At 40.1% G+C, this 144,179-nt stretch overlaps 1 protein-coding gene and 1 pseudogene across 1 annotated transcript; both read right to left on the bottom strand.

Annotated features, from left to right (window-relative positions):
* Positions 1 to 53,292: 53,292 nt before the first annotated feature.
* On the bottom strand, positions 53,293 to 118,678 carry EDNRA (endothelin receptor type A). Its single transcript, XM_002815195.5, has 8 exons — positions 118,267 to 118,678; positions 113,140 to 113,630; positions 78,217 to 78,344; positions 65,569 to 65,767; positions 62,219 to 62,371; positions 58,299 to 58,432; positions 57,764 to 57,872; positions 53,293 to 55,772 (listed from the first exon to the last, which is right to left on the bottom strand). Exons 2-8 carry the CDS (start codon positions 113,557 to 113,559, stop codon positions 55,632 to 55,634), a joined length of 1,284 nt encoding a protein of 427 aa, XP_002815241.3. The 5' UTR covers positions 113,560 to 113,630; positions 118,267 to 118,678; the 3' UTR covers positions 53,293 to 55,631.
* Positions 92,297 to 93,225, bottom strand: LOC103890517 (general transcription factor IIF subunit 2-like; annotated as a pseudogene).
* Positions 118,679 to 144,179: the final 25,501 nt, after the last annotated feature.

Genomic DNA, 144,179 nt, shown 5'->3' with positions numbered 1-144,179 from the left:
ATAATCTTATGTTTATAACAGAATAACTGAAACTGAGTAATTTATAAGGAAAAAGAATTTATTTCTTACAGTTATAGAAGCTCAGAAGTTCAGGGTCAAGGGACTGCATATGGTGAGGGCCTTCTTGCTGATGAAGACTCTGCAGAGTCTCAAGGTGGTGCAGGGCATCACTTGGCAAGGGGCTGAATGTGCTAGCTCAGGTCTTTCTCTTCTTATAAAGTCAGGAGTTCACTCCCGTGATAACCCATTAATCCATTCACCCCTTAATCCATGAATAGGTTAATTCCTTGATAAGGATGGAGCCCTCATGATCTAATCACCTCCCCAAGGCCCCACCTCTCAATCCTGCCACATTGGATTAAATTTCAATATGAGTTTTGGAGGGGACACATATTCAAACCATAGCTCTTGGCATCCCCAGGCCTCTATAATATGGCCTGGTTCCTGCTATCCTGTCCTCAGGTCATCTTTCTGTTTACATTCACAGTAAACATGCCCAGTGCTGCTTCTGCACGGTGCCTATTCATTCTTCTCACTCACAACTCTCTCCTTTCCCTGAGTCTCCCATTTGAATCTAACTCATTCACTGTGGTTCAGCCTAAGTCCAGCCACCCATGAGAAGATTTCCCTAATATTCCCAGTTGACCCTTATCTCTCTGAACTCCATAGGAGTTCTTTGAGCTGCCTGTCACACATTTCCCTTACTCTCTTGCGTCATGAGTTATTTTTTCATGTATAAATGTTGTGTATTCTCAACTCACTTTTAAGTACTTCAAGAGAGTCATGTCCTAAAGCCTGTTGTATTATTGTCTGTGGGTCACAGGGAGGTGGTGTGTTGCAGGAGGATGGCACTCCTTTTTTTTTTTTTTTTTGAGACGGAGTCTCACTCTGTCGCCCAGGCTGGAGTGCAGTGGTGCAATCTCGGCTCACTGCAAGCTCAGCCTCCCGGGTTCACGCCATTCTCCTGCCTCAGCCTCCCAAATAGCTGGGACTACAGGCGCTTGCCACCACGGCCGGCTAATTTTTTGTATTTTTAGTAGAGACAGGGTTTCACCGTGTTAGCCAGGATGGTCTTGATCTCCTGACCTCGTGATCCACCCGCCTCGGCCTCCCAAAGTGCTGGGATTACAGGCGTGAGCCACCGCGCCTGGCCCTTCTTCTTTCTTTTCTTTTTTTTTTTTTTTTTTTTTGAGACAGAGACTCACTCTGTCACCCAGGCTGGAGTTCAGTGGTGTGATCACAGCTCACTGAAGCCTTGAACTCCTGGACTCAAGCAATCCTGCCTCCTGAATAGCTGGGACTATAGGCATGTCACCACACCCAGCTAATTTTTGTATTTTTTGTGCGGATGGGATTTTGCCATGTTGCCTAGGCTGGTCTCAAACTCCTGAGCTCAAGCGATCTGCCAGCTTTGGCCTCCCAAAGTGCTGAAACTTCAGGTGTGAGGCACTGCTCCCCATCCAAAGATGGCATTTCTATGACTGTGTGACTTTGGAAAACCCTCTGAGCATCAATTTCCCCATTTGCAATTTGAGCATAATGATAGCTACCGGGCAGGATGGTGGAAAGGGTTAGCCAAGATGCATGTAAACGGAGAGTCCCAGGGGCTGGTACATGATAGGAGCACAGTGCTTGGTAGCCAGAGGCAGTGCTGAGTAAGGGCTGAATGAGAAGGCTCATCACTATCCATCTTGGTGCCTTCAGCATCTGGCATGCTCCCTGAACCTCTCATCTGCAACTGAGGATTTAATTCAATAAGCATTTTGTTTTAGTTTGAGTTCCCTCAGAAGCAGACCATGAGACAACAATGTAAATGTGAAGGTTTATTTGGGAGGTGACTCTAGGAATCATAGAAAGGGGAGTGGGGAGGTGAGGTAGGGAAGGAAAGGAAACCAACACAGGATACATTAATGGGCAGGTTACCACTGAGGGCAGCTGGGCTCCAACCTACTGGGACCATCTGAAAGACTTTGTAGAACATGCTCAAAATCATCACCAGAGAGACAGGAAGTGAGTGCCTTTACCACCAAACTCCATCCGCTGTGGATCATTGGCTGCTCACAGGGGTGCTGACAGCCCTACTCTTCTGGACTCTTCCTCCCTATCGTTGAGTTCCTGCAGCAGAGGGAGCTCCTGGGCAGAGAAATTCAGGAAAGAGTTGCCAAATTTAGCCAGCAAAAACACAGAACGCCCAGTTAAATTTGAAATCTAGGTTAACAACAAATACTTAAAAAAATGTGTGTGTGTCCCATATTATAGATATTTAAAAATCATTTTCATGGGATATACTTAGAGTAAAAAATTGTTTATCTGAAATTTAAATTTAACTGAACATTCTGTATCCTACCTGGCAGCCCTAATTCAGGGGCTTGCATGGGGGATAAAGGTGGAGTAAACTGTCTCCTTTTATTGAGTACTTACTATGGGTCCAGAGTGAGATTTATCGTGGGAATGCAGAATTAATGAATAAGTCTCCAGACCCTGCCTTGCCCCTTGAATTTGTAATTAGATTTGAAAGAAAGATGTGTGTAGAACTGCTTTGAAAATGACAAATGCTGCACAAATGACACAGAATCATTCACTTTTAAAACCTATTTTTAAAAATACTAATAGTGTGTCTAGCATAGTAGCTGCTCAATTAATATCTGTCATGTCAAACTGAATTATTTTTTTTATTCTTTTATTTCTATTATATTTCAATAGTTTTGGGGGAACAGGTAGTGTTTGGTTGCATGGAAAAGTTCTTAAGTGGTGATTTCTGAGATTTTGGTGCCTCTGTCACCTGAGCAATGTACACTGTACCCAATGTGTACTCTTTTATCCATCCGCCCTCTCCCAACCTTCCCCCTGAGTCTCCAAAGTCCATTATATCATTCTCATGCCTTTGCGTCCTCATAGCTTAGTTTTCCATTCCTGTTTGGTTTTCCATTCCTGAGTTACTTCATTTAGAATAATGGTCTCCAACTCCATCCAGGTTGCTGCGAAAGCCATTATTTTTTTCCTTTTTGAGGCTGAGTAGTTATATATCCCACATTTTCCTTATCCACTTGTTGGTTGATGGACATTTAGGCTGGTTTCATATTTTTGCAATTGCGAACTGTGCTGCTAGCGACATGCGTGTGCAAGTGTCTTTTTCTTATATTGACTTCTTTTCCTCTGGGTAGATACCCAATAGTGGGATTGCTGGAGCAACTGGTAGTTCTACTTTTAGTTCTTTAAGGAATCTCCATACTGTTTTCCATAGTGGTTGTACTAGTTTACATTCCCACCACTAGTGTAAAAGTGCACTCTTTTCACCACATCCACACCAACATCTGTTATTTTTTGATTTTTTAATTATGGCCATTCTTTCAGGAGTAAGGTGGTATTTCATTGTTGTTTTGATTTGCATTTCCCTGATAATTAGTGATATTGAACTTTTTTTTCATATGTTTTTTGGCCATTTGTATATCTTCTTTTGAGAATTGTCTATTCATGTCCTTAGCCCACTTTTTGATGGGATTATTTGTTTGTTTGTTTGTTTTCCTCACTGATTTGTTTGAGTTCCTTGTAGATTCTGGATATTAGTCCTTTGTCAGATGCATACAAACTTAATTATTATTATGGGCAAATAATACTATTATTTGTTGATTACTGTCATGAGACTCAGGCAAGGTTGTTTTAACATCTCCCTAGGTCCTAGATCCATGCTTATTTTTGGAGTCTTGCTTCATATTATTCATATTAAAGTGAATATTCATATTATTCATAATATTCATATTAAAGTGAATATCTCACACTAATCAAGGAAAACATATATATATTGCTCAAGCATTTTTTGGCAGAATTTAAGAATTTTAAAATCGTTTAGTTTTTGAAAAGATTTAGCTGTGACTCATTTAAGATTAGCTTTGATTTCTTAATTCAGGAGGGTAAGAAGGTCCATGAACTTGGATGAAAAATAATCTGTTTTAATTAACTTCAAACTGAAATTTGTAATTTTATTTATTTAAGAATATAGGCCATACATCACATTAATATTAACAATATCTCTCTCACCAATAGAAACAATAGATATATTCATGTCACATTACAGGGATTACGGATATCCCAAAACATAATTTATACTCATTGCTACTTTGAATATATAGTTGTGACGACGTTATTAAATCTTGTTATTAAATGCATTAATAAATAAGCACATGTTAACAAATTAGTATTTTAAAGTTTGTTTGGTTTTTTTTTTTTTGAGATGACTCTTGCTCTGTTACCCAGGCTGGAATGCGGTGGTGCAATCTCAGCTCACCACAACGTCCGCCTCCTGGGCTCAAGAGATTCTCCTGCCTCAGCCTCCCAAGTAGCTGGGATCACAGGTATGTGCCACCACACCCAGCTAATTTTGTGTGTGTGTGTGTGTTTAGTAGAGATGAGGTTTCACCATGTTGGCCAGGCTGGTCTCGAATTCCTGACCTCAGTGATCCACCCACCTCGGCCTTCCAGAGTGATGGGATTACAGGCGTGAGCCACTGCACCCCAGCCCAGCCGAGTTTTAAAAGTTTTTTTAAAATTTTATTTTAAAATAGTTGGCTTTCTTTGTGGGCATTTTAAAAGATTATTTTTAAAAAAAGTCCCAGGAGCTTCACTTAGGCTTCCAAAGGGATCTATGGCACAAAAGTAGAAAAGATCCCCTGCTAGTGCCTCGTGGATAAAACAGCCTGGGGCTCAGGCTGTGGGTGACTCTCACCTGTATTTTTTCTTTGTTCTTTTTTAGAAAATAGTGGGGACTTAGCATGCCCAGGAGAGTGCAATTGCAGGCAGAAACCAGAGAAAGTTCAAAATATATCTAAACTTTACTGGAAGATTTACTGGTTATCAAGTCAGAAGACTTTGGATCTAGTCCAGGCTTACCTTTAATATTCTCACAGTAGATGCATTTGCTCATTGAATCAGCAAACCTTTACAAAGGGCCTATCACCAGCCTGACCCTATGCCTGGGCGTTGGAGCAGGCAGGCCCAGGGTTCAGTCCATTCCGTCACTCACCAGAGGAGTGACCTTGAACAAGTTATTTCATATCCTGAAGCCTCAGTTTTCTAATCTGTAGAATGGAGATACTGATTCTGAATTTAATAGGGTGGTTGAGAGGATTAGATAAGATGGGTATAAAGTACAATAAACACACAGAAGATTACAATTACTATGAATCACCATTTTGTCTATAAACTCTTGCATCAATGTGCTGCTAGTTGTGAAAGAAAAGCATATAAAACAGTCTTCTCTTATATCACTGATTAAATATTTTTTTCTGTTAAATGTTTTTGAAACATTGTTTAGAGAACTGTAAAAGTAATTAAAAAGAGGAAATATGAGTGAAAATTCATATTCCTGCAAATACATGAATGTTAAAAATTGTATCAGGTGATATAATGACTCATCAATAACCTTACTAGATTATTTATTCTTAAAAGGTATATTTGGCCAGGCGCAGGGGCTCACGCCTGTAATCCTAGCTCTTTGGGAGGCCGAGGTGGGCAGATCGCTTTGAGTTCAGAAGTTGGAGACCAGCCTGGGCAACATGGTGAAACCCCATCTCTACAAAAAAATACAAAAGAAAAAAATAAAAAAGAAGTGGGTGTGGGACCTGTGGTCCCAGCTACTCGGGAACTGAGGCTGGAGGATGGCTTGAGCCAGAAAGCAGAGGTTGTGGTGTGAGCTGATATCACGCCACTGCACTCCAGCCTGGGCAACAGAGCGAGACCCTAAGGAAAAAAAAAGTATATTTAAAAAACTTAGATAAAGTTCTCTCTGTAATTATGATTCTAAGAGAGCCATCCCACTGTTTTCTTTCCTGATACTATATTTTCTAAAAGTCTAAACACAAGGCTTTCCTTTATTTTGGTTTTGAAACTTTGACCATTTGTTCATAAACCATGCTAAAAACAGCAACTACCACCAGGTCGCGCTGTAGTTCCACAATGAAAACAGGCTGGGGTCTAAGGAATTCTCGAAGGTCTTAGTTGTCACATCATTTCTGTTTTTTGAAGCAAAGAGGGGTGGAGACAAATATTTAAAAGGAAAAAGAAAAGCTTTTGCTGAAAATAAATAATTTCAAATTCACTATAATTTAAACGTTGATATTCAGCAAAAAAGATTTTATCTGAGAATGTTGCTGTTGCTACTTTTAGAAAAAATTGCTTTCAACTCAGTCCTGTTATTTTCCAGATGGAAAAATATAAAATAAATAAATAAAAACCGTGCTGAAAGTTTTCTTTCCTATATTCTCTAGTGGTTGATGGATAATACTATTTTTTTAAAATCCCAAGATGAGGTATATTTTATTTAAAAATTATAGTGATAGCTTAGATATAAACCAGGCTTTAGAAAATATATAAACACTTCAACTTAAAAACAGTTTTTTTTTTTTGTTTTGAAAAAGCCCTTTTTTCTTTTTTGGTCTTATTTTTCCCAAATGTCAATATTTATGAGTCAGGGGTTGTGGGAAATGTTACCTAGAGCTACAAGGGCTGGAGATTGCCCTCTTGTATCCCTGGGGAGTTGAGCATGAGTGCCAGAGGGCAATGTTTGGCTGGAAGGACCCAAGCCTTTCTTTCTTTGCACCCCACAGTATGCCCTTTGAAGTGAAAGACATTTCTGTACTCAGCTCTACTTCATAGGAATTCAACTCAGGATGAGCAATGCACACAAATTTCTGTATACCCTTTCAGTATAAAAACAGAGGCAGACTAACAGAAAACCAAAAAAGCCAGAATTAATGCAGGCCGTTAGGAGTTTTTGAAACTCTTCTGATAACTTAAGTCACAAACCTAAATTTCTGGATGAGACTATTTTTTGATCATGTCACTTTCAGAACATCAGTCACTTGAAGTTTAACCCCTTTTAGGATTTGGGCGGTATTATTAGGAGTTTTGTCAATGACAAAGACAGAAGTCCATGAGAATGAAATCCTCACAGAAATAAGGTAGAAATTGCTAAATATCAGTAAATTATGAAGCTTACATTTGTTTTGAAAATGAACCCATCAGCATAATGAAAAAAAAAAGCGTTATTTAATCCAAGTGCTTTAGTTTGCTTCCTTACAAATTGTCTGTTATTAGGGACTGAACAAGAAAATAAAAGCTGAAAATGAACAAGATCTACTGAGTGGAATACAGGGGAACTGGGAAATATGCTGGCAATTGGAGCCACTAACAAGTTAAAAAAATCAGAAACAGTTTTGAAAACCAGAAAGTCACCAGTAAAATATATCTCTAAGGTCAGATGAGCTGTCCTGATGTTGATTCTCAATTTCCTCCTGCATTTATTTGAAGGAACTTCTCTTTATTATTATTATTTTTAAATTTAAATCTTTAACCCCCATAGATGGCTATGTCTCCTAGTATCTTTCAGCTGAGGATTATAACTTTTTCTTTGCTCTATGAACTTTAACAGTTCTTTATTTAGCAGGATTTATTTTTAAATGTCCCATCCAAATACTTAACTGGTTCAAGCACTTAACTGGTTTCCAAAGGCTTGTTGTATAAATAACAAGATAAAAATTCATAAAACATTTTATTTTCCCACATTGGGAGGTAATAGTCCTGTTTCATTTTTGGAAAAATATGGCAAAGAATTATTGAAGTTAATGAAAAATTAAGGGAAATGATAGCATCAGGTTTTTTGGGGAAAAAAAGATTCTCTCTGGGAACAGACTTGCATTTCATTTTCTAAACACATGGGTGTGGCCTTTGGCTTTTTTCTCCACCCATTGATCAGCTAATTCTAAATGCATTTTCTCCACTTGCCAATGGTATGTCAGCATTCTGCTGTTTACATTCTCTAGCCTTGTTTTTTTTTTTTTTTTTTTTTTTTTCCTGTAAATGGGGATTAAAATATTTAGCTCGGAGATATTGAGAGCATTAAAATAGTAACACGTTCAGCCCTTGGCATACAATAGGTATCCAATGTGTGATAATTTCCTTCCTCGTTTCTTCATTAACAGGAACACACACACACACAAAACACAAGTTTACCTATATTAAATACCTCTATGAGAATGTAACGCAAAACTTGTTTAAGTTAATTTGTACAGCATTTACTGTTCAGCATATACCATTCTTGCAACCCAGTTATAGACATGCTTAATGAAATTAGCATTGGAATCAAGACTCTGAAATTGAAAGTAAAATTCAGGTGGGTAGAGTTAGCATTTAAATATTTTGTATATTTAATTAATATCCATAAGTATATTTGTTTATCACTACATTTATGTTTAATTTATTATTTATGTATAGCATATATTCATATGTATATTTATGTTTATCAGTTGTGCATAGAATATACATTGATTTCCAGATTGTATACCCCTGTGAATGTTTTAAGTCTGTTTTGGAATAGGTCACTAAGGCATAATTCTATGAAGGTATTTCAGGTTTTGCGCTTCTATTCACTCCAAAAATGAATTGTTAAATAAAATTTGATACTGTAGGAAGCTGAAAATAGTCAACTTCCCTTAGCTAGCCACCAATAACATAGAGTTTTTGAGAAAATCAAGCAAGGTGAGGATGGCCTATTTTTTCTAAGAAATACATCCGTATGTTCAAATGAATGTCATCCTTTTCAGAGAAGTTGCTTTGGGAGTCTAGACACTTTTTTCAACTGTACTGCTATTGCACTAAACGTTTTAGGAATTGTTTTGGAATTACCTTTAGGGCTAATTAAGGAATCAAAGTAAAAGCTAGTCTCATTATATTGTAGGCTACAGCACTTCTATCCAGTCAGTTACCGTCTGCCTTATTAAATGGCTTGGTTGTTTCCAAAAATGAAACTTACCCTGATGAAAAAAATTTTTTTTTAAAAAACTACCGAGACATTCAAAGCAATTCCCTTAGTGTGTGAAAGAAGGAAGTTCCTAACTGGAGTTCCAAAACTGTTTTGAAAATCGCTGGAATGTTGCTGCCTACTTTGATGGGGACATCATTCATTTGTATGGATAAATTCAAGTATATTTGTTCAAACCCAGTGTCATTGTCTTATAGTCATGTCTTTTGACGGTAACTATTTATAATGTGAAATAGGGATCCTTTTGAGCTGAGAGACCTCATCAAAAGACAAATGCTATTATTTAAAAAGGAATCTTGGTGAATTTTTAACTAGAGTCTGCTGCATTCAGTTACAGGCTCCAGAAACTTCTGAAAACAAAAGGAGAAAAATACAAAGGCCTTTGTGCCCAGATCAGGCCTGTGATGTTCCTTTTATCCTCACATGGATTTGTTTAGCGAGTTACTGCAGTGCTTGTGTATGTGATTAAATTTAAGCCAGTCATCATGGAATACAATTATAAAGGCTGCGGGGTCCATATTTTGAAACAGAAGCAGGAAAACAACATGAACTTGTTAGAGGATGAATCCAGACTTTGATCTTAGCAAATACATAAACAGTAACAAGATAGAAATAAAAGGTAAAAATATTTGTAATATATTTATGTTTGGTTATTAATAAAAAGGGAAATTGGTGAAAAAGGCAGAGCCAAAAATTAAAAAAAAAAAAGCCTCTGGTTAGGTACTTCGTTAAACCACATAAAAACTGTGAGAGTACTGAGCAAATGAAATCTGTGACACAGACTGAAACCCTTGAGCTGGGCCTCCAAGGGCTTCATGGTTTTAAAGAGGCTGTTACAGACCTGGAGCTTTTCTGGCATGCCAGTCTCAGACCCTCCAGACTCGGGGGCTGCCAAACTGCTCATTTCCCACAAAACTTCAGCAGACTTGTAGTCTCTGACCATCCATCCATGTGCTACATTCCCAATAAAGCTATGCATCCTTTCAGATTACCCATATTGTGGAAACCAGTATCTGAACAAATCTGGGACCCTTTTAAAAAACTTAGTAGCTGTGCTGTGCAAACCACGAATGCACTATTTCCCATTTGATTAGACATTTTCTTCTGGAAATGATTTCTGGAATTGATGTGGTGTCTATTTTTTTTTTCAACAAAGCTGGCTCTCTTTTAAAATAAATCCCATGAATAATTTACTCTGCTGCCAGAGATGTGCTTGCTTTTATTTTTATTAAGGCCTGAAGTGTCTGGGATCAGCATCCTTGTGCCCCTCAGGGCTGTATGACCTTATGACCTGCATGGTCCTGCCAGGTCGCTTTCAGGGAAGGAAGGCCTCCTGATGGTGTGGAATGAGCCTCCTGAAGTGTCCACACATTCTCCATCCTGGCCCAGTGCCAGCCTGTGTTCAGGCTGCCTCAGACCTCCACAGAAAGAGTTAATAACACACAGCAGAATGTCCGGGCAGATGAATAACAGATGAGGTTCCCAAATCTTGGTAAAACAGTGATGTAGAAAGTTGGTGAGGTTTTAGAGATAACTCCCAAATGTTTATATCATAAAATATATTCTCCTTTCCATTTTTCACCTTCCCTAGCTAAGGAGGCTAAAATTCTTTACTAAGTGAAGGAAGTCAGATACAAAAGGTCACATATTTATATGAACTCTCCAAAACAGGCAAATCTATAGATACAAAAAGCAGATTCATGGTTGCCAGGGGCTGAGGGGAGGGAAAAGGGAGAGTGACTGCTTACAGGGTTTCCTTTGGGGTGGTAAAAATTGTTCTGTAACTAGATAGTGGTAATGTTTGTAGGACATTGTGAAGGTAATTAACAGTTATTAAAATGGTAAGTTTATGTTATATGTATTTTACCACAATAATTTTTTTTCTTCCTTAGGTAAAGTATAGGTGAAATGCAAATAGGAAAAGTAATTGTTAAGTCATTTGCACTCATCAATATCTTAGTAGTAATTTTTAGGGCAATTAAGGGGTCTCCTAGTAAGTCCCTGATTATTGGGTAAAACAAAAAAATTGGTTATTGGTGAAAATGGATGAAAGGGCAAAGCTGGTGTAGCACATGTGAGGAAAGGACAAGAAGGTAGGTTGGGATAAGACTGACATAGCGTAATGGTGAATTTTATGTGTTAACTTGACTGGGCCATGGGGTGCCCAGTGCCTAGATATTTGGTTAAACATTACTTCTGAATGTGTCTATGAGGATGTTTCTGGATCAAATTAACACTTGAGTCAGTAGACAAAACAGATTCCTTCCCCAGTGTGGGTGGGCCTCACTCAGTCCATTGAAGGCATGAAAAGAACAAAAGACTGAATCAGAAAATTTTTTTCTCCCTGCTTGTCTTTGAACTGGGACATTGGTCTTCTGCTGTTCATCTTTGACTCAGACTGGAACTTACACTATTGTCTCTCCTGGTTCTCAGGCATTTGAACTTGGACTGGAACTATACCATTGGTTCTCCTGGGTCTCCAGCTTGCTGACTGTAGATCTTGGGACTTCTTAGCCTTCATAACTTCATCAGCCAGTTCCTTATAATAAATATCTTTATATTTTTATCTGTATCTGTGCATGCATTTCTAGCTATGGATATATACATTTCTATCTCCTATTGGTTTTGTTTCTCTGGAGAACCCAGACTAACACAGGTTTTTGGTACCAAGAAGTGAAGTGCGGCAATAAAAGATATCTAAACATGTGGAAATGGCTTTGGAGCTGAGTAATGGGTAGAGGCTGAAAGAGTTTTCAGGTGCATGCTAGAAATATGGATATAAAAAGAGATTTTGATGAGGTCTCAGATGGAAATTAGGAACATGTTATTGGAAACTGGAAGGAAGGAAATTCTTCTTATAAAGTGGCAGATAACTTGGCTGATTCTCTTTGGTCCCATGCTCTGCCTTCTGTGCCCAGTACGGTAGCACTGCCACCTTCAGGACCCACTGAAAAAGTAATGCACCCAAGGCCAGGCACAGTGCATCTACAAGCACTCAGGAGGAGCATCTTCGCTCCTCCTGAGTGCTTATAGAAAAATGTGTGGGCTGGGCACAGTGGCTCACACATGTAATCCCAGCACTTTGGGAGGCAGAGGCAGGTAGGTCACTTGAGGCCAAGAGTTCAAGACCAGTCTGGCCAATATGGCAAAATCCTGTCTCTACTGAAAATACAAAAATTAGCCAGGTGTGGTGGTGCATGCTTGTAATCCCAGCTACTTGGGAAGCTGAGGCAGGAGAATCACTTGAACCCAGGAGGTGGAGGTTACAGTGAGCTGAGATCATGCCACTGCACTCCAGCCTGGGCTACAGAGCAAGACTCTGTCAAATGTGAGAGAAGAGAGATGAATGAAGAAGAAATTGTTAAGCAAAAATGAACCAGAGCTTTAAGGTTTGGAGAACAATCAGCCTATTCATATTGCAAGAAACCGAGAAAGCATGTTCCAAAGAGTATGCCAAGGGTATGGCTGGATTATGGTTTGAGAAAGAGTTTATGGGATGATATGAGCAGAAACACTACCAGTTTGAACTGAAGGGGATGGAGATGTAACAAAATGAAGGAAGGCTGTTGGAATTCTTGGATTCTGTGAAACAGGACTGTAGAGCTATTTGGCTGTGAACGCATGCTATTCTTCAAGGAAAAGGAAGAATGACTTCAAATGTGACTCAGAGATCATCAGGGCTGTCACTCCTACCACAGACCTAGGGGATAAGGCTATCTCCTCTTTGGTTTCAAAGAGTGTGACCACCCCTCTTGTTTTAGAAGGTGAGAAAAGCCCTACTCAGTGCCTTAGGAGTGAGCCCACAAAGTGTAACCTTGGGAGCAGGGCGACTCAGAGTCTCAGGTGCATTACTTCTTCTTCTTCTTCTTTTTTTTTTTTTTTTTGTGAGACAGGGTTTGGTTCTGTCACCTAGGCTGGTGTGCAGGGGTGCAATCTTGGCTCACTGCACCTCTGTCTCCTGGGCTTAAGCCATCCTCCCGTCTCAGCCTCCAGGGTAGCTGGGACTGCAGGTGTGCACCACCACGCCTGCCTAATTTTTGTACTTTTTGGTTTTATTTTGTTTTGTTCTTTGTAGAGATGGGGTTTCACCATGTTGCCTAGATTGGTCTTGAACTCCTGGGCTCAAATGATCTGCCTGCCTCAGCCTCCCAAAGTGCTAGGATTACAGACTTGAGTCACTGTGCCTGGCCTTGGGTGCATTACTTTTTCAGTGGGTCCTGAATGTGGCAGTGCTACCCTACTGGGCACAGAAGGCAGAGCATGGGACCAAAGAGAATTATTCTTGAGCCTTAAAATCTGATGGAATTCACCTTGCTAGGTTTTAGCTTTTCTTGGGACTTGTCTTCCACCTTCTGGCTTCTCCCTTTTGGAAGAAAAATATCTATCCTATGCCTGTCCCACCATTGTATTTAGGAACAAAATAGCTTGTGTGGTGAAACTAAATACCATTTAAGTCAGATATGTCAGATGTGGGTGAGACCTTATCTTTGGACTTTAGAATTGATGCTGGAATGAGTTAAGGCTTTTGGGGCTATTAGGATAGAATGAATGTATTTTGCACACTAGAAGGATATAAATTTTTGTAGTCTGGGGCAGAATGTTACGAACTGAATGTTTATGTCCCCTCAGAATCCATATGTTGAAGCCTTACCTGCCAATGTGATAGTATTTGAAGATAGGGACCTTGGGAGGCAATTAGGGTTAGAGTAGCTCATGAAGGTGGGGCCCTATTAAGAAGAAGACTTTTTTTTTTTTCTTATTCCACTTGAGCACAAAGGAAAGGCCATATAAGGGCACAGAGAGAAGGTGGCCATCTGCAACCCAAGGTCAGAGACCCCTCACCAGACACCAACTTTGCTTGTACCTCAATCTTGGACTTTCCAGCCTCCAGAACTGTGAGAAATAAATTCCTATTGTTTAAGCTGCCCAATATATGATGTTTTATTATGGCAGCCTGAGCTGACTAAGACACCTGGTGCATCTCGTGGGGAAGGACAGAACAAAATGAAAGTGTGTATGAGCTGGGAGAGGGCCAAAAGCAAACCTGCTGCCTTGTGTTTGTTCAGGGCTTGTCCTGCTTTGGAGCAAGAAATCTCAGATTTGGGCAAACATGTGGGTTTATCAGAATGGCAATCCCTCCTGTAAGGCTCCACTCATCAGAAGTTCACCAGGCATGGGGAGGCATGCCCTACAGAGAGCCCAATAATAGCCATTTACCAAGGTGACTAAGGCATCACCTGTCCATAAGTACCACAAGAGGCCAAAACTGATCACAGTAAATACAAATTTGAAATTATTTGATAGGGAATGATCATGTTCTAAAACCCAAATTCTTGAGTTATTAATACACCATAAAGTATTTAAAGGTTATTGCAATTATGTATGTTTATTTCTGATGATGATTGCTCAATGACTTCTAAATGCTGGGAGGAAGTGGAATATGGAGAAGAAAAGATTCTCACTCCCACATATTTTCATGGGGAAAGACAAAAGGTCCCAACCACACATCCATTTTCTATAATTGTAGTTTTCAGCAATTAGGGTCAAATGACTTCTTAGTATTTGTCTGCTATTAGTTTAAATGGGTAGCTCCAAGGAGAAATAGTCACATCTCAATGTTTCGTTAAATTATGAAGCAGCAGATTGGACAGAAGCCTCCTTTTGTGAGCTCCCTGACAGTGCAGGGGTAGATTGGCCCCTGCAGTCTAGCTTTCTCTTATCTTTAAAGACTTGTCCCCTCCTAAGCGTTTATCTTCCTCCTGTCCCCCATCCTACACAGTCCCGTTGCTGCTGCCACATTGAACTACTTAATCCCCATTCCCAGAACTCTGGGGCCGTTTGAAGAGTCCATGCTTTGCACATGCATTTCTTTGGCCTGGAAGTTTCTCTTGCCTTCTTTGTTTGACACAATTCCTACAACCTCCTAACACCCCAAGACATTTTATGAGCTGTAAGAAACCTTAGAAATCACATCACACTGACCAACAATGTGGGTAACAATTCTTGGGAGAATCTAATTTGGCTTTCTTACTGAGTCATTACTTTGGGTAGACAAGTTATCATCTGAACTCTTCACTAAACTGAGTAAAAAAGTATACATAAAAGCATTTTGTAACAGCAGATTCTCTAAGGGAGGCTGACTTTGCAGATGCTTGCTCTGTTGTGGGAAGCAAAAGGAAATAATAAAACACCCTGAGTCTTACCACGCAGGCCTGAGTGGTCCTCTGTAGCCATTTGTGCTGCTGTAACAAAATGCCACAGACTGGGTAACTCATGAACAATTGAGAATTATTTCTCATAGTTCTGGAGCTTGGGAAGTCAAGAACAAGGTGCTGGCATCTGGTGTCTGGTGAGGGCCTTCTTGTTATGTCCTCACATGGCAGAAGGTGGAAGGCAAAATGGGGCCTTTAGCCATATTATAAGGCATTAGTCCATTTACAGGGATGGAACTCTCATGATTTAATCACCTCCCCAAAAACCCCACCTCTCAATACTACCATGATGGGGGTTAAGTTTCAACATAAATTTTGAAGGAGGAACATTCAAACCATAGCATCCATGGAAAACAAAAAGTAAGCACGGATGTGCCCCTCTGGGGAAGGCTGAGGGTCTGAATGTGCTTCTGGCAAGAGAAATCATGGAAGAATAAAAAGAAAGCACATTACTTGTGTTATTATCTACCTCTGGGTTAAACTGAACAGTGAGATCAAAGTGGTTTGTTTGTTCTACTAGTTTGTTTTTTAGTAAAGCACTTGTTTATTTTGTTTTGAGGTAGTTTCTCTGGAGGGATTGAGGGCAAATCTGAGTGGAAATTACTTGTTTTTTCCATGTAATCCTATAATAAGTACAAGTTTTTTTTATAGTCGTTTGATTCCCACAAAGGTCTGTATTCGTGTGTGTGTGTGTGTATGTGTATGTGTGTGTGTTGTGTGTGTGTGTTTTGGGAGGTGGAGAGACAGGAAGCTGAATACAGAGGAGCTAAACATTGAGAAAGTAAGAGTAGGAAAATAGGACTTGGTGATAGGAAGGTGAAATAAAGAGAAGTAAACACAGGAGTATCAGGAAAAAGGAAAGAGAAGCCCACAAGGGATAGTGTGGGGAAAGGACATAGGGTAGGTAACACAGTAAATCAGAAGGAAGCAGAGCTGAGTTGAATAGTGATGTGGTTTGAATCTATGTCCCCATTCAAATCTCTTGTTGGATTGTAATCCCCAGTGTTGGAGGTGGGGCCTGGTGGGAGGTGATTGGATGATGGGGGCAAATTTCCCCTTTGGTGCTGCTCTTGTGGTGGTGAGTAAGTGCTCTTAGGAGCTGGTTGTTTTACAGAATGTGTCACCTCCCCTGCCTTCCTCCTGTTCTGGCTGTGTAAGACATTGGCTGCTTCCCCTTTGCCTTCCACCATGATTGCAAGTTTCCTGAGGCCTCCCCAGAACCTGTACAGCCTGCAGAACTGTGAGCCAATTAAACCTCTTTTTTTTTTTTTTTTTTTAATAAATTACCCAGTTTCAGGTGTTTCTTTTTCTTTGCTTTTTCTTTTTCTTTCTTTTTTTTTTTTCTGAGACAGAGTTTCACTCATGTTGCCCAGGCTGGAGTGCAATGGCATGATCTCGGCTCACTGCAACCTCTGCCTCCCAGGTTCAAGCGATTCTCCTGCCTCAGCCTCTTGAGTAGCTGGGATTACAGGCACATGCCACCGTGTCTGGTTAATTTTTGTATTCTTAGTAGAGATGAGGTTTCACCATGCTGGCCAGGCTGGTCTCGAACTCCTGACCTCAGGTGATCCACCTGCCTTGGCCTCCCAAAGTGCTGGGATTACAGGCATGAGCCACCGCGCCCAGCCTCAGGTGTTTCTTTGTAGCAGTGTGAGAATGGACTAACACAAATAGTAAAGAGTATTGAAGCCATCCTCTTCATTTTGAAGATGAGCGAACTGAAGCCCATGGAGGCTATGTGAATTAGCAAATTGGTAAGGCCAGAACTAAGGTGAGCCCTTGTCTCCTGTTCCATGAAGTACATGGCTGTGTGTGGTGGGTGGAGATGAGAGGGAAGACCTCTGAGCTAAAGACAGAAACATGATGTGATGTGATTTTTTTCCCTGTTCATTATTGTTAAAGGCTAACTTTTAAAAATTTATTTTTACATTATTATTATTATTTTAAGATTCAGGAGGTGCATGTGCAGGTTTGTTACATGGATACATTGTGTAATGGTGAGGTTTAGGCTTCTAGGGTACCCATCACCTAAATAGTGAACATTGTACTCAATAGGTTATAATTTTTTTTTTTTGACATTTATCCTTCTCCCCTTCTCCCCATCTCTGGAGTCCCCAGTGTCTATTATTTCCATCTTTATGGCCATGTGTACCTGTTGTTTAGTTCCCACTTATAAATGAGAACATGTGGTATTTGATTTCTGTTTCTGAGTTATTTCACTTAGGATAATGACCTCCAGCTCCATTCAGGTTGCTGCAAAGAACATGACTTCATTCTTTTTTATGACTGCATAATATTCCATGATGTATATATACCACATTTCCTTTATCCAGTCTTCCATTGATGGGCACTTAAGTTGATTCCATGACTTTGCTATTGAGACCAGTGCTGAAATAAACATGCGAGTGCAGGCATCTTCTTTATATAATGATTTAAAAGGCTAATATTTTTAAAAGGTGAATGTTTATATCATGCATCTGATGTAAATATAAAATGAATACATGTAACAAATTTTAGTTAACTCACTAATTGTTGAGGGAACCCATAAAATGTTGCTGGTTGAAAGAATTCAAAGTACTGCATACATACATATAAGCAGATAAAGAATGCTTAAATGAATAAGTAAATGTGACTTGGCATAGATTTTATTTAAATCATTAACTATTGAGAGAACCAGTAAAAACTTGCAACAGGTTGAAAGGAGAATTTAAAGTACCATACACATACGTAAGAAGATAAAAAATACTAAAATGTGCTGGGTGCAGTGGCTTGTAATCCCAGCACTTTGGGAGGCAGAGGTGGGAGGATTGCTTGAGCCAGCTTAGGCAACATAGTAACACTCTGTGTCTACAGAAAATAGAAAAAATTACCTGGGCACGGTGGTGCATGCCTGTAGGGTGAGGAGGGAGGATCACTTGAGCCAGGGAAGTTGAAGCTGCAGTGAGCTGTGACCAGGCCACTGCACTCCAGCCTGGGTGACAGAGCCAGATGGTGTCTCAAAAAAAAAAAAAAAAAGCTTAAATGAATTAAAAGGCATATGTAACATTGATCTATCCACAGGTGATAATCAATTGCATTCCAAAACAACTAATTTGCATTTGTATGGACAAGAAACATTTGTATTATTTTTGGCTTTCTACAAATTATAGAGTTGTAAAATAGTTGAAATACAATGAAAGGTAGCAATATCATGGGAAGAGTATGCTGTATAGAACATTCTAGAAAAGAAAAGAAATCTTCAGAGAAAAAAGTAATCTTTTTTATTCTGCATTCCGAAGTCTTACACAATTTTTCTCAGCAAGAATACATAATTGGAGCTGAAGGTGCTCCCTCAACTTTTTTGGGTCACAGAATAGTTGGCAATGATGGAAACCAGGCCAAGAAAAGCAGAGGATTCCAGGAATACATCCAAGGTCATACTGCGGGCACTTCCGGTCAGGGTGCCACTGCTGCCATTGCCCTGCTAGATGCTCTCCACCAGCATTGCCAGATGACTCATGTGGCCACCTGACCCTGCATCTTTGCACTACATTCTCAAGTTTCAAAGTCTAGGAAAGGGGCATCGAGTTGACTCAGATCCCATGCCCTCACCCTAGCTGCCTAGACTGGGAAGAAGGAATATGAAACCACATGATTTCACTATGACAAACCAAGACCGACACAATGGGGATTTCTCGCCACAAAGGAAGGATATGTGATGTTGGCTAGTAAAAAAGAAAAGGCAAATATTTACTGTAAGCACTATACTAGGGATATACAAAACCATCAGAGAGGATTTAAGCTTTTTCTGGAGAAAGATAACATAATGAAGTGGGAAGATTAAGAGCTCATCTCTACTAAAAATACAAAAATTAGCCAGGCGTGGTGGCGGGTGCCTGTAGTCCCAGCTACTCGGGAGACTGAGGCGGGAGAATTGCTTGAATCTGGGAGGCGGAGGTTGCAGTGAGCCGAGATCGCGCCTCTGTACTCCAGCCGGGCAACAGAGTGAGACACCGTGTAAAAAAAAGAAAGAAAAGAAAAAAAGAGCTCTAGACTCATATACCTAGGTCTAAGCCAGGTTCCAACAGGCTGAGTTGTGATGGGAAAATTGCAAACCTCTCTGAATCCTAGTTATCTCATTTATGTTAACATTACTATCTGTGTCAAAGATGCTTACGACTGCATTATCTAGCCCGTTGCTATTTCTATGACCCATCTTCTTCTATGACTTGTCTCCTTGCTGAACTCTGCTCCAGCCCTCCTAGCTGCCTTGCTGTTCTTTGAGCACACAAACATCCATCTGCTGTAGGCCCCTTGTACTTGCTTGCTCCCATGTCTGAAAAATGTTCCCCTATATGAAATTTGTTTTCTCACCTCCTTCATTCAGCTCTCTTCTCTCTCTCTCTCTCTTTTGAGACAGGGTCTCACTCTTGCCCAGGCTAGAGTGTATTGGCACAATTCAGTTCACTGCAGCCTTGACCTCCCGAGCTCAGGTGATCCTCCCACCTCAGCCTCCTGAGTAGCTGGGACTACAGGTGCACACCACCATGCCCAGCTAATTTTTGTATTTTTTGTAGAGATAGAGTCTCACTATGTTACCCAGGCTGATCTCAAACTCCTGCGCTCAAGCAATCTTCCCGCCTCGGCCTCCCAAAATGGTGGGATTACTGGCATGAGCCACCACATCTGGCTAGCTCTACTCTCAAATGTCACCTTGGCTTTGGTAATACCTTCCCTGACAACTCTGACGAAAATTAGAACTTATTTTACCTGGCACTACCTTACTTAATTTTTCTCTATAACATTTGTTACTTGTCTCTCTCCCTTCTCTAAACTGTAAGTTCCATGAGAACAGGAAGTCAAATCTGTTTTTACACGGCTGTATCTCCAGAGCCTTGAACAATGTCAGGAACATAAAAAGTGCTCAATAATATCTGTTGGATGAATGAATAATTGCAAAGTGCCTGGCGTACAGTAGACACCAAACAAATGCTGATTATTGCTATTTTTATCAGACTCTGATTTCTCTTCCCATACCCTGGCCAGCCACCCCTAAGCTGACCTGCTTTCCCAGAGGACTTATGATCTAGTAATAAAATTTACCAGTGCAGGAACTCAATCTCCTAATTCAACAGAAAACAACTAGAATATTGTAGTGTTCATTTTGGTGATCACTTTTGGGATTTCACACTTATTCTTTGTTTTTTAATGTGCATGATCTATGGCGGTGCTACCAAATGATTTGTATTAGCAGCTGGAAAAATCTAATAAAATTACTTTGAAAGTGCCTTTTGGGCCAGGCGCAGTGGCTCATGCCTGTCATCCCAGCACCTTTATAGGCTGAGGCAGGAGGATTGTTTGAGTCCAGGAGTTCAAGACCAGCCTGGGTGACATAGGGAGACTCTATTTCTACAAAAAATAAATAAACTAGCTGAGCATGGTGGTGCCTTCCTGTGGTCCCACTTCTCGGGAGGCTGAGGTTGGAGGATTGTTTGAGCCTTGGAGGCCGGGGCTGCGGTGAGCTGTGAGTGTGCTACTGCACTCCAATCTGGGTGACAGAGTGAGACTCTATCTTAAAAAAAAAAAAAAAGAAAGAAAGAAAACGAAAAATCAAGGTGCATTTCGAAGCACAGGAGAGTCAGATTTTATTTTTTTTTAAATTTTATCTCTAATAGGAAGACTATATTAAAACATAAGACTGCACATGACTGTGTCACTGTTTCAGTCAGCATTCTTTAGAGAAACATTAGTTATAAGAAGTTGGCCTATGCAATTATGGAGGCTGGCAAATCCCAAGATCTGAGGGCGGGTGGGGGGGTCAGTCAGCCAAGGTGATATCTGAGAGTAGAGGTGAATGAAGAAGGTGAGGGAGAAAGTCATATGGGAGGACATTTTTCAGACACTAAGGAGAGCCAATGCTGTAGTTTCAGCCCAAACCTAAAGTCCTGAGAACCAGGAGAGCTGATGGTGTAATTCTGGTCTAAAGGTCAGCAAGCTCAACATCCAGGAGTTTGAGTTTGAGTCTTAAGGCAGGAGAAAAGCCAGTGTCGGCCAGGCATGGTGGCTCATGCCTATAATCCCAGCACTTTGGGAGGCCAAGGCAGGCGGATCACCTGAGGTCAGGAGTTCAAGACCATCCTGGCCAGCATGGTGAAACTCCATCTCTACTAAAAATACAAAAATTAGCTGGGCGTGGTGGTGTGCACCTGTAATCCCAGCTACTCAGGACGCTGAGGTAGGAGAATTACTTGAAACCCTTGGAGGCGGAGGTTGCAGTGAGTGGAGATCATGCCATTGCACTCCAGCCTAGGCGACAAGAGGGAAACTCCATCTAAAAAAAACAAAACAAAACAGAACCAAAGCCAGTGTCCCATGTTGAAGATTGCCAGGCAGAAAGAACTATTTTACTTGGGGGAGGGTCAGCCTTCTTATTCTGATCAGGCCCTTTAACTGATTAGGTGAGGCTCACTCACATTAGGGAGGGTAATTTTTCCTTAGCCTATCAATATAAATGTTAATCTCACCAAAAAACACTCTCACATAAACACCCAGAATAATGTTTGACCAAATATCTGGACAGCCTATGACCCAGTAAAGTTGATACATAAAATTAACCATCACATTTAGGCTGGGCGCAGTGGCTCATGCCTGTAATCCTAGTACCTTGGGAGGCCGAGGCAGGAGGATCATATGAGGCCAGGAGTCCAAGACCAGCCTGGCTTACGTGGTGAAACCCCGTTTCTACTAAAAATAAAAAAAAATTAACCTGGCGTGTTGGTGCACGCCTGTGGTCCCAGCTTCTTGGGAGGCTGAGGCAGGAGAATTGCTTGAACCCGGGGAGTGGAGGTTGCAGTGAGCTGAGATCATGCTCCTACACTTCAGCTTGGGTGACAAAGTAAGACTCTGTCTCGGAAAAAAAAAAATTAACCATCACATTCACTCTATCTTGTATATCTATCATCAATTCTTTAGTTGTCATGGAATAGTTGTTATAAAGGATAGTGGGAAACAACAATCTCTTGAGTAAAAACATGCGTAAGTCAGTTCCCATATGTAGATGGACCCATTCAGTGCATGTGTGGAGGCTTTTAATGCTTAAATTAGCATAGCGATCCCATTGACTATATAACATCAGGACTACAACAAGGTCTGGGCACTTGCATTCTAGTTCCTAGCTAGAGATTCAAATCTTAGCAATTCATTTAACCTTTTTGGATTTGGTTTTCTCTTCTGAAAGTTAGGGGGTAGGACTAGATGATTTCTTTTTCTTTTTTTTTTGAGACGGAGTTTTGCTCTTGTTGTCCAGGCTGGAGTGCAGTGGTGTGATTTCGGCTCACTGCAACCTCCGCCTCCTGGGTTCAACCAATTCTCCTGCCTCAGCCTCCCAAGTAGCTGGGATTACAGGCACCTGCCATCACGACCGGCTAATTTTTTTGTATTTTTAGTAGAGATGGGATTTCGCCATGTTGGGCAGGCTGGTCTTGAACTCCTGACCTCGGGTGATCGGCCCGCCTCAGCCTCCCAAAGTGCTGGGATTACAGGCGTGAGCCACCGAGCCCAGCCAACTAGATGATTTTTTAAAGATCACTTGTAGCCCTGGAATCTTTGGTTCTAGATAACAGAATAAGCTGTGAGGGAAGCCCTCTCTGCTGCTAGTAGTGTGACACACAGGGACGAATACAACACATTTTTGGAGTTATGTATGGCAGTGCTGTCTGTCTTGGCAGCTAAATGACAAAAATAATTTAGCCTGGATTTTATTTGTTCCCAGTTGGCTGAAAGTAAACAGAAGTTATTCTAGGAACAACTGTGCCGTCTTTATTCTCTATTTTTTTCTTTTTCTTTTGTTTTTTGTTTTTTGTTTTGAAATGGAGTCTTGCTCTGTTGCCCAGGCTGGAGTGCAGTGGCACGATCTCGGCTCACTGCAACTTCCACCTCCCAGGTTCAAGCGATTCTCCTGCCTCACTCTCCCGAGCAGCTGGGACTACAGGCATGCACCACTACACCCAGCTAATTTTTGTATTTTTAGTAGAGACGGGGTTTCACCATGTTGGCCAGGCTGGTCTCAAACTCCTGACCTCAAGTGATCTGCCCACCTCAGTCTCCGAAAGTGCTAGGATTACAGGCTTCAGTCACCGCACCCTGCCGCAGACTGTCTGGCTTCTCTATTCTTTTTTTAATTTATCAGACAGAGGGACTCTGGGCATTTCATAAGTTACCAGACGGCAGTGAAGGTGCCAGGCTCCCGATCCATGAAAGCCAAGGTGTCTACTCTCAGCATCTTGCACAGTGCCTAGCACAAAGTGGCCCCCCATAAGTGAGACATTGAACAAATGTACATGTCTGGCCCCTCGACACAGCACATGAAACACCCTGGGGTACCTGACTTAGTTCTTTCGTGCTGCTATAACAAACTATAGTAGACTGCATGGCTTATAAACAACAGAAACTTATTTCTCACCGTTCCAGAGGCTGGAAGTCTGAGGTCTGGGTGCCAGCATGGTAGGTTCTGGTGAGGGCCCTCTTCCGGGTTGCGGGCTGCTATCTTCTTCTTGTATCCTCATATGGAGGAAAGAGAGCAAGAAAGATCTCTGGGGTCCCTTTAATAGGGGCACTAATCCCATTCATGAAGACTTCACACTCATGACCTCATCTCTTCTAAAGGTCCCACCTCCTAACACCATCACAGTAGGGATAAAGCTTCAACATAGGCATTTTGTGGGGACACAAACATTTGGGACACAAACATTCAGGCCACTGCAGTGCTTGCCCCACTTGGGAGACTGCAGTGGTTTGGTCAGTTGCAGCGCCTATGAAGCCCCTCTCTTCACTACTGCCCTGCGCTGTGCTTTTCTAACAGACACCAGATACGTTCTACCCTCCCTTCCATCTCTGTTACTTTGAATCTCTGATATTGGTGTCAACAGCCCCCTTCCCCAGGTCCCAGGCAGGATAGCCCAGACATTCAGTCTTCTGCTATACCTTGACTTCCCAGCCAAGATGGTGGAGGTAGGTATGAATAACTCTTATTAGTGGAGTCTTCAGCAGGAACCAGAAGAGTGGGAGTTTCTGAGGGTATTTCTTCACCCAGGCCTCTTGCCCCTTGTGGCAAGAGAGCCTCATGGAGGGAGTGAGAAACTGGGGGTCTAAGTATGTGAATGGAAAAAAATTGCATTTTTATTTTCATTCATTTCCAACTTAAAATTAACATTTGCTTCAGTTATGAATATAAAAAACACATCACAGTGGTACTAGCAGTACCTATGACTTTGTCACCAATAGAAATCAGATATATTCAAATCGTATTAGTTACTGACAAATCTCACAAAATACTACCTATGCTCAGGCCGGGCGCAGTGGCTTACGCCTGGAAACCCAGCACTTTGGGAGGCCGAGGCGGGTGGATAACTTGAGGTCAGAAGTTGGAGCTCAGACTGGCCAACATGGTGAAACCCCGTCTCTACTAAAAACACAAAAATTAGTCCGGTGTGGTGGTGCACGCCCGTAATCCCACCTACTCGGGAGGCTGAGGCGGGAGAATCACTTGAACCCGGGAGGCAGAGGTTGCAGTGAGCTGAGATCCTGCCACTGCACTCCAGCCTGGGCGACAGAGTGAGACTTGGTCTCAAAAAAAAAAAACCAAAAAGCAAAACCCTAAAAACCAAAACCAGCTATGCCCATCACTATGTGAAGTTATGATACTTAGATAATCTGCCCCTAGATTTTATTATCTAATGTGTCAATAAAGAAGACATATATTGTCTCATCACAAATTTGTTTTTTAAAAATTATTTTAATAACTATGTTTTAATATAATTGGTGTTCATATAATTCTATGCATTAAAAAATGCATTGAAGAGATTTCTTCACTAAACTTCCAAGGGATCCATGATCCAAAAAAGATTAAGAGTCGCCTGTACAAGGAGAACCTTGCACTGAAAGAAATTAGTCATTGAGGTGGTGTTGGTGGCATAGCATTTGCTGAACAAAATATCTTATTCAGGCATTTCATGAAATTGTGGTAATACTATTTAGCAGTATTTTGATAGCGGAATGGTTTCCAACTTATACTTAGTTCCTTATTAGGCTCAGCTAGTTTCAACACGTGAGAATCAATAAGTTCGACTATAAAACTATTTCCGACAACAAATTAAAATGTTTTCTTAGAAAAGTTTAACTAATCCCTTGGCATCTTGACAGATACTTTCCCTCTTTGGTAAAGACGCTAAAGACTCATTGAATGGCTTAGTATCTCACTTTGCCCTGTGTGTTGTGGGGTAGAATCTTTTATTCCTTTAAATGTCATGTTATTTATTTATTTTCTCCACATATAAACATTTCTCTTTGGAGAGCTCAGAAGATATAAATTATTATCGGTTTATTTAGATAGAATGCTTTTATTTGGCTTTGTATACAAGCTAAGTGCTCACAAAAGGTATTAGATTAATGAGGCTGGAGACTAAAGTCTTCTGTTTATCTACTTATTTGGGAAGATCTCTAAGTCATTCAGCATAAACATGCTTGCCCTATGTAGCTAATTGACTCAAAGTTGACTCAGGAAACTTTAGAGCTTCATCCAAGAAGCCATAAAACACCAGCTACCACTTTAAATCACTGTATAAGTAGCTTATTCCTTCCCTTTCCTCTTCATCCTTTTGCCTTTTCTTCTGGGATCACCAGGAAGCCACAGATTGGTATTCTCAGACTTTTCCTCTCTTTTTGGATCCAAGTACTTAAAGTGCCCACAACAATCTCCTTTCTGGTTTTTCCTAAATTCATTTTGTTCTTCTCTCTACCTCTTCTCTTAGCCCTGTGTACCTACTTTGCTCTGTTAGTTGTGTTTAGCAACTGCTTCCTGAATTTAACAGAAAAGTGGGTATGTGTATTTCCAGTCATATTCTGTGAAGCTCCTTACTGCATAATCTGACCCAGGAGGGGGAGCCTCTGGTCCTGCCGGCCCTGTTTCCGCAAGAACAGCTTTTATCCATTATGTTTGCCTGAACACCCCTAATAAAATGTCATTTGAACAAAGGATTCTGTGGGTAAAGGGTTTGGAAATCACTGAACTAAAGAATGCTCTTGGCCTGGTTTACCGTTATACTTTGGCTCTGGCACATGTTAGGAGAACACTCTGACTGTTCAGTTATCCAGTGATGTAAATCATGATAAATGTGTATAATAACAGTTATTATAACAAGATAATATGTGTAATAACAGTTACTCTGTTGGTCCCTGAAGCCACATTTCCATGTGGTCAAAAGGGCAGAACTATGTGATTAGTTATTTGTCTTTGGAGCCTGTACTGGGTTGAATAGTGTTTCCCCAAATCCATGTCTACCAGGAACCTCAGAATGTAACTTTATTTGGAAATAGAGTCTTTGCAGATGTAATCAAGTTAAGATAAGGCCATACTGAATTAGGATGGTCCCTAATCCAATAACTGGTGCCTTAAAGGAAGATGGAAACTTGGACAAAAAGACACAAACATACAGAGGGAAGAAGCCATATGAAGACAGAGGCAGAGATTGAAGTGATGGATCCACAAGCCAAAGATCACCAAGGATTGCCTGCAGCCACTACAAGCTAGAAGAGGGACATGGGATAGTTTCCCCTTCAGAGCTTCCAGACAGGACCTTTCATTTATCTCTCTTACTTCATTACCTGCTTCCTGAGATCATTTCCCAAATAAATTACCTGCACTTTTACTCAAGTCTGTGTCCAAGACAGTGAGTACTGGAAGTGGCTCTCAATGAGTGGTGGCGGATACCTGTAGCCATAGCTCCTTGGGAGGCTGAGGCAGGAGGATTGCTAAGGCCCAGGAGTTGGAGGCTATAGTGAGCTATGATCACACTACTGTGCTCCAGCCTGGGCAGCAGAGCAAGACCCTGTTTCTTAAAAACAAAGAAAGACAATCAGGTTGACATTGCTTAGTAGGACTGAATCACTCAACAGCCAGATAGCAACAAGAACGCTGTTGCTGGTGGAAGTAGCATCATAGTAACTAAGAGTCTCAGAGAAAGTCTTGGTTAGGCTGATGGGGAGCCCTTGGGGAAAGATTTCCCATTAGAGGAATCCTATGATGAGCAAGAATGGACCAGCTCTAGAAACTTTGCCATGTTTAGTCTTTGACCAGGACTATGTGGCCTTTGAGTGAATGCTGCGAAAGACCTCAAAGTTGAGGCAGCTGGAGGCTGTCAGATAACCACATTCCTCATGGCAATTTCTTCCTTTAAAGGAGATCTGAGTGGTACACCCCAACAGCTGGATGCCTAAGGCTCCATTCTGTGTGGAATTGGGTTTTACAGTGTCAGTTTTGATGATGAAATTCCAGAATAGCAGAGGCCAGGTAGTAGCATTTAACCATCAGTATCATGGTGGATGTAATTATCATGCCAGGTAGAAAGACCAGAGTTGCATCTGGGGCACTGAGTCCTGCACATATCTGTGGCAGTGTCTAATAGACTATATTTTCCTTGGGGTGAATGAGTTAGAGAGTGAGCTAGAACATTGCTTGGCTTATACAATCAGAAAAAAAATCAAGAGTTACTGTGAAGAAAACTGATATCAGCTACCATACTGGAAACCTGCTATCTCTGGTCCAGTTTCCAGCTTAGTTAATTCTTTTGATCGGAGACCACCAATTGGAGAGGGTGTGTCTGCCTAATGAAAGACCCCTCAATGCCACTGCAAGCATATACAATATACTTATATCAATCCTAACTCAAAGGAAACTGTAGCTGTTTAACAGAGTAATTGTATGCTATAGAAAGAGGAAGACTTTTGAGAGCTTTTGGACATAGGATCTGAACTGACGCTGATATCAGGGGATCTGAAAATGCTTTCATGGATCCATGATTACAGAGGAGACACGTGGAGTCTTGGCCTAGATCTATGTTACAATATGTACAATGGGTCCAGAGACCCAACCTATGATCATTTCCCCAGTCTACTTGGGCATAACTGGGATTGATATTCTTTACAATTGGAAGAATGCTCATATTGTTTCACCGACCTGTGAGTAAGAACCCTTATGGTAGGAAGAGCCAATTGGTTAAGGCAACTACTTGGCTTCTGCTATTCTAAAATCCTATCATCCCTGAGATTATTTCTCCAAGCCAAGACAATAAATCAGAGCAATATTATATCCTAGGTGGAATTGCAGAAATTAATACCATTTTTGAATATTTAAAGAATGCAGGAGTGGTGGTTCCCATCATATTCCCGTTCAGTTTACTGCTATCATCCCTGAAAAAAATCAGATGGATCAAGATGGGTGAAGATGAACTGAGCCAAATGGTAGCCCCCAAAGCAGTATCTTATTAGATTATAGTATCACAGGTCCAGGTCCAGCCTCTGGCACTTGGTATGTGGTTGTGTAACTGCCCAGTGGGTTCACCTTGCCTGCTACCTAGACAGAGCTGATTTATCAAGACAGGAGAATTATGATAGAGAAAGCATTCACACAGAGCTGGCTGTGAAGGAGACCTGAGTTTTGTTATTACTCAAATCAGTCTCCCCGAGCATTTGAGGATCAGACGTTTTAAGGATAATTTGGTGAGTGGGTGGCAGCCAATGAGTTGTGAGTGCTAACTGATTGGGTCGGAGATGAAATCTTGGGGAGTCGAAGCTGTCTTGCACTGAGTTGGTTCCTCAGTGAGGGCTACGAGATCAGATGAACCAGTTTATCGATCTGAGTGGTGCCAGCTGATCCATCGAATGCAGAGTCTGCAAAATATCTCAAACACTGATCTTGGGCTTTATAAGAGTCATGTTATCCCCAAGAGCAATTTGAGGAGGTTCACAATCTTGTAGCCTCCAGCTGTATGACTCCTAAACCATAATTTCTAATCTTTTGGCTAATTTGTTAGTCCTACAAAGGCAGTCTAGTTCCCAGGAAAGAAGGGGATTTGTTTTGGGAGAGGGCTGTTATCATCTTTGTTCTAAATTGTAAACTAAGCTTCTCCCAAAGTTAGATCAGCCTACACCCAGGAACGAACAAGGACAGCTTGTAGGTTAGAAGCAAGATGGAGTCGGTTAGGTCAGATCTCTTTCACTGTCTCAGTTATAATTTTGCAATGGCGGTTTCAGTTGTTGATTTGGCAAATGTTTTCTTTTCCCATCTGGAAAGAGGATCAAAGCAGAGGATATTTATGCAGAAAAGACAGCAAAATATATTCCATGCTGCAAGGTTATGTTAACTCTTCAGGTTTTTGTCACAGTATAGTAGGAAGGAACTTTGTGTATCTTAACGTTCCACAGAGCATCATAGTATTTATTATATTGATGACATCATGTTAATTGTGTTGGTGCAAGGAAGTGGGAAGTACTCTGGATACCTTGGCAAGACCCATGGGTCTTGGGTCATAGCCTAGGAGATAAATCCTACAATGATTTAGGGGTCGGCCATACTTATGAAGATTTTAGGGACTCAATGGTTTGGGCTATGCAGGGATATCCCCTTTAAGGTAAAGCAAATGTTATTGTACTTCAAACTTTTCACCCCCAAAAAAGAGCACAGTAGCAATGGGCCTCTTTGGACTGTAGTGACTACAATTCTACTTCGGAATACTGCTTTGACTGATTTCTTAGGTAAGTCAGGAGACTATTTTGAGTGGAGCTCAAAGAAGTCTCAGAAGCAGGTGCAGCCTGTAGTGCAAGCTACTTTACTGCTTAGGCCAGAAGACCAGGCATATCCAATGGAATTAGGAGTAATCATGCTAGGTAGGGATGATGTGTAGAGTTTCTGGAAAGCCCCAGTAAGAGGTATGCAGGAAAGACGTCTAGAATGAGCACAAATTAGCATATCAGAGAGGTACTCACCATTTGAAAAACAGCTTCTAGAATGCTACCACAGTAGAAATTGAGTGCCTGACAATGGGAGTATCAAATAACTATGGGCTTTGTCATGAGTTAGATTCCTTAAGTCATAACGTCAGGAAGGTGAAGTTACAATCTTGTATGATAGAAATACTACATTTGGGTTTCATTCCTGTAATCCCAACACTTTGGGAAGCAGAGGTGGGAGGGTGACTTGAGGCCAGGAGTTTGAGACCAAACTGTGCAACATAGTCAGACCCCATTTCTACAAAAATAAAAAAAAATTTAGCTGGACATGGTAGTATGTGCCTGTAGTCCTAGCTACTCAGGGAGGCTAAGGTGGGAGGATTGCTTGAGCCCAGGAGTCCAAGGTTACAGTGAACTATGATTGTGACACTGCACTCCAGCCTGGGTAACAGAGTGAGACCCTGTCTCTAAAAAAAATAGCTAACTAAATAAAAGCCATTAGGGAGCTTGTCGGAGGGCACAAATAAGTCACAAAATTCCAAGGACAAAGAGAAAAATCACAAATGTGTGAAGAGAGAATAAAAGAGAATATCATTTTAAATAAAAATGTGATTGTTAAATGTCTCATCAACAAATATAGATACTGAGGACACAAGCAATACCTTCAAACTTTAGAAAGAAAATGACTCTGTAACTAGAATTTGTTATCCAGCAAAACTATCAATCCAGTACAGGGAAAAAATAAATACATTTTCCAATATTTTCAAAATAAAGTCATTTTTTTCCATTAAAAAAATTACCCAGGGATGTTTACTAGAAAAAAAAATAAAGAACTTAAAAAGATACAGCATTCAGAAACAGAAACCAGGAGTTCAGTGGAAATCAGTTGCAGCCATCCTGCAGCTACATTTGGGATTCATGCCTGTAATCCCAGCACTTTGGGAGGCAGAGGTGGGAAGATCACTTGAGGACAGGAGTCATTCTGCAACTGCTTTCCTTGAAAGCTCAGAATGTGGTAATAGCACATAATAGAACAGGAAGCAGAGGCTCTGTAAAGAACATCTTTTAAAAAATGGTGTTCATCCCCAACTTGTGTAATTAAAAACACAGAGCATCTTAATATCCTGAAAGTGTATTTCTCTATAGTCATCAAAATAATAAAAGGAAGACAATTAGAAGGTAAAAAAACTTTATGTCATGCATAGTCCAAATACAAAATGAAGCAAGGCCCACACTGCCCTTCTGGTTTGTACTGCAGTTTCTAGATAGTTATGCCTGGTCCTGTCTTGGTCAGAAGATGAGGCTTTCCCATTGTGATACTGTCATCCTGAGGCAAGAGAATAGGGCCTGGAGGCAGGGAACCTAAGGACTTCCTAGAACTAAATCAAACGAAACACTTTAGCTATGACAGGAAATATCCTCTTCATTTATATAGGGCATAAACCAAGTAAATAACTTTGTAACTTCACTTTAGCTTCTTCATTTACATAGGGCACACACCAAGTAACCAGTGGAAACCTCTAGAGTGTATATAAACCCCGGAAAATTCTGTAACTGGGCTCTTGAGCTACTTGCTCGGTGCCGCTCCCACCCTGTGGAGTGTACTTTTGTTTTCAGTAAATCTTTGCTTTTGTTGCTTCATTCTTTCCGTGCTTCATTTGTGCATTTTGTTCAAGATGCCAAGAATCTGGACATCCTCCACCAGTAACAATCTCACAACGTGTCAAGTTTCCAGAGATTGGTGAGCATTTTCTCAAACTAAATACTCATTGATGATGGGGTGGTAAATGCTCCTTGGATGTTAACGTGAGTGACAGCTTGGGTCAAGTCAGGTTCTACTCCGTTCTTTTTACTGGGATGGAAAGGTCTTCCTCTACCCTTTCCTTGGGGTTTGTCCAGTTCTTCCTCACATTTCTGAAGGCCCTTCTGCTTTCTTTTACATCCTCTCCATCCCAGTCTTATCTACTTTCTGGGAGTAGAAGCATTGATACTGCAGGCACACTTCTGGGTCTTTATGACTGGCATTTTGTCTAGTGGCTTCGATTTTACTCTGAGTGTTATAGATTTTGTGGCTACTTCCAAAGTGGGTAACTCATTTCTGTTATAACAAGATATAGAAAGGAAATTTCCCATTGGTTCAGGATTTTAGCTAAACTCTCAAAGCAGAGGAAAATGGTTAAAGTATCCCCACATTCTTTTTTTTTGGTGGAGTCTTCCTTTGTTGCCCAGGCTGGAGTGCAGTGGCATGATCTTGGCTCACTGCAACTTCCGCCTCCTGGGTTCAAGTGATTCTCCTGCCTCAGCCTCCCTAGTAGCTGGGATTACAGGTGCCTGCCACCATGCCTGGCTCATTTTTTTTTGTATTTTTAGTAGAGATGGTGTTTTGCCATGTTGGCCAGGCTGGTCTTGAACTCCTTGAGCTCAGATGATCCACCCGCCTTAGCCTCCCAAAGTGCTGTGATTACAGGTGTGAGCCACCACGCCTGACGCAAGTATCCCCACATTCTAAAGAGAAGTGTTAGAGATTCACTATTTGCTAAGGATTGGCTACTGGGCAGCCAGACTGGCACAGCTACCATTGCCTGCAACAGCTTATTTCACAGAAGACTACTTGTGGAAGGACACATGACTGTGATGACTGGAATCTCTGTGGGACTTCCCCTGCCATCATCAAGCCTAGAGCCATCCTTAACGGATGCTCTCTGAGTTGTGGAGTCACAGCTCCATGTAACTGGAGTACAGTTTGGTGAGAGAATTATTGGGAGGGTTTTCTTATTTAAATAGTTTAAATAAAGTGGTGGGAGTGCTTTCCTGGAGTCTGGGAGCATGCGTGACTCCAGAGACCGGGGCTTATTGGTCACCTCGATAATTTTAAAGACAAGGAGAGGCTGACTGAAGTTTCCTCTGGCAGCTGATGGCAGCTATGAGGGAAAGCCACATTTAGAGGACAGGGCATCAAAGGCTAAATGGATGCCAGGCAGGTGGCAAGGCTCAAGTCTGCTTGAAAGATCTTTGTCTTCCTGAGTGAGGAGGCCTTGGCAGGAAGAGGCCATGGAGTGTACTGCCAGAGGATAGAGTTGGGTGGGGGTGGTGATGAGATAATACCTGGAAGGTGATTTAAGTGCATTGCTCATGTCAGGAAAGGGTGCAATTTGGAGATCTCTGCAGCTTTGTGTGTGGCTCTTGTTCATCAACGCTGTCAATGAACACCTGCCACATTAAAGGGCCCGGGCAACTATTGTTGGCCAAAGGAAAACCATCAACATGACCTAAGCAAAAATTCCTTTGCTCCTTTCTCCTCTGATACCTCCTTTCCCTTCCTCTGCATCAGATGATCCTGCAGTAAGAAGGGAAGAAAATTGGAAAGAGCAAGATCATTCCACCTTTCTCCACTGCTGCCCTGAGTGTGGGTCAGGCCTGAGCTGGAGGAAGGAAAAGAGCCTTGAAGTGACGGTAGGATTTTGGTTAGACTGAACTGGACATTTTAACATCTAAGAACATGACTTTTCTAATATCTGAAAGTGGCAGCATCTGCTTGGGTTACTCTTAAAGAGTACAGAGGGTAAGTCTGATGAAGCATTTTTTAAAAAAATGTAGGTTTTATTATTATTCAGGTATGGTAAGGCCAACAGATTAGGAGATGAGGGTGATTGAGAAGATGGCTTGTTATACTCACAGATCCCAAGAGAAGAGGGCATGTCATGCCGTGGGGGGGCCACCTGGGGAAGCACCAGGGTTGGCCAGGAAGCTGAGAGAGGGAAGGGAAAATGGGTAGGAGCCTTCACTGTGATTTCCACAGGAAGGAATGGGTGAGGCAAGGTCAGCAGGCGTGTTTGGATTGGCTAGTTTAAATAAAGTGGTGGGCTCTGGGGCCTAGGGGCTGTCTTTGGTTGTCTGGTTTTTGGCCCTGGGGTAATTAGGGCAGAGGAATAGTGGCCCTGAGTGTGAGAGTGAAACTGCCTTTGCAAAATTATGACTGAGACAGTGACAGAGATTTAACCTAACTGACTCCATCTTGCTTCTAACCTTTAAGCTGTCCTTGTTCATTCCTGAGGGTATGCTGAACTAACTTTGGGAGGAGCTTAGTTTATAGTTTATGGTTTAAAACAAAGATGATAACAGCCGTTTCCCAAAGCAGACTTCCTTCTTGCTGGGGGACTAGATTGCCTTTGCAGGACTCCCAAGCCACAAGATTAGAAATTACGGTTTAGGAATCATGCAGCTGGAGGCTACAAGATTCTGACCCTCCCTAAACTGCTCCTAAGATCAGTGCTTGAGAAATTTTGCAGACCCTGCACTTGACAGATCAGCTGGCACCACCCAGATTGATAAACTGGCTCATCTGATCTGTGGCCCTCACCCAGGAACTGACTCAGCACAAGAAGACAGCTTCAATTCCCTAGGGTTTCATCTCTGATCCAACCAATCAGCACTCCTGACTCACTGGCCTTCCCCCACCCACCAAATTACCCTTAAAAACTCTGCTCTCCGGCCAGGCACGGTGGCTCACACCTGTAATCCTAACACTTTGGAAGACCGAGGTGGGCGGATCATGAAGTCAGGAGTTTGAGACCAGCCTGACCAACATAGTGAAACCCTGTCTCTACTAAAAATACAAAAACTAGCCGGGCATGGTGGCGCATGCCTGTAATCCCAGCTACTCAGGAGGCAGAGGCAGGAGAATTGTTTGAACCTGAGGGGTGGAGGTTGCAGTGAGCCAAGACAGAGCCACTGCACTCCAGCCTGGGCTACAGAGTGAGACTCTGTCTCAAAAACAAACAAACAAACCAACAAACAAAAACTCTGCTCCCCAAATGCTGGGGGAGACTGATTTTAGTAATAATAAAACTCCTGTCTCCCACACAGCCCGCTCTGTGTGAATTACTCTTTCTCTATTGCAATTCCCCTGTCTTGATAAATCGGCTCTGTCTAGGCGGCAGGCAAGGTGATTACAAGAGTTCAATAAGGGAAGTGATTGGGGCAGGGGCTCTGGGTTGGTTGGTTGCATATGGAAGGCATGCTTTCAGGGAAGTTCTTTATTATCTCTCGATATGGCTAAATCTGGGAGGGGCACTCCCATCCCAGGTCAGCAAGGCCTAGATGGCAAAGCATCAAATACAGAAATGAGAGAATATGGTTATTACAGGAATGTTTGAAGGCAGTAGGAAAGGAATAAAAAGAGCTGTTCTCTGATGTTACCTAATTAGGTTCATCCTCTGTACTCTTTAAGAGTAACCCCAGCAGATCCCAACCCTTTCCTGCCACTTTCAGGTATTAGAAAAATCATGTTCCTGGATGCTAAAATGTCCAGTTTAGTCTAACCCCAAACCTAACTGATCATCATTTCAAGGTTTTTTCTCTTCCTCCAGTTCAGTTTAGTAAAATCATTAATTCATATGGTGGGCCAGAGTTGGGGAGGGAAGACAGACTTTAATTTTTCCTTTTATAAAATATATATACATATTTTTACCATGTTTATGCATTCCTTTTATAGACAACATGTACCATTTCAAAAAAACTCTTACAAAAGAAACAGAAAAAACAGTTTTTAGAATCTATATTTTTGAATTTCCCATTACAAAAAAGCTCTATAAAAATGCTACTGGTTGTATTTGATAAAAATTTTGCACTTGATTTTCCACTATTTAATTTAGCATTGATCAAACTCTTTGAAGGTGTCAAACAGTGTTTTTCTTTCTTTCCATTTTCAGCTACTGCCTTCTTAAGCAGATTTTCAATGGCCTAAGTTCCACTGGAAGTAGACCTAACATAACTAGGGTGAACAGGAAACCTCTGAATGTGAAAGTGAACACTGTTAATACTTACATGAGGGCAACAGGCATGAACTGGAACAACCTTGGCCATGCTGGGACGTATGTTCACCCTAAGCAAAGGTCTTCTTTATTGGATTGTGTTTGCTTTATGGATAAACTTCAAACTCTTTAGAAAAGCACACAGCCCTGTATAATTTGGCCCTAGCCTATCTCTCATGCTGCTCCACGCTTCCATTTTATGCTTGGGCAGAGTGTAACTGATTGTAGAGCCATCCCTGACCCACCTGCAAGCTATGCTCAACCCTCTGCTTGTTTCTGGAAGTTGGCCCATTCTGCATCCCTCCTGATTGACCTCTCTCTTCACAGGGATGATGCTTATCCCTACTCAACAATTTTGTTAATTTCCTGCAGAAGAGCCTTGAGGGGGCAGCCTGTGCTACCATGTGCTTATTTGTTTATTCATTTATTTACTTTGAGATAGGGTCTTACTCTGTTGCCCAGGCTGGAGTACAGTGGTGTGATCATGGCTCACTGCAGCCTCAAGGTGCTGGGTTCAAGATATCCTCCCATCTCAGCCACCCAAGTAACTGGGACTATAGGCACCACCATGCCCAAATAATTTTTGTATTTTTTCATAGAGATGGGGTTTCACTATGTTGCCCAAGCTGGTCTCGAACTCCTGGGCTCAAGCAGTCTGCTCGCCTTGGCCTCCCAAAGTGCTGGGATTACAGGTGTGAGCCACCACACCCGGCTTATGTGCTTATTTTTATTATTCTCTGCCACATTGTTTATACTTGTCTTAGTAACTTACTTACTTAGGTCTTGGTCTCTCCACTAGAGTCTGAACTCCTCCGTGGTGACAGCTGCCTCGGTCTGTTTTTAATCATTGGCGCTGACATTTAAATATTTGTTGAATGAATGAGTGAATTAATGAATAACACTTCAAATCCATTTTCTTAAAAAGCCTACAGTCTTTAGAAGGCAGAATGACTTATTCTTGGACAGAAATTCATGGATGTATCTATCTAGAACACCCATGAATTTGATCTTGATATCATTAATGTAAAATTTGCTTATCAGATTAAATGATTACTTTGAGAGGATGGATATTAAATGCATTGAGATTTTAGACCTGTTTTGAAGATCAGTTCTTTGTTTTATATATTTGTATTCTTTACTGATTTAACTTTTTATGAAACTCCGTCAGACAGGATGACTCAGGGCTGGAGCTCTGAGTTTTAATTTATTATTTTTTCCCTGACATCCTGAAGTTTGAAGTATAGTCTGCTACCCAGATAACTGTGGATAAATATGAAGATTTACCTGGATTTAAAAGAACTAAGATGATTCTGTAACTGCTTATGGAAGATGTAAACACAAGAAAGGGATTATCATAAGGATGGTGGAAATGTTTTTTGGTTTAGAGTACAGGATGTTGCTACATAGCCTGGCCTCTGTTTTTATGACTCAAAGAGAACTCAGAACTCTTTGATCTCAATAGAGCATATAATATCTGGAAAAGGAAGTAATCTAAATATCCATTAGTAAGGCACTAGTCAAATAAATTATAGTAAATCCATACAGTGGAATATTAGGCAGCCATTAAAGTCAGTGAGGTAGCTGCTGAAGTCAATTTCTTTTTTGTTTTTTTTTTGAGACAGAGTCTTGTTCTGTTGACCAGGCTGGAGTGCAATGGTGCGATCTCGGATCACTGCAACCTCCGCCTCCCGGGTTCAAGCGATTCTCCTGCCTCAGACTCCTGAGTAGCTGGATTACAGGAACACACCACCACACCTGGCTAATTTTTGTATTTTTAGTTGAGATGGAGTTTCACCATGTTGGCCAGGCTGGTCTCGAACTCCTGATCTCAGGTTATGTGCCCACCTTGGCCTTCCAAAGTGCTGGGATAACAGGTGTAAGCCACTGTGCCTGGCCTGAAGTCAATCTAAGTGTTGTCAGCACTGAGATGTATAAGTATGTGTATAGGATGTATAAGATGTATACTTAAATGAGAGCAACAGGCTTATACAACATTTAGATGTATAAGTGCTGACAACATTCCATATATTAAGTAGAAAATATAGAATAATACATAAAGAATAATACCATTTTTGTTAAATATATGCTAATGTGACAAGATACAAACATTAAACTATTCAAATTTTTTTAACTTTTAGTTTTGAGATAATTGTAGATTTTCATGCAGTTGTAAGAAATAATACAGAGATTCCATATGCCCTGCACATGATTTCCCCAGTCTTCTACACTATTGTACAGTATCACAACCATGAAATTGACATTAATACACTTCATCAATCTTAATAAGATGAAGCTATTTTTAATTAATTTTTATTTTTATGGAAATTAAAATTACCAAAGTGCAGTGGTGTGCACCTGTGGTCTCAGCTATCTGTGAAGCTGAGGAAGGAGGATCGTTTGAACTCAGGAGGTCGAGGTTGCAGTGAGCTGTGATTGTGCCACTGCATTCCAGCCTGGGCAACAGAGCAAGACTCTATCTCAGAAAACATTTATACATGTACATAGTTTAAAAATTAGTGATGAAGACTTATTACTACTGAGTATGAACAGACTAATGTCCCAATTGTCTATTGCTGCGTGGGAAACCACCCTGATATGCACTGGGTGAAACCAATTTTATTATACCTCATGATTTTATAGATCAGGAATTCAGGCAGGGCTTGGCTGAGGGACTTCTCTGTTCCACATAGCGTTGACACGATATGTTTCAGCTGGTAGCTGGCCTGGTCTGGTGGGTCCAAGGTAGCTTTGTTCACATGCCTGCTGCCTTGGTGAGGTGGCCAGAAGTTTGGGCTGAACTAGTTCTTTCTCTCTTTTTCTGCAGTCTCAGGGCGTCTCCATGTGTTTTCTCGAGCAATGTGTTTGGTCTGGAATTATGATTCATGGATTCAAGAGACTATGGTAGAAGCTTCTAATCCTCTTAAAAAGCAAGACTGATCATGGGAAACTGTCCTGTCCACTGGTACATTATTGGTAAATAGTAGAGGCCAGCCCAAATTCTTGGGGAGGGAAGATGGGCTCCATCCCTCCATGTGAAGGGTGTCATTTGTGGCCATCTTTAATCCTCCACAGCTTAAATGAAAAACAGAAGCCCTTGCTCATCCTTCACTTCTCCTGATGCCTGCTCCCCTGAGGCAACCACTTTTAACTGTCTAACTGCTTATATTGGTGTTTAACGCCATGTTTTTGAGCAACATGGCTATGCTGCCATTCCCCTGGATTTATCAATTTCAGACATTATTTATTGGCTTTTTTTTCAGAGTAGATGGGGTCTTACCTCAGTCTTTCTCTTTCTCTCTAGTCTCTCTCTCTCTGTGTCTCTTTCTTGCCCCCTTACACACACACACACAGAGTCACGTAGACACACACAGAGATACACACGTATACAGACATACACACTTTCCCTTCTCTGATTACTGCAAACACAGCAATGTCATAATTTGGACAATATTAGGTAATCTACTAATTCTATTTCCTCCTGGAGACCAAACCTCCCTTCCAGAGCTTTCTGCCCTCCTGCTGCTGTCTAGACTGGCTTCTCTAGGCCTGTGGCTGTCAGCTGTCATGCTGGGCCTTCTCTTCATTCTTATTCTGAGAAGTCTCATTGTCTCTTTCCTGGGTTGGGGCCCCTGTTTGTCTGAATCCCTTATTTTCTTTTTTGGGCAACTACCTTGTTTTACTGGAGATAATCTATTTTTGCCCCCAAACTCATCTTGGGTTTGCCTGCTTTCCTTCTTTCCTTCCTTCCTTCCTTCCTTCCTTCATTCTCCTCCTCCTCCTTCTTTTCTTTTTTCTCTTTTCCTTCTCTTTCTTTCTTTCTTTCTTTTTCTTTCTCTTTCTTTCTTTTTCTTTCTTTCTTTCTTTTTCTTTCTTTCTTTCTTTCTCTTTCTTTCCTTCTTCTTTCTCTCTTTCTGTCTTCCCTTCTTTCTTTTCTTCCTTCCTATTCCTTCCTTCCTTCCTTCCTCCTTCCTTCAAGCTTTCTTTCTTTCTCTTTCTTTCTTCTTTCTTTCTTTCTATCTCTCTCTCTTTGGAAGTCATTTGTCCTGTTGGGCATAGGAGGAAGGTAGTAGTGAATGTATGGGCAACCTTCTTTAGCATGGAAAGCAAACCTCTCCCTTCTCTTTCAGAAATGGGAGATCTGGAAATACTGTTTCCGGAAAAAGCTCTTCCTGACCTTGAGGAAAGGAAGCAATGCTCTGGGGTCCAGGTTTAATGGATTATCATTCCTGTTAGCCATTAATAGCTACTGTGTCAGAAAAAGAGAAAATAGGCCAGGCGTGGTGGCTCACACCTGTAATCCCAGCGCTCTGGGAGGCTGAGGCCGGCGGATCACGAGGTCAGGAGATCAAGATCATACTGGCTAACAGGGTGAAACCCCGCCTCTACTAAAAATACAAAAACAAAATTAGCCGGGCATGGTGGTGGGCGCCTGTAGTCCCAGCTACTCGGGAGACTGAGGCAGGAGAATGGCGTGAACCCGGGAGGCGGAGCTTGCAGTGAGCCGAGATCACGCCACTGCACTCCACCGTGGGCGACAGAGCAAGACTCTGTCTCAAAAAAAAAAAAAGAAAAAAGAAAAAGAGAAAATAGAATTTTTCTGCAGTAGCAACAGGAGAAAGGGGACATAGGTTAAATTGGCTGAGGAAGGAGGGAGAAGTGTATGTGTGGAGGTGAACACAAGGGCTAAGCAGGGAGGTCACTGCCAGAGAAGTTCCATGCCCCACCCTGATGGTCCTGGTCTGTACTGGGAGCTTCGGTGCTGGCCTTAAGCGTCCTGCAGGTGAACCACAGCCACTGTGGATGCCCAGCTGAGTCCTCTTTCCTTTACTCCGCAGCAATCAGAGGAAGCTACTCTCTGATTTGTAACCTCCTTCTGTCTCCAGGACAACCATAAGACCAAAGGAATCCTTGGACACCTGGTCAGGAGGGTGGTGAGTTGAACTGAGCAAGCTTGAGCATCTCAAACTGAAGTGGACACTTGTGCTTTATACAGAGTAGAAGTATAAAGACACTTGCGCTTTATACAGAGTAAGGCCCAAATTGAATTAATCTGGAGTGAGTCTGCAACAAGCCTAGCGTCTGCATTTCTATAACTGATCTCAGCTAACACTGGAGCTACTTAAATTCCCAATGATTTTAGAAAATTATTATTTTTAAAGTGTGTGATTTGAAGGTAAATGAACCTATTCCAATTTAACTGCTTTATTTTTGTGGTTGTATATATAATCATATTTAAGCAATTTAAAATCCAAACTCCCTTTTGGAGCTGTTTTATTTTCTGAAGGGTCTTCCTTCCTTTTTCTTATGCCCAAGATGGTGTCTGGGTGCAGAAGGAAGCTTATTTACCTTCTGGCTTTGGGGAAGGGCTCCTTACTCAAGTGATGTGGTTCTCTCGTTTCCCTGTTGATCACCAGTTGAGATATGTACTCACCTCACTTGACTTCTATCCTCACTGTGTCTGCTAATAAAATGTCAGTTTTGTCCTCCATTAGCTTTCTGGCCTACCCTGTGTAACCCGAGGCCTTCAGTGTCATCTCACCTCTCTCTGTAGTGACCCAAAGGGGAGTTCATAGATTCCTGACTCTTGGCTAGCTTCATGACTTTCTCTAGGAACAAGTAGGAGCTTCTAGCTCTTTTCTATACTGCAAGGGAAAGTGTAGTAAACTTGAGGATGGCTAATACAGTCCCCTCTAACAACTCATGCTTCTTTCTCCTCCGCTGCAAACCCCCATGCTGGTTTAGGCCAGCAGGCACTATGTGTGGTGTGGTGGTCTGCCCCCTGTCCCAGACAGGAATTGCAGTGCCTGAGGGCCTTTTTCCACCTAGGGCACAACTCGCCAGTTTGAGGTTTCTAGCTTATCTCTCTTCTCTGCCTCATTTCTGGCTCCACATTCAACCCCTCCACTGGCTAAATCTTAGGGGTCCAGAGTGCGACCATTGAGATCCTAAAGAATCCAGGCAGGGTGTGCACTTTGCTGCCTGCTAAGTTCTCCTGCTGCTCAGGAGGGGTGCGTGCCCTCTCTTCAATCTGGTAGATACTTCTTTCATCATTGGTTTTGAAATCCTCCACTGATGACTTTGTTGTTCTGGGTGTTTCCTCTGTCCTCTCCTCTCATATCTTAATGGTGGATAGGGTTTTAGGGATTAAAAAAACCCTGGATTACTGAAAAGAAAAATGTTTAGAGAGGCATTTAAGGTGATTTTTCTTATGGTCACTTTTAAACCCATGCTGAAGGTCTGGGTCCTATACCTGTTCTGTTGGAATCTTGGCCAATCTCACAGTTTTTCTGTCATTCTTAGAATAGTTATAATGGCCTTTGTTTAAAAGACAATTTCATATGAAAACTAAAATATGCAGGTCAGCATAATAATCAAACCCTTATACTCTTAGCTAAATGTCATTATGTAGGTTTCCGCCAAACATCACCTCCTCAGGGAGGCTTTCTCTGACCATTAAACGTAGCCTCATGGAAGTTCTAGGCAACCTTTGCCATTTCCTATTGTAACACCTTGATTTAGTTCACTTGACATATACATATTGGGGGCTTACTACGTGGCATCCAGAATTATTCTAGGCACTAGGAATATCACAATAAATAAGATAGAGCCGGTCCTTTACCTAGTGGAAGGATACAAGCACTAGACAAACAATTAAATGAGCAAGAAAAATATCATTTAGCAGCATGTGCTATGCAGATAGTTTCTTTTTTTTTTTTGAGACAGAGTTTCACTGTGTCACCCAGGCTGGAGTGCAGTGGTGCAATCTCGGCTCACTGCAGCCTCTGCCTCCCAGGTTCAAGTGATTCTCCTGCCTCAGCCTCCCAAATAGCTGGGACTACAGGCACCTGCCACCACACCGGGCTAATTTTTTTTGTATTTTTAGTAGAGACGGGGTTTCACTATGTTGGCTAGGCTGGTCTTGAACTCCTGACCTCGTGATCCACCCACCTTGGCCTCCCAAAGTGCTGGGATTACAGGTGTGAGCCACTACGCTCAGCCTATGCAGAGAATTTAAACAGAGTGATATGATAGCGTGACTCAGTGGCTAGTTTAGATTGTAGGGTCAAATAAGATCTCTCCAAGGAGAGACCTGAAATCAGGACAACCACCTTTAACTTGTTGCATACTGCGTGATCGACACAGGCAAAATCTTGTAGGATTGTACACCATGCAGCATAATTTCTGGATGAGAGTTCATGAGTATAACCACAGAATAGCCTTTGGAGTATGTAACAACCTGGTGAAATGATGAGTGATTCCATGTGTGGTCAGAGGTAATGCCATTATTTTGCCTCAACCAATTCATGGTTCAGTAGAATATTAAGCTCCCATGATCCTTCTATATTTTGATTGAAAAAGGCCTGAAATTCTGGGCTGATTACAAAAATGAGTGGCTGTACCACCTAACCAAGTCCAAGGAGTTTTGCGATTCATAATGTAATTGTTGGATATTTAAAATGATACTGGATCTGAGAAACAGGGGGACAATATGGAGAAAGTGGTGAACTCAGAATCCCTTCTGCCTAATGAATATTGAGCCCAAGTATATTTGGAATCTAGCACTTGGTGGAGGTGTGTGGGAGGGGAAGGAAGGAGTTAGAAAACAGTCTACTATTTTTTTTTTTTTTGAAACAGGGTCTCACTCTGTCACCTAGCTGGAATGCAAGTGGCATGATCTTGGCTCACTGCAACCTCTGCCTCCAGGGTTCAAGCAATCCTCCAACCTCAGCCTCCTGAGTAGCTGAGACTACAGGCATGCATGAACATGCCAGGCTAATTTTTATATTTTTTTGGTAGAGATGGGTTTCACCATGTTGCCCAGGCTGGGACAATCTACTATTTTATAGATTTTCCGTAGACATACACAGGAGTGGAAGATACGCATGTTAGACTGCCCTGGGGCTTCGTCTCCTGCAGCCACCCTAACTGATAGATTTGGAACACTTAGAAAGACTCTTTAATGTGGAACAGCTTTGAGATTAGGACATATCTGTCAAATAAAAGATTAAGGGATAGTTATGCAGATAGTATACACCTTCAGCTTCTTGGAAATGTATTTTCTCTGATTGGTTCTCTAAGAAAGCATACATGTATAAAGAAAAGATTTTGATTTAACTTGGGTATATAGTATATAGTCAACTGTTAAACTGAGGAAGTTTAAACACCATTATCATAAAAAATTTTATATATATATAAGTATATATATATATATAATGTGTGTGTGTGTATTTGACCACCAGAGCAATGAATATTCCTTATAGAAAAAATCTGCACAGTTATGTTTCCACTGGCACACAAAAATAGCCTTGAGCATGACTGAGATGCCTTCTGACTCCAACCCTAGGTGAGTCTTCCCCTAGTTCCCCTGGCTAGATGGTGGCCAAGGTAAAGTGTTCATACTGGTGCATTGGATGGTTATCTTTCCAGGATGCTCCTATAAGGCACTATTTAAAAAGCCATTGATATAGTTTGGATATTTGTCTGTACCCAAATCTCATGCTGAATTGTAATTCCCAATTGTATTAGTCCATTTTCGTACTGCTATGAAGAAATACCTGAGACTGGGTAATTTATAAAGAAAAAGAAGTTGAATGGACTCACAGTTCCACATGGTTGGGGAAGCCTCACAATCATGGCCGAAGGCAAAGGAGGAGCAAAATCACATCTTACATGGTGGCAGGCAAGAGAGCATGTGAGGGAGAACTGCACTTTATAAAACCATCAGATCTCATAAGCCTTATGAACTATCACGAGAATAGCAAGGGAAAAACCTGCCCCTATGATTCAATTACCTCCCACCAGGTCCTGCCCACGACACATGGGGATTATGGGGGCTACAATTCAAGATGAGACTTTGGTGGGGACAGTCCCAAACCATATCATTCCACCCTGGGACCCTCCAAAATCTCATGTCCTCAAATTTTAAAACCAATTATGTCTTTTCAACAGTCCCCCAAAGTCTTAACTCATTTCAGCATTAACTCAAAAGTCCACAGTCCAAAGTCTCATCTGAGACAAGGCAAGTCCCTTCTGCCTAAGAGCCTGTAAAATCAAAAGCAAGTTAGTTACTTCCTAGATACAGTGGGGTCCAGGCATTGGGTAAATACACTCATTCCAAACAGGAGAAATCAGCAAAATCAAAGGGGCTAAGTCCGAAATCCAGTGGGGCAGTCAAATCTTAAAGCTCCAAATGATCTCCTTTGACTTCATGTCTCACATCCAGGCCATGCTGATGCAAGAGGTGGATTCCCATGGTCTCAGGCAGCTCTGCCGCTGTGGCTTTGCAGAGTATAGCCCCTCTCCTGGCTGCTGGTGTTGAATGTCTGCAGCTTTTCCAGGTGCACAGTGCAAGCTGTTGGTGGATCTACCATTCTGGGGACTGGAGGCTAGTTGCCCTCTTCTCACAGCTCCACTAGGCAGTGCTCCAGTGAGGACTCTGTGTGGGGGCTCCCACCCCACATTTCCCTTCCCCACTGCCCTAGCAGAGGTTCTCCATGAGGGCTCTGCCCCAGCAGCACACTTCTGCCTGAACATCCAGGGGTTCCATACATCCTCTGAAATCTAGGTGGAGGTTCTCAAACCTCAATTCTTGACTTGTGCTCACCTGCAGGCCTGACACCACATGTAAGCTGCCAAGGCTTGGAGCTTGCACCCTCTGAAGCAATGACTTGAACTGTACATTGGCCCTTTTATCCACAGCTGGGACACAGGGCATCAAGTCCCAAGACTGCACAAAACAGCAAGGCCCTAGGCCCAGCACACAAAACTGTTTTTTCCTCCTAGGCCTCCCTACTTGTATTGGGAGGGGCTGCTGTGAAGACCTCAGACATGCCTGGGAGACATTTTCCCCATTGTCCTGTAATTAACATTTGGGTCCTTGATACTTAATGTAAATTTCTGCGGCAGGCTTGAATTTCTCCTCAGAAAATGGGTTTTTCTTTTCTATCGCATCATTAGGCTGCAAATTTTCCAAACTTTTATCCTCTGCTTCCCTTTTAAACACAAGTTCCAATTCCAAACCATATCTTTGTGAATACATAAAACTGAAAGCATTTAGTGGCACCCAAGTCACCTCTTGAACACTTTGTTTCTTAGAAATTTCTTCCACCAGATACCCTAAATCATCTCTCTCAAGTTCAAAGTTCCACAGATCTCTAGGGCAGGGGCAAAATGCTGCCAGTCTCTTTGCCAAAACATAGCAAGAGTCACCTTTGCTCCAGTTCCCAACAATCCTCATCTCCATCTAAGACCACCTCACCCAGGACCTTATAGTCCATATCACTATCAGCATTTTGGTCGAAGCCATTCAACAAATCTCTAGGAAGTTCCAAACTTTCCCACATCTTCTTGTCTTCTGAGCCCTCCAAGTCTCTAGGAAGTTCCAAACTTTCCCACATTTTTCTGCCTTCTTCTGAGCCCTCCAAACTGTTCCAACCTCTGCCTGTTACCCAGCTCCAAAGTCGCTTCCACATTTTCAGGTATTCTTATAGCAGTACCCCACTCTACCAGTACCAATTTATTGTATTAGTTTGTTTTCATACTGCTATGAAGAAAAAACTGAGACTGGGTAATTTATAAAGAAAAAGAGGTTTAATGGACTCAGAGTTCCACATGGCTGGGGAGGACTCACAATCATGGCAGAAGGCAAAGGAGGAACAAAGGCACATCTTACATGGTGGCAGGCAAGAGAGCATATGCAAGGGAGCTGCCCTTTATAAAACCATCAGATCTCATGAGACTTATTCATTATCACGAGAATAGCCTGGGAAAAACCTGCCCCCACGATTCAATTACCTCCCACCAGGTCCTTCCCAAGACAAGTGGGGATTATGGGAGCTACAGTTCAAGATGAGATTTGGGTGGGGACACAGCCAAACCATATCACCAATGTTGGAAGTGAGACCTGGTGAGAGGTGTTTGGTACATGGAGGCAGATCCCTCATGGCTTGGTGCTGTTTTCATGATAGTGAGTTATCACAAAATCTGATTGTTTAAAAGTGTGTGGAGATGAGTGAAGAGAGCTTCCCCCCACTCTCTCTCCCTTGCTCCTGCTTTTGCCATGTGACATGCTCCCCCTCCACCTTTCACCCTGATTGTAAGCTTCCCAAGGCCTCCCTAGAAGCTGAGCAGATGCCAGCACCATGTCATCTCCTGTAAAGCCTGCAGAACCAGGAGGCAATTAAACCTCTTTTCTTTATAAATTACCCAGTCTCAGGTATCTTTATAGTGATGTGAGAACGGCCTAATACAGGCACTTTTCTATGTATGGCACAAATAGGCCTTTGTCCTTAAGCCTAACATACAGACAGAGGACATGGAACTCATAGGAAATCCTATGCCCTGAGACACAGGCACTTTTGATGGTCAGTGAAGACCTTCTTCCTTTCCAAGACTGCCATTTCCTCCCCCTCTCACCTTCTCTGGGAACTTCATCTATCAAGTATCTTTCTATTTTCATCCCTACACAATTTTTTCCTTTCACTGGCATCAATTCTTCTGTCCTAAAAACCCTGAGGTTGTATTTTTCTTGAATATACATACACCTTTCCTTTGCCCCTGCTGTTTCCTCTGGCTGCCGCCCGAGTTCCCAAGTGTTCTCACAGTCACACTCCTTGGACGAGCAGCCTGTGCTTGCTGCCTGCACTTTCCCGCCCACCCTGACTTAATCTTGTTACCTCTCTTACTGGTTTTCAGCTTCATAAATGACTCAAATTTTCACGCGACAGCTATTTGGGAGGGGCATGTTCTCTAAAGGGCAATTGCAGCTGCTTTCTGGCATGAGTAACATTTGGAGACACAGAAACGCCTAACAGCCATACCCCCTGAGAGTTTGAAATGGAGCTCCTACAGGGGTCGACGTGACTATCCCACAGAAAAGCCATGCTCTTTGACAGCAGCTGGGACTGCAGCTGTGGGGAAGGAAGCTTTGATTGTCAATTAGGAGAGAGATTTTAGTATATTATACTAAGATGGCCCAGTAAAGAAAGTGAAAGAGTAGTTTTAAATAGGAGCCCAAATTTAGTATGCTGAAGAATCTAACATGATCAATGTCTGGAATTTGTCATTTATGTTCAGTAGTGAAATAGAAATGTGTGTCTTTGCCCAGATTCTTCCTGAAGCTGACCTTGAACCAAGGATTTGGGTGTAAGTGGTTTGTTAAGGCACAGCTTCCAGAGGAAATTAGTAAGGGAATGGAAGAAGTAGACTGCGGGAAGGAAAGAGAGAAACTAAGTAAAGTTGAGATGTCAGGTGAAGTCCCAGACTCAGCCTGATCTCCAGGGTGCAAGGTGTTTACCCCACCTCAAGATACAAGAGTTGGTGTAAGTCCACACCAGTAAGTCATTGGCTATAGGTTGTGGTGGGGGTGGAGGAGGACATGCAATTCCCAGGCAGTTCTTCTTCTTACAGTCTAGGCGGGCTCCAGTGTCCAAGGGCGAGCCACCGAATGTTGCTGGTGTAAATATTAAGCAGTAGAAACACTGAAGCTGAGAATGGGAATGGTGGCTCATGCCTGTAATCCTAGCACTTTGAGGGACAGAGGCAGAAGGATCACTTGAGCCTAGGAGTTCGAGACCAGCCTGGGTAACACAGCGAGACCCCCTCTCTACTAAAAACAAAAAGTAAAAAAAAAAAGAAAGTCAGGTGTGGTGGCACGCACCTGTACTCCCAGCTACTCAGGAGGCTGGGGTGGGAGGATTTCTCAAGCCCAGGAGGTCGAGGCTGTAGTGAGCTGTGATCACACCACTGCACCCCAGCCTGGACAAAAGAGAGAGACACTGTTTCAAAAACAAACAAAATCCAACAAAAAAAACCCCAAAACATTGAAGCTGGAGGTGAGTGAAGAGAGCTGGTAAAATGGATGCAAGGGGGTCCGGTCTGGTCTTTGACAGTGTCTGCTTACGTGTCCCTAACGGTGTATGCTCCTCCATCATGATGGTTCCAGCGTAAAGTGGGGCAATTGCATGGCATCTGGAGCTGCTGAACTCTTCGATGATGGATCAACCCAGGACTAGTTTAGCCATTCTGGAGACATCTTGGCTGTAACTGGTGATATTAACTATGCACAAACCTTATGATCCAGCAGCAGTCCTGCTTACATCTCCCAGAGAAATCATGCAAATCCCCCCGGAGACTTGACAATGATGTACAGCACTGTCTTGTTTAGGGTAGCAAAGGACTAGATAAGTAAGATATATATCCCCATATGTATTAGTCCGTTTTCAACCTGCTGATAAAGACTTACCTGAGACTGGTCAATTTACAAAATAAAGAGGTTTACTGGACTTACAGTTTTATGTGGTTGGGAAGGCCTCACAATCACGGCAGAAGGTGAAAGGCATGTCTCACATGGCGGCAGACAAGAGAAGAGAACTTGTGCAGGGAAACTCCCGTTTTAAAAACCATCAGATCTCATGAGACTTATGCACTATCACAAGAATAGTATGGGAAAGACCTGCCCCCATGATTCAATCATCTCCCATTGGGTATCTCCCACAACATGTGGGAATTATGGGAGCTACAAGATGAGATATGGGTGAGGACACAGAGCCAAACCATATCACCATATATAGGGTTTCCCTCCATATATACATGGATTGTTCATTAATTATTGTTCTGTAAGTGTTTTAAAGACATTATTGACATATTTGATATATTCTTTTTATAATTTGAAAGGGAAAATTATTTTTAAAAACTAATAAAAATTGATGAATGAACTGAGCTAAATATGTCAAAAAGGAGCTGAAATAAGGAGTAGCAAGATATATAGACAAGTCTCCTTTCTTTTTTTTTTTGAGACAGAGTCTTGCTCTGTCACCCAGGCTGGCATGCAGTGAAGTGATCTCGGCCCACTGCAACCTCCGCCTCCTGGGTTCAACCAATTCTTCTGCCTCAGCCTCCTGAGTAACTGGGATTACAGGCACCTGCCACCATGCTTAGCTAACTTTTGTAATATTAGTGGAGATGGGGTTTAGCCATGTTGGCCAGGCTGGTCTTGAACTCTTGACCTCAGGTGATCCACCCACCTTGGCTTCCCAAAGTCTTGGGATTACAGGTGTGAGCTACTACATCCGGCCAATTCTCCTTTCTTTGGGAAATCACCCTTCTACCCCCAGCTCCAGGGGTTGGCCCTGCTTGCTAGATCTAAGTTGGTCAGCAGAATTCCATTTGTCCCAGTGGAATTTTGACTGAGAGTGAGGGACAGTAATCCAGGTCTAACCCTATCAGGTTTCATAACATAGAGAAAAAGTTGGACCTATGACATTAACTTTTCATTAGGTACAAATGTATTCCCTTTACTTGCTCACACTTAGATGTTCTCATTTTAGGATAGCTTAAAAGCACAAGCACTTAATTGAAGTTAACCCTAAAAGTCATACTTTGAGAGAAATAGAGAGCTGTAGTTCATGGAGAAATGGCATTATTCTGAAAAAAGCATGCACAAATGGAGTGAGTAAGAGGATGAGTGGGGTGGCTCACGCCTGTAATCCCAGCCCTTTGGGAGGCTGAGGCAGGTGGATTCCTTGAGCCCAGGAGTTTGAGACCTCCCTGGGCAACATGGTGAAACCCCGTCTCTACTAAAAATACAAAAAGTAGTGAGGTATGGTGACATGTGTCTGTAGTGCCAGCTACTGGGGAAGCTGAGATGGGAGGATTGCTTGAGCCCAGGAGGTCAAGGCTGCAGTGAACCGAGGTCGCGCCACTCCACTCCAACCTGTGCAATAGAGTGAGATCCTGTCTCAAAACAGAACAAAACAAACCACCCACCCCGCAAAAAAAAAAAAAAAAAAAAAAAAAAATGGAGTGAGTCAGAGCTGTGCTCTGTGTGCTCTGGAGGTGCCTTGGGCCTGTGATTTGGCTGACAATGTGGTAGTATGCAGACTGCGCAGGGTCATTACTCCCACCTGGGACAAATCTATCACACAACATCAAGTATACAATTGTATCTACCTTCATAGAATCAAATTCAAGTAAAAGATGATCAGTTCCATTTAGATAAACTAGATAAAGGGCCTGTGGTTTAGGACTAAAAGGGAAAAATTTGTGGAATTCTCTATATTCCTCTAGGAAGATTCCATGACTCTTCCTATTCTAACTAGGGTTGGCATTGCTGTTCCTAATTTATTACCACCCCCAAAGAAATACAGCTGATAGAATCTACTGAATAATATTGATGCTAAAAGCTTGGGAAAGTAGGAGATACAATGAGTTCTGGCTTCGTCACATCCAAAGTGAACTATTCTAGCATGCCTCATAGGGAAAGCCCAGTTTTGCAGTTACAATGTTATTTTCAATCTTTGATTCTTTCCTGATTCTAGGAACCCAAGTCTGTCCTCTTTCAGTTTTAAAAACAAAAAAGTCAAAGTATATCAGTGCTGACCAAATATAGACCCTGGTTTGTCTTTGTTACTATTTAGAGAAAAGTATGGCAGAAACTTCTTCAAATGTAGGATTATTAAAACAACAACAACAACAAAAAAAACCACTGGGTTTTAATTGTGAAGACCCCATTGGAATTTCAGAAACATTCAACTGCATATGGTGAACTTGCACTCTGATTTAACTTTGCTTTGAAGTATGGAGTAAAATCAATAAATACAGGGCTGTACTCTATTACTTTACAAATAAAGAAATAGAAGACTGAGAATCATGAGCTTGGAGTGGTTTGGGAAGGTTGGCAGTACGTTTCCTTCACTCTACACATAAAAGGTTTTCCATGCTATCACATGGACTAGTGATACTCCTAAGAACAATAGAGGTAATAGATTAGTCAAAGATTGACATGTGTCTCAGGTATTTCCTAATTATATCTAGGAATTGTGTTTCATTATTTTGATTATTTTAAATTACTTTTGAATGGAAAATAATATGTATTTACTGACTTTATAAAAACTCACAATGTAGAGACAATACTATATTGCTTATTCTTATGCCATTTTCCTAGAGGTGACATAATGTTCATGCAAAGTAAAATGAGAGTTGTGGAAGCAAAGGCCCTCATACTTGTCTGCTGATGTTCACCAACTGAAGTTAAAAGAATTTTGACTACTCTTTCCTTTGTGCCTTTACCAGCCCCTATACTGACGTCTGTTGAGTCACCACAAAGCTCATCACTGCATTTATTTATTTATTCATCTGATTTCCTGTTCCCAGCTATTAGCACAATGTAATATGATGGTTGTTCATGGTATTTGTGTTGAGTGAACAGATAAATCAAGAAGGGGATGGAGGGATGGATGAAATGATGCAGCACAGGGATTTTTAGGGCAGTGGGGCTCTTCTGAATGATACTGTAATGGTGGATATGTGATATTATACATTTGTCCAAAGCCATAGAATGTCGAGCACAGAGTGAACCTTAATGTAAACTATAATCTTTAGTTAATAATACTGCATCAATATTGGTTCGTTTACTGTAACAAATGTGCCACACTAATACAAGGTGTAAAAAATAGGGGGAAACTGTGTGGAGAAGGGGGGAGAAAGGAGGGCATGTAGGAATTTTCTGTAAGTTTGGATCAATTTTTCTGTAAACCTAGAACAGCTCTAAAAAACATAAAGTCTATTAAGTTAACAACAACAAAAGATAACTCAAGATAACTTAGATGAGATGGTCTTAGAATGTGTGTATTGCAAGCAACAGAAAACCAGATTTAACTAGTGTAGGTGAAAAGGTAAATGTGTTGGTTTATTTGCTGAAGCCATGAGAAAGCATCAAGGAGAGCTAGAACTGGGGACTTTAATGCTCTTCTTCATCTTCATGACACTCTAGATTGACTTTCTTCATAATGCTCAACCACAGCGTCCAGCCACGCCCAGACTCACAACCTCCCAGCCCTGCTTTAGTAGGAAAATAGCTCTATGTGACTTAGTTCTTACTGAGAAACTCCCAGAGGATGCTGGTCAGCCTCGCCTAACCTAATCACTTATGGGAGAGGAGAGACTGGCTCCAACTGGAATACAGCTGTTTACAAGGCTGGAAACGAGTAGGCATGTCAGGAGCCTATTGTGGTTATCCTGGCAAGAGAAGATGGTGCTCAGACTAGGGAGGTAGAGGCAGAGGCACAGAAGTGGTCAGGTTCTGGATATATTCTGAAGATAGGGCTCTCAGGACTTATGGAGATGTTGGCTATAAGGTGTGAGGAAAAGGAATGAGCAATGACTTCAAAGTTTTTTATCCTGAACAACTCCTAAAAAATGGGACTGTCTATAACTGAGCAGAGGAATATTAGGCAGTGTAGGCTGGAAGATATCAGGAGCTCATTCTGCACATATTATGGTGTACTAGCCATCCAACTGTGGATGTCAAATAAACAGTTGGATATATATGAATCTTTTCCTCCAGGTATCTACCTGACATATTGCTTGTTGACTGTAATTGTTTATTGCCTAGAATGCAAGCTCCATGGGATCAGGGACTTTGCCTGTTTTGTTTACTATGTCCCCAATATCTGGAAGAATGCCTGGTGCATAGTAGACACCCAATTAAACTTACTGAAAGGGTAAATGAAGGAACGAATGACAGAGTTAAATGCTCAGTACAACAAAATAGGTTGGTTGAGAATAGAGGTAGGAAGTACCTGTTTGATAGTAAACTGCTTTCCAGGATATTACTAAGGAGAGGTTTGCAACAGGCATTATGTAACAAACATTTTCTGTGGAAAACTATGTAAAAATGAAGAGACACTTGCAAGGTTTCTGTAAACTTTTATTTTATACTTATGGGCCACTGCCAACTCAGGGCCTTGGCTTCTGGCTCATTTCTACAAAGTTACTTGTTGAAAAGATGTAGTAAAGGTAGAAATTGGAAATATTCCTACTAGTAAACCACAGTTACTTACCAGTCCATAAATAAAATGCACATTGAAGCCTTCAGAAATCTATGACTTTCTGAATTTATAAAATGCATTTTTTTCATATGAAAGAAACAAAGCATCTTGAGAAAAAGACAATTGTCTAAACAAAATGGTGTGAACCTATGACTTATATTATAGGCATATATCACTGCATATGATGCGCCAGTGGAATAATAGATTTGACTGCTAACACACAAAAGGGCAGTACTTCTTAGCCTTGCAGTTCAAGCAACTGGAACCTGATGTTATTTTACCTGTCCTAAAATATGGCCCAACAAATTATCTTACCTAATTTACTATCAGCAATCTGTCTGGTGAAGTCTGAAAGAAACATCAGACAACCTGGCAATTTCATCACCACATTGAGTTGAGGTTATGAACAATATAATACTTCAAAGTGTAATGACTTTTGCTCCAGCACAGAGAACAATATGACCCCAAATACTGCTTTGTCAAACCAACCAACCAAACAAAACCCTATATCGCTAGTCCACAGCTCATCTGCTTTCACGCTGCCTCTTATATCCCATTTGTAATGGTAACATGATTACAAGATTTATGAATGCAGAAGGTTGTTACAGGTTAAAATGGACTGAGGCAGGTTGTCATGATGAACAATCACCTAGATTTTACTCAGACTATGCACTTTGGCACAACTGCAGGGCACAATTATTAGATTAGATTAAATCCATACATACCATCACACACATGCATATATCACACACACAAATACATTCCACAGAGACAGTCTAGAAAAATGGGCTAAAAGAAATTTACAATTGTTTATATATATACACACACACTAGTAAAAGATTTTCTGCTGTACTCACAGTCTGTAAACATCTGGGAAAATGCCCGGCAAAAGTCACTGTGGGCCCTTTAAAATGGTGACAACGTGGGAGGGAGATGTTGGGGTAGGGATTTAGGTTCATACTGAAAACCCCGAGCAGTGAAGAATCGTAAGTTCTGGTGGCATTTGTGGGTAATTATTTTTCACCGACATGATAAACTCATCCGGCCACTTCAAAATTATGTTTCCTATATGGAAAAGGGAATGATCAAAAAAGACTTACTGCCAGTTAACATTTTAAGAAAAATTAAGAGAATAGGAGGTGATATGTATATACATGTATATGTCACTATTACAAATACCTGAATGAAAATTTCCAAATCATCTGAAAAATTTGATCTTTTCCTCTTAGGTGTACACGCTTTAGACTTCTATACACAGTGCACTGAAAGTCTGAGGCAGAGTTAAATGACACATGCATTAACATTTTGGTACTTGACATTGATTTTTCATACAAAATTTACATGAAAAACAGACTGAACTTGTGAAAAAGAACTATCTGATTGAAGCATTACTTTTGAATTTAACATACAAAACATGTTCAAGATCCCTTGTAATAAAACACCATTTAAAAAAGAAAATACAGTTTTTAAAAAATTCTTTGAGTAACATCTATTAAACTGCCAAATGTGTCATCAGACTGTGCTTTAAGGGCCTGTAGTATTTGTTGTAGCTTTAGAATTTGTGTTTTAAAAAAATAAACACTGACGTGGAAAATACTAACCTAATTGCTCACCTGAATACTATTTTCGTCTTTTTTTTTTTCAAACTACGTGTAAATAAGTTCAAATAATCATGTTAGGCTATTATGCAGTTAAAAAAATACTGGCACCAAATGACATTTCAAATAAAAGTGACTTGAGCCTATATTGTGTTTGGCTGAAGAACAAAAAAATCATTTAAAAAAAGTAGAAAATCTTGTCATAATCTCTAAAGTTTCATGGTGATCAGTTCCCATTGAACATTCACCAGAACTACCATAAAAGCTAGCCATGTACTTGAAAGCTCTATTTTCATGCAAAAGTAGTAAATATCCTTCTGGTTTCATTTAACAGTCTTCATTCTTCCCCAGCTCCCACCATTTTTTAGTGCTGAATACAACACGCAGAATATGTAAATTAGATCAATTAAAGAAGTAGGATTCGTAAATGTTGTGGGTGGATAAAACAGTCTACCCTTGCGGTTTTGGAAAGCATTTCTTCTTGGGTGTGGGAGTGAATTAAGGAAGAAGGATCAGAGAAGAGATTCCCGGAGTCACAGTTGCCGTGTGATTTTTTTCTCCGAGAGGAAGATGGGAGTACTGAGGAGTGCTTCTAAGGGTGGTCAGTTCATGCTGTCCTTATGGCTGCTCCGGTCTGTGTTGTGGTTGTTTTGATCGTGGTTCTTCCACTGGATGCTTGTTCCATTCATGGGGACCGAGGTCATCAGACTTTTGGACTGGTAACAGCAGCAGCAGAGGCATGACTGGGGGAAGGAACAGACTCGAAGTAAGGCGAGCCTACCAGCCCATTCCCAGCCAAACACAGCGGCCCTGGGCCACGCTAATGAGGGGCAAATGTCCATTTGCATTCGAGGGAAGTGAACCTTGACAGTAACCTAGAGTGGAGAGCCTGTTATCACCAGGCAGGAATTACACTGTCCATTCCAGTGCAGAGAAACAGAATCCTTGTTTCTCATTTTAATTTTATTACCAAGTGCAAGAGAAAGGGAAGGCAGTGTTGGTGAGAGGAAGGGCTCTCCACGGCTTGGGGCAGGCAAGGGTAGGACTGGGCTTGGAGGGGGGTCCTAGCATTTCTTCAGTGTGCACCACCTGTGTGGCTCTCCGCACCAGGTACCTTATCAGATCCTCACAACAGCCTTGGATGTTCTCCCATTTTATGCTATTCCCCCATTTTATGAATGAGGACAGTGAGGTCCAGAGAGGATAATGAGAATTAGAACTGGAATTAGAACCCAGGACTCTCTAGATTTGGGCTCTTTCTCTTGGATATGCTGCCTTTTTAGGAAGATTCATCAAAAAGTGGGATAAATTTCTGATAATTTATATCTTGATTTTCCCTCCCCCAATGAATATATAAATTAATGATTAAGTAATAATTAATTTCAGCTTATATAATGTACTAATTTTAACCTGCATGTTAGTCAATCCATTTTGGGCCGAGTATTTTGTGACTGGCAAACATTTCCAAGAAGACCTCAGAAATATGGCCCCAAACTTCCATACCGAGTTTCATCTGTTTGTGTGATTCCTTGGTTAATATATGTCTGCCTCTGTTTAGACTGTAAGTTCCATGCAGGCCGTTATTGTGTTTTTCCTCTCTACTCTGTCTCTAATGGTAATGAACTCATATTGAGTACTTACTATTTCAAGCATTTTACATATATTACCCTCCTTATGAGAGACATACTGTGATCATCCAATTTTATAGGTGAGGAAACTGAAAAAGCAGGAGAGGCACTAACCAGACCTGGGGTAGATAGTTAGCAAGTGCAGGGCTGTAATGTCCATCGAGGCTCTTTGCTTCCAGAGCCTGCATTCTTGACCTCTACCATACTCTGCCTCATATGTACCATAAGCTAAAGTTAAACAGCCTGGTCCAAGATAACAAAATCCAGTGAGGATTAAGCCTATGCTAAAATCATTTCAGGAACCAGAAAATTACACATCAATAAGACAGGCTTAGAGCTTCTGAAGGACATGGGTGGCTGAGCTGGCTGGAGGTTTGAAAGCAGAAGGAAACTGATTTTGAATAAAATTATATTTGTTCAGATTCCCACAGCAATAAGCATTTACTTTCCTTGGAGATTCTATTACTAAGTACACAATTAAATAGCATTTAGTGAGAGCTTTCTTTTTTTTTTTTTTTGTTTTGGAGACTGAGTCTGGCTCTGTCGCCCAGGCTGGAGTGCAGGGGCACTATCTCAGCTCACTGCAAGCTCCGCCTCTCGGGTTCACGCCATTCTCCAAGTAGCTGGGACTGCAGGCGCCTGCCACCACGCCCGGCTAATTTTTGTATTTTTAGTAGAGACGGGGTTTCACCATGTTGGCCAGGATGGTCTCGATCAGTGAGAGCTTTCTTAACAATAGAGCTTATATTTTGTCAAGACTTTGGTTCAAGTCTAAGACAATGTAAGGTATGAATAGGTCTTATGTACTCTCTGTGGCCTGGAGCATACATTGAAACATTTCTCTCTCAAGGAGGGTTCTAAACTGGCATGTGATTTAGTCCTTTTGATTTTAACCTCTTTGTATGTGGTTGTCTAAATAGGAACTGCTTTTCTGTTATGCCGACAATCTGACTCTCTTTCTGGGTAATAAAACATGATTTTCACTTCACTGCTAAAAAGGAGTACAGCTGATCAAAGTAATATTACAACTGGAATTGGCTGTGTCTGTTGACTGTTTAATATACTCATTTTGTTGTCTTTAAAAAATACTTGAAAAATCATCTTACCTGGAAACAATTTTTAAATTTCTTGCTCACAAAATACAGAGCTATGGGGTTTATACATGAATTCATGGTTGCCAAGTTAATACCGATGTAATCCATGAGCAGCAAGAAACTAGAGCAAAAGAAAATGGTGTAGAATAATTAGAATATATTGTTTTAAAATCTGCTCACTAGCATTTCTTCCTAGAATAAGCATTTTTCTTGCCCAGAAGCCATTTCTTATGGCTGGCAGTTAGAATTTTGTAAAAAGTGCTTGTTTAAATGGCAGTTTCAGTTTTGCAGGACAGTTACAGATACATCACTAGTTGGTTAGCTCAAACCCTTATGCACAGCCTCAGGAGGGGAGGGGCACGATAACAGATGTGGCTTGCACACATTTTGGGATCAGTTATAGGCTATGTCAGCTAAAGAAAAAAATCAACTTTGCAGTTTTAATTTTCAGGGCTAATGGGCATGTAGAGTAGCTGGTTTTGTAAAAGTATTATAAATATGAAAATCTGAGAAACTCCAATTTTCTAGCGATTACACAGGATCATACCTAAGTAATTCACATCGGTTCTTGTCCATCTCGTTATACACGGTTTTCTTCAATATACGGCTTAAATGAAGAGGGAACCAGCAAAGAGCAAAAATTACAACCAAGCAGAAAACTGTTTTTGCCACTTCTCGACGCTAAAGGAAAATGAGAAGAAAAAATAGGACAACAAATTTAGTGTTTTTATACTAGATGCAAGAACTACAGTACCAAGAAGTAGCAGACATCAGGGAAAGAATAATTCAAAGAGCCAGGAGAACAGCCTGGCTTACAGTGCTTCCACCTCTTCAAGATTCTAAGGTCAGTGTTCCAACCAAGGAATTGCTAATGATGCTTCTGGGCAGCTTCCAGGAAGGATGGGGGCCTCAGGTTGGTTATTAGGGCCAGGACAGAGGTTATATGCCAGGAGAGAGGTGGAAACTGGCTGGAGGTGAGCCAGCTGAGTCTGCGGCTGTGTGTGTGTAGGTGGCTGAGTCTGCCTGTGTGTGTGTGTAGGGGGGTGGAGTGTGACTGCATGGGGGAAAGGGTTAGCTAATGACTCTTAATAACAGGTAACTAATTAGCATTAATGATGGCATGGAAGGCAAGGAGACTGAACATCACATGATAATGCATGGACAAATCAACACAGACCTTGAGAAAACAAAATATGAGTGGGGAGTAGAAAAGGAAAAGTCATAGCACTATGTTTTTTCCTTTTCCTGATCTTGAACATAGCTATTATTGGGATTTTTTGCTCTTTAAATTCTTTTCTTAATGACATGTAGTTTCTTAATGACATATAAAAATATTATATGTTGTTTGCAAGCAGAAGGATGAGGGTAAAGGATTATCAGCAGTGATGACTAGAAAATCTGGAACATGCTGACCTTGGACGGACTTCATGGAAGGTTTGCATGCCTTTGAGTCTGCTCAGGATCAGAAAAACTATAAATTAGGAATTATCTGCAACCATTCATTGGCGTGCATTATTTGAGTATTATATTGCATGCATTTAGAAGTCTGACTAGGAACACAAAATGCAACTTGTCTGTAACTGGGATCAGTTAATGTCAAAATAAAACTGATTAAAAACAGGGTCTGGAAGGGTAATGCTGGCTCAACCTGAAACATATAACATTAAGTCTGGGAAGCTTACAATAAACTCACATGATTGGCTGAGCCATTCAAAATATTCTGGGGCAGTTTTCATAACTCGCTACTCTAGCTCAAAGAACTGGGAGTTCTTTAACCTCTCATAGTTATTGGGCTAGCTGGGATATGGCTTCGGAGTAATGACTGAGGGAAAAAATAAAATATTCAAATCTTCAGGAATGGGGGCTCTTTTTAAGAGGGTCATTTTGTGTGTCCAGAAAGACAGTGTGCCCAGAAAAATAGAAAAGCAGTGTATTAGGGGATAGGTTACCTTTCCTGAGTGCATACTCAAAGAGGATAACGCTTTTAAAAGCAGTATTAGTACACTGCCATGATAGTCTGATATTTGCTTAACCAATATCCATTTTCCTGTCTTCCTTACCATCACTCTGGTCTTGATTGGCTAAGGCAGCTGGGGAACCTGGCCTAATTATCTACATGGACACTTGGCACTGTTTTGACCCATTAGATGAAATAGAAACCATTGCATGGGTTTCTGGAAGAGCTACTGAGAAGTATAGGGACACTCCTTTGATGCACACCCACGATGGGTTGTTTTCTGTTCTTCCCCTCTTGCTGCTTGGAAATCAGATATAAAAGTAGAGCTGCTGCTACTGTCTTCTGAGACTGAAGCAAAGATCAGCAAAACAGTAGATACCTGGCCTCTAACTTGGCTTGATCACTAAATCTTGATGTCTGAACTTTTTGCTATGGAAGAAAGATAAACTCCTTCTGGGTCAACTAACAGTTATTTTGGGTTTTGTGTTCCCAGCATTCAAACACAACCCCTACTTGATAAAACTGTCATCATTATGATGAGGAGAAATTAGAGACAGCCAAGCAAGAAGCAAAACTATGAGCCCCACAGAGTATTAGTCAAGATGGCAAGGTTTTGTGCTTTATGCTGGTTCTCCTGCAGTCCCATCTGCAGGACCTCCAGCCACCCTTGCTCTTCTGTACTTAGGATTTGCTACAGCTTTGAGTGGCATCAAAACAAACGTTAACTGCATGAGGACAAAATCTTGGGTTCTAATCTCCATTTGGTTGAGCAAACCTCTAAATTACCTGTATAATAAAGAATATATATCCTACCGATCTCAGAGGGTGCTTGGAGGAATCAAACAAGAAAAAGACATGGAAATGGAAATGCGCTTTAAAAACTTAAAAAATGCTATGTAAACATGAAGCAGCATATGACAATTATTTGTTTCCACAATTAAATAATTAATATTATTCCAAAATTAAATAATTAATTATTTGATTATTTCCACAGCAAATACCACTCATAGCTTAAACAGGCTCAATCATGGTGCGAATGCAAAAATCCATATCTTAAAACACTGTTTTGCACAAACCCATTCTAACTACCTCCATTCCAAGAATGAGAGGAAATAATTGTAAACATATTAAGCAATTGGAGTATTTGAAACTTTCATGCCTGAACAAAGTCATACTAAGCTTTCTCAATGTAATCTTCCTGCTAAATGTCAATGAAAGATAATAGCTACCATTTGTATGGCCTGTTAGATTTTATAAAGTACATGCATACACATTCATCCTTTTGATCCTCATAATACTATTGATTCATATATTATGCCCAATTTACAGATGAAAAGCTGAAGCTCAGAAAAATCAGTATAGTAGTTGAAGAGTTGCTGATGAGGAACTATGCTTGCACATGGTAATTATATAGGACAGATTTACAGACTCCGTCAACAACTCACATTAACTTTTGGTGTAGTTGGCCATCATTATATACTTTTCTGTTGCAACAGGGAACTTACCTGAAGTCCTAGGTTTACTCTTAGAATTAATGTAAATTAACATTTGCTTAATATCTACTAGGAGCTGGTTACTATTAGGCACCTTACTTGTCTCAGGTAATCCTCATGATGTATTATTACATACATATTATGAGAAACTAGAAGTTCAGAGAGATTAAGCAATTTGCCCAAGGTCAGAGAGCCAAGTATGAGTCTAGTTTTGCCCTTGAAAGCCCACAGCTTTATCTGTTCTAATTTCACCCAGGAGGGACCAACATTAGCCTCCTACTGACATGTTCAAATTCCTTCTAGAACTTTGGGTCCTCCAACACTTTACCTCTTCTAATGTACATGATCCCATTTCCTTGCATAAGTCTCACATTAGACATTGCTCTAGAGAGGTTCATCTCCTTTTTGCCATTCTCCAAATGCATAGTTCCTATTCCATGTTCTAACTAGACTCCTGTTCTTCCACCTGAAATGCTCTCTGTCAACTTCTTCCCCATCAAATCCCACTTATCCTCCAAGGTCTGGTTCTATCCCCCTCATCCATGAACAGCTTCCCCATGACTCTATCTCATACCCTTCCTGGCTTTCCATAGCACAGGCTACTTTTACCACACATCTGGTTCTATTTTCCAGTTGTTTTGCATGCATACTTTATTTCTACAACAAGACTGTAAATCTGCATGGGGAGAAAGTCACATGCTTCTTTGTGTCCTGGTACAGTTTCAAGCCCAGCTGAATGCATGAACTCACATACACACATGCTCAGTACACTCTTGGCAAAATAGAGGGATAGTTCTTCTCTATTTGGGCCCAGCCTTCAGGACCACTTGTTTTACAAGTAGGTTTCCCATTTTACAAAAGAAATTTCTAACATCATTACTATAAAGAAAACAGTTACAAGATAGTATTTTTATTTTAGGAAATCAGGCTAATTCTACTAAAGACGGTATTTGCAGGCCTGCTGCTGTCAAGGACTAACCAGTCCTAGCCAGATTTTCATGATGTTATGGGATTTACCTGCTTAAGATGTTCACTGAGGGCAATTCTCAAGCTGCCATTCCTTCTGTTCAACATCTCACAAGTCATGAGGGTGTAGAAGATCGCAGTGCACACCAAGGGCATACAGAAATAGAACCCGAAGAGCCACCAGTCCTTTACATCTTGGTAGAACTTCAAAGTGAAAAAAAAAAAAAAAAAAAGAGAAAAGGAGGAGCAGAGTCATTTCAATTAACCATGCTGTACCTCTGGTAGCTTTAAGGTCTTTAAACTTGCAGATACATCTGTAAAATCATGCTCTCTGGTTGCAGTGATGGGTTTGGGAGTGGTCCTCAAAACTCAATTAAATTGGAAACTTCAGAAATTATCCTGGCTTTAAACAGCACATAAAGAAACTGCACTTACAAAAATTATCTTGACAAGGATACTTGATACTTTTCATAGATTGCAGGTTTCAACTACACAATGGAAGAGCCCTAATCAATAAAAATAATGTCCTTCTAAAGCTCATAAAACATGATTTTGAGACAAAAGAATATACATGTTTATCTTTATTTCTTGATGAACCTCAAAATTTTGTTAGCGCCTGCTTTACTTTTGACTATTGTGGTGAAAGTGTATTTAACCTGAAACAGTGAAGGTTATGATGGCTTATCGGTGTAGCTTTGGTTAATAGGGGTTAACCCTCTGCCTGGTATGCCTGCTATGTGACCTTAAAGCCAGCTACTTTGAACTTCAATAGCTATACTCTTCTCCCGCCTTTAATACTTACCACCTGGAAACTATTGAGGCAGCATATCTCAACTGAAGGCATATCTGGTATTATCTAACTGGGCAGGATTTATAAATACTAAGATTATTCGGTTTTACATCTGCTTAAAGAAGAAAACTTAATACCCTATAAAAATGGAAAATGAAAAATGATATCTAAATTCTTCTTCCCACAAAATTAATCACCAACTTGGGACGAAATGCTTTTTCTTTCCTTATAATGCTTCTTCAGATTGTTAATTTACTAAGGACAATGCAGTTCCCACAGTAAAAAAAAATCACGTTGCTCTGTAAAAAATGGGATAGTTTCTGAATATAGAAAGAGGCTAAGAGGGCTGCATTTATAACATGTCTATTAAAATAATCTAAAAATGGTTCCTAAAGACAAAAAATTTGAGGGAGGAGTTCTTGACTATTTTTATGCCACAGACCCTTTTGGAAGTCTGGTAAAGATTATAATCCCTTCTGAGAATAATACTTTTACATGCATAAAATAAAATACATAAGATTGCAATGGAAACCAATTACATTAAAGCACAGCTATCAAAATATTAGAAATTAAATTTTGATATGGTAATATTGTGTTTATTCACAAATAACAAACCTAATGATGGTTCTAGTAACTACTGAACTGTTGAAGTGTTGAAGTTCTGAAGAGCATAAATAATATTTTGAGATTATACAAGTGTTATATGGTATGAAAATGTCTGCTATTTTTATTAATGAAAAAGTCATGATACTGGTAAACACTATGGTGATTTGTTGGGTACATTCATAATAGAAGGAAATGATAAATTCAGTTAGAAGTCAGTGAAAATAAACATGTTGTTTCTTTTCCAACCAAGTTCACAGATCCCTGAATTCTATCCTCAGGTTAAGTGCAAACTCCCAAAGGAGTTGGTTTATTCTAAACTGCTTACACAAACATTCCCTGTTCCCAACACACTGTAGAAAGACTTCAGTCCTGAACTTAAAAAAAGTCAGAAGCAGTCTCTCTCTCTCTTTTGAAGTGTAACACGAACACTCCTTTGAGCACCCATTCTCCCTTCTTTTGTATCCTCTTTTTCTGGGTGCATTTGCTGGCTGGGTATAAATGACGCAGAAGCAGCTGCAGAGGGTCTGGAGGCTGACCCTTGAGAGGGCTGAATGGAGTCCCCTGCCCCCTCCATGGCAAAGGCCCACAGAGAAATGGGTAATGCATCTCTTTGGAACTGATGTCATCAACATAGGTAGAGAGGGGCCTACCATCAGTCTAGGGTAAAGTTGAAGAGCAAGAATGGAAAAAATAGGGGAAATAAATTTAGAAAAAGAGAACAGGACCTCAGACTTGGAATGAACTCTAAAAAATTATCTGTTCAACTCATACCCTTTACTGCAACCGTCTAGCCCACCCATGCCTGTAGGGTAGCTACCCTTTACTTGAACACGTCTAGATAGGAGACTCAGTCTTTATGAAACAGCCCATTTCATTTTGTCTGGCTCTAAGGATTAGTAAGCTCCTTCTTATAGTGAACCTCTTTTCTCTAATGTTTGCATCTGGAATATCTAGATTGCTTATTCACACTGCCCAAATTCTGACAGTCTCCTACTGTCTACTTTGTTTTTCACTTTGAAGACTAACCCAGTAAGAAACTTCAATTTTAAGTTGTTAGTTTGGCAGTTTTCATGAGCACTTTTGATTTTAAAACAAGAATTTCCAAGCAGGATAACTGGTCAACCGTAAAACCATGAATTCCGTGAATTTTCCAAGTTGGGAAAGCATACCTTGAGATGTCTGTAAATAATTACATGTGGAATGTGAGCTACATGAAACTTACATCAAAGCACTAAATTATACAGATTTAAGAGAAATAGTTACCCTTTTGGTTTTCCTCCTCAGTCCACATGTAACTAGTTTTGCAAAGAAAAGGTGCATTTTAAATAGGTTTCCCAAAACAGTCATGTGATTAAGCTTTTCAGAAAAACATTAATATGGTCAGGTGTATTAAAAAAAACAACAACTGAATTTGTTAAACCAAAATATTCTTTTAAAAAGTTCTACAATTTTATATTATTTGTATATTAGACATAGAAACCATACTAATATAAGTACATGTAAGTACTACCCTCTACTTTGAATTAGCAAGTCCATCTTTAAAGAATGTGAGAAATGTGCTTCTCCCCAAGTGACATAAGATAAACATCAGCACGTCTTCCAGATGGAAATTGTTGTATTCATTATTATAAAAACAAATAGCATATGTGTGTATATATATATACACACACACACACTCACACACATACACACACACACACACACACACACACACACACATCTAGTCCCTCCTTCTTAGTAAATTTGCTTTGGTATTCTTAGTGGTTTGGTGCAGAATAACAGATGTGTCTACCATTGTGGTATAATACAAGAGTGAAAGCCAACATAACTGTTCTATTCAAGAATCTAGACACAGGTTTAACATCTACTTTTCATGCAACTGAGGAATATTTGACAGAAGAAACCACACTTGGCATTGTGGCGATGTCATCAAGTCTCAAGATGGTGAAGTCTAACCGGAGGACCTCCTCCCTTCCCCAGTTAATTCTTTTTAAACGTTTAGTACCTCCATGAATTTTGATGTGGCATTGAGCATACAGGTTTTATGCTGTTCACCCCTATATTCAAAGGGTACCATGACGAAGCCAATCGCTTCAGGAATGGCCAGGATAAAGGACAGGATCCAGATGGAGACAATTTCAATGGCAGTTACCAAAGGAATCCCAATTCCCTGAACACGACTCCAGGAGGCAACTGCTCTGTACCTGAAAAAAAGGGTAATGGAACCAAGCTGTTAGGAAATTTTAAATGTATTTCAATTAAACAAAAATTGTAAGTGCTGGGAAGCTCCTCCCCATTGCCAATACCAGTAATTGTCTTTTTAGGAATTTTCTGAGTCTTGCTATGAAAACCAAGTGGGTTTTTTTTTTTTTTTTTTTTTTTTTTGAGGCGAAGTCTCGCTCTGTCGCTCAGGCTGGAGTGCAGTGGCGCGATCTCGGCTCACTGCAAGCTCCGTCTCCCAGGTTCACGCCATTCTCCTGCCTCAGCCTCCCGAGTAGCTGGGACTACAGGCGCCCGCCACCATGCCCGGCTAATTTTTTGTGGTTTTTTTTTCAGTAGAGGCGGGGTTTCACCGTGCTAGCCAGGATGTTCTTGATCTCCTGACCTCGTAATCCGTCCGCCTCGGCCTCCCAAAGTGCTGGGATTACAGGAGTGAGCCACTGCGCCTGGCATTTTTTTTTTTTTTTTTTTTTTTGAGACGGAGTCTTGCTCTGTCACCCAGGCTAACCAGGCTGGAGTTCAGCGGTGGGATCTCAGCTCACTGCAAGCTCTGCCTCCTGGGTTTACGCCATTCTGCCGCCTCAGCCTCCCGAGTAGCGACTACAGGCGCCCGCCACCACACCCGGCTAATTTTGTTTTTGTATTTTTAGTAGAGATGGGGTTTCACCATGTTAGTCAGGATGGTCTCGATCTCCTGATCTTGTGATCTGCCCGCCTTGGCCTCCCAAAGTGTTGGGATTACAGGTGTGAGCCACCACGCCCGGTCACAAATGGGGCTTTTAAGAGTTCCACCCATTTGGAAATCAACTGCGTGGCAGGCCTGAGTCTGAGGTCTTTATATGGTCTAGTGAAATCTTAGGAGAGTTTAGAATGCGGCGGTAACAGAGAGTTGTGCCTATGTTTTTTAAGCTGGGGGAGAAATTGGATGGATAGGAGGGATCATGAAAGCTGCGGGTACTTGTTATAGTAATATGTTATTCCTCTTTATAAAATAAAAAAAGAAACCTTAAAGCATTATCTATGAAGTGGGCCTAGATATTCTTGAGTGAATAACCACCACAGATATTCCATTGTTTCCTCCCTTCTTATATGAGCACAGTGGGCTTGTACCAGGTGGCAGTTTTAGTAAATACCTATTTGTGGTAAATGTCAAAGAGGGATTATATCACTCCCATTATGGCCCTGTGCTAGAGCAGATAAAACTCATTTAAAGATACTTTGGTTCCTAACCTTTAGGGTTTACAATCTAACAGAAAAGAATGGTTCATACAGAGTATATAACATAAATGTGACTATGTCAATCAAAAAACTGTCTGATAATAAGAAATTATGTTCACCCTATTTTTTACTTCACTATTTTAATGATAATAATCACATTTAAATGTTATGTCTAAGGAAGGTTTGGTTTAGAAATTCTATGTTCTTTGACCTGATGTGATGGTCTAATGCTAACTGCTTTTAGAATTACTATTAAGAAGAGACCTGTGACATGGTATGGTATTTTTGTGGCCTCATTCCTGAAATTTTTGTTGCTGCCGTAATGGAAAAGAAACATTTTCTTTTTATAGTTTTCATTAGATAGTGCCAGAAGAAGGCTGTAAAACAGACCGAATGCATTGGAGACAGGTGCTCATGGGTTTGCAGGACATACAAAGTAATGTAGAAGATTAATCAATAAAGCCAAGGCAACATACAAGCTACCCATATCCACCAAGACGAGCCCCCATCAATTATATTTAGTGTACTGTCTCAGTACATTTACACAGTACATCTGTGAAAACACAACTCTTAGAATTATGCTGACTGTTTCTTCACCAGAATTCCCTAGAGATGAGCATGTACAGATTTGGGTATTTTATGATGATGCTACATGGCGTATTATATAGCACAATTTGCTGGAGAAATGTTTTATAAAATATTTTTAGGGTAAATAAGATTTGTGTACAATACAAATCTCAAAAAAGTCCAGATTATTTCAAAATGGGATAAAATACAGCTATGCAAACAGACCAAGAAAATCCTTTTATGCTATAACCAAGATTGAATTTTAAAATTTATGGTTATTTCCATAAATTGTCCAGTGGGATAAAAATCGTTGTTTATTTTTCTTTGTTCCCTTATTAAACTGGCAGGCTGATACCCAGTAAAAGCTAAGAGGAATGGAGACAGGATGTCTATATCCCAAGGCTGTCAACGGAGTTACATCTATTTCTTCTTCCCTTCTCTCAGGTTGTTTACCAGGGAAGGTGATTTAAATAAAACACCCTGCTTCATTAGAGAGTAAGAAAGCCTAATTTCCTTGCCAGCATTTGGGGTGAAAAGTTGCTTAAGGAATAAAATGTGGTCAACATGTTCTTATGACGAACATATTCACAGACCAGTTTCATTTTTATAAAGTGCCATGAGTTCCCAGAATATTACACATCCGTAATCCAATGTAAATTCAACATTCACAAATAAGTAGAAGTCATTTTTAGAGTCAAGTTTAGCAAATAATTCATGATCAGTCTGCTCCTTCATTAACCCACTCACTGAGAATTAGAATATTTTCCATTTATAATCACACAGATCTTGATAACGTCTCCATGAGATAAGGGGAAAACAACCATAAGAACAATTAGAAACAACCATTTGTGATAATGGAGGTGGGGAAAGGTATGGAAACCATGAAACACTGGATGTTTCAAAACTGATTTCTATTTGGAATATAATGGCACAACACACTGACACACAAATATGGCTTTTTTATGAGGTGCGATTATAAACAGCCTCCCATCTAGTCACTATGTATATACATCTCTCTCTGTATATCTATGACATCTTCAGTTGTCATGGAAAATCTGCAAGTGTAGATTCCACCACTGACAACTGCTATTCCAGAAAGAATCCCTCCTCTCTGAAATGCTTTCTTCACTTGGTTTCCACCACAGTCTCCCAGTTTTCCTTCTGACTTACTGGCCATTCCCTCTCATTTACCTGGCTGGACCCCGCTTTCTCCACAGATTCTTAGCATTGGATTTGTCTGAGGGCTTAGTGCTCAGACGTTTTTTCTATCTATGCGCTCTCCTTTGGTGATCTCATCTAGTCTCATGGCTTTAGTGTCATTTAACTATCCATCTACCGGTAATTTCTAAATTTATACCTCTAGCCTGGTGCCTCACCTTTAACTCTAGACTTGTATCTCCAACTGCCTACTTGCAAGCTCCACTAGGACACCTAAGAGGCATCTAAACACTCTCAAATCAGACTCCTTGTCTTCCTTGCTGCTAAACCTTTCTGCAGTTTTTCCCATCTCTGGCCCCAAACATTGGGTTAGATTTCACTCCTCTTCCACCACACATCCAATCCTTCAGCAAATCTTGCAACAACTTCCTTCAAGATATATCCAAATGCAACCACTTTCCGCCATCGTACCTGTTATCGCAGTGCCTTGATGATTGCCATAGCTTCCTAACTGATCTCCCTATGTCCACCTTGCTTTGCCACAGCCTACTCTGAACATAGCAACTGGAGTGACGCTGTTACGTCAGACCATGGCACCCTCTGCTCCAAACCCTCCAGTGGCTTCCCACCCCTGTGAGAATGCCCACAGGTGTCCTCAGAGCTGCTTCCTCACTTCCTTCAGGTTTTTACTCAACTGGAGTTTTTCACGGAAGCCTTCCCTGGAGACTTTACTTAAGTTTGCCAACTCCCCTCCAGAACTCTCTCTCACCCTGATTCATTTTTCCCCATAGCACTACAATGTGACCAACAATGTTCTATTTATTTATTTGGTTTATCATCTATGCTCTCCCCTCTCCTTTCGAATATAAGTTCCCAGCCGGGTGCGATGGTTCATGCCTGCAATCCCAGCACTTTGGGAGGCTGAGGCGGGTGATCGCTTGACACCCTGGGCAACATGGTGAAATTCTATCTCTACAAAAATACAAAAATTAGCCAGGCATGGTGGTGCGTGCCTATAGTCCCAGCTACTTGGGAGGCTGGGGTGGGAGGATCCCCTGAGCCCAGGGAGGTTGAGGCTGCAGTGATCCCTGATCATGGCACTGCACTCCAGCCTGGGCGACAGAGTAAGACCCTGTCTGAAAAAAAAAAAAAAAAGAAAGAAAGAAAAGAAAAAAGTGGAAAAAAGCATGTAAGCTTCATAAGGTCTGACATTTTGTATGTTGGTCACAATACCTAGAACAACAAGTGCCAAATAAATACCTGTTGAATGAAGTGTCTTTTTGTTGGCGTTTTCATGCATGTTACCACGCATATATCTTACCTTACCTTAATTGGCCAGGAATTCTTAATCTCTAGGGAATTCTGGTGAAGAATCAGTCAGCATAATTCTAAGAGTTGTGTTTACACAGATGTACTGTGTAACCTTACCTTACCTTAAGTGGCTAAAGCTAATATTCACACTACATTCTGATCATTTTCCTATATTTCAAGCTAGCCATGCATTAGGCCACAGATTAAAAGCTAATACTTTTAGAGGTCCAGATTCAATAATTTAAAGGAGGGATCTATGGGCTGATCTTTCTGCCCCATATGTTCCAGCTGGGAACTTGAGAACTGGCATCTTGTCGCATCCGGATGCCTGGTCTCCAGTGAACCTGGGGCGTCTGGACCATGGCTCAGGGTTGCCAACTCCCGGTAGAGCCTTTTCCCATTATATCACCTGGTACCCTGTCATGTGATAGGCCAAAATAAAAGTATAAAATATATATTTTATTCATGTAAAGATGTTTGTTAGTGCATGTGCCTATAAATAGATTTTTACATGTTATTAAGGCCAGAGGCATTTAATGTATGTTTATTGAATCTTGAAGGTGTGGTCTGGGATAGTCATTAAATTTAAAAATGTTTATTCTTGAAAGAACTTTAAAACATTATAAAATAAAACAAAAAGATACCACTTCAACAAAATCTATTTTTTATTCTTTTCTTGTTTTGATTCTCATAGGCATAGTTTGAATAGACTATGATCATATGACTCACAATTTTTAAATTTTAGCTTTATTCACATTAAAAATACTCTCATGTTTCTACATGGGCGTGGCACTTATCAATTTAATGGCTACACAGTATAACAAGATTTTGATATAATTTACTTGAATCTTTTCTCTATGTTCACATCATTTCTAGTGTTTCACAGTTGTGAATAAGACACCTATAAGCTTGTTTGTACACATAATTTTATTTCTCTTTCTGAATGATTTTTCTGAATTAATTATCTTGAGTGGGATTACTGGATCAGGGAATAAATAGGTGGCTGAAGTGCCTTAAGAAAGAAGTTTCTACCAAGTGCCTGTCAATGAATGCTTGCCTGTGTTAGAATTTATTATTTATTCTTATTTGCCACTTCCATAAGGTACAGTGCCACCCCTATCTTTCCCTCTGCACATCTTTAGTTAACAGCAAACTTGATCATTTGTAATTGTTGTTAATGATTTATCTCTCTCTTACCATGTGGAGGTTTGGAAGCTAAATACTAGCAGGAAGAATTCTTTTTTAGAGACAGGGTCTTACTGTGTCATCCAGGCTGAAGTGCAGTGGCACAATCATAGCTGCAGCCTCCAACACCTGTGCTCTCTTAAGGGATCCTCCTACCTCAGGCTCCCTAGTAGCTAGGACTATTGGTGCCCACCACGCCAGGCTAATTTTTAAAAATATTTTTTGTAGAGACAAGGATCTCGCTATGTTGCCCAGGCTAGTCTCGAATTCCTGACTTTAAGCCATCCTCCTGCTTCGGCCTCCTAAGGCTGAGCCACTGCAACTGCTTGGCCAATTCCAATTCAGAAGAGAATCAGGTGTGGTGAATTAAAAGACAGCTGCAAATGCTTTACCACTTCTTCAGCTGAGTTCTTAAATTGAGCTGGCCTGTGGCTACTTGGATCAATTGAGTGTGGCTAGAATGATGTTTTGCAGTTCCAGGTCTGGCCTCTGAAAGGAGCTTTGAGCCTGCTGGAGCAAAAACATTGAGCGGACCCTGAGACTACATGGAGGGGGAGATGGGCTCTGCTGAGCTCAGACTTCCAGCTGTCCCTGCCAAGGTGCCAGGCATGTGAGTGTTGGACCTCTGACACAAGCTCAGAGTCAGCTGAAGTCCACCAACCCCAGCTGAAGTGACAAGGAGCAGAAGAATTGCCCAAATTCCTGACCTTCAACATGGTGAGATATGATAAAATGGTTGTTGTTCTGAATTGCTAAGTTTTGGGGTAGTTATCAAAGAGAAATGGGGTAGCAAAATTAACCAGTTGCCTGATCTTGACAGTAGAATAAGATAAAAGACAAATAACTCAGTGCAATAGTGAACAGACTCCCAAATAAGATCCTATGGCTCTAGCCAGCCTTGGACTTTGTCCAGTTCCCGGCTTATGTCTTCTGGCTCAGACCCTTCCTCTGTGTCTTCACTATTGTCATGGTGCAATAGAAAACCATAACACCAGGAAAATAAGGAGAAACCAAGTCCAACTCTAACAAAGAGGTTTTTCTGAAAACCACCTTCATGTTTCTTGAGTTAGGATATATCTTTGAGACTATCACAGAGACCACTGAGCAATTATTTGAAATGATGGGTTCAAGAACTGACATCAGCTTTTCAGCCATATAAAACAAAGCTGCCTCATTAATGGATCTTTGCAACTTTTCCAAGTATCTAATAACACATTACTCTGGAATAGTTGTTAAAAGAGTTTTATCTTTTTATAGCCTTCCTCCCCAGGCAACTTTTAACAAGTTGGATCTGTACCCAGACCTTTTTACTGGTCTGACCCCATCATCATCATCTTCCACTTTAACATGACTTTGCAAAGAACAACAGTGATCCCTCCTACCCTGCTCCTGCTGCTGCTTTTTTTTTTTTTTTTTTTTTTTTTGCCTCCAAACAAACTCAAAGTAATATATAAAACTTGTCACTTTCAGCATGTAAAAATACCTATTTTAATAGCTGGTAATGGCTGGTTATTCATTTTTGTTGGGAAAAGTTTATTCATTATAGAAGTATACTGCCTTAGAATTAAAAAGATAATTTACCGAGAAAGCTGGATAGGGGTCAAAATTTGTTTCTGAATTTCTTCAGTTCCTGATTTGTCTTTTTCTTAAATGACCAAGGATGTGAAACTAGATTTGAGGAGGAATTATTCAAAAGGTTAAACTGAGACAAGTCCATAGTTGAAATTAGCAATGAAAGCCTATCCATTCTGGCAGAAATCCTGTGCTTTCTCTCAGTCCTGTTTACCTTATTCAGATTAAAAGCTGATAGTGAGAAAGCTAGATCTTTTCTTCGATCTTACATCATTCTGTAATTGTTGATTAATGAAGTAATAAAGAAATCCTATAGAACTTGGATGTATGGTTTCTCTCATTTTCTTTCAAACAACTCTGAAATGTGAGATAATTATGTTTTTAAAATACTGTGTAAAAAAATCATGGGAACTCTTTGTCCTGGGCCATAATTTATTTAGCTCATAAAATGAAAGAAGGGATTCACAAACTGCAACAGGTTCCAAACTCCCTTTTCATTCCTTGTTTCATTTTAAAAAGTGTTTTTTATTTTTTATTTTTTTTTTTTTTTGTAGTAGTAGAATATAATGCAACCAAATGAAGAGTTAAAGCAAATGGAATCTTATCTTCAGGAATTAAGTGTGAATGATTCATTCTCTCGTGTGAAAGCTTTTGAAATAGAAATGTCAAATAGATTCCCTACATACAAGTCCTGAAGCTTAGGGTCAATACCAAATGAAATGTAAAAATAGTAAAGTGTGTGTCTAGGGAAGAAAGAATGATTAGTTTATTTTCAAGGAAAAACCTTTTGGATTAAGGCTGATTTTTGTGAGAGTGGAATTTTAAAATAGTTCATCTCCTTGATCTACAACTCAGATCAAATCTTAATGAGATAGATTCTTGGCATCATTTTTTCTTACTTTCTTTTCTTTTCTTTCTTTTCCTTCCCTTCCTTCCTTCAGTCCTTCCTTCCTTTTTAACTAAGAATGACTCACATTTCATTTGATACACAACTATTTATCGTGATGGAACATCTTATTTCTTTTTCTTCATGCTTGAGATGAAGAGAGGAGGTGGTATGGGTGAGGTGACCCGACATTAGATATAGGAATCTATGACCTAACCTTCCCGCTATCTCCCCGACTCAACACTGGGCATGATTGAAGCTCTGCATGATGCTCCGAGATTCCCCCAAGGAAGAAAGAGGAGGCAGAACAAAAAAGTGAGGAGGAACCAGTTCTGCCCCCTGGGCCTGTGAGAGGAGTGACAATTTTTCCCAGCTTATTACTTTTTTTTTTTTTTAAGCTTTATGAATGTTTAATCTGAAGGTTTTAAAATACTATATCTTAAAATACATTTATAATTTTATCCAGCATTTCTACCATTCTTTTAAAGTTCAGAAGGGTCTTCCTTCCCTTTCCAGAGATCAAAAAGATAGTCTATTTTCTTCTACTCCTTTATGGTGTAAACAAAAAATAAAATTCTAAGCCCCTCAAATGACTGAATGGACCCCTCCTCTTGGCCAAGGGGATTTCAAAGAAACCTAAAATACGAGTTCAGGCCATGATGGGAAGGGGATGTCGGACCTGCCTCTTCATACTTTCCTCTCTTTGGAATTTAGGCACAACAGGCCAGCATTAACGTTAGAACAGATCTTAAGACTAACAAAACAGGATGGGCGCGGTGGCTCACGCCTGTAATCCCAGCACTTTGGGAGGCCGAGGCGGGTGGATCACGAGGTCAGGAGATCGAAACCATCCTGGCTAACACGGTGAAACCTCGTCTCTACTAAAAATACAAAAAATAAGCCGGGTGTGGTGGTGGGCACTTGTAGTCCCAGCTACTTGGGAAGCTGAGGCAGAAGAATGGCGTGAACCCAGGAGGCGGAGCTTGCAGTGAGCCGAGATCAAGCCACTGCACTCTAGCCTGGGCCACAGAGCAAGACTCCATCTCAAAAAAAAAAAAAAAAAAAAAACCTAACAAAATAACAAAACAGACTCTCTGTAGCAGTGAGATACCAAATCCCAAGCACACTCTAGTATAGCATCATATGACAGAGAGAAGGCCCTGAAAGAAATAGAAGTATTTCACTCCAAAATATATTTCTTTGACCTATTTTGAAATGGCCCTGTGTAGCCATCTCTTCTGGGGAAAATTTACATTCTGTAGATAATTCCCTTCCATTTCCAGGTCTTTTCCTGATCCAGGAGAGATTTAACTAAGAGTGTGGCACCTTTTAAGATCTGATAAGAGGCATTTACTATCCTCATACTACCTGGAGGCTTCATGTACACAGAACCTTGGCTTCCACAACCCCCTTATCCTAACCCCAAGCACTTCTTGTCAGCATTTGCTGACTTCAGATCTTTAGACAAAACTTAACTCTTTCAACTAAATGCCAGTCAGGAAATCTTTGAATCCACCTGTGACCTGGAAGCACCACCCTGCCCTTCTCACCCAACCTCCACTTCAAGATGTCCCATGTTTCCAGGCCAAACCACTGTAAACCTTACATGTATCGATTTATGTTTTTGCCTGTAACTTCTGTCTCCCTAAAATGTATAAAATTAAACTGTAACTCAACAACCTTGGGCACAGGTTCTTGGGACCTCCTGAGGCTGTGTCACGGGTCATGGTCTTCACATTTGGTTTGGAATACATCTCTTCAACTATTTTTCAGAGTTTGGCTTTCTTCATCAACAGTGGTTTGAGTTTTCACGTGCTTGAGTATAGTGGTTAAGAATGCAGACTATCAACATTTGATTAGTGGCTCCAACACTTAGTAGCCATTCTGACTTGGTTAATCTCTTTCAACCTCAGCTTGCCTATCTGTGAAGTGGAGATAACACACCAACTATCACAGTTACATAAACTAATTTTTTTTTTTGAGGCAGAGTCTCACTCCATCGCCCAGCCTGGAGTGCAGCTGCTGTTGTCTAATCTCAGCTCACTGCAACTTCTGCCTCCCGGGTTCAAGTGATTCTTGTGCCTTAGCCTCCCAAGTAGCTGGGACTATAGGTGCCTACCAGCATGCCTGGCTAATTTTTGTATTATTTGTAGAGATGGGGTTTCACCTGTTGGGCAGCCTGGTCTTGAACTCCTGGCTTCAAGTGATCTGCCCACCTTAGCCTCACAAAGTGCTGGGATTACAGGCATAAGCCACCTCACCCAGCCGTAAACTAATTTTTGTAAAGTATTTTCAATAGGGCCTAACACTTAGTAATACTCAATAAATGGTAATAATTATAAATATTATTATTGATACGTACAGAAGACTTTAACATGCTTTTTCCCTCAGATGGCTAAATAGCATTATTTATTGATAAATCTTTCCTCCCCCGATTATATTCAAAGTGATTTCAGCCTATATTATTAATACATTCTTGTGTATTCCAGCACCTGAGTCGAGTTTTCCCACTGATTTGTCAGTGTGTTCATGGGTTTGCATTTCATTGTTTGAAACACTGTAGCTTTATAGCATTTAAAATGACCATATAGGACCATTCTAGTCCGGGTGACAGAGCAAGACCCTGTATTTTAATTAAAAGAAAAATCATACAGGAAGAACATGTGTGTAGGATATGTTGTTTTTTTTTCAAAATGTCATGATTATTTTCCCATTTCTTTTCTCTACATGAATTTTAGTTATAACTAAAAAATTTAATTAGATAATATAACGAAAATACATGGCTACATCTCTGAAAGAAATGTAACTTGATGATACGCAGCTTGATGAATACAGGAAAAATTTTACTTGTATTAGCAATGTAATAGGTGCAATCTAATGCTTTTAATTTTTAGATAATATAACACTTTGAATGAAAGAAGAAATGATGTTGGGATGCTGGGAGTGGGAACATCAGAGTGAGAATTTATTAGTGAATCAAATCCACATCATAAGTGTTTATTCAGCTTTTTATGGTCTAAGGTACCATGATCTCGAGATTATACAGTGGCCACCTATGGTATGTAAGTGTTTTTATGCAGCAGCCTTTAACATCTAATATAATGTAGATGTAACCCAAAGAGACCCTAGACTTTCCTACAGATCACTGAAGGGTCTTATTAATAGATGATAAAATTATTTCTGATCTTTGTGTTTACCGTTGCAATGGGAACATTTTTGTCAATGGTATGATTGTGTTTTAAATTACTAATGAAATTATTTTTTGTGTTTTATTTTTAATAATACGTTTTTATTTTGTGTTTCACAGTTATAGCCATTTATTTATTTATTTATTCCTGGGCTCAGGTGATTCTCCCACCTTAGCCTCCTGAATAGCTCGGACTACAGGCATGCATCACCATGTCCAGCTAATTTTTTGTATTTTTGGTAGAGATGGGGTTTTCCTATGTTACCCAGGCTAGTTTCAAACTCCTGGGCTCAAGCGGTCAGCCCACCTTGGCCTCCTAAAGTGCTAAGATTACAGGTGTGAGCCACCGTGCCCAGCTGACATAAATTTTTAACAAGGATATCATTCTAATTTTCTAATTACTGATTGAATGCACATTTTTATGTTTTAACAGTAACAATTTTTGTCCTAACAATAATTATAAATGTAAAATAACAGAATATCTGTAAATGCTTTAATGTTCTTTAGGAGAGTGAGCCTTTTATTTCTATAATGATGAGACTCAGGTTCCCTGATGAAGTGATTGTCAGGGAATGAGTTAGAATGAAAACCTCTTCTAAATTGTATGTAGGCTAATTAAATAGGCCATTATACACCGCTTGTGTGAGATTATAGTGAATATAAAAGAGTGCCACAGAATGTGTTATAAAGTTTCTAATTTCATTCTTATAATTGCTGCTATGAAAACCAGAAGCTAAAGAAAATACCATCTAGAAGTTCACAGAATTCAGAAGGGCTTCTTTAGAGAATGCTTAACAATCATGCGTGTGGATTCTGGAAAGACTTCGGGACATTTGATGGCGTTTTCAGAATTGGATAAAGGGATGCTTTTGGTGTTGCACTCTTTTTAAAACTTATGAAACATTTCAGTCTTTCAAAAAGGCAGGGAGAAGAACATAGCAATGTGGTGCACTTACCTCTCACTCAATTAATTAAACATTACAGATATAATTGAACAGTATCTTTTTTAATGATAAATTTACCAGGTGAAATATAGGATTTGCATATCCTGGAATCTCCTTTTCACAAAGTTTATTCCATCTAATATGTTAATTTTCCCTTTATTGCCAAAAGGGCGTCAAATGGGTATTCTTGATAAAATGCTCTAGGTACATAACTGTCTGAGCCAAAGATGGCTAATAATCAGCAAATGTGGAAGGCAATTCTAAACAGCAAAGGCAAGATGGTTAATGCTTTAATTCACTTGAAGCTAATCAACAGCTGTCCTGGGCACCAATTCTCTTGACCTCTTTTTGAGAAAAATGCTTTTCTAAGCCCAGCCAAAGAGCAAAGAGAAAGAACCACATTACCTGTCAACACTAAGAGCGCAGAGGTTGAGGACGGTGATCCCCACCGAGGACTTCTGCAAAAAGGGGAACAGCTTGCAAAGAAATACGCCAAAGTCATTGTGATCAAAAGGCCAGCGTCCAGCCAGCAGCTGAAAGAAGGAGACACAGTGGTAAGAAATGGTAGAGCTGGCACGGAGCATGTGGGCACTTACAGTTTTAGTCATGCATCCCAACTTCTAAATTTTATTCACAGTGCTTTTCAGTTAGCACTGTAGCAAAAGAGTATTACTATTGTTATTTTTTCTTTCATATTTTAAAACCTCAGCAATTTTTAGTCTGGAAAGATACAGAGATATAATTTATTATTATTAATATGTAGTAACATGAATATATTGTGATATATATTTAATATATAATACTTAATATAGTGTATTAATATTATAATACATACTTATATATTAAATATATTATAGTTATATAATACAGTTTAATAACAGAAGAGATGTGCCTTTGATCTCACATCAACTAGTCATGCTTCCTACTTTTCAATCAGTAGCAAAAGTTTGGGATTTTGGGAGACAGCTCAACTGAGAAGCAGACAGTGGTTTTTTATCTGTGCTTACTAAACCGTGAGTAAAGCAAATAATTTCAACTACTGGAATTGGCAGATTATATTATCTCTGAAATTAAGAATGAAAGGTTAGGGAGAATACTGGAAAAAAACAAAGTGGTGTAGAAGCTACTAATTTTAGCAGCTAGCTAACACCTAAAGCCACTTTGAACTTATATTTTCCTCTGTGCTTAAGGGGCTGACTCTGCTTCAGTAGATGTGATGTAAGTGGCTTTTCTCTATTTAGGCTCAAACTTCCCCTTACTATACAGAAAAATGTGGTTACCTTGATCTGTTGGTATCATATGCAGAAAAATCTGTTCTTCCATGTTGACAATTTCCAACCTTGTTTGCAAGGCAAGAGTGGACACCCTCTAGTGGCTGTGCTGGGTAGCAGACACATAACAATAGCTACCAGTACTCTGTATTTGTCTAATTAGGTATTATACTAGGAGCATGGGCTTAAATAATAGCTCAGCTACCTAAAAGGGGGAAGGAAGTTCCTGCTGAACATATGATGCCTTTTCAAGTGTGAAAATGGTATTGATTTCCTTTCTAATTTTTTTCTTAGTGACTCAATTTAAACTTACTCAACTCACTAGGAAACAGTATCCTACTAACTTGCCAAACTCCTTTTTCTTTTTTTTGAAAAGTTCTTTTTGCCATAGTAACTCTAAGCTAAGCTTTGAATTTCTTTTCTACTATTTCCAAAAGATGATGTGAGGTTTAATTCCATGGTCAGTGTGATCCATAACACGAGTCCTTTGAAAGAGATTGGGAAACCAGTACCCCGTAGATAAAGAATGAGAACTTGGTTACACAGGGCAGTCTCTCACTCTGTGATTTTTGGCTAAGACCCTATAAAACTTCATTATAGAAGTTTCCTCTCTTTAGTTTTCAAGATTACTTCCTTTCTTCTAAATAGTTTTCGAAAAGAACCTTTTTCTTCAATTCAATTGTGCCTCTGGTTTCTTCTTCATCTCACTATAAACAGTCTCGATTGGTGTCTTCTCAAAATTTCCTCATAAACTTTTGTCCAAGGACAACCACAGAACTCTTTGCACAAACACTGCCTTCATTTCTTATGGTTTTCATGAAGCTGACAAATAATTCTGCCATTGCTGACTGCTGGTTATTAATGCTTGGTGCAAGTAAAGACATAAAACACTATTTCTGGGATGAATCACCCTATAAAAACAAGAAAACCTGAAAACTACTTTTTATAGAATGAGAATTTAGAATTCTGGCCCAGAATTATAATTCTTCAAAGACCACAGATATGTAATTAAAACAGTGTAGGCACGGTTATGGGATATACTCTGGAACAGTTGAATTGTTTGTTTGTTCATTCCCGGAGATTAAGAGGACCCTGATAATCCACATGAATGGATTTCCCAATTCACACATCTAACAATGAAAGAAAAGAAAAAGATGTTCTTGCTTAATAAGGGAGACTCTGAAATCCTGTGAAGGTCTCAGTGGCAAGTGCTAAGAAAATGATCCAGAGAAACCACAAATGAACATGGATTCTCTCAGATTCTTCCAATCTCAATTACATTTTTTCCTTTTACATGCTTCCTTAAACTTTTAACTAGGATTAGGTTAGGGTTAGGCATAAAGAAGGACAGAGAGGAAAGACATCATGGAATCAGTGAGAAGCAAAAAAGATCATGGAATTGTCTTTCTTTGAGACAAATAGGTGTGGTGTTGGTGGTGGTGTTCTTTTTCCTTTTCCTGGGAGTGAGCATTGATTCTTCTTGGGAATTATAGATAAAGGGGAAGGAAAGAAATCATTGGAGAAAATTATTAGGTGTAATCACTGTGTAGACTTCCCTAACTTGTATCTCCTTCATTCTGAAAGGATGTATGGGTAGTAAGTGTCCAATGCTGCTAGGAGGAAATTAGGTCCCTGCCTGTAGGCAACGTCCCCCTCTTTTCCTTTTCTTCTCTGGTTCCATGTGGCTTCCTCAAAGAGGCCCTCATTAACTATCTAACCTCAAGTAGAACCTGCTTGTTAATCTCTTCCATGGAACCAGTGTTGGAGCAGTCCTACATTCAAAGTCTCCTTTCAGCTTGCTCTGCTGGAGCATGAGCAGGAGTCCTCATGGAGGCAAACAGTGGGGCTCACCGGTTTTCTCTTATTTAGCAGAAGCACTTGGAGCTTCTGAAGGACTACTGGGAATGCATCCTGTTATTTACTAGCACTTAAAATTAAAAATATAATACATAAGATGGTAAAAATTAAGCTGTATAAAAGCTTATATAATGAAAAGTTAAGTCTTCCTTCCAATCAAGGCCCCCAAACTCCCTGCCCAAAGGCAACCACTGTTAATTGCTAAGTGTGTTTTCTTCCAGAAAACATCCTACGTACATAGAAGCATATGCTTTTTTTTTTTTTTTTTTTTTTTTACAAAAAGAAAACAAGTGGGAACATATGGAAATAATATCTTTTAGTACTCCATTATGATCTTTTTTCCCGGAGTAATTTTCTGGAGAGCAATTCTATTGCTTAATCAAAAAGTTTTGATTTTTAAAAGCATGTTAATGGAATAGACTAGGAGAGGAATAAATAAGTAACTGTTTAAGAGAATACATCCTAGACCATGGCAAAGAACTCACTGATTTCACTAAAGTTAACAAGCTACTGTCAATTCAATGAAAAAAACAAAACAAAACAAAACGAAACCCAAAAGAGTCTGACAAGCTGACGAGTCGTATTGGTTCAAAGGGTTAATCAGGCACCTCGGATCAGTCATAGCTTATTTTTGCTACAAAAGAGTCTATGTACCCTAATATTTATAATTTGCCACCCTCATATTTATAATTTCCAAGGACATTACACAGTACCTAGCACATAGTAGGTGTTGGATGAATGGATGACTCCAACTCATTAAATCAGATCATATTTTCATAGTTTGAAATTAGACAGTACCAATTTTGCCCTGAAAACACATTCAGTTTGAAATTTATTTTCTATTTGAAAGTTGTTTATCAGTGTCTCAAAGTAGTGCTCCCACTCTTTATGTTGAAAGAAACCTGCCATCGAGTTGTTTGAGGAAGTGGGAGAATACTGTGCTATTTAAGAGTCTAGGCTGAAGAGAGGCTGCCATTTACTCTTTGCTTGGAGACATCTCACTTTGGGCTGTGATGAGACTGCCCACCTTCCTAAGAGCTGCAGGGCAGGCCCTTGGAGGTGAGGCACATCCCATGGTCTAAATGTACATCATGTTCTCCTCTTCTCAAGCAGATCACAGAAGAACACCACAGAAAGAATCGTGGAGACACAGAAGGCAATCTGCTGAGCCAGGATTTTACATGCCTTTGTTCTAACTCAGGGAATTTTTCTATAGTTGAAATATAGTTAAAGCCCCTGATCCCCACCTGAAAATGAAAGCGCTTCTAAACGGCACAGATTAATATAGGAATTTTGCATTTGTGTGGTTGATTTGGATTGTATCAAAATCAACATCATAAAATTGACAGGCTGCACATTTTAACCCATCAAAAACAGATTTAGATAAGAACTTGTACCGTATGATACACTGATATGCACCCTGTTTGTAGAATGGATAGAGCCAAATGCAGGATGTACATTCACCACTATATTTAGCGCAATGCAAGATCTCATTTGGTTGGGACCTCTTAAGTACGGGGAACATATCTGTTTACATTAGTTTTCTGGAACATACCTGACAACCAGAAAGTAAACAAAAATGTAAGGAGTCAAAAAGTTGTGAAATTTATGCCCTAAAGCTCATGTGCATTAGTCCTCAGCAAACTGCCTGAGTCTTCACCACAGGGGGACTGATTCTCACTCTACACCCAGTGGTGTAAAGCTTAGCTCTTATTGTGCTCTAGCCCATTGCACATCCAGAGCTGTTCATTAATAGAGACTCTCCAGAGGCATAGTTCTCAGTGTTGCCTGTATATTAGAATGATTTTGGGAGCTCTTCCATATCCCAGTGCCTTGGCCATCACCCTAGGCCAGTGCTTATCAACCAGGGGACAATTTTGCCATCCCCCTTCCCCCCACCACCGCAAGGAACACTTGGCAATGTCTGAGATATTTTTAGTTATTACAGCTGGGGGTGGGTGTGCTACTCACATCTAGGGGTAGAGGCTTGGGATGCTGCTAAACATTTTGCAATGTACAGGACAGACAACCCCAACAAATAATCATCCCCCCACCCAAATATCACTGGTGCTGAGGTTAAAAAACTGTGTCCTAGACCAACGAAATTAGAATCTTTGGAGTTGGGACATAAGCATTAGTAGACTTTAAGGGTCCCAGGGGATTCCCAAGGACAGCCAAGGTTGTGAATAGTTGCTGTGGAGCAGCAGCTCCTAAGACTTAGTAGCTGCAGAATCACCTGGAGGGCTCATTGAAACACAGATGGCTGGGCCCCATCCCCAGAGTTCCTGATTCAGTAGGTCTGGGGCAGGGCCTGAAAATTTGCATTTCTAGCAAGTTCTCAGGTGATGCTGATGCTGCTGGTTCACCGACCATACTTTGAGGATCACTGCTCTAGAGGTGACATGGTCAGCAAAAATGACAGCTGACAGTCAAATGGAACAGGAGGAGCAGAAAAAGGTATAAAATATAGTCACAAGAAATAAAAAATCTTGGGCTGGGTGCAGTGGCTCACACCTGTAATCCCAGCACTTTGGGAGGCTGAGGTGGATTGATCACTTGAGGCCAGGAGTTGGAGACCAGCCTGGCCAATGTGGTGAAACCCTGTCTCTACTAAAAATACAAAAATTAGCCAGGTGTGGTGGCACGCGCCTATAATCCCAGCTACTTGGGAGGCTGAGGCAGGAGAATCACTTGAACCCGGGAGGCAAAGGTTGCAGTGAGCCGAGATCATGCCATTGTACTCCAGCCTGGGCAACGAGAGAGAAACTCCGTCTCAAAAAAAAAAAAAAAAGAAAAAGAAAAAGAAAAAATCGTAATGTTTGGGGCCATGTAGCCTGCATCCCCTTACACTCTCACCCAAAGACATCAGTCCCTAAAGACATCAGCACATAAAGTCACAGTACAATAACAGATGTTCTACTGCCCCAGGCCTCACCAGTTAGCACTACAAAATAAGGCTGTTCTCCCCTATATTCAAGATGGGTTGTGAACCTATAAGATTTAGGTTCAAGTACGAGATTGACCTGTTGCTAACTGTGTGACCTTGGGTAAGCCAGTTCCCCGTTGTAAGTCTGTGTTTCTGTATTTGTTAAATGGGGGTAGTTCTCATACCTGCCACAAGGATATGATGCTCATTTGGGGTGCTCAAATGGGTTAATGCATATGAAAGAATCCTGCAAACTGAACATATACCACACAAATGTTATTTTGAATTGCTATAATTTGTAATCATAAACTGAAACGTATCATTTATGCACAACCATGAAAATATAAACGAACTTATGCCTCTTTATCCATTCCAGATGTTAATATCCCCTGCTACTTAATCCTATTACTTGTACATTATTTTTGTTATTGTCATGGCATCTTAAAATGGTACAAATAAAACTAGTGGCGTATTTTTCTTTGTGCTAATTTTCCTCTCACCCCATCCTGTGAGGCTGAAGGGTTCTTCTCCTCTCCTTCATCTCCTGTCTGTCCTAGATAGGAATGAGGGATTTACAAGTACAGTCTGTAATAGCTGCAAACCTCAAAGCAAGGAAAACCTTCTCTTCCCTTCAATATGTATTATTATAGGGTCACTTAGAATTGGACATGACTGACCAGGTATCAGGCTTTAAAAACTGAGGTTCTGAGGTTTTTCTTTCTTTCTAGGGGAGGGACTGGGATGTAAAAGTTGGTACATAGTTGACTCAGTAGCAAACAAAAACATCTTCCAACAGCACAGACTGAGATGATTATAAAGCTTGTGATGCCCAGGACAGACCATTTATGAGAACGTGCTCTCTGGCCACTGCAGATCTGAAATCAGATACTACGAAATAAGTCACTGTGTGTGACCAAGAATAGATTTTGTTCTTCTGTTATGCATTAATTGCTTCAGGATTGAGACAGAGCATTCATACAAATGTCATAAAAGCTATGGCATCTCCCTATCCCCTATCCATACACTTTTTCCTTTGAACAGGCTTTTCTTGCCTCCTGACCAGTCCAAAAATTCAGGATGTATGACAAATGCAGAGTAGAGCAGAAATTCCATAAATGGTTTTGACTCTGGCCTTAGGTGCCCTCCATGAGCTGGGGGGATGGAGAAGCCCTCCTTTTAATCAAGACAGCTGGCTTGGCATAGTAGCTCAGAGTGTGGGCCCTGAAGCTGGATTCCTTGGGGCAGACTGACCCCAAGCTCTGCTGTCTTCCTGATCTTGTGACATTGGCATGCTCGTTAACCTCTGTGCCTGTTAGTTTTCTCTTCTATAAAATGAAGATCGTTCTGGTAGCTACCGCAGAGGATTACTGTGGGCCAGAGAAGAGAGAATCTGGAGGAAGGGCTTGGCAGAAGTCAGAATATGGAAGTGTGAGTCATAACTATTGATGGTTCATGGTTATGGTCACCCACGGTCCAGGTCACCAGGTGCAGGGTGGTGGCAGGCCACACAAGAACAAAAGACCCCACTAGAAGATAAGCAGAAATAACAGCTTCTCAAGAAGCTCTAAGCAATTTTCCCTGGGCGCTCCACAGAAGAAGAGAGTGGTGTGAGCTAACGGTAAAGAGAACAGGCTCCGGTGACTTTGTCCCCTGGCATGACTTAGACATGTTAACTGTTCCTCATGGAAAACTGCAGATAAAGAGAGTGCCCATGCATATGGATGATGTATTAAATGGGTTCACACATGAAAAGCACTTACAGCAGGGCCTGATCTATAGCAAATCATAAACGTTAGTTCCCGTAGGAGATGGATTCTGAGGAACTGCTTCTTGCTAAACTGCATTTAGATGGAAAGAGATGGAATTGTTGCTACTCACTAACCACATCTTTCACTATTGAATATTCGGTGTTTCAGTCTCTGCTGAGGTCTTCACTTTTTAGAATCTGAAATACATAGATGTTAATAACAACAAGGTGGATGAGAGGAAACAAGGAGAAAGAGAACTTTTTAAAGCCAGAGTTCCAGAGCCATGAAGATTTTTTCCTTCGAGGACAGATTATTCACCCAAGATATGGGCTTATCACCCCTGAGAATCTCAGTCACCTGAAGCCTGGGAATCAAGAGGAATATCTCTTTTTAATAACTCTCTTTGCTGTAAGAGTACCAATCCAAAAGTGAGGGACTTGAGGCTTTTACTTATTTTGTAAGCATATGACCAAAGGATCATTGGATAGAGAAGAATGGAACTTTAAAGAAGAAAAATTAGAGAATCTCAATATTGAAATGGCAAGGTTTGTGCTGATTGTGTGTGTCAATACTTTAAGGTTTAATTCATAATGGAGAGGAGATTCATGCCAGAAAGAAAGACCCTGGTTTTCCTGGAATGGAGAAAAGATTTTCCATGTGTTGTGAGTGGAGCCCTACATCTTGTCATAAAAACATACAAGCACAGTTTTGGGCCTTATTGTGTGTCTGGGTCAGAGCTCCCATCATAGAAATGGGGTGCTCTGACCCGGACAGACAATAAGTCCCAAAACCTAATGGAAAAGTTTTATAGTTGATTTTAATCATCAGTTTCTATGGTCAGACATGCTAGTGCCATTTAAAAGAAACAGGCAGGCAAAACCAAAGTAGAACAAAACAAGATAAAACAGAATAGCAGAGATCCCCACCTACAGATTTAGGTAGTGGATCCCAAAATCTTATCAGTGATGTAGGTGATGATGAATAGGAAAAAGGGAAAACAAATGGCATATTTGAAAGTATGCAGCTGATTTAATGATCTAATGTATAAGTTCTGAAGAAACTTAAGTTCTTTATTGTAAAGTGTGTCATGTGGTCACAATTATCCTGGTGTAGATGGAAACAATGAGCCAACAAAGATATGGTATGCAGCATGAGCAAAATAATACCATATGTGTGTTTTGGGGAAAAAAGAATAAAGTAGAATAAAGTTGATGCTCTCACTGACTTGATAGTAAATAAGGTTGAGGTGATTTTGAATATTTAACAACAGAAATTCATTAGAAAATAAAACTTCACAATTACTTATAATTGAGGCATAAAGCAAAATAGACAAAATCAGGATGGCTGGGTTACTAATCATATCAGATAAGAATGGCATACATTTTAATAATTCACTATAAAGTTTTAGAAGCCAGGCTGTCTTCTAGGGAAATGCAATTTGTGGTGTCGAGAGAATTAAAACCACACAAGTTCTATTGAATGCAGAGATGGAAGGATGGAACATACTGAAGGAGAAGTTAGAAATGCTGGCTTCCAGTCTAGCTCTGTCAAAAATCTAGAAGATTTAGCTCCCTCCTCTGCCAAAGAAGAAATGTTAGGCTAGAACTAGATACTCTCTGAATTCTCTGCCAGCTCTGAAATTGTACATTATTTTCATATCAGAACTCTAGTCTGTAACTAGTTTATCTGAAACTATTATTAACTCCATTTATCTCTAAACTAACCTGCACCCTTCCCTGTACTGTATATGATTAATTTTGCTTTCTCAATTTCTTTTCATTCTTCCCGTGAAAGAGTGCTTTAGTACCTTTTTTTCTACCTAAAAAGATTAAGGATGTCAGAACTTGGAGAATCCCACAGATTGAAGCCTTGAGACTATTTATTTACCTTGAATATATGAACACTATTTCATTACTCTCAAAGGAAAAGCTAAAATGTATAGTAAATTTGCCCAGTGAGCTGTGACCATCATATGGTATGCACAATTTGAGTTATATATAAAATGTAGAAAAAATATCAGTTAAGGGGCGATTTTAAGCTTCCAACCACGGGTCTGTCATAAACAATAATGTAAAATTAAAGCTTTTTGACAAATGGGATCTAATTAAACTAAAGAGCTTCTGCACAGCAAAAGAAACTACCATCAGAGTGAACAGGCAACCTACAGAATGGGAGAAAATTTTCGCAACCTACTCATCTGACAAAGGGCTAATATCCAGAATCTACAATGAAATCAAAACAAATTTACAAGAAACAAACAAACAACCCCATCAAAAAGTGGGCAAAGGATATGAACAGACACTTCTCAAAAGAAGACATTTATGCAGCCAAAAGACACATGAAAAAATGCTCATCATCACTGGCCATCAGACAAATGCAAATCAAAACCACAATGAGATACCATCTCACACCAGTTAGAATGGCAATCATTAAAAAGTCAGGAAACAACAGGTGCTGGAGGGGATGTGGAGAAATAGGAACACTTTTACACTGTTGGTGGGACTGTAAACTAGTTCAACCATTGTGGAAGTCAGTGTGGCGATTCCTCAGGGATCTAGAGCTAGAAATACCATTTGACCCAGCCATCCCATTACTGGGTATATACCCAAAGGATTATAAATCAAGCTGCTATAAAGACACATGCACACGTATGTTTATTGCGGCACTATTCACAATAGCAAAGACTTGGAACCAACCCAAATGTCCAACAATGATAGACTGGATTAAGAAAATGTGGCACATATACACCATGGAATACTATGCAGCCATAAAAAATGATGAGTTCATGTCCTTTGTAGGGACATGGATGAAATTGGAAATCATCATTCTCAGTAAACTATCACAAGGACAAAAAACCAAACACCGCATGTTCTCACTCATAGATGGGAATTGAACAATGAGAACACATGGACACAGGAAGGGGAACATCACACTCTGGGGACTGTTGTGGGGTGGGGGGAGGGGGGAGGGATAGCATTAGGAGATATACCTAATGCTAAATGTCGAGTTAATGGGTGCAGCACACCAGCATGGCATATGTATACATATGTAACTAACCTGCACATTGTGCACATGTACCCTAAAACTTAAAGTATAATAATAATAATAATAACAAAAAGAAAAAGTTGTAAAAATTAGTTTGATGTTACTTTATGTCTTATGGTCATTTGGAAATGAGATAACATTAGGTTGTACTAGCCTAGAATGATGGATTTTTACCTAGTTTTACTTCTAGTCTTGAAGTTTGATATATGTTGTACCTCCACTATAAGCATTTTGTTTATTTTTAGTAGAACAACAAATATACAAATTTGAGGTGTAATACAATCAGCCTATAGTGACACTGGTTCCTTTCCTAGACACCTGCAAACCCAGAGAGCCTTCTTTTGCCATTTTCTTGAGATTAGGACCAGTGTTCTATTTCCTTTCCATCTCTCTCAAAGGACTAGATATATTGTTCCACATGCAGCAATTGCCTAAGAAATATTGACTGCCAAGAAAACCAGCCATTTAAGTAAATTCTGTAAAGACAAATCTGATCAACACTGTTCATTTTAGGTTTTAAAAATTATAGCATTTTACACTTGGATGGGAGCTTAGAGACCATCTAGATCAGCGGTCCCCAAACTTTTTGGTACCAGGGACCCGTTTTGTGGAAGACAATTTTTACACGGACCTGGCGGGGGGGGGCAGGATGGTTTTGGGATGATTCAAGCATATTACATTTATTGTGCACTTTATTTCTATTATGATTACATTGCAATATATAATAAAATAATTATACAACTCACCATAATGTAAAGTCAGTGGGAGCCCTCAGCTTGTTTTCCTGCAACTAGATGGTCCCATCTAGGGTTAATGGGAGATAGTGACAGATCATTAGGTGTTAGATTCTTATAAGGAATGCACAATCTAGATCCCTTGTGTGTGCAGTTCACAGTAGGGTTCATACTCCTATGAGAATCTGATGCTGCTGCTGATCTGACAGGAGGCCAAGCTCAGGAGGTAATGCGAGTGATGGGGAGAAGCTGTAAATACAGAGGAAGCTTCACTCGCTTGCCTGCCACTCACCTCCTGCTGTGTGGCCGATTCCTAACAGGCCATGAACTGGTACTAGTCTGTAGCCTGGGGGTTGAGGACCCCGATCTAGATCACTGGTTCTCTCAGTGTTGTATGCAGACCACTGGGGAACCCTGGGAACCTTCTGTGAGGTCTGCAAAATCAAAATAACACTCAGAGATTATTGCCTTTTTTCACTGGTTGACATTTGCACTGTTAGTACAAAAGCAATGGTGGGTAAACTGCTGGTGCCTTCGCATGAATCATGACAGTGGCACCAAACTACCTAAAGGTCATTGTACTCTTCACCATCACACATTCACAGGAAGAAAGCTGATGCTGCAAAAGAAATAGAACTTGAACAGTCGTAGGATACAAGATCAATATGCAGAAAACAACTGCATTTCTGCATACTAGCCATGAAAAATCTAAAAAAATTAAAGAAAAATTCCATTCAAAACTTTACCAAAAAAGAATAAAATAGTTGAGAATACATGTAACAAAAGAAGAATTGATATTATTAAGATGGCAATTCTCCCCAAATTCACCTAAAGGGTCAATGCAATTCCTATCCAAATCCAAGGAAACTAACAAATTCATCTTAAAATTTACATAAAAATATAAGGGATCTAGAATAGCCAAAACAATTTTGACAAAATGCAAAGTAGGAGAACTTATAGTACTTATTTAAAAACTTACTATTAATAGAAAACTCCAGTAATTAAGAGAGGATGGTATTGGCATAACAATAGAACACAGGTCACTGGACCAGAAAGAAAGTCCAGATACAAGCTCTTATATTTATTGTCAATTGAGTTTTAATAAAGGTCCAAGGCAATTCAATGAGAATAGTCTTCAAAGAATGGTGTTGAAAAACTGAGTACCCATATGCAAAAAAATAACTTAGATGCCTGCCTCATATCATACACAAAAATTTAACCAGAAAAGATTACGGAACTGAATGTAAGAGCTAAGCCTCTAAAACTGTTCGAAGAAAACATAGGAGAAATTCTTTGTGATCTTGGGTTAGGCAAAAATTTCATAGATAGGACACTAGGGCATGATCCATAGAAGAAAAATTTGATAAACCGGATTTGATCAAAATAAGAATTTTTGCTCTTCAGGCTGGGCGTGGTGGCTCACGCCTGTAATCCCAGAGCTTTGGGAGGCTGAGGTGGGTGGATCACCTGAGGTCAGGGGTTTGAGACCAGCCTGGACAACATGGTGAAACCCCGTCTCTACTAAAAATACAAAAATTAGCCAGGCGTGGTGGTGCATGCCTGTAATCCCAGCTACTCTGGAGGCTGAGGCACGAGAATCGATTGAACCCGGGAGGCGGAGGTTGCAGTGAGTGGAGATGGCCCCACTGCACTTCAGCCTGGGTGACAGAGCGAGACTCCATCTCAAACAAAAAATAAATAAATAAAATAAAGAATTTTTGCTTTTCAAAAGACATGAAGAAAATAAAAACAAATCTGCTAACTGGGAAAAATATTTGCAAATCATACATCTGATGAAGGACTTCTGTCTGGAATCTATAAAGATCTCCTACAACTAAAATAAAATAAATACTTAATTAAAAATGTGCAAAGATTTAAATGAACATTTCACCAAAGCAGATACATAAGTAAGTAAGGACATAGAAAATGCTCAATATCCTTAGCCATTAAGGAAATGCTAGTTAAAACCACCATGGGATACCACTATACACTATTAGAATGGCTGTAATGAAAAAGACTGACAATAGTATGTGTTGGGGTGAGGATGTGGAGAAATTAAAACCTTCATATAAAGCTGGTAGGAATGTGAAATGGCACAATTTTTTTTGATGTTGATATAATCTACCAATATTATTTTATTTCCCCAGTTTCACATATACTAATTCGTGTGCATTTAGGTCTATGCAATTGAGTAACATGTGTAGGTTTGTGTATTTATCACCAGTCAAGATACAGAACAGGTTTATCACCGCAAGGATCCCTTTTGATGTCCTCTTCTACCCATATTTCCCTTCTCTCCCCTTCCCATTCCTAACCCCTGGCAACCATTAATCTGTTATCCATCTCTATAACTCTATCATTTCAAGAATGTTATATAAATGGAGTAATACAGTATGCAATCTTTTGAGATTGGCTTTTTTTCACTCAGCACGGTTCTCTGGAGATTCACCCAGATGGTTGTGTGTATCAGTGACTTGTTTCCTTTCATTGCTGAGTAGTAGTCTCTGGTATGGATGTACCATGGTTGGTTTGACCACTCACATTGAAGAACATCTGAGTTGTCTCCAGGGTTTGGCTATTACAGGTGAAACTACTGTGAGTGTTAATGTACAGGGTTTTTTTCCCCCTCAAAATAAGGAACTTTGGCTTTTTATTCCTTTTAAGAGTTTCTGTAGTTGACTGTTTTTTTCTTGCTATATTATTCTTTTTGATTCTGTACTACCTCAGCTCCTCAGAGATACAGCAAGGGCAGAGAGTCCTCATTTAAAAACCATTTCCTAATTTTACATGCTAAAAGCTAATATTTAAGAGAAATCCTCTTAATCCTCCAACCCTTATTCCCATTGCGAATAAGCTGGTTTAATACAAGTTAAGTCTATAAATAAATTTGCTCTCTCTCCTCAAAAAACACTGAAGAAACTTTACAATAGTTATAGGTTTAGAAAATTTACCAAGAGAAAGGAAAGTATTGCCACTTAGCCCCTATTAACATACGGTGTTCAAGCCTTCCAGTATCAACGCGTTTTGCTTAGCATCACTGTTGTTTCACTAACATGCTGGCTAGGAGCCATCTTAATCACTCATTTCTCCTCCTTGACGATGTCTGTACTCTGGTTTCAGCTCCCACGTGTTTTTGTGGATCTCTTTTACATTCTGAAGATCAATTTCTTTTAAGAGTTCCCTCAGGTATACCACAGGTTGTTTTGTGATGTCCACCAAGTCCTTAAGATGATAATATTGATATTTCTAAAGGCTGAAAATAGCATGTCTGAAACATGTTGTTTATTAGCTGGAGCTTATTTTCCATCTGCTTTCTCTTTCCTTTCACATTCAGTATTGTATTGATTAGCAACAGGTTCGAAACTGGCTGTTACAACTTTGTCCAGTTGTTGTGATAGCCTCACTGGTTTGGAAGATTCCTCTATTTGCAATCTTTTTAATCTCATGTACTTTTCACTGGCAGTCTGTTGGCATTCAGTTCTTTGTACCACTGTTTCTTCCAAAGACAGCTTATCTGATGAACTCTCAGTAAATAATGTTCATATATGGCCTCCAACATTTTGCAAGACAAACGGATGTTCTTTATGAGCACTGACTGAAGCTGCTTTTCCGCCAATATCATGAATATTTGCAAGATCTTCATTCAAAGTAAATGACACCTCAGTCCTTCCTTGAGTCTTGGCAATCCACAGTTTCCCAACTTCACCTCTTCCAGGGGCTTTAGCTCATTGCTGTGACAAATATTCAGGAACCTGCGAGGTTACTGGGAACTTGGGGAAAGAGCAATGTACAGGTTTTTGCATGAACATAATTTTCACTTCTCTGAAATACATGCTCAAGAGTGCAACTGCTGGGTCTTATCGTAATTGCAGTATTTAGTTTTATAAGAAACTGCCGGCCGGGCGCGGTCACTCACACCTGTAATCCCAGCACTTTGGGAGGTTGAGGCGGGCGGATCACGAGGTCAGGAGATTGAGACCATCCTGGCTGAGACAGTGAAACCCCGTCTCTACTAAGAATGCAAAAAATTAGCTGGGCGTGGTGGTGGGCACCTGTGGTCCCAGCTACTCGGGAGGCTGAGGCAGGAGAATGGCGTGAACCCGGGAGGCGGAGCTTGCAGTGAGCCGAGATCGCGCCACTGCCCTCCAGCCTGGGCGACAGAGTGAGACTCGGTCTCAAAAAAAAAAAAAAAAAAAAAAAAAACACTGCCGGCGGGCAGGGTGGCTCACGCCTGTAATCACAGCACTATCGGAGGCTAAGGTGGGTGGATCGCCTGAGGTCAGGGGTTCGAGACCAGCCTAACCAACATGGTGAAACCCCGTCTCTACTAAAAATACAACAATTAGCTGGGATGGTGTTGCACACCTGCAATCCTAGTTACTCAGGAGGCTGAGGCAGGAGAGACTTGCTTGAACCTGGGAGGCGGAGGTTGCAGTGAGCTTAGATCATGCCATTGCACTCCAGCCTGGGCAACAAGAGTGCAACTCCATCTCCAAAAAAAAAAAAAAAAAGAAAAAGAAAAAAGAAACTGCCAAACTCTCTTCTAGAGTGGCTCTACATTCCGTTTCCACTAGCAGTTTCTCTTCACCCTTGACAGAATTAGGTGTTGTCTCTCTCTCTCTTTTTTTTTTTTTAAAACATTTTAGCCATTCAGATAGGGTGTAGTGATATCTCACTGTGGTTTGACTTGCATTTCCCTAATGGCTAATGATATTGAACATCTTTTCATGTGCCTATCTGTCATCTGCGTATACCCTTCAGTAAAATTTCTGTACATGTCTTTTGTCCATTTTCTATTTGGATTATTCATTTTTTTTACCATTGAGTTTTGAGAATTCTCTGTATATTGTAGATATGAATCCTTTTTTTTTTTTTTTTTTGAGACAGGGTCTCACTTTGTTGCCCAGGCTGGTATGCAGTGGTGCAATCTCGGCTCACTGCAACCTCTGCCTCCCAGGTTTAAGTGATTCTACAGCCTCAGCCTCCAGAGTAGCTGGGACCACAGGTGCATGCCACCATGCCTGGCTAATTTTTGTATTTTTTTTTTTGTAGAGACGGAGTTTTGCCATGTTGCCCAGGCTGGTCCTTAACTCCTGAGCTCAGAGCAATCTGCCTTCCTTGGCCTCCGAAAGTGCTGGGATTACAGGCGTGAACCACCGCACCCGGCTGTTGTCTTTTCATCCTCTTAACAGGGTCTTTTGCAGAGTAAAAGTTTTTAATTTTGATAAGGCCCAATTTCTTTTTCTTTATGGATCATGTTTCATGAGTTTCCCTTAAGAACTCATGAAGCAGCAGAGAAATTATAAATTTTTAATATATCTTGAGCTTAGATACATGTCTTTTTAATATTCCATGTGACAAAGGATTGGTGGTGATATTAACGAATGTAGTTTTTTGATATTATATAATTAAATAAGGCAACATTGAGAAGATCCTTATAATTGGTAAACTAGTAATTCCTAACGGCCAATGTCTGATGTTGCAAAACCATGCTTATGTAAACGATCTACGCAAAGTACAAGAGAGACAACATATTTTAATGTAATAGTGTCTGAAAAGTTCATTAATATGGTTTCAGATTACACATTGCAACTAATCTTTACAAAACTGCCAATGGGAGAGTTTTGATGTCGTATCAAAGAATATTCACAATTATCTGAAAAGACGATTAAAATTCTCATCCTTTTTTAAACTACATTTTTTTGTGAGGCTAGAGTTTTTTCATATGCTTCAACCAAAACAACATAGTACAACAGATTGCAGAAGCTGATATGAGTTTTAGCTGTCTTCTGTTAAGCCAGACATTAAATAAACAGATTTGTAAAAATGTAAAACAATGCCATTTTTCTCACTAAATAATTTTTTTGTTTTGGAAAATATAATTTTTTTCATGAAAGTATAGCATTTATGTTAACATTTAATGGGGTTATGTTCATGAAAATTAATACATATTTTTAATAAAATGATCAGTTTTAACTTGTAACATCAGAAATATCCATCAATATAACATACATGAAGAAAAATTTGGTGTCCTCAATGATTTTTTCAGAGTATAAAGGGGTGCTGAGAACAAAAATCTGGAGAAACACTGATCTAGATTAATACTCCATTTTGATGATGAAACTCTGAAGGTCACATAGCTTGTCAGACGCATCTTTATAATATTTTTAATATTTAATTTTCTTTGCTGGTACAGCAAAAAATTACAATCTGTATTTCTCTTCCTTTCAAAATTGTAATCACTTTTTTGAAAGAGGTGGTTGCAATTTCTAATCTACTGTAACTTTTAACATAATGATTTCTGTCTACAATGAACAATATAGTGGCAGGCATCAGTATGGTTCAATACAGAGGCAGCTGAGCATTTGTTTCTACACATGGGAACTAAAGGATCTTTTCCTGCTCTTTCCTGCTTCCTGTTCCCTGTGATTTCTGCTTGTCCTGGGAGCTCTGCCTAGATGCTGGAAGGTCAGTAGATTGAGAATCTTGTCACTTAGCTCGGTCAGGACAAGACTTGCAACCAAGGTATTCATCCAGTTGAGTAGATTATGTATTACCTACATTAATTTAGAATTGGCTTTCTATTAATTTCAGCTAAAAAGAAGTGTGTGTTGGATGAATTTAACAAAATGAAGCCTCATATCTACAAACATTTTGTACAAAATAAGTTTTAAAACATATCTGAAAAAATATAATGGTGTTTTAGAATTCTCCCAAATTTTAAAATGACATTTCTCTTTTTTATCCAAACTAAAGCTCTCAAAACAAACTCAAGGCTGAACAAAAGAAAATGTAAAGAGATTATTTTATTTACTGGAAAGCCATTGTTTTCTTCAAAAAACTAAACCTATGAATTTAGGTACAAAATTTAAATGTCAATTTCAGGCTGAATTCATACTACATGAAGTTATAAACTAAATAAATGAAGAAAAGCAGTCATATCAGTCCTAAAAATATAAAGTATTTCAGCAATTAGGCTAAATATATATTTTTGAAGAGATACCTCCCATTCTATAATCCTAGATTATTTCCAAAAAAGCTACAGACATGTTATCACATGACATTAACACTCAGTTGTCACCGTAAAGTTGTCATTCAGAACGTCTGTCTCAGTCCTCAACTACTGCCTGAACAGTGGAAAGGTCTGGGGTAAAGTTTGGATATTGGCTTCTAGGTTTTTCATTCTGATCTGTGTCAAAAAATAGGAGTTGAAACTGGATGGAACTTAGCTACTTCAGTTCATAAATTAGTTTTCAAAACTGTAATATTTGGAAAAAGTACAATTCTTCAGACTCAAGGCACAGGCTTACCTTGGTTTCAACCTGAAATATCAAAAAGCTGTTCAAGTTGAAGATGAAAATAATTTGGTTCCATTATGAGTACTTTTTTGATATATAAATGACTGGGAAAAACTGGCACAAATGCTTCACAAATCCTTCTTCTAAATATCAGTATCTAATAATTAGAGTTTATATATTTGACAATTTTCAGGTGTATGAATTCTGAAATAATTTAGTGTATAGAATCCACTGACAATCAGTGATTGCTTCAGAGTAGAAAAAATATCTAATTTTCTATGATACTTTCTTGAATTAGTATCCTCTTCATTATGGGTAAAAATGTATACTTTTGCAAAAGTAAATGACACATTAAATTATCACTGGGCATTTGATTCAGTGACCCAATATATTTTCCAAAATTAGTTTCCTATTTTTTCACCATTTTTTATAAGCAATCTTAGTGTACAGGAACAAAACAAGACTTCCTCCCTGACATTTTCTATTTAAGATAATCCAAAGGAAAGAGAAATGCCTAATCTAAAAATATGTTTAGGCAATGGGGAAATAGGAACTCCTACACTGTTAATGAGAGTGCAAGACAGCACAATTATTATGGGGGACAATTTGGCAATTTATATCAAAGTAATACAGACACTTGACCTATGGCAAAGGAATCCTATGTGTGGGAATTTGTCATATAGCTGTACCCACAGATATAAACATGACATGCACATGGTTACAATTGTAGCATAGTCTGCAAAAACAAAAGATTGGAACAATTGATTATATAACCTATGGCACTCTCCCACAATGGGATACTATGAAACTATTTAAAAAATGAGCCAGCTTTTCATATATTGATATTCAGAGATCTCCAGGATATACTGTCAATTGAAAAAAGCAATGTACAGAACATTGTGTAATAAACAGGGGAGAGAATAGAAATATATATTTGGATTTTCTTATATTTGCATGAAGAAACACTGGAAAGATACAGAAGAATCTTTTAAAGGTGATTCGCTATAGAGGGTGGGAGTGGGGAAATTTGGTGATCAGGACTGGTCTAAGAGGAAGACTTCTCAATGTGTATCTTTTTCTATTTTCTTGATTTTTGATCCATTTGAATATATTCCCTATTCAAAACATGAAAAATTAGGATTTTCTCTAATTTATACAAAGGCATAAATGTATGAGACTGTACCTCCTACTAGTGTGGGAACTGCCCCTGCACAGGCATGTTTTTAGCAGAGAAGAGGTAGTTTGAACAGAATGTGGCATGTACCAAGGATCACAACCTAAAAAGTAATTGAAGGACAAATATTGAGCCCTCACGCACTTACTTTTCTCCACTCATTCATTTATCCAAAATTTCTGGCTAAGAAAAATACACTTCATTAGACATCTTCAGTTCTAATACCAGCTTTTTCTTCTGGGCCATTTCCACAAATAAACTAAATGTTTATCACTTCATGAGGGTTCACTGGAGCTACTGCAAACAAGTAAAGAATTTCAAAACCACAAGAGAGATGGGCTTTGGTGTAGATACTGAGAGGCTCTTACACCAGCCTGTTTGGAGGGCCGATCAAAATGAGTGCCTCTGCAAAAATCATGAATAGGTCAATGCTCTGGTTCTTCAAGCTGCTTTCACATAGTTGGAACTACATATGTTGACTCCTCACATTTTGAGAGTCCATACTCCCTCCCTTTCTTCCTCAAATATATGAAATGTCACCTGGGTGCTGGCAGAATGACATGGTTGAGTCCTAAGGATGGGTCTCCACTACCCAACTCTGCTTTTTTTTCCTCCATCCCCTGTAGCTCCCCTGTCCTTTCCTCCCAACATTTTTTTTTCCTTCCAAGCTGGAGCGCAGTGGGAGCAATCATGGCTCAGAAGCCTTGACCTGGGCTCAAGTGATTCTCCCACTTCAGCCTTCCAGTAGCCGGGACTGCAGGCACGTGCCACCACACTTAGCCAATTTTTGTATTTTTTGTAGCAATGGGGTTTCATCATGTTACTCTGTCTAGTCTAGAACTTCTGGGCTCAAATGAGCCTCTGGCCATGGCCTCCCAATGTGCTGGGATTAAAGGCGTGAATCACCGCACCTGACCGCTAACAGTTTGGAAAAATCTAATGTAAACAGAGAACACCTGTGTCACAAAAAATAACATGTATGCATACACACATACACCTAGTGTTAAAAAATGGAACATGAGATATTTCTTATCTTATCCCCCACTTTCCCCTTTGTCTAAGACGTGGCCTTTCTGTCCATTATTAAAGAAATAGTCCCTGATTTTTACAGCATAGAGGTAAGAAAATTCATGTTTTTAGTTATGATCATGTAATTCAATTGGTCCATCCAAAGAAATATAAAGTGTTGTGATTTTCTGACTGAGTAACTTCAAGTATGTAAAGCTTTATCTTTAAGACTTTTAGAGGCTGGGTGTGGTGGCTCACACTTGTAATCCCAGCACTTTGGGAGGCTGAGGCGGGCAGACCACCTGAGATCAGGAGTTCGAGACCAGCCTGGCCAACATGGTGAAACCCCCTCTCTACTAAAAATACAAAAATTAGCTGGGTATAGTGGTGTGCACCTGTAATCCCAGCTACTCAGGAGGCTGAGGTAGGAGAATTGCTTGAACTCGGGAGGCGGAGGTTGCAGTGAGCCAAGATTGCATCATGGCACTCCAGCCTGGGTGACAGAGCAAGACCTGTCTCAAAAAAAAAAAAAAAAAAAGACTTTTAGAGAGTAACTATATTTTCATATGAAATTTCTCTAAAATAAATGAAAAATCTTCATCATCTCCTTTTCCTTTTTCTTTTTCTTAACTGAAACATAAATGGCTACCCAAAAATCTAGCCACCTGGCTTAGTGCTGCTTTTAATTACTCAAAGGACAATGTATTGAATATTTCTAAGTGTGTAACAAAGAGTTTAAAAATTGTTTAATTTTGATTAGAAAACGTGAATCGTGGTTGCCAAGACCTCTCATGAGACCAAAGTTCTGATGTTTACTAACATAAATCGAGACAACGAAGAGACAATAGACCTTGGTTGTTGTAACTGATGTTGGCTGTCAGCTTAGGAATAAGCCTACTTTGTGTCATTATGCCTAGTGGGATACCATGAAATGGTCCCTTCATTATTTATTTTTTTCAAATAAAAATAATGACTCGAGGCTGGGCATGGTGGCTCACGCCTATAATCCCAGCACTTTGTGAAGCTAAGGAGGGAGGATCACTTGAGTCCAAAAATTTGAGACCAGCCTGGGCAACACAGTGAGACCCTATCTTTACAAAAATTCAAAAAATTAGTTGGGCATGGTGGCATGTGCCTGTAGTCCCAGCCACTTGGGAGGCTTAGGTGGGAGGATTGCTTGGGCTCAGGAGCTTGAGGCAGCAGGGAGCTGTGGTTATGCCGCTGAACTCCAGCCTGGGTGGTAGAGTGAAGCCCTCTCTCAAAAAAAGAAGAAAAAGAAAAAGAATGACTTGGGAGGTCAAGTGATTTATTCAAGATCAGTGACAAACCATTTTAAAAAATAAAACATATTTTGATTTCTTGAGATTATGCCCATTTACTTCTTGGGGCTAAGGCATTAGGCACTTAAAAATATCAAAGGTTATGAACTGTCTGGGCGCAGTGGCTCATGCCTGTAATCCCAGTACTTTGGGAGGTTGAGGTAAAAGAATTGCTTGAGTTTAAGAGTTCTAGATCAGCTTGGGAAACAGTGAAGCCCCATCTCTATTAAAAAGAGAAAAAGGTTACGAAGCCTTATTCACATTTCTGAAGTTCACATCTTGGGCTTTGACTGCCTGTGGGTCCAAATGGAGGTAGATGAGAACCAGGGATGAGAGGAAGGGGCAGGGCAGTTGGTGAGATGCCACCAGGCTTGACAAACTTTTTCCATAAATGGCCAGATAGTAAATATTTTAGGCTTTCTGGGCCATATGGTGTCTGTTGAAACTACTTTCAAAAGCTGCTATAGAAAATACGTAAGCAACAGGTATGGCTGTGTTCCAATAAAACGTCATTTACAAAAACAGGTGGTGGGCCAGATGTGGCTCCCTAGCTGTAGTTTGCTGGGCCCTGGGTGAGCGAATCAAGCAGGAGAAAGCAGCAGGGCTTGAAAGCGGGCTCTGGATGGTCACCTTAGTGCATACCACTCCCTCTGGGTTAACTTCCTTTATGATGGTACAGGAGCTGGAGATGATTCTGAAATCATTCCATACAATTAATGAAAATATTACTGTGAAGCTATTTCTCCAGAACAAAAAGCAGGAAAAGTGTCAATGACTCACATTTAAATTCTTATTCATAAGATTGCAAAAATGCAGTGCTCAGATATTTCACAGAGTTCTGAATGACTTCCTGGGAGTGTTTACATTGTAAGATGGTTCCATTTCATATGTGGTCAGTGGGTTTTCATAAATAAAATTTCTTTTTGGGATGTTGCAAATGCAAATTTTGCTGATGATATTAAGAGAAATTTTTCTTTTAGCTCTGTCTTCATGTGTTCCAATTTGGTAAATTTCTATGACAACCATCCCTACCTACCCTGGCAATCTTGTATTAAGATGCCAATCTTTCTACTTCCAATGAACATTTTTAGAGGTATTTCACATTAAAAATAGTATCTTTGTGTTCTTTGGTTTCAAAAAGTCCAAGAGAGGCTGGGCGCGGTGGCTCAGGCCTGTAATCCCAGCACTTTGGAGGCCGAGGTGGGCGGATCACGAGGTCAGGAGATGCAGACCATCCTGGCTAACACGGTGAAACCTCGTCTCTACTAAAAATACAAAAAAATTAGCCGGGCGTGGTGGCGGGCACCTGTAGTCCCAGCTACTTGGGAGGCTGAGGCAGGAGAATGGCGTGAATCCGGGAGGCGGAGCTTGCAGTGAGCCGAGATCCCGCCACTGCCCTCCAGCCTGGGCGACAGAGCGAGACTCCATCTCAAAAAAAAAAAAAAAAAAAAAAAAGTCCAAGAGAATACTTGAGTATAAAACTCCGCTGGTATCCAGGCTAACTTTATTGACTATTTGCTTGTATCCTCAAATAGATCGTCAGCAACTTGAAGGCACGGCTAGCCTAGATTCCTCTGTGTTTTCTACAAGTACTTAGTTAATGTGTGAGTTGATCTGGGAATTATCCATTATGAAGTCAGATAACAGATTTTCTTGAAAGGCAAATAATTATCATAGACCAAATTCATACACAGGCCACACAAGTCTTAAAGCTTTTAGAATTAGAAAAGAATTCTGGGCCAGGCATGGTGGCTCATGCCTGTAATCCCAGCAATTTGGGAGGCTGAGATGAGAGGATTACTTGAAGCCAGGAGTTTGAAACCAGCCTGGGCAACAAAGCAAGACCCCATCTCTAAACAAAAAAAAAAAAAAAAAAAAAAGAATTCTATTGCCTAGTTCTTAATTCTGTACCTTAACCTAGTGTAATTCTCCAACATTACTGAATAGTAAAATATAAAAGGGTTATGATCAAGAAAAATTATATAAGAAGTATATATTTAGATATATTTAGTATGTAGCTATCTATGTTGATATATAAATATTACAGATATCATTATATACACAGCTATAGGTTTTTATATCTATATATTTACATATTCAACAAATATATGCACCAAAAAGATGCACAGGAGAATGTCCATAGCTGCACTATTCAAAATAGCCCAAAACTAGAAACTACTTAATAATTCCCATCTTTAGTAGAATTGATAAAGTGCAATATTCACACAGTGAAGTGCTATACAATAATGAGAATGACTGAATTACAACTGAATGCAACAATATGGATGACTCTCACAAACATAATGTTGAGTAAGACAAACCAGACACAAAAGTACATATAGGCATCATAGGATTCCACATGCTGGAAACACAAAAACAGGCAAGCAAATTCATGCTGTTAGAAGTCAGGAAAGTGAGTGGCTTAGGGGTTAGGATAGTGACTAGGAGACTTCAGGGTGCTGGTAATGCTCTCTTTGCTGATCCTGGTTACACATGTGTTCATTTTGTGAAAATTAACAGAGCCGATGCTTAGGCACATTATTCTATGTGTATGCTACATTTCGATAACATGTTTAAAAGTTTAAAAAGTATTATGACTCTTAAATGATATAACATAACCCTAATTTTCATAGACTTCACTTCTTTAAGCAAGTAAAATTTATGGAAACAATGAAAATATGCAGAGAAATACCATACTTATGACATCAATGACACCATTTTAAAAGAGAAACTTTGCTGTATTCTAGATATTACTATCTGGTGAAAACTGAGATTTAAATCTTCTTTCAAACTAAAAGTTCACAGTGGTTAGAGATTTTTTTTTGTACAGACATTCTGCAAAATTACTTTTGTGGCATAAAACTTATGTGGAATGCAGTGTAATGTGTTATTCAATATTTTGTTAAGAAACGTGTATCCATTACCTTTCATATTTTGATAAGCAATATTTTGGACATTGAAAAAATGTTCAATAATGTTTCCTTTATTTGTTGCTTTTAAAATTAGGAATTAATAATGAAGTTCCTTATGCATTAGATTTAATGGAAAGGTTTCACAAAAGGTATGTTTTATATGCAAATCTTTAAAAATTGAGGATTGCTGGCATCTTTTTAATGATCAGTTTAGACATATCCACAAATGTCATCTGTTATGCTTCCACATCCTCCTTTTAACTCCTGCGCATCTGGTAAACCCCCAAGGAGCAAAGTCTAGAAAAGCAACCTCTAGCTTTATCAGTCAAGCCTGACGTTTCTAACCCAACTGAAACTATGGGCTAACCATAGACATTCATTCTTCTGTATCCTGTCCACAGACAAATTGCCTCGCCTTTCAAGTGATAACTAGATGAGCCATTCGTTTGGCAAAATGCATTTCTCTGAGCAGATGTGTCGAGGCAATCAGTCCATCAAATAACTCAATCTTTCCTCTCAGTTTATTTATTTTTTATTTTCTGGCTCTCCTTCTGTCAGTTGACCTCACTGACATGACAATGAACATAGGCTACACAAATCCTGTTCACCAGATGTCCCAAGACCATCTGCAAGACTTACAACATAGATGCTATTTTGGAGTGCAATCTATTGTACACATTTTCTTTACAATGTGTTACTTCTGTCTTAAAGAAGGAACTAATGAAGCTGTTGGATTTAGTGGAGAAGATAAAAGGAAATGATTTTCTTCTTTGAACAGTCTTTGAAAATCTATTTGTGTTAGGGATGACATTTTGGTAATGATAAGATTTGTCTTATGAGGTGTGTGGAAGAACAGGATGGCAAGCTGGCTAACAGCACAGCCTCTGGGATCAGGCTGGATCCAAATCCTGGACCTGCCATTTCTAGCTGTGTGACTTTGAGGAAGTTACTCAACAGTCTGGAACTCACTTTTTTCATATTATCATTCAGGCAACAGTAGCATGTCATAGATTTGTTGGGAGGGTCATACGACTTAGCTTGGCATAGAGTAAACGCTACACTTTAGGTAATATTCTCATGTTATATATTAGTATATATAACATATTTTAAGATTGCATATTTTCCCTTCATTGATTTAGGAAATACTTTTCAACATAGGAGCCAACGCCTAGGCTCAAGCTATCCTCCCACTTCTGCCTCCATAGGTGTTGGAATTACAGGCATGAGCCACTGTGCCTGGCCAGAATGTTCCTGTTAAAATGTAAACAAGTTCATGTCACTCATCTGGACATAACTTTCCAAAAACTTCCCATCTCATTCAGAGAAAAAAGCCTAAGACTTTTAAAGGTGTATAGGTTTTCCTTGTTTACTCAGGACTGTCCTAGTTTATGCCTATTGTCCTGACATGATAGTGTCTCCCTTCACTCTCAAAATTGTCCTGTTTGGACAATAGATGATATAGTCACCATACTATCAGGCCCTATGTGCTCTACCTCTCCCCTACTCTTGCTCCACCCTCATATCTTTGTGATCTCATTTGCCATGACTCTCTCTCTCCCACTCAACCACCATGGCCTCCTTGGTCTTCCTTTAACCCTCCAGGCACATTCCTGCCACAGGGCCTTTGCACTTGATGTTTCCTCTAACTGGAATGCTCTTACCTTACATACAGGCATTGTTTGCTCCTTCATCCCTTCTTTTACTCAACTGTCACCTTGTATTGAGGTCACCCACTCAATATCCCTATTCTTTCCACTCCCTTTCCCCATTGTACTTATCTACTTAGCACTTATCTTACATATTATGTATTTACTTATTTATTTCCCTTTTTGTCTTGCTCTTCTACCAGAATCCACAAGGGCAAGGATGTCTATCTGTTTTGTTTGCTGCTATTTACCCAATGTCTTTATTGAATAAATGAAGAGCAGCTAGAGAATAAATACCTTATATTACTGAGTAAACAAGTGGTGAATGAGTTGCCATCTTTATTGCCTTCTAGTATAAATTTGATCTAAAATAACAGGAGTCTCATGTTTAGGGCAAGTATGAGATGCAAGATTTGACTTGCTTCCTTTCTTGGTACTAGTCTCCAAGGAAGTTGTTTTAAAAGTTAGAATGTCAATAAAACTCTTAGAGGTGTTTAAGTTCTGAGAAGCGACCTCTAAATGTGCACAACCCAAAATAATATTAAGTCTTTCTGAGGGCACATCTGATTTTAGGTTCCTAAGCCCAAGAACACTGAAGGCCTCAAACCTTCCAAATTTATTTATTTTATTTTTTTCCAGGTTGCTCTTCTGCAAAAATGTACCAAATTTAAATAGATGCTTCAGAGCATGCAGTTTTGTATAATATTTGATGTTCAAATTTAAACATAAGGCTATCAAAAATTAATGCTGAATGACACATTCAGTTTTATTATTAAATTTAATTTCAACTATTAACTTTTAATCTTAGGACAGTTTTTCCAATAAAAACTAGACCTAGTTAAAAATGAAATTGTAGCTATAGAAAGCAGTAGTTCTAACTCCCAAGAGAATGTGGTAGATCCAGAAGGCAGTTGTAGAATTTCTGGCAGTATATCAAATTTATTTTGATGGAATTTCTTAGAACAGCCTTTATTTAACCACTCCAGTCTCAAAATCAACTTCAGAGACAACAAACTTGATTCCTCAGCCCCCTTCATTTTAGTTCGCACACTCTTTATACTAACTGTATATATAGTTTATATAATAATCAAGCAACTCATAAGACTACCCTATAGAAATACTTCAGGATAAAATGGCCTGAACTTCTGCTTTTATTGATCAGAATGCTGGAACCAGAGCAACATTTACACACACACACAAGCACACACACACATACACAATGTATCATGTGAAAATTATTTTCTCAAACCTAAAACTTTCCTGCATCATTATTTTATGTTAAATTTAGAATATAGCAAACTCTTCCTATGAGCTAAATGAACTCTTTGATGGGGGAACATCATCAGCCATGAATCTATTTACATCTCAACACCTTACTAACAAGAACAGGACTGAAACCATCTCTCCCTCCTCAGCCATGGGAACAGTCTTGCAGTGATGGACGGTTTCCATCCCCCATCACTGACGCGAGAATAACTGTGCTGTGAGCCAAATGCCGAGGGTTAGCAGAGTAACCTCACATGAGAATAATTACTTAACATGACCATGAGAGAAGGCAATGAGGTTCCCAGACACAGGAAACGAAAAGTCAGAAGGGGAGGTAGAGCTGGACAGGGTTCTGAAGCCTTTCCAGACAGCAACTTCCTTATAACAAACAGCAAATTGGCTAATAAATTTATCACTCTGTCATTTTATATGTACATATATTCTTAAGCTAGGTAGTTAGCATAATGTTTTGCAATGTATGTGTATCTTAGTAATGCCAGAAAAATCAACCTATTTCGTATTCTCTCAAGAGTGAAAAAAAAAAAAACTTCTGTGATATGAATATTTATTTTGATATTCCAAATCACTTATAGGTTAATATTTCAATCAAAACTACAGTTACAACTATGCTTAAAGAATGAACAGAAATAGTTAACACAATGCCTAAACCATGAGACAAGAACTCTTGACCCCTAGAGACAAAGTGAAGGGGAAAATCATCTTGCTGTTATGTGCTGCTCTGCTTCCCACGAGCTTCTCACAGATTTATGGACCCGGAGACATTCTGATTTTCAGAAAAAAAGGTAGAGGTTCAATAAACTCAATAAGCAGGTCTGCCTGTAGATCTGGAATTGCATGGGAGAAAAACATTCTAATAGAGGCAACTATAGTGCATTTTCTTTTTTCACTCATTTACCAAATATTTTTAAAGCTGGGCACAGGAGATATAGTGATAAATGAGAATGATGGCAGCACGCCTCAAGGAACTTGCAGACAGGCCAAGGAGCTGGCAAATACAATAGAGTATGTTTTAAGTGCTAGTACAGGGTTAATAAAGGGGGTCTTGGGAGCGGCACTAACCCAGTTTGGATCATGGATACTTGCCAAAGAGATGATTAAGCTGAGATCCAAGGAATAAAGTAGAAGAAGCCAGAGAAGGCCTGAGGAAAAAATATTCCAGGTGGAAGGGCCATATTCCGGGTAGAAGGACTCAGATAGATAGACCAGGTTAGCTGGAGTATACAGAGGTATCGGAAAAGCATGGAAAGAGAGGTGCTCACAGAGGAGGCAGCATCAGAGCTACCCTATGGGAAAACATCTAGCTGGAATACAATGCACCAGTGAGGAACAGAGATCTTGGTCAAGGGACACATTTTCTCTCTTAAAATTTAGAGAATGCAGTTTCTATAGCTAATTTTATGATGATAGCATGATTCTTGGAGTACATGAGAAAAGTGTGTTTTTATTTGCTTGATGATGCAGTAAAAGGGAAATATGCTTATCACATATGGAATGTGGTGGGTAACTTGACTAAGTTGGGGAATAGTATATACATACCACTGATAATGTCTTCTGCTTTGTCTATAAATGAAGAATCCCTTTGACAAATCATCATCATCGTCATCACCACCACCACCACCACCATCATCATTTTAATTTGAATATCTCAGATTAATCTGATTTGAAGTTAATTTAAGAGTGAAGGCCCTTGTCAAATCAAATCATAACAACAAACATTACTGAACATCTACTATGCTTGAGGCATCTAATCAGTAATTTGTGACGATTTATTTTTAAGACACAATTTGCTGTGGTGATTTGATATGTCAAGAAGCAACTTTTGTAAAGCTGCCCCAGAAGGATGGATCCCAGTTGCACAAGACGTCAAAGGCTGTGTGAACATGGAGATAACTGGCTCTATGTGGATGTCTCTCATTTCCACATTGTTCAGATCCTCTGCCAGAGCAACATATTGAGAGTCTTGACTTTTCATTGCAAAATATTTGTGGTAATTTCATGCAGAAATAAGATATGTTTATTTTTCATTGTTGTCCTCAATAAGGGGTGGTTGCTTAGGGTAGACAAAATTAGTAATCAACAGAGTTACCAGATTCTATCACTGTTGTTCTCACAGATTTGCTTTGTGCCACATGCTAAGTGGAGACGTGATTTACGTGGCAAATTATCCACGGCATCAACTCCCTGCTATGCACGTCAAAAGCGTCTATGGCAAGCCATTGGACTGTACCTCTTACTTCTTTCCCTTACTCCATCTCTCTCATACATACATTTCCCTGCATTCTTGTTTCTGCTTAAGAGATGAGGTAGAGTGATATATGGAAATGTCTGTGTGTACATAATGGCAGAGCTGTTATCCTGAAGCTACGTGGTGCCAAGCCTTGGCTCATGCACAAATATCACTTTCAGGGCTTCCACTCTGTTCAAAATTATAACCCATCTCCCTATGGACAACACTCTATGGCATACATGTAATCTCATGAATCATTAAATAATTATTAAATTCTATACTTATCTATTTTGTCATCCAGTAATCAGGGGTTATTTTTGGTCTCCCAACATGGAGACAATGTTTTAACTATTTTGCCATTCTAACAAATGTAAATATCCTATATACAGATTAATTTACTTGGCTAAGTTTTTGTTTTTCTTGAAAATTTAGGATATCAGATAATGTAATTTATTGACAAGAATGAATCCACCAGCAGTATGGGTTATAAGCTTGGGTATATGAAAAAATCTGCTAACTCCTTTTCCTTCCTCCTTCCTGCTTTTGTCAATCTTCTACTGCAATTAGTAATATTATCCTTTTTTTGAACAACTAAAAATCAGTTATCCTTTGATAATCTTAGAAATAGCTTTTTCTTCAACATTAGCATTTGCAAGGCCATTGTGTTTGAAAACCAAGAAGGCAACTGGCATTCATTGGCTTGCCTTGGTTCCTCCCGCCTTGCGTTTTACTTTCTTAGATTGCTGAGTTTCTTTTATCATCAGGTTGTGTGTGTGTGTGTGTGTGTGTGTGTGTGTGTGTGTGTGTGTGTGTGTGTGTGTGAGCGTATGTAAGCAAGGGCTATAGGAACTTCTTTTCATCTTTTGGGTTATTTCTGTTTGATACGAAATATATAATTCTAGGCCTAACTCATTTTTCAAACTAGGATCTGTAAATGCTTCAGTAGCAGCAATTCGGTGACTACATTCAGTCTCTCTGAGAATGTTATTTAGGGCAAAGTATGTTCCTTGGGGGTAGTGATAGCATTTTGACAGAGCTGAGCCATGCATTTTGGGAATTAGTAGGAAGGAGGTGAAGTATGGCCAAAGTGTGGAGGGCCTTGATTGCTAAACATGGGGGACAAGGGGGACAGGTGGGAGCTCCTGGGTGCTTTGTAGAAGCAGTGGCACTTGACAGATGGAAGCAAAGTCCCAGATATGTTATGGGGAAGAAGCTCTGAAGATATGGAAATCAATTAAGAAATTAATAAATTTCTAAAAATGTAGGGGTGGAATGACCCCATCCCACCTTCCATGCCACAGGCCATCCAGAGCCACCAAGCAACAGCTACACAGGTTAATGACATCCAAAACAGCCCAGCTGTTGTGTTACTTTTCAGTTGTGTTTTATATCACATTGATCTATGAAACCGTTTCAGTACAATCTTTTTCAAAGTGAGAGAAAGGGAATAAAACGTTAATAGGAAGAATACTTTATCGTGCCTTCTTCTTTTTCTTGTAACATTATTACAGTCTTATCAGTAATTCTAGCTTGCCTCAGATATTAATACAATCTTTAAATAGTCTACTTCCACTTATGCTGACTCTGATATGACTCAAAGCAATGTTGTCTGTCTGGAGACACCTTAGAACTGAGCATAGAAGCAACTAAGAGTGGATGATGAGAAATTTCATAGTGGGTACAATGTATATTATTCTTGTGATGATACCCTAAAAGCCTTGACTTCACCACTATGCAATATATACATGTAACAAAACTACACTTGCACCCCATAAATTTATACAAATTAAAAAAGAAAAGCAATTAATATAATTGTTAAACACAAAAATAGGTGTGATTCAAAACTCATCTTTCTTTGAAGAGCATATTAGATACTTTCAACTATTTATTCTTCTTTCAACCTAATCCTTCTAATAGTGAGGGAAATAAAGAAGGCTCACACATCCCTTTAACTGAACATTCTCTAATTGTATGCATTATTTTCATAGCTACATAAATGTAATGGTAAAGTGAGATGGACAGCTGCTACCTTGCCCTGCAATACAGAGGTAGTGAACTTGATATGGTTAGAGGAATCTATAGGTTCAATACGTGACAGACTCCAAAGCACCAGAATTTTACTGTGGGAGGCAGCTATGGGGGAAAGGGATGGGGGCCTGTGACTCACATTGCTTGGAAGGATCTCTTGAGTATCCTGGTTAGAAGTCAGAAGAATAGCAACATGTATGATCACATGACCTAGAGAAGAGGATGACAGAAAGATGTGGAGATTGCTCCTAAATACTGTGAGCCTTTTTAGCACACTCCAGTGCTTTTTTCTCTTTTCCTCTGGAAAAAGATTGAAATAACTAAAGAGTATTTTTTTTTAGCCTAAAGGTTTACTTTCTAAAATTAATGATAGTTAAATGACTCATTACATGAGTTTTGGAAAAACAGGAATTACACAAATGTACTCCTACCTATGATGTAAAAGTACCAGTCAAACTGTCCACATTATTTAGAACTACAGTAAGGTATACAAAGTATTGGATTCCCAGGAGGGGAGAACAATATGGTCAAATAAGAATATGTTAATTTTTATTCATTGCTAGGTGAATGTAAAGCAAAGTTTTATTTGCATTTTTACCAAATCTGGAGACATTCCAGATGATCTGACTTAAAACATTGCCATGGAATAGAAATGATGTTTAGTCTGGTGATTGGCAGTAGCACCGCAAAGAGATAAGCAGGTATCTTTCCCAGCAGTTGTGGATATTGATTGGCTAAGAAGCTGCTTTGCACATGGTCAAATATACATAGTGTGCTTCAGGGTGAACAGCAGCAGGGAGTTATTAATGCAGAGATGGTTAATTATTTTCTTGAGCCATGATGGGCTGGTTCACTAGTTCATAAGTTTGAATAATCAATGTTTGATACTCCACACTCTGATGACTGAAGAGTCAAAATTTGAATTTTCCAATTTATCATTAAGGAGAAATGTCAGGAGAAAGTCAAGTGGTTGTGTGCACATAGTATTTCACAAAGAGAAAACTTTTTAAAAGAAAAGATTAAAGTTATGTAGTATATGCTAAACATTTTAAATCAATTACGCGTTTTCAATTTTGCATCATAGTTTAGTTCTAAATTCCTAATTTAAGCTCTAATAGAAAACACATGTATTTATGCTATCCTGTGGAAAGAGACGGTAATTTTTTGATTGTTTGTTCTCTAATCTCTTCAATTTTGGAAACAGTGTATTGGTGTAATTTTGGGAAGTTTTTATTTGCAATGTCAAAATTGTAACCATTGTTTTCATCTATATTGTCAGACCACTGATTTTTCTGCTAGGGTAATATAATTTAACAACAGCTTAAGTGTACTTATTGGAAACTGAGAGATTACTGTTTTACTTAAAATGTGTTATATCTTCAATTGAGAAAACTTGCCATTTAAAGTAATATTTCAGAATATTACCTCTTAGCATAGTTGCTTTCTATGCATAATACATAGAAGGAAAAAACAAGGCTGAGGAAAATACTCTTCCTGGGTTTAGAATAAACACATTTCATAAAATCTGGCATAGATCAGGCCATTTCATTTGAATTTTAGTATATCTGAATTCTTGCAGCAATTTTTCCCTCACAACAACTAGACCAAATATAGAATATCTAATTCCTTCGGCTTTAGTTTGTTTTGGGACTAAGTAGTCTCTGATATAGTTTGGATGTTTGTCCCCTCCAAATCCCATGTTGAAATGTAATCCCCAATGTTGGAGGTAGGAACTGGTGGGAGGTGTCTGGCTCATGGGGGCAGATCTCCCACGAATGGCTTGGTGCTGTCCTTGCGTTAGTGAGTGATTCTCGAGACATCTGGTTGTTTGCAAGTGTGGTGCCTTGCCCCCTTCTCTCTTGCTCCTGCTCTTGCCATGTTACATGCCTGCACCCCTTCCCCCTCTGCCATAATTGGAAGCTTCCTGAGGCCCTCACCAGAAGCAGATGCTGGAGCCATGCATGTACAGCCTACAGAGCCGTGAGCCAATCAGATTTCTTTTTTTTATAAATTACCCAGCCATTTTTTTTTTTAATAGCAATGTAAAAATGGCCTAATACAGTCTGTAAGCAAGGTGATCACAGACTGGTTAGTTATCTTCCTCTCACACTGAGGCACTGACTTTGTTGTGTTTCTCTTCGGTTCCTTACTGCCTAGCTCAGGGCTGGGCACACAGTGAGTGCTCGATAAATGCAGACTGAAGAAATGAAGGAGACCCCAGTAAAGCAGGCCAGTTTTAAGTGGTATTAGTTAGTAATGCTGCTCAGCAAGGTCAACACTGGCTTGCTATCATGTGGACCCCATTATCTCTAAGTCACCCAAATCACTGAGAAAAGCCAGGATGCCCTTTGGCTTTAATCATTAATCTAGACAGTCAAAATAAAATAAATACCATTCATGTCAAGCTGGACTGTAGATATCTGGCTTCTGAACAGCATCATATTCAACAGGTAACTAAACTCAAGGATATGTTTGTTTCAAGTATTTTCTGGGCTCAGTAGCTCTCACTCTGGAAATTGCATTTCATAAAAATCCAGGGATCTCGCCAAGACTGCCTATCCAACCAGCAAGCTCAGGGCTGGCATGAGAATCCAAGTCATGAAACACCATGATTTTGAACCATCATCCCTGAAATACTATTTTGTTACAATTAAGGTAGAAACTAAGTGTAACATAAGACAGATAATAAAATTTTTAAATCTTAAAACTAGTAGTTAGAAGATAGCAGAAATAGTTCTCAGTAAGAACACAGATAAAATTCCAAAGGTCAGAAAAGTCTGCAGCAACATTCCATGTGGAATCAGAGCGTGGGTTTAAACCTGCAAATACATTTGTGGTTACTTCCTACCTTAAATACATTGATAGGGAGATCAATGACCACATAGATAAGGTCTCCAAGGGCAAGGCTGGCTATCAGCGCGTTGGGGCCATTCCTCATACATTTGTTCTGGTAAATGATCCTGAGCAGAGTTGCATTCCCCACCATTCCCACGATGAAAATAGTACAAGATATCACAGTGTTAATGTATTTGAAAGCTGAAGTAATTTTAGTCTGCTGTGGGCAATAGTTGTGCATTGAGCCATTGCTGGGTAGGACCAAATTAGTGGGTTGATGAGTGGTAACAAGGAAGCTGAGCTCTGTGCCACGAAAAGTGGTGAAATCATCCACATGATTGCTTAGATTTGTGCTGTATCTCTCAGGATTATCACTGATTACACATCCAACCAGCGCCAGCCAAAAGGATGCCCTGAGGCAAAGGGTTTCCATCTTGAGGCAAATTTGAGGAAATATCTCTTATTGCACTCGTGCTGCTTTTACACCTTCACTTTTTTTTTCACCTGAAACAAAAGGAAAGGTAATTTTTGTTACAAAACCCAGTTGCCAAAAAGATCATGTCAATGATTATTTATCGATTCAATTAAAATGCAGGATATATTTGGTGATTAGATAAGATATATGTATATCAGGTTACCCTATGGCCGAGCAAAACCAGAAAAAAACCAAAGCTCTATTAGGGCAAGATCTATCTCCTCTATGTCAGTCTCCATCTCCATCTCCATCATCTCCATCATCTCCGTCATCTCCGTCTCTGTCTCTGTCTCCGTCTCCGTCTCCATCTCCATCTCTATCGCTATCTATCTCTGTCTCTATCTCCATCTCCATCTCCCTATCTCTCTCACTTTCTCTCTCTCACTCATCTATGTATGTAGCTATACTTACATCTACATCATAATATGGATGAGGCTATGTCAGTTTTTCCTTCAAGTAGCAGTTACTTCTTTCTCTACATTCAGGCTGATAAGAACCTGAATTACAAAAATCTTCAAGAGTTGACATACAAACATATTTTTTAATGAAAGAGAAAAGGCATTATATGCTGAGTAAAGGGTACAGAGTATTGAGGCATAAAATAAAATTATCGAATGTAAAAATTCAATCTTCTAAAATGTGTGCTGTCTTGCATATGATAAATAATGAACATAGGAATGAAGTGCAGCACAGGTAGCCATCTAAAGTGTTATGAAATGTTAATCAAAACTCTGGTTAACACCATTAACACATCTAACAATTTTAGTTTCAATTAAGAATGAAATAATTGATAAAGACAAAACATTTGTTTTGAAAACCTTGATGATTAATGTATAAAATCTAAATTTTCTACGGGAGTTTTTTGCTTTTTCATTTCTCAGAAATTATCATCACAATATGGTATTTGTCGATGAATGAAATGGGAGTAATGAACTTTCCCAGGCTAGTCATAGTATTTGGGTTTCCAAGGGACATCTGTCCCCATGCTATCTTTTAACCATCCTATATAGCTACATTTATTTTACGCCAGTCACTGTACTCAGTACTATATGTGCATGACGCCCTGTAATCCATACAATGGTCCTGTGGGGTAGATCCACGGTTCAATTTTGAAGATAGGGAAACAAAGGCCCAGGAGGGTGAAGCAGCTTGTCAAGGCCACAGGTGATGGGTGGCAACACTGCGATTCCAAGGCTGGTCAGTCCAACTCTGAGCCGGAGCTGTTAACCACTAAACCATCCTGTCTCTCATTCTTGTGCTTTATTTGTATGTAAAATATTTTAAAGAAGTCTCCAGAGTTTAGATGAAGCAATAGACTCAGGAGGGTGGTTAGACATTTTCAAAGACCATCTGGTATGGTTTATTTATTTATTTATTTATTTATTTTTAAGTCACTTGCAGAGAGCAAGTGGTCCTTCCTGTCCAGGAAGTCTAGGAGACCTTAATAAGGAATAATCAAAGATAATTAAAAATAGTTCATCCTATTTCAATATTTTATATATTTCCTTTTCTGTAGGCTTTTATGAATCTTCAAATGAAGACATAATCTGATTTATGCAGTGGTGTGTGTATATGTCTGTGATGTATACACCCAGGTCATAATTTAATCTTAAAAAAATTGAGTCCTGGCTGGGTGTGGTGGCTCATGTTTATAATCTCAGCACTTTGGGAGGCCAAAGCAGGAGGATTGCTTGAGCCCAGGAGTTTGGAACTAGCCTGGGCAACTTAGTGAGATCCTATCTTTACAAAACATAAAAAAGATTAGACAGGCATGGTGGCGTGTGCCTGTAGTCTCAGCTACTTAGGAGGCTGAGGTGGGAGAATCACTTGAGCCCAGGAGGTTAGGGCTGCAGGGAGCTATGATCGAGTCACTGCACTCCATCCTGAGCAGCAGAGTGAAACCCTGTCTCAAAAAAAAAAAAAAAAAAAAATAAATAAATACAAAGTAAAAAAAAAATTGAATCCTTTTTCTGAGTGTATTCAAGGTTGATATTAACCACTTTTAGGAATTTTGACAATTATCTTGGGAAATCAGTAAAGCTTAGGTTTGGCCAACATGTGGAAAAAATAAGATTTATTCAAGTTGTATAGAAAGTGTAGGGTATATATAAAGTGCAAGTATTGGATACTTTTGCCCTCCCCAGAGATTTCCCCCTGAACTCTGAAATAATAATAGTATTTACATATAGTAACTTATTATATATGTATCTGTTATCTGCCTTGAGCTTTACGACTCTAGGTAGGCAGGAGCAATATCTCCATTTTACTTATAAGGAAACCAGAGTCTTGAAGAAGTATTTAGGTCAAGGTTTCAAAGCCAAGAAATGGCAGGACACATAATTTTGCTTATAGGACTTGACTCACTCTGATTAAATGGGAAAAATATCAATTTTTCAAGGCTAGAGGCAGGCCATGTATTTGTCAGCTCTGACTACACTTAATTATAAACAGTTTGCAGTTTTTTCCTGCTTCTTATAATCTGGAGTGAGTATCTGGCCAAAAATTGATAGACCTATGAAATGACACCATTTCCATTCCAAAGGGAAGACCAGGACTCCAAGAGAAAAGCTTCTTGTCATCCTCCTGTTTGGATCACAGATATGGGGGGAGAAGAAATACTTTCATATCTTGTGCTGTTCAGTGACTAACGTCTTCCAGCTTCCCAATTGAAAGGGAACCTTCCATAACAGCTTTCTTTTTTTTTTGTTTTTTGTTTTTTGTTTTTTTATTTATTTATTTTTTCTTTATTATTATTATTATTATTATTATTATTATTATACTTTAGGTTTTATGGTACATGTGCGCAATGGGCAGGTAAGTTACATATGTATACATGTGCCATGCTGGTGCGCTGCACCCACCAACTCGTCATCTAGCATTAGGTATATCTCCCAATGCTATCCCTCCCCCCTCCCCCCACCCCAGAGTAGAGCAGTACCCACCATAGCCAGGTCAGTTCACAGGTCAGTTCCCAGCCGACTGTAACTGGCAGAGAGCCATTCCATTTCTGCAAAAAAGGCCTTCTCTCTCTCATTTTTAAGAAAGCTGTCCCAATCTAGCAAGACAGGAACAGCTTTCTTAAAAATGAGAGAGAGAAGGCCTTTTTTGCAGAAATGGAATGGCTCTCTGCCAGTTACAGTCGGCTGGGAACTGACCTGTGAACTGACCTGGCTATGGTGGGTACTGCTCTACTCATCAGAGGTCCCGTGGTGCTTTGAACATTAGCATGCTGGTCTGCTTGGTTAGCTGATTATGGCAGGAGGTAAGGTCAACGCTATGGGTTCTTAAGGCATGAGAACCAGCTATCATTAAAACCCCCTTCCTTCTTCCTCCAACCATGACACCACCACAGAAATCATTTCTGATGACTTCTCTGTCAGCTCTCCACACATGTTAAGCTGCAAAACTAAGGGATACTTGGCAAAGGCCTGTGGATGTCATATTATCATTGGCTGAAAAGTACAAAACCAAATGAAAGAAGCCCCTCAACTGCAGGTTCTTCAAAGGTGGGTCTGTAGCTCATTTCCAGGAATCTGAGTCAGGCTGTGCTTTGAATCATCAGTCATAATCAGTCATAGCGCTAGTGAAGCATCTCAGGTTCAGACCTGAAGGGCATGGTCTATAGATTCAGCCTTCTTCCTGTTTGGAATCTGAGAGTTTGGGGAGTGCAAAAACTATTATTAAGAAAAAGGACTGAATCCTTACACTTACACTTTAATCATTTAACATATGAGACTCTCAGGATCAAAGTTCACCTGTAATTGGTAATTTGGAAATTCAGACCTTATCAAAATGGCATGAGTTTAGAGCATTCAATTTACATGAAATGACTGCCAAGGTGTTTCTCAATTAGCTAACACATAGACAACTACAGGTGGAGGAAAAAACAAGTAAAAGTAGGAACTTTTTACAAGTTTTCTGAGGTTTTGCTCTCCGGTTAAGAAATGAGCAACTCTCCTTAGAGACAACGCCTGACTTTAATATGCCTCCCACCCCCAACTCTATCAGGGGAAAGCCATTAGGATGATGTAAACAGAGAGTGATTATCTAGAAGCAGCCCTTGTTTTCTGCACGTGAGAAGCAACAAGTGTCCTTTAAAGGCGAGCAGAGAACAAAACGCCCAGACCTCCACAGGCAGGTTTCCAAAACTAGCTACACAGGGGGTTTCCCCAAACACCTCAGTCCCTCACACCGAGTGCCCTTGGCTACCCTTGGCATACCCAGACCCAGATGTGGGGGAGGAAAAGCAAGCAAGTAAGAAAAGGCTGTGGAGCCAACTTCACAAGTAGGCGCTGGAGCAAGCCACAGAACTTGGTGTTCCTCAGTTCTTGCATGCCTGGGGAAAAGGGGTCACCCAGGGAAAACTATTGGGCTTCCTCTTCCTAAAACTCCGAATCCTAAATCCTAACTTGGGGAGGTGAAGTTCACCGAACCCTACACGTTCCCGGAGCGCACCCCTCACGGAAGGCGTCCGCCTCCCCGCGCGCCCTGGGGCAAGTGGGTGCCAGTCCCTGCTGCGACGGGTCGCCCAAGCTGCAGGGCGGTAGTGCCAGAACGTTCCCAGCTCTCGTCTTCTCCCGACCGAGCGGCCCAGGCAGCATCTCCGCCATTCCCGCACCCGCCCCAGTCCCAGTCCCCGTCCCGATAGGAAAGACTTGCACCGACCGTGGATCTCGGCGGGCGCAGACAGCTGCCGGGTCCGCGCGGCGCCTGGGCCAGAGGAAGCCGGAGCCGACGAGGGTGGTTGGCGCGGAGGGTGGCCGGTGTCCCAGGCTCCGGCGCGGCGGCTCCGGCTGCACAGCTACCCCGGCTTCAGAAAACTTCTGGGCACTTCTTCTCCGGGGGAGGTCTCGCTGGGACCCCAATCCCCGGCGGCGACCGGGTGGGATGGATGAAGCCTCTCCACCGCCTCTCCACCGCCTCTCCACAATCGTCAGACCAGCGGGATGACTGTACGCGCGCGCGAGGGCTCGCACGAAAAAGAAAACTCCGGAGGAACACGCCTCCAGTCTGTCCTCCCCGTCTCCTCCCAAAGCTCCAGACCTTCCACTCCACTCTGGGACCGCAAGAGAGTCCTAACCTTCCAGCTATCCTGGGACGCAGCCACTAAAAAGCACAAAGCTGCCGCCCCCTTCCAGGCCCTGAAGGGCAGGAGTCTTTTTTAACTATTTCCTTCCTGAAAGAAGAGGTGGGGGATGTGGAGGAGAGAGGGTAGAGTTTGACAGACAAGACTCGGAATTCCGAAAGGCCTTGCAGAGGAACCCATCCTCTTAGTGCAGGCAGATTTGATCTGTGATGGAACAACTGGACACAGAGCCAGGGCCCACGGGTGGTTTCTTCTCCGTCTTCCCTGCCAGCTTTGCTTGGCTTGCGTGCTCCCTCTTAAGTTTAGAGGCCGTTGAGGAGCCGAAGTGGACAGCAGTTTACTGGATCAGGTGGTTTGCTTCTATCTTGTCCCTTGTAGCCAGCATCCCACCGCTACAGACCTCCAGCCCAGGGCAAAGAAGGAGACTCAGGAGAGACTATGGAAGGTTCCAGCGCCTGGCTCCGTGAAACCTCAAGAAATTCAAACGATGAGGAAGCAGACCTTACAGAAAGTGGGTCTCAACATCTTTATCATGGCAGATACTTTATCCTAAATTGGGGGTGGGAGAGGAGATGAGGGACAAAGGCCACTGCCTGTGACATGTGAGTAAAAACTGGGGGCTCCTCAGGGAAGGCCTGCCTTGGAGTCCTTCAGTGCACTGCTAGAGTCAGCACATTGTAGAAGTGTGAGGTTGGAGCACTGGTCATGTTATATCCCATGCTGTTCTGGTTATCTGTTGCAGCTAAACAAATCACTATAAAACGTAGTGGCTTAAAACAACAACACTCATTTACTCTGCTTATCAGTCTGCAGTTTGGGCAGAGCTTGTCTGGGACAGCTCGTTTTTGCTCCATGTAGCAGGGCCTGGAGGATCCACTTCCAAGATAGTTCACTTGCTTAGTGTTGAGTGTTAGTTTTTCTCCACGTGCATCTCTCCACAAAGACTTGTGGAGACTTGTAGTTTGGGCTTCCTCACAGCATGGTGGCGGGGATCCAAGAGTGAATGTCCCCAGAGACAGAAAGTGGAAGCTGCCAGTTTCTTAAGGGCTGGGCCCAGAAATTGGCACCGTGTCATTTCTGCTCCATTCTATTAGTCAAGCAGTCACAAATCCCAGATTGAAGGTGAGGGTATATAGAGCCCAACCCTCAGTGTGAGGAGTGTCAAAGAATTTAGGGACCATTTTGTAAAACCATCAAAGAAATCTACAGAAAACCACCATTGAAAGAGGCCTTAATAGTCATCTAGTAGGGTTAGACTAGGTATTACCCTGTGCATTAATCTTACAGCTTCTCTATGAGGGAGAATCAGCCAACCAGAATAACTAATAGCTTTTATAAGTGCCATCGTTTACATTAAAAAAAGGTGACCCTTTGGGCATGTGGCTTGGCAAGCTGACAATATTTTCGGGAAAGAAAAACTTACTGCTTCCTCCCAAAAGAGGCAGTTCACATCTTGGCCTGTGAAACGTGCTGGATTTCAGCCCTTATTCACTCTGTGGCCAGACACACTTGGACAGTGCATCACCTGCATATCTGAATGTGTCAGTCTGTCCAGTCTTTGCTAGAACACATCCATCAGGCCCTACCTCTTGAGACAGCTGATCTCACTGTGGTGTAGGACTAGTTACTAAAAATTCTTCCTTCACACCTATTAGGATAGTCATTATAGTAAAACAAAAGCAAAAACAGCAAAGAACAAGTGTTGGCAAGAATGTTGAGAAATTGGAACCCTTGTGCATTGCCAGTCTGAATGTAAAATACAGTGTAGCAGCTGTGGAAAACAGCATGGCAGCCCTCCAAAAATTAAACATAAAATTACCCTATGATCCAGCAATTCTACTTTTGGTATTTACCTAAATAATTGAAAACAGAGTTTCAAACAGATATTTGTGCACCCATGTTCATAGCAGCATTATTCAGAAAAGCCAAGAGGTGAAAACTAGCCAAAAGATGGAAACAATCCAAATATCCATCAATGGAAGAATGGATAAACAAAATGTGGTATATACATGTATGTGTATGTATATTAATACATGTACATAACACAGAACATTATTCAGCTTTAAAAAAGAATGATATATGCTACCACATGGATGAACGTTTAAGATATTATGTTAAGTGAAATAAGCCAGACACAAAAGGAAAGATAGATATTTTATGATCCCTCTTAGATGAGGTACCTAGAATTGTTGAATTCATAGGCACAGAAGGAAGAATAGTGATTACCAGGGGCTTGGAGGTGCCGAGGGGAGAATGAGGACTTAGTGTTTCATATGTTTCAGAGATTTATTTTGGGATGATGAAAAAGTTCCAGTGATGGATGGTGATGATGTTTGCACAACAATGTGAATGTACTTAATGCCAATGAACTGTACACTTTGAAATGGTTAAAATGGTAAATTTATGTTATGTATCTTTTACCATAATAAATTCTTCCTGACATCAAAATGAAATCTGCCTCTATACATTACCTGTTGATCTGCCCTCTGAATTCATAAAATGAGTTTACTGTCTCTTTTAAGATCTTTAAACATAAATAAGTGTATTTATGTGAATCATCAGCATAGACCTGCCTTTGCAAGAGAATAGGATTGCCTCATTCTAGATGAGAACAACATAAATGTTCTTTAGCTGTTGGAGATTTATATCCTCATTTTCTCAGCTTTACTTGGGGAAAATGACTTCAGGGGACTCGAACCAGTTTTTAGTCAAGTTAACTTTACCTCCAGTTACCCTTCTCCCCATAGATAATACTTTATATACTTGCCCCAACTCTATATTCCATGCTTTTTACTTTCAAAGAACATATAATTAATATATTTGACTAAGCTTTTCAACTTGTCTTCCAAAGGTTATTTCTTTCCCCTGGAAAGTGGGTTGGATGCAGATTTGCAGGTTTTCTGGGTTTCGGGGAAACTATCCTGATCACACTTGGCTTCTGGTTCAAGTAGCTCACTAAGTGGAGGATTATTGTAATGAACTTATCTTGGCGTCATGTTAGTATTGTATTGATTTCATGAACAAAAATTGCTGAAGATTAAGAAGTACTCAATATAGCACTTAAAAAACCATTTTTTTCATGTGCCCTTGGGGCAAATGTTCTTCTGAATTTAAGTTTCTTGATTTAAATTTGTAAATCCATTTCACAGTTGCTAACTCCCAGGATCCTCAACCTTGAAATGGAGTAGTGGTTTTGAGTCTCACAGTATTTGCTAGAGATGTTGTGTACATGGTTAAGCTCTCTAGGAGAAATGAAACATGAAGGTTTCAAAGAAGAACCACAAAGATTGGTTGTGAGAGTAAAGGCAGAGAAATTGGGGAAATGTATGTCAGAGACCTGAAACTGTCACTACAGCCTTCTCATTGGTTAGTGCTGTGGCCAAGACTATTGGCAGCAAACAACACCTATCTGAAGATGAGAAGACAAGCCCTATTAGTTGAAGATCCATTTTTAATTAAAACTGACTAGAGGCAATTTGTTTTAGAAGTAAGCACAGTCATGTGCCACATAACATTTTGGTCAACGGCAGACCACACGTGGTCCCATAGGATTATAATACCTAAGTTACAAGAGATTTGAGAAATATGCTTTTTAAAAAAAAGAAGAAAAAAAGATTATAATACTATATATTTTTTTACCATACCTTTTCTATGTTTAGATATGTTTGGATACACAAGTACCATTGTGTTACAACTGCCTACGATATTTAGTACAGTAACTTGCTGTACAGGTTTGTAGCCTATGAGTAATAGGCTATACCATATAGCTTAGATGTGTAGCACGATCTAGCATCTAGTTTGTGTAAGTACACTCTATTATGTTCATACAACGATGAAACCACATTTCTCAAAACAAATCTCCATCATTAAGACACATGACTGTACTCCAAAATTAGTCTATAGATGAGCTGCTGGAGATTCTAAAGTGCTTATGCATTGCAACAATGTTGCACATGGTGGTTTAGACCAGGTTATCCCATTAAAATATATTTAATATACCATGTAGCCCAGAGTTTTTTTTAAATTGCTGGTGGCCCCATTGGAGATCTGAGAAATCAATCAATCTTAGTATTACTAATGATAGGGTAACCAGATATTAAGTGTCCACTGATCATATATTCCATCCATTTAAAAATGTTTCAGTTGAATATAATCAGGTCTTCAGCTGTAACTTCCAGTTTCCAACAAAGATAGGGAATAGGTGAACAAGGTAAACAAATACCATGAGGATGCAAATAAACAAATCTGGAAGTTACGACATTTTACAGTGCAATTAACCTGTCTATTCAACAAGCCAAGCAATGAAAAGATGATTATCTTTTTCTAGATTAAAAGAGATTTAAAGGAACATAATATCCAGTTGTGCTGTTCTGGATTGGATCCTGGTTTGGCTAAAGCAACTATAAAGCTCATTTTTTTTTTATGGAGGCAGCTGAGAATACTTTGATTTAGACTAGGTACTAGATGCTATTAAGGAATTATTAATTGTATTAAATGTGAAAATATTATTTTGGATATATAGAAGAATGGTCTTATATCTTAGAGATTCTTTTAGGGGGAGATATAACTTACTTTTAACTACCAAGGCACAAACAAACAAGGCACATGTGTCTTAATGATGGAGATATGTTTTGAGAAACGTGGTTTCATCGTTAACATGACATGAGTTAAAAAAAAGTGAAAAGTACAATGAAATACAGTGGTGGACAGGCACAAGACAGACATTCCCATTCCAAAGGGAGACATAGGCAGGACCACAGGGCTATTCAGCTGCAAACGTGCATGGGTTATTCTTTAAGGAAAGGGAAGAATGGCCCCAAAGGTGATTCAGAGATCATCGGGGCTGCCACTCCACCCATGGGCCTGGGATCAAGGCTGTTTCCATCTCACTTTCAAAGGGTGGGATTGCCTCTTGGTTTCAGCAGGCCAGGATGGCACCTTCCAGTGCCTCAGGAGCAGGGTTGCCCCACAGAGCGACAGGGTGACATTTTCATCCCAACATGCCTGAAGGGCAGAGTATGGAACTAAAGAGGATTATTCTCCAGTCTTAAGATCTGGTGGGATTTTCTCTGCTAGGTTTTGAATTTGCTTGGGAGCTATTACTCCTTCCCATCTTCTGGTTTCTCCCTTTTGGAATGAGAATGTCTATCCTCTGCCTGTCCACCACTGTATTTTGGAAGTATGTAATTGCGTGGTTTCATAGGCACACACGCACAGAGAAATTTTGCTTCAGCACGAATTGTACCTTGAACCTCACCCGTATGTGATTTAGATGATTTTTAAATGACTTTGGACCTTCCACTTTAGAGTTGAAGCTGAAATGAGTTAAAACTTTGGGGCTGCTGGGGTGGAATGAATGCATTTTGCAGGTGAGAAGGACATGAATTGTGAGGGGCCAGGGGCAGAATGTTGTTTTTGTATCCTCCCGAATTCATATGTTGAAGCCCAAACCTCCATCATGATGCTGTTTGGAAATGGAGCCTTTTGAAGGCAATTAGCATTAGATGAGGTCGTGAGAATGGGGCCGTCATGATCCGATTAGTGCCCTCATAAGAGGATACACCAGAGAGCTTGCTTTCTCTTTCTCTGCTATGTGAGGATTCAGTGAGAAGGCAGCAGAAAGAGACCCGTGAACAGAACCAGACCTTGCTGGCACCCTGATCGTGGGCTTCCAGATTCCAGAATTGTGAGAAAATAAACTTCTGTTGTTTAAATTGCCCGGTATAAGGTATTTTGTTACGGTAACTGACTAAGACACCAATTTTGCTTCTATTCGTAAATTTATTTCAATGTTTCTGATTGCTTATATGCATGTGGGTTTATTGAATTTTCTTTTGAACTTTTAGTGGGAATGTTCCCTATGGCCATATTTCTTCTACAGACAGTATTATTTAGTTAGAAGACCTTTTCCTCGTCTGGATAGTTGCCAAAACATAACAATGCCAGTAGAATGATCCCTTTAAAATAATAATAATAAACACTGTTTTTACATTTACCACGTGCAAACATGGTGTTGAATGCTTTGTATGTGTTATCTTATGTAATTAATACAACAGCACTACAAATTACTGTTTTGACTCCCAGTTTACAGAAAAGAAAACTGAAGCCTAAAACGGTTAGTTGACTTGCCCAAGGTTATAAACTTAGTGCCATGGTTTGAATGTGTCCCCTCCAAAATTCATGTTGAAACTTAATCCCCACTGTGGTGGTATTAAAAGGTGAGGTATTTTGGGAAGTGACTTGGTCATGAGGGCTCTACTTTAATGAATGGATTAGTATTCTTCTAAAAGAGGTCAGAGTCAACTAGCCACAGCCCTTTTTATCCCCTCCATCCCTTCTGCCATGTGAGGACAGAGCATTCATCTCCTCCAGGAAGATGCAGCAACAAGGCATCATCTTGGACACAGAGAGCCAGCCCTCCCTCTTGGATTTCTCAGCCTCCAGAACTGTGAGAAGTAAATTTCAGTTCTTTATGAATTGCCTAGTCTCATGTATTTTGTTATAGCAGCCAAATGGACTAAAACATTCAATAAGTAGCAGACAGGTGGAAATGATGTTTTTGGGCTGGAATCATCTATACCAACTCCCTCATATTATGGAGAGGGACAGAGTGTAAGTGGATTAAGTTTCCCAGTGATGGCAATGGTTGCTTAGTAGTTAAGGTTCCTAATATCTGGCAAGTACTCTAATAGTCCACTAACAAAACATCATGGAAAGTTATTGTTTTGCCTCCAGTTGCCGTAAATTTTCCATTGTATCATATTTAATTGACTCCTACCTACATTTGCCATCAGTCTCTTTTCCCCTGCCACTTAACTGCTGCCTCTTTGCCATCTTTTACTATGTTCCCAGGAAACTTCATCTGTTTATTCCATCTGCATTAGTCCATGTTAACCAAAGGGTGGAAATCTCATTTTCCTTCATTCTGTAGGCATATACCGTAATTCAATGCTCTTTTGAAGCTTCAAAATCTTCCTGCTGTGATGGCAGTAAATCTTTGAGCAGCAAGAAACTTAAAAATCTACAGACAGCTTACATTCGTTTTCTTTGGAAATAAAACATAAAGTAGTATCTGTAGCTGGCAGAAAGGCTTTATTATAAAATTAATTGCTCCATTTCAATTAATAGAAAAGATAAGAGAGGTTTTGTCTAGACATAGAGAAAATGAAATCCAATTAAATACATTAAGAAAATTATGTTGACACAAAAAATAAGTATAAGTGAAGGGAAAGAAAAGTCTCCAGGCAAAAAAATATCCAGCTCTTTGATGTGTATTTTGCTGTTATTGATAGTGTCTGTGGCAGTTAAATTGATTACAGCATGACCAGAGTGGGGTCATTCATGAGTCTGAGCCCTAGAGAGCCTATTAAACTTGTCCTTGTCATTGTTCTGGAGTTAGATTGGCAAATGTTTTTTGGAAAGGACTGGATGTTAAGTATTTTTGGCTTTGAGGGCCATATGGTCTCTGTTGCAATGACCCAACGTTGCCTTTGTACTCAAAAGCAGCAATAGAAAATACGTAAACCAATGACCATGGCTATGTTTCAATAATACTTTATTTATAAAAAACAGATGACTGGCTGAGTTTGATCCATGTACTGTAGCTTGATGACCCCTAATAGTGAGGATCAAATATTAGCAGGCTAGCTTGCAAAACAAAAAGCCATTTATAATGTTCTTTGTGCTTCCTCTTGGGTGATGGTGGTGGTGGTAGCAGTAGTGAATTCTTGTCTCATCAAAAAAATTATACAGATAGTGCATAGATATATTGTCACTTCAAACAATACAGAAGTACATAAACATATTGTCTCTTAAAAATCCTAAAAAATACAGAAATATATAAAGTAAAACATAAGAGGGCTTCCTCATCGTATTCTTTGATTTTACCCCCCTCTCTTCAGGCTGTAGCTTTTAACCATTTAGTGCTTATTCTTCCAATCCTTCTTCTACTAATTTAGAAACATACATACACACATCTTTATACCTACACACATATACACATATACTTTTTCACTTTTTTGTTTGCTTATTTTACATAAATGGGATAATATTATATCTTATGTAATGCAGTATGTGAATTGCTTTTCTATCTAACTATATATCTTGGCAATTTTTTTATTTCACAGATACATAATTCTATTAAACAGTACTTTGTATTATAAATGTACCATAATTTGTTTAATCTATCCCCTGCTCATGGATGTTTAGATTCTTTACAGTTTTTTCCTTTTATAAACAGGGTTTTAATGAACAACTCTGTATATTTCTCACTGTGAAAAAATATACAGTGGTACATTTGTATATTATGTGTAGGTTATTCCTCTAGGATTGCTAGTTTTGAGTGGCAGTTGCTATCTTCAAAGAAGGAATGATTGATTCACCTTAGAAAATGGTAAGCTCTAAATATGAGATGACAGCTGACAGGATTCGGAGGTGAGACTGAAGATAAAACTTCTCACCATCATGGTGAGAAGCCCCTGTTCCAAATGAACACTGTCTGTGGCTATAACTTTTAAAGTAATGGAGAATCTGGTCTTCTAATGTAGGAGCCCATTCAATAAGAAAAAGTTTTTTTTATAAGTGTTTATAGCATATCACAATTAAAAGAGAACTAGAATGAAATTAGGGAATTCAAATTCTAGTTCACTTCTACTGTTAAGTAGCTGTGTAATCTCTGGCAAGTTCCTTTGACTTTTTGAGTCTCAGTTTCATCACATGTAAGGGGAAGTTGTAAGATTAAGTGAACTAAAAACATTTTCATGATTTGTAATTTTACGGTTTATTTCTCATGGCAGTTCTCTTATAATGGTTTTAAGATCAAAGTAAATGTTTTGAATATAAAAATAGGCATTTAGGATATAAAATTTTGACTTTATATTTAGAAAATAAAATACCATTGCTTATCATTGATCAGGATGTGGTGAAAGAAAAGTTTCAGGATGATTAATTTGGCAGAAGTGTTTTATATACCTGAATAGAAATTAGAGGTAAGGGTGGATTCAAGATGGCTGAATAGGAACAGCTCCAGTCTACAGCTCCTAGTGTGAGTGACGCAGAAGACAGGTGATTTCTGCATTTCCAACTGAGGTACTGGGTTCATCTCACTGGGGAGTGCTGGACAGTGGGTGCAGGACAGTGGATGCAGCGCACCATGCATGAGCCGAAGCAGGGCAAGGCATCGCCTCACCCGGGAAGCACAAGGGGTCAGGGAATTCCCTTTCCTAGTCAAAGAAAGGAGTGACCCGATGGAAAATCGGGTCACTCCCACCCTAATACTGTGCTTTTCCAGTGGGCTTAACAAACGGCACACCAGGAGATTATATCCTGTGCCTGGCTTGGAGGGTCCTAAGCCCATGGAGCCTCGCTCATTGCTAGCACAGCAGTCTGAGATCAAACTGCAAGGCGGCAGTGAGGCTGGGGGAGGGGCGCCCGCCATTGCTGAGGCTTGGGTAGGTAAACAAAGTGGTTGGGAAGCTGGAACTGGGTGGAGCCCACCACAGCTCAAGTAGGCCTGCCTGCCTCTGTAGGCTCCACTTCTGGGGGCAGGGCACAGACAAACAAAAGGCAGCAGTAACCTCTGCAGACTTAAATGTCCCTGCCTGACAACTTTGAAGAGAGTAGTGGTTCTCCCAGCACGCAGCTTGAGATCTGAGAACGGGCAGACAGCCTCCTCAACTGGGTCCCTGACCCCCAAGTAGCCTAACTGGGAGGCACCCCCCAGTAGGGGCAGACTGACACCTCACACGGCCAGGTACTCCTCTGAGACAAAACTTCCAGAGGAACGATCAGGCAGCAGCATTTGCGGTTCACCAATATCCGCTGTTCTGCAGCCACTGCTGCTGATACCCAGGCAAACAGGGTCTGGAATGGACCTCCAGCAAACTCCAACAGACCTGCAGCTGAGGGTCCTGACTGTTAGAAGGAAAACTAACAAACAGAAAGGACATCCACACCAAAAACCCATCTGTACATCACCATCATCAAAGACCAAATGTAGATAAAACCACAAGGATGGGGAAAAAACAGAGCAGAAAAACCAGAAACTCTAAAAATCAGAGCACCTCTCCTCCTCCAAAGGAACACAGCTCCTCACCAGCAACAGAACAAAGCTGGATGGAGACTGACCTTGACGAGTTGAGAGAAGAAGGCTTCAGAAGATCAAACTACTCCGAGCTAAAGGAGGAAGTTCGAACCCATGGCAAAGAAGTTAAAAACCTTGCAAAAATTAGACGAATGGCTGACTAGAATAACCAATGCAGAGAAGTCCTTAAAGGACCTGATGGAGGTGAAAATCACGACACGAGAACTACGTGATGAATGCACAAGCCTCAGTAGCCGATGCAATCAATTGGAAGAAAGGGTATCAGTGATGGAAGATGAAATGAATGAAATGAAGCAAGAAGAGAAGTTTAGAGAAAAAAGAATAAAAAGAAACGAACAAAGCCTCCAAGAAATATGGGACTATGTGAAAAGACCAAATCTACATCTGATTGGTGTACCTGAAAGTGACAGGGAGAATGGAACCAAGTTGGAAAATACTCTGCAGGATATTATCCAGGAGAACTTCCCTAATCTAGCATGGCAGGCCAACATTCAAATTCAGGAAATACAGAGAATGCCACAAAGATACTCCTCGAGAAGAGCAACTCCAAGACACATAATTGTCAGATTCACCAAAGTTGAAATGAAGGAAAAAATGTTAAGGGCAGCCAGAGAGAAAGGTCAGGTTACCCACAAAGGGAAGCCCATCAGACTGACAGCTGATCTCTCAGCAGAAACTCTACAAGCCAGAAGAGAGTGGGGGCCAATATTCAACATTCTTAAAGAATTTTCAACCCAGAATTTCACATCCAGACAAACTAAGCTTCATAAGTGAAGGAGAAATAAAATCCTTTACAGACAAGCAAATGCTGAGAGATTTTGTCACCACCAGGCCTGCCCTAAAAGAGCTCCTGAAGGAAGCACTAAACATGGAAAGGAACAACCGGTACCAGCCACTGCAAAAATATGCCAAATTGTAAAGACCGTCAAGGCTAGGAAGAAACTGCATCAACTAATGAGCAAAATAACCAGCTAACATCATAATGACAGGATCAAATTCACACATAACAATATTAACCTTAAATGTAAATGGGCTAAATGCTCCAATTAAAAGACACAGACTAGCAAATTGGATAAAGAGTCAAGACCCATCAGTGTGCTGTATTCAGGAAACCCATCTCACATGCAGAGACACACATAGGCTCAAAATAAAGGGATGGAGGAAGATCTACCAAGCAAATGGAAAACAAAGAAAGGTAGGGGTTGCAAGCCTAGTCTCTGATAAAACAGACTTTAAAGCAACAAAGATCAAAAGAGACACAGAAGGCCATTACATAATTGTAAAGGGATCAATTCAACAAGAAGAGCTAACTATCCTAAATATATATGCACCCAATACAGGAGCATCCAGATTCATAAAGCAAGTCCTTAGTGACCTAGAAAGAAACTTAGACTCCCACACAATAATAATGGGAGACTTTAACACCCCGCTGTCAACATTAGACAGATCAACGAGACAGAAAGTTAACAAGGATATCCAGGAATTCAACTCAGTTCTGCACCAAGCAGACCTAATAGACATCTGCAGAACTCTCCACCCCAAATCAACAGAATATACATTCTTTTCGGCACCACACCACACCTATTCCAAAATTGACCACATAGTTGGAAGTAAAGCACTCCTCAGCAAAGGTAAAAGAACAGAAATTATAACAAACTGTCTTTCAGACCACAGTGCAATCAAACTAGAACTCAGGATTAAGAAACTCACTCAAAACCACTCAACTACATGGAAACTGAACAACCTGCTCCTGAATGAATACTGGGTACGTAGCGAAATAAAGGCAGAAATAACGATGTTCTTTGAAACCAATGAGAACAAAGACAAAACATACCAGAATCTCTAGGACACATTCAAAGTAGTGTGTAGAGGGAAATTTATAGCACTAAATGCCCACAAGGGAAAGCAGGAAAGATCTAAAATTGACACCCTAACATCACAATTAAAAGAACTAGAGAAGCAAGAGCAAACACATTCAAAAGCTAGCAGAAGGTAAGAAATAACTAAGATCAGAACAGAACTGAAGGAAATAGAGACACAAAAAACCCTTCAAAAAATCAATGGATCCAGGAGCTGGTTTTTTGAAAAGATCAACAAAATTGATAGACTGCTAGCAAGACTAATAAAGAAATCTAGAAGAAATGGATAAATTCCTTGACACATACACCCTCCCAAGACTAAACCAGGAAGAAGTTGAATCTCTGAATAGATCAATAACAGGCTCTGAAATTGAGGCAATAATTAATAGCTTACCAACCAAAAAAAGTCCAGGACCAGATGGATTCACAGCCGAATTCTACCAGAGGTACAAGGAGGAACTGGTACCATTCCTTCTGAAACTATTCCAATCAATAGAAAAAGAGGGAATCCTCCCTAAATCATTTTATGAGGCCAGCATCATCCTGATACCAAAGCCTGGCAGAGACACAACCAAAAAAGAGAATTTTAGACCAATATCCTTGATGAACATTGATGCAAAAATTCTCAATAAAATACTGGCAAACCGAATCCAGCAGCATATCAAAAAGTTTATCCACCATGATCAAGTGGGCTTCATACCTGGGATGCAAGGCTGGTTCAACATATGAAAATCAATAAACGTAATCCAGCATATAAACAGAATCAAAGACAAAAACTGCATGATTATCTCAACAGATGCAGAAAAGGCCTTTGACAAAATTCAACAACCCTTCATGCTAAAAACTCTCAATAAATTAGGCATTGATGGGACGTATCTCAAAATAATAAGAGCTGTCTATGACAAACCCACAGCCAATATCATACTGAATGGGCAAAAACTGGAAGAATTCCCTTTGAAAACTGGCACAAGACAGGGATGCCCTCTCTCACCACTCCTATTCAACATAGTGTTGGAAGTTCTGGCCAGGGCAATCAGGCAGGAGAAGGAAATCAAGGGTATTCAATTAGGAAAAGAGGAAGTCAAATTGTCCCTGTTTGCAGACGACATGATTGTATATCTAGAAAACCCCATCGTCTCAGCCCAAAATCTCCTTAAGCTGATAAGCAACTTCAGCAAAGTCTCAGGATACAAAATCAATGTGCAAAAATCACAAGCATTCTTATACACCAATAACAGACAGACAGAGAGCCAAATCATAAGTGAACTCCCATTCACAATTGCTTCAAAGAGAATGAAATACCTAGGAATCCAACTTACAAGGGACGTGAAGGACCTCTTCGAGGAGAACTACAAACCACTGCTCAATGAAATAAAAGAGGATACAAACAAATGGAAGGACATTCCATGCTCATGGGTAGGAAGAATCAATATCGTGAAAATGGCCATACTGCCCAAGGTAATTTACAGATTCAATGCCATCCCCATCAAGCTACCAATGACTTTCTTCACAGAATTGGAAAAAACTACTTGAAAGTTCATATGGAACCAAAAAAGAGCCCGCATCGCCAAGTCAATCCTAAGCCAAAAGAACAAAGCTGGAGGCATCATGCTACCTGACTTCAAACTATACTACAAGGCTACAGTAACCAAAACAGCATGGTACTGGTATCAAAACAGAGATATAGATCAATGGAACAGAACACAGCCCTCAGAAATAATGCTGCATATCTACACCTATCTGATCTTTGACAAACCTGAGAAAAACAAGCAATGGGGAAAGGATTCTCTATTTAATAAATTTTTGCTGGGAAAACTGGCTAGCCATATGTAGAAAGCTGAAACTGGATCCCTTCCTTACACCTTATAGACAAATTAATTCAAGATGGATTAAAGACTTACATGTTAGACCTAAAACCATAAAAACCCTAGAAGAAAACCTAGGCAATACCATTCAGCACATAGGCATGGGCAAGGACTTCGTGTCTAAAACACCAAAAGCAACAGCAACAGAAGCCAAAATTGACAAATGGGATCTAATTAAACTCAAGAGCTTCTGCACAGCAAAAGAAACTACCATCAGAGTGAACAGGCAACCTACAAAATGGGAGAAAATTTTTGCAACCTACTAATCTGACAAAGGGCTAATATCCAGAATCTACAATGAACTCAAACAAATTTACAAGAAACAAACAAACAACCCCATCAAAAAGTGGGCAAAGGATATGAACAGACACTTCTCAAAAGAAGACATTTATGCAGCCAAAAAACACAGGAAAAAACGCTCATCATCACTGGCCATCAGAGAAATGCAAATCAAAACCACAGTGAGATACCATCTCACACCAGTTAGAATGGCAATCATTAAAAAGTCAGGAAACAACAGGTGCTGGAGAGGATGTGGAGAAATAGGAACACTTTTACACTGTTGGTGGGACTGTAAACTGGTTCCACCATTGTGGAAGTCAGTGTGGTGATTCCTCAGGGATCTAGAACTAGAAATACCATGTGACCCAGCCATCCCATTACTGGGTATATACCCAAAGGATTATAAATCATGCTGCTATAAAGACACATGCACACATATGTTTATTGTGGCACTATTCACAATAGCAAAGACTTGGAACCAACCCAAATGTCCAACAATGATAGACTGGATTAAGAAAATGTGGCACATATACACCATGGAATACTATGTAGCTGTAAAAAATGATGAGTTCATGTCCTTTGTAGGGACATGGATGAAGCTGGAAACCATCATTCTCAGCAAACTATCGCAAGGACAAAAAACCAAACACCACATGTTCTCACTCATAGGTGGGAATTGAACAATGAGAACACATGGACACAGGAAGGGGAACATTACACACCGGGTACTGTTGTGGGGTGGGGGGGGCGGGGGGAGGGATAGCATTAGCAGATGTACCTAATGTAAATGATGAGTTAATGGGTGCAGCACACCAACATGGCACATGTATACATATATAATAAATCTGCATGTTGTGCACATGTACCCTAAAACTTAAAGTATAATAATAATAAAAAAATAAAAAAAGAAGTTAGAGGTAAAAAGACAAGTTGGTGAGTTATTCTAATATGGAGCATAAGGGTGGAGGATAATGTGATGATGCATACTGCTTTGGTGGTTTGGGGTAAAGTTTAAGGTACAAATCCTAAAGATGTTTATAATGAAGAAGATCAATGTAGCAGTTAGCTTATGCTGTATAACAACCCCTCACACCCCCAAAAATATTGGCTTAAAACAGCAATGGTTTATTAGCTCATGATTTTATGGGTGAATGATTTGGGCTAGGCTTAGCTAGGTGGTTTTTTGCTGGTCTTAGCTGGGCTCATTCATGCAATGAGGTTTCCTTATGTACCTGCAATCAGCTAGCATTTGATGGCTTCACTCATTTCTCTGGCTCCTGGCCAGAGTAGGGGAGTAACTGGGCAATGTATCTTTCATTATTCAGCAGGCTAGCTGGGCTCTTTCACCTGGTGGCACCAGAGTTCCACATGCAGCAAGAGAGGTCAAGTTCCAGTGTTCACATACCCTTCAAATGTCTGAATGCATCATATTTGGCATTATTCCATTGGCCAAAGCAAGCAACATGTTGAAGTCCAAAAGCAGTATTGGAGGGCACTAACCAAGGACAGAGAGAGAGGGAATTATTGCAGCCATTTTTGCAAATGATCTAATGCAACAAATAATTTTTTTAGGGGGGCAGAGTGAACCTAGGGGATATAGTGAGAAGAGTCAAAAGATGACTCTAAAATTTCCTAGAGGGAGTTCAAAACAGTTCAAAATTCCTTGAGTAAATACCGTGTACCAGGCACTGTGCTAGGTATAGAAATAAAAAAAAAGAGTAAGACTTGACCCTATTCTAAAGAAGCATAGAGTCTAATGGGGCAAAGACGTGTGAACTGCTTAAAAACAAATTACTAAATGTTAGCATAGAGTTGTCTGCTAGATAGGAGGTGAGAAAATATTTTCTGTAAAGGACTGTCTAGTAAATATTTTTGTCTTTGTATATCATCCGGTCTTTGTCAAAACTACTGTACTCTGCTGTCATAGCACAAAAGAGTCATAGGCAATATGTAAAAAAGTGGCTGGGTAAGAAAAATGGACAGCAAAGGAAGTTTGAAAGGAAGCCAGATTTGGAAGGAGTGCAAAAGGGGTTTATGTGCGAAGGAGAGCAATTCAATTTTGAAGTGGTTTGAAAACATTCCAGTGGAGATGGCTGATATCTGATGGCATATGGCACTGTAGGCCTAGGTGAGGACTTCAGGTTTGAAATATGAGAGTGTAGTAATTAGTAACTGCAGCCAGGAGTTGGATGCATTTGATTTAGGGACAGAATCTGAAAAAGAAAAGGTCAAAGAGACCAGGAGAAATCTCATACAAGGCATGCAGTTAGGATAAGCAATGACTAGAAGCTTATCAAAAAGAGATAGAAACGTCAGAGAAAGAGTCAGGGAAGGGTAGTGTCTGCAACACTAATAAAGAGGAGAGTCTCAGGAATGAATGGGTGGCCAGGAGAGGGCAAAGGTCACGCAGAGTGAGGACAGGCCATGGAGGGGCGATGAAGAGTATTGATCTAAGGGTGTCAAGCCTCGCCTTTAGGCAAATTCTTCTTCCTGACACACATTGAAAACAACTTAGTAATTAGAAACAGTGCAAAAACATGCAGAAACATTGCTTATCAGTGAGAATAACTCTTTTTGCTAATTTTTTTTTTTTTACTTATTTTATTGTGTAATAAACGGACAATTTACAGTTGTATAAATTTATGGGATACAAGGTGATATTATCATTTATGAATGCAATGTGAAAGAATTAAATCAAGCTAGTTAGTGTATCTATCACCTCAAGTACTTAACATTTTTATGATGAGAACATTTGAAATGTAGTCTCTTAGCAATTTTGAAATATAAAATACTCTAGTATTAACTATATTCACCATGCTGTTCAATAGAACTCAAAAAATCTCCATATTCCTCCTCTTTAACTGAGACTTTGTACGCATTGACTATCATCATTCCATTCCCCCCAAGGCCCTAGGCTTTGTAACCACCATTCTACTCTCTGCTTTGATTGTTTTAGATTCCACATATAAGTAACAATGTTAGGTAGTTGTCTTTCTGTGCCTGGCTTATTTTACTTAGCATAATGTTCTCATTCCATCCATTTTGTTGCAAATGATAAAATTTCTTTCTTTCTTTCTTTCTTTTTTTTTTTGAGACAGAATCTTGCTGTGTCGCCCAGGCTGGAGTGCAGGGGCACAATCTTGGCTCATTGCAACCTCCACCTCCCAGATTCAAGTGATTCTCCTGCCTCAGCCTCCCAAGTAGCTGGGATTACAGGTGCTCACCATGATGCCCGGCTAATTTTTGTAATTTTTAGTAGAGATGGGGTTTCACCATGTTGGCCAGGCTGGTCTTGAACTCCTGACCTCAAGTGATCTGCCTGCCTCCGCCTCCCAAAGTGCTGGGATTACAGATGTAAGCCACTATGCCTGGCTATTTTCTTTGTAAAAGCTGAATAATATTTCCTTATGTTTATATACCACATCTTCTTTATTTATTTATGTGTTGATGGACACTTCAGTTGGTTCCATTTCTTGGCTATTATGAATAGTGCTGCAATAAACATGGGAATGCAGACATCTCTCTGACCAACAGATTTCAAATCTTTGGGTAAATACTCAGAAGTAGGGATTGCTGGGTCATACGGTAATTCTATTTTTAGTTTTTCTATTTGTGGAAGAAAAATCAACACCATCTATTGTTAGCATGTGCTACATTAGACTTTTTCAAGACTTCTTGGTAACTTCTGGAAAAGAAATTTTCTTAGGAAGCAGTTCTAATTATATTTTTATATGGAGGTGAAAAAGAAAGCAGTAAAGTTGTGAGATAAAGCTTGAAGCAGTGCTTTTTTTCTAATTTCTAATTTACATTTTTAAAATTTGAAGATGTTTTTCATTACCTTAGCTGAATTCTGAGTTTAAAAAGCAATAATTGCCGGGCCGGGTGGCTCACGCCTGTAATTCCAGGTGTGAGAGACCTTTGAGAGGCCAAGGTGGGAGAATCTCTTGAGCCCAGGAGTTGGAGACTTGCCTGGGAAAGATAAGGAGACCCTATCTCTACAAAAAGTTAAAAAAATTAGCTGGGTGTGGTGGCAGGTACCTGTGGTCCCAGCTACTTGGGAGGGAGGATTGTTTAAGCTTAGGAGTTTGGGGCTGTAGTGAGCCATGATTGCATTACTGCACTCAAGCCTGGGTAACAGAGCAAGACCCTGTCTTAAAAAATAAAAAATTTTTAAAAAATTTTAGAAAGGCAATAATTGAGACTTTCAGCTCTTAATGTAATTTTCAGTAATGTAAGTTTAAATAATGGCTAATGCAGAATGTGTTCTGTAGCAAAGACTTACAATTTTTTTCATCATTGTCAACCAAGGCTTTAAGACTACAGTTTTGAAATAGATGGGTTTTGTGCTGTAGAGAATTTTGAATCAAGATTCAGAATTGTGTTCTTATTGTACCATCTCCAGCAACTCAGCCATCTTCCATGGATATCCAGTATTCTTCTCAGGCATTCTTTTTGTCCTTCAGTTGGAAGACTGAGAGTTAGCCTTGCCTAAAGGATGATGGATAGATTAGATGGTATCCCAAGGACCTTTGTCTACAGCTTTCTGACTGAATGTATTTGGGAGGGTGTCTGTATTAGTATGTAAAGGCTGCTGTAACAAAATACCAGACTGGGTGGCTTAAACAACAGAAATTGATTGTCTCACAGTTCTGAAGGCTGGAATTCTGAGACCAAGGTGTCCCCAAGTTTGGTTTCTTCTGAGACCTTTCTCTGTGCCTTGCAGATGGTTGTCTTCTTCCTGTGTCCTCACATGGTCTTTTCTCTGTGAGCGTGCACGTCTATCCTGCGAATGTCTGTGTCCTAGCCTCCTCTTCTTTGAAGGACACCAGTCATATTGGATAGGGCCCGCTTGTAGCCTCATTTTACCTCAGTTACCTCTTTAAAGGCCCTATTTCCAAATATTGTCACATTCTGAGGTCCTGGGGGTTAGGAATACAATATATAAATTTTGGGGGACATAATTCAGCCCTTAATAACATCTACAATTGCTCTCTATGGCTTGAAATGACATTTTGCAGACATTTTTGTACACACCGCTCTGCTCTGGGCTCTGTAGCTTTGTTCCAACTTGCTGCCTCGTGAATTGCCCTTTGGGCTTGAAAGAATTAAAAAATGTTCACAGTTTGCTTTATATGCTTCATAAAGGTATATATTTCCGTGGAAGTACTGTAAAAATTATAGACATCATGACATTCACCCCTGTGTAGTTCATTGTGTATCTCTAAAATATAAGAAAATTTTCCTACTTATTTGTGATTCTATTCAGTGTTTATTTCTTCTCAAACTATGAATTCAATTTTGATATTTTCTTGAAGCATTTATTTTTTGGTCTTTCTTAATCAAGTGTGCATAATATCTTCTAGGTTGGTGTTTTGTCAACATTTTATAATTCCTAAAACATTCTGCAGTTAAATCACATTAGGAAATGCTGATATGGGTGAATCTTGAGGATGTGGTTATGCGTTATTACTCATCATTTTAGTGAGGCTATGTTGATGTTAGTCACTACAGGTAAGGTTTACTCATTCTACAGTTTGTAATTTCTGTCTGCATGAGACTTAAAAAAATCATGCCTTGAAGATACTAAACAAGTATCATGTCTTGAAAATACTAAAGTTTTAGACGTTGTTTTAAACCAAATTCTTGAAGATACTGAAGTTTTAGACATTGTTTTAAACAGAATTCTAAACTCTTTTATATGAAGCCCTAACCTGCTTTATTTATTGGAGATGTTCTCTTTTTTTTTTTAGTTCTGGCTGTGGTAGTGTTTCTCAAGAATATTTATTTTCTTTATCCTTAATACCTCATAGGAATTAACTTGAGAGTTCATATGAAAGACTCCATTCCCATTCCCTCTTTCTATCTTTATTCAAAGCCAGTTCCAGAATTTATAGAGCCACTGTGATGTTAGCTTCTTAGTCCATTTGGGTTGCTCTCACAAAGTACCATAAACTGGGTAACTTGTAAAAACAGACATTTATTTTTCATAGTTCTAGAGGCTAGGAAGTTCATGATGAAGGCACTGGCAGATTTGGTGTCTGGTGAGGTGTTTGGTTCCTGGTTCACAGATGCCGCCTCCTCTCTGGGTCCTCACATGGTGGAAGGGACAGCCAAGCTCCCTCAGGCCTCTTTTATAAGGGTGCTAATCCCATTCATGAGCAGTCCACTCTCATGACCTAATCACCTCCCAAAAGGCACCCACCTCCGACTCCTAATACCATCACCTTGGGGTGAGAATTTCAACATATGAATTCTGGGGAGACACCAACATTCAGACTGTAATGGCTTGTATCTACACCTGCATTCCAGAACCCTGCAAGGATATTCACTTTCTTCCACCGTGAACTACATTAAACTAAAACTTCTGGTGGTCTCATCTCTCCATCAGCATTGGAAATTGAAATTCTACTTGATTGTATTTATTATTTGACACAGGTAAGTCTCACCCTTGAGCCTGCATGCTCTTTGAGTTGAGTCAGAAAAATATATTTGATAACTTTCATGCAAGTTTCACCCTCTCTTGCCTCCAAGCCTTCACATATTCCACTAGCTCTGACCAGAATACCCTCCCAATTCCTTTTCAGAAACACTCTCATTGTTATATCACAACCTGACTCACCTCACTAGTGGGCTATCTTCAGATTTGGCTGGCTGAGTCCACTTACACTCATCTCTCTAGGGGTTAGACTATCTCCATTCTCTCTCTTCTAGATCGCTTAAATGATTGTTAAAGTATGTTCTTTTTTGTTTTCCTTATTTGGATTTTATAATGGAAACATATATTGTAGGTATAATCTTTGGTCCCACAAATTTTAAAAGCCATGTATAGCATGCTGGCCACCTTAGGATAGAATATTCCAGGGTATGAACTGAATTTTTTAATAGTAGTTTGCATCTAGTTCACTTAATTTTTTCAAAATGCAATTATAGCCAACATTTTTAAAGTTTCATACTATTCCTGTGAGAAAGGTAGGACAGGTATATGCATATCTCATTTCCTTACCAGTTTCTCTGAAAAGTGCATCATAAGGTGAATCATTGTAAGGAAATCCTACTTTCCTGAAGGGTCAATGTTAAATCTGAGGGCTATGTACTTTAGGAAAAGCTCCCACTTACCTTAGAGCTATTCTAAAACAACATAGTAGGTGCCCAATGACAAACCTGACAAAATGCTTTCACATATTTCTTCTCATTGACTGTCTTCTTTAAAATAAAGGACCAACCCAAAGAGTGTTACCTTTATCCTCTCCAGCATCCTCAATTCATTCAAAGGTACAAAAGTAGTTGCTTAATAGAAGATAGATGGAAGATTCCCATCCTTCAAAGATATTGGACCTCCAGACACTTTGTTGACAGATACCAGATATCAGAATTCCTCACACTCAATGATAACCTAAAAGTTGCATTACTAGGTTATAAGACCAGAGTTTTAAAATGAAACATTATTATAATAGTGCTACAACTGGAATAAGGTACTGTCTTAATTTAAGAATACAGACATTTTTTGCTTGTTTGTTGACAATGAATTGTCCCCTGAGTGCCTGAATGGAGCTCAGCACTTCCTAAAACATGAAGGCGTGTGCATCCCCGGGGAATACACTTCCTTCCTGGCTCCCATCTCCTCCTCCAAGCTGTACAATGAGGTCCGAGTGTGTAGGGAGAAGGACTGTGACCCTGAGGCCTAGTTTGAGATGCCTTATATGGTACGACTGCACAACTTCCACCAGCTGTCTGCATCCCAGCCCTGTTTCACCTTCAGCCATCCCAACACAGATCCTACGATTGACAACAACTGCTACTGGACCTTGGAGTTTCCCGTGGAGGTGAATATAGTACTGCATGGCTTTGCAGGCTACGTTGAGATGCTTTATCAGGACGTCACTCTGAGTATCTGTCCAGAGACTCACTCTCCTGGGATGTTCTCATGGTTTCCTATCCTCTTCCCTATTAAGCAGCCCATAATGGTGCGTGAAGGCCAGACCATCTGTGTGCATTTCTGGTGAGGCAGCAATTCTAAGAAGGTGTGGTATCAGTGGGCTGTGACAGCACCAGTCTGTTCTGCTGTTCACAACCCCAAAGCCTGCTTATATACTACTGGCCTGTAGCCCTGCGTGCAAGGGCTAGAGCTGCTTCCAGAGCCTTGGAAGCAGCTTCAGGTTCTGCTTCTGTAGCACAAAGATACAGTACATTTATGGGCTGTGATTCCCCTTGCCCATCAGAGAGGAGCATTTTAATCTGCTTTGCTGCCTTATATCAAGGTGGGCAAGGGATTATAATTAATTGCAGGGCTCAAGCCACCAATCTTTGAAGACCTCAGGCCAGGTGTTGAGGAATTAGTGCTGGATTTGAAGCTACGCACTCAGCCTCAAGAGCTCCCTGGAATATGCCTGAGAACATGGTGTTTGAACAGATTTTCATCCCTTCTCTGTTCTTGTTTTGATGGTTTTGTGTAAGAGGAAATACAAATAAAGTTATAGCCCTTTCCTGCACTAAAAAAAAGAATACAGACTTTAAAAATTATTTATTTATTTAATTTTTTAAAATTTTACTTTAAGGTCTGGGATACATGTGCAGAATGTGCAGGTTTGTTGCATAGGTATACAGGTGCCATGGTGGTTTGCTGCACCTATCAACCCATCATCTAGGTTTTAAGCATGGCATGATTAAGTATTTGTCCTAATACTCTCCCTCCCCTTGCCCCCACCCCCTGACAGGCCCCGGTGTGTAATGTTCTCCTCCCTGTGTCCATGTGTTCTCAATGTTCAACTCCCACTTATGAGTGAGAACATGCAGTGTTTGGTTTTTTGTTCCTGCGTTAGTTTGCTGAGAATGATTGTTTCCAGCTTCATCCATGTCCCTGCAAAGGACATGAACTCAAAGAATATATACTTTGGATAGTGGCAAGTATGGATTACTAAAGGCTATAAAATTAATGCGTGTGTTAATTATCATTGCTTGAATATATCATCAAAATCACTGATTTCACAAACTTAATTTTATTTTATTGAACTTCTGTAGGCCAGGCAGTGTACTGGGTAGCAGGCAAGAAGAATATATTTGCCTTTATGGAGCTTATATCCTAGAGGAGGAGACAGATGATTGACAACTGGACAAAATACACATATAAAACAAAATTTTAGTGATACATGTAGTAAGAAATGTAAATCAGGGTAAGTAAAGATTCTGATGGGATGGGGGCTCTTTTAAAAGAATGATCTAGAAATGTCTCTCTGTAGTATGGCATTTGAGCAGAGACCTGACTGAAAGAGGGAGTAAACCATTCGAAGATCGAGAGTAGAGCATTCCAGGAGAGAAATCAGCATGCAAAAAAGGCCTGTGCAAAACCACTTGGCAAGGGACAAATGAAGGGCAGTGCCGATAGAGTAGTATTTGTAAGAAAGAGAGAAATAAAGACAAGATGGACAAGGCGGTCAGGAAGAAGATCACACAGAGACTTGTGGATGTGCATGTTGGTCTGGGCTATCCAAGCATCAGATATGAAGATGAGATTAAAAGTGGAAGGTACTCGGGAGGCTGAGACAGGAGAATCGCTTGAACCTGGGAGGTGGAGGTTGCAGTGAGCCAAGATTGCGCCACTGCACTCCAGCCTGGGAACAGAGCGAGACTCCGTCTAAAATACAAAAACAAAAACAAGTGGAAGGATTCTATGAAGTGAATACCTGGGTGACAGAAAATAGAGAGAATCTAGTGAAGGCTAAGAGAGCCATGAGACTGTGATACTGTGATGTAAGTCTGCCCTGGGCAGAGGAGAGAGGAAGATTGGGTGGAAGTGTGTGGACTGCTGAGCAGTGTGAGGAAGGTGCAGCAAGATCATCGATGCTTCCTTGAGTTCTGGTTGGCCATCAGAAGAGTATTGTGATTCCCAGGAATTAGTCTGATTTAGTATTAGTCACTGGCTGGGAGCAGTTGGTGGAAAACGTGGCTTTGGTGCAAACACAGTGATGAATCAGAATGTCCTGAGAGGCAGGGACCTTTGGTTAATTATGGTCTCTGTAATCGGTGCGTTCTGTGGTAGCCATAGTGTGGTAAAGAATTTGGATTTTATTGTAAATTGGAGGGAAGCATTGGAGAGTTTTGAATAAGGGGAAAATATAATCTAGTATGTATAAAAATGTCACTCTGACTCATTGCAGGACTTCAAATGGAAAGACAAGCACTCTGACTAGGATAGTAGCAACAGAGATTATGAGACGTGGTAAGATCATGGATGAATTTAGAGGCAGAGCTAAGGAGCTGCCAATGGATTGAATGTAGGTAGTGAAGAGTTAGGGATGGCTTCTAAGTCTTGGGACGGAGGAAGTAGGTGTATGTTCTCATTCACTGAGATGTAGAACACTAGGGGAGGCAGGAGCTACATCAAGGGTTCAGCTTTATGTATACTAAGTTTGAAATACCGATATCAAATTTAGACATCTAAGTGGAGATATATGGTTGGTAATTGGACATATGGGTCTGAACAGCAGAGGAATTGTCCTGGATAGAGATACAATTTTTTTTTTGGTGGGAGGGGGATCATCTGTGTTATTTAAAGCCATAAAACTGAATGAGGTCATCTAGAAAGAGTGTAGTAGTGAGGACAGGAAGCTGAGAACAGAGCCTGGGCCACTAGCTCTTGGAGGTCAGAAAGAGGCCCAAAAGAGGAAGAGATGGGAAAGGAAACATCAAAGAAATAGCTACTGATGTGAGAGGAGAACTGGGGGATGTAGTGTCCCGGAAAACATGGGAGGACAGTGTTTAATGAAAAAAATGATCAATTTTGGCATATGCTGCTGAGAAATTGGTGGGGACTCTCAGCAGTTAGGCAAGATAAGGGTCTTGATGACTTTGACGCAAGTGGGTTCATTAGTAGGAAAAAAACCAGATGGCTCAGAGGATGGGTATTGATCAAATGCAGACAGTGAATGCAGAGTCCTTTGGAGGAAACTGCAATAAGGGAGCAGAGAAGGGAGCTGTATCACAGCATGTTTGTATTTTGATGGGAGTGATTCAGAGGAGAGAGAGAGAGAGAGAGAGAGAAATTGAAGATGCAGAGCAAGGGGCTATACTTGTAGGAACTAAACTTTCAGCTGGCTTCTGGAAAAGGGCTTCATAGCACAAGTGAATGATCTGGTCTTACATAGGCATAGGGAGGGATTGCTCATTGTAACAGGAGGAAAAGTTGAATGTAGAGGTACTGGCACAAATGCTGGTGGATTCTGTGGTAGAACAAAGAGGAAGCTATTTTCAGATCACTTCTGTTTTCATAGTGAAATAGGAGGTAAAGTCACTAGTTGAAAATGAGGATTGAGGAGGAATTGATGGAAGTTTGAGAAAAAGAAGGGGTGAAATAATTGTCACTAGTCTCAGACTCCAGGAGAGTATGA

Source organism: Pongo abelii, chromosome 3, assembly GCF_028885655.2.
Source record: "Pongo abelii isolate AG06213 chromosome 3, NHGRI_mPonAbe1-v2.0_pri, whole genome shotgun sequence".
Taxonomy (NCBI): Eukaryota; Metazoa; Chordata; class Mammalia; order Primates; family Hominidae; genus Pongo; species Pongo abelii.
This window is presented reverse-complemented; position numbering and strand designations above follow the sequence as displayed.

Coding starts and splice junctions, on each gene's coding strand:
- EDNRA (XM_002815195.5), bottom strand. CDS start 113,559: ATGGAAACCCTTTGCCTCAGGGCATCCTTTTGGCTGGCGCTGGTTGGA. Junction 58,433..62,218: donor TCAGTGAACATCTTAAGCAG/GTAAATCCCATA, acceptor ATTTTCCTTTAG/CGTCGAGAAGTGGCAAAAAC. Junction 57,873..58,298: donor AACCGATGTGAATTACTTAG/GTATGATCCTGT, acceptor CTTTTGCTCTAG/TTTCTTGCTGCTCATGGATT.